This window comes from Muntiacus reevesi, chromosome 16, assembly GCF_963930625.1.
Source record: "Muntiacus reevesi chromosome 16, mMunRee1.1, whole genome shotgun sequence".
Lineage (NCBI taxonomy): Eukaryota > Metazoa > Chordata > Mammalia > Artiodactyla > Cervidae > Muntiacus > Muntiacus reevesi.
In genome coordinates this window covers 10,938,159-11,082,337 of record NC_089264.1, presented here as the reverse complement: position 1 = coordinate 11,082,337, position 144,179 = coordinate 10,938,159, and the positions used below count along the sequence as shown (strand labels likewise).

Sequence of the window (144,179 nt, the reverse complement as noted above, 5' to 3'; positions counted from 1 at the left end):
AGATAAAAGTTTGGTGAGATAGGACACTTGATGAGAGACAAAGACATGTGCAAAACTATCATCAGATCTAAATGGAGAAGTTCTCAGAGATGGCTCCTAAAAGAATATTCATTGGTTACAAGAGTTGGGAAATCTAACTGTTATGTGATGGATAACAGGTTATTGATATGAGAAAGAGTACTATGTTTTAAAAAATTGCTACACTGCCATCTGACAATTCAAGTGATCTAAGACTCTGTGATAATCCATCACTATTTACATTTGTAAGTTGTCAAAATTCCAAGACAATGAGGTATAATGGTAAAACTTGGACACGGAACTGGGAGGCCTTTCCATCATAAGGTGGTAACTATTCAGTCTTTCTGAATGTTAAGCACAGGACTAGATTGTGTGAGAACCTTTCAGCTGTATGATTCTGTGATTTTGTGAATATGATGTACATAAAAACACCACCAAAAAATACTGGCATAAAATCATAGAATTTTGAAGGAGTGCTGTGGTATGACGAATGGGGAATTTTTAAATGTTTTATTTGTGGGTTTATTCTCAAATTTCTATTAGTATTTAAGTATTTAATTGTCTATCTTTTGTCAAAAGAAAACCATATATGTGTTGCTACATAGCTTAAAAAAAAAATACAAGCGGTGAATGGATATTTAGGGCAATCTGAGTCTTAAATGCCATTCTTGGGGTTGAGTTGCCTGCCAGAGACCTAAATCTGTAACATCAGAAAGAGAAATGTCTTCATCTATGTGAGCACAATAAGTCCTCTGTTGGAGTTTTGGGGAACGTGGACAAACAGATACGACCCATTTCATTTTTCTGTGTAGAGACGCTATGCCTCCTCTGGCCTACTCTTACTGAGGCAGAGATTGTGAGGCTGGAGAGCTCCAGCGTCTCAAGAGGACCACAGTCACCCACAGGATGGAAGTGGGGGGAGGAGAAGGTCACTGTTGCCGGAGCAAACTCTGCCTCCCCTTGGCAGGTCATGGTAACAGCTGATTATTAGCAACAGGAAGGAACTGGCAGATCCCTTAGGGATGAAGTTCTTCTACATGCTTTACATCATTCCAAGCACAACACTCTTTAAAACAGTGTTGAGTTTTTAAGGAATTCTTTTTGGATCTACTTTAAGATAATTTTTAATCAATGTTTTATAGTCTAATGGATAAGAGTTCAACTCTGATTGGGAATTAGACTGCCCTATCTCAAAACACACTTTACCATTTATTTTGAGCAAAATTTTTAACCTTCCTGTGTGTTATTTTTCTTATTAATAAAAACATCAATAAAAAGAATATGTACCTCAGGATAGCGGAGAGGATAAAAGAGGTACTTAGCAAGTGTTTATCAATAGAATGGCCAATATTTATTAGTTATTAATATTATTTCTATGTAAAACAAATGTTTCTATAATTAAAACCTCAGGTAGTTGATAAATGTGGTTATTAAACCTGAACTTCATAGCATTTCATTCTTTTTAATTTCTATTATAGTCAAGGCTCAGATGTACTCTTCAGAATCTTTCAACATTCTAATTGTTCTCAGGGCCATCTACCTTTGTTCTTGTTATTCATTTTTTTTTTCTGTAATTCCCCATTTTCTCTTACCAGCCTTAAACAAAGTTGTAAAAGGCATGTGATCAGTAAACACTAACCCTAATGCCATTGTCTCATAGTCTGAATTATTAGCTTTAAGCATTTTTCCTTGCCTGTCTTGGTTCTTTATTAAGCATCTCCCTAGGGAGGCATAAATTGGAAGACCGGCATTGACACATACACACAATATATATAAAACAGATGACTAACAAGGACTATTGTATACCTACCATGGGGAGCTCTACCCAGGACTCTGTAATGACCTATATGGGAAAAGAATCTAAGAAAGAGTGGATATATGTGTGTGTATAACTGATTCACTTTGCTGAACACCTCAAACTAACAGAAACTTGTAAATCAACTATACCCCAATAGAAATTAATTACAAAAAAAGAAAAGATTGAGAGTTTATGTGCAAAAAAAGGCATCCCAGCCAAAAGCCTTCTAATGATATGGTATGGACCTTTCATTTTATTCTCTCACTTATTATAAAAATGTAGACAGTGAGTATCTCTTAGAAGTATGGAACTGTTAAGTCATGCTCCTCCACTCCACCACTACCGCTGCCGCCCCGGTCCATGCCCCCACCTACCCCACTTCAGGACGGGCTAAGCCCACAAGCTAAGTGCTGAGGAGAACCAGCTGCTGCCAAACCCACCTGCCATGAGGTGGAGGGAGCCAGAAGGGCAGGGTGCCATCTGCAGGCAGTTCCATTTCAAAGACTTCAGGAGGACTTTTGGCCTCATGATGAAAGTGGCCTGCAGACTGAAAAAGTGGACCAGCATCTTGAATGGTTTAACCTGTGCACCAAGGTCCACACCATCCTGAGTACCCACAATTGTGCGGACCTTCCAGAAAGGGACATAAACATGCCAGCTTCATGGAGCAAGTGGCAGTGTCCATGACATAGACCCCACCCCTCCTCTCTGAGGTTTTCAGGGGATCCAGGGAACTGGGGAGCCCTGAGATGTTGCTGCAGTCAAAGCTGCCAAGTCAGTACTGCTGCCTCTGAATAGAGGCAAGTTCTTTCCTTGGAAGGAGAGGGCCATATCACTGTCAAGATGAGGAAATTAGACTGTTTTTCCCACATCACTCTCTTCCTCCTTGGACCTCTGAAACATGTACACTGATCTGAGTAAGTTCTTCCCTTGTTTAACAACTTCCCAGCAACAGTAATGATTACTTTCCAGGCCATGTCTTGCTTGCTCCTTTTCTGATTCATTTCCCAAGAAGCTTGATGCAAACTGTGTCTAAGACAAAGTCTTATCTTAGAAACCAGGACCCTAAAGTTGTCCTCATCCTATGTGACAGAAATGCATTCACTTTTATGCCTCAAATAAAATCATTGTTTCACTTGGGGAAAAAGAAAAGAAATATGGTACTATAAATCTCAAAATTTCCACTCCTTTATTTTATAGATGACCAGGAAAAGCCCTCCTGAACTGAGAATGTCTTTCAAAGTCCCACAAATATTTTCTAACTAGCACTGTTATAAGATAAATGTTAGATTCTGTGGTTTTGCAAATTTCTCTTCTTAATGCACAACGTGTCTTCTGCTCCTGTTCTTGCAAATAGTTCTTAGAAAGCAGTGAGTAGAAAGCTCTTACTGGCATCAACAAGTGAGAAATGACAATATTCTAGTGTTATCTCCCCTAATAGATACATCATTAGCCTAAAATATTTCAGGCAGAGGAAATGACAGGTGTGTATGCTGGCAGCTTCTCAGAACCATAAAATTAGTATATGTAGGCACTAAGTTGGAGAAGGAAGTGGCAACCCACTCCAAGATTCTTGCCTGGAAAATCTGCATGGACAGAGGAGCCTGGTTGTCTACGGCCCATGGGATCGCAAAGTGTTGGACACGACTGAGTGACCAACCACAGCACAGCACAGGCACTAATGATTCTATCAGTGTCTCTAAGTAAATTATCTCTGAAGATAAAACATCTTCCTTGTTTGGGTCAATTCTGTCTGAAGTGGTATCTTATACAAGCTTTATAAAAGAACTTGCTAAGACAAGCTAGTTTTATCTGCAATAGTTTTTCACTATAACTCTTATGAGTGACATAGACTGTGTTGATTAAGGACAATGGATCACTTTTTATCATTTTAGAATCATTTCCACTTTTGCGAAACCTTCTATAAAGCCATAATACCTGGATTTTTATTTCTCTTCACCTATATCATCTTTCTAACAGTTGAAAAAAATGACCTGAATGGGGCAAAAAAAAAAAAAAAAAAGGAATGAGAAATATCATTCCTCTGTTCTTTAAGAACAGAAAGCATTTCTAGAGTGACTATCACTCTCTAGGAAGTGTGTTTGGCACTAGAAATATATATGCACTTTAATCAGACATTTTCCTTGTCAAGTAGTTTATAATTTTTAAGAGAAACTTAGAAGGATAAAAAGGACTAATCATATAAGAATAGAAGTGTGTGCAAGTTACTATAAGAGTTCAAATGAGGTGCATTTCATTTAGATTGTAGATACCACAATCTACTTCTGTAGATACCACAGAAGTTTTTCAGAGCAGGGGACTTTCACTGAAGAGTGTGTGTGTGCATGTGTGTGTGTGTATGTGTGTGCGTGTGTGTGTGTGTGTTAAAATTGTCTAGGCACAAAACATGGGTTCTCATTCCAGGAGCAAGAAAAGCAACATCAGCATTGTCCATGCAAACGTAATTAGGCCCAGTATCCCATTAGATGCTCTGACGTGGGCGGGAAGATGGAGAGCGCAGAATCTCCGGAGGCTCCTTAGTGTCCAGCGAGCCCCAGGTTGACCATGTAATAGTGTAAGATGAGACGAGGAATGTCACGGACACTTCTTAACTGTCATTGCTGCCCCTGCTCCCGCTTCTGCCTGTGCCTCCCTTCTCTCTACTTCTAAGAGCCTGACAATCTCCACTACTCTACTCAAATACCATGCCTGCAAAAATTTCCGCCTTTTGCACCATCAGTGGCATTTTGGAGTTACCTCAAGCTGTGAAGAGAACCAGAATCAACTTACAGGCGATGTAAATCCCCATAATTATTATCATTTTGCTTCCATTCTTTGCTACGTACATTCTTTATAAATGCAAAGTTCTTTCCCATCATGGTGGAAATGTGAGCCCATTGTGACTAAGGTCATATTTAATACAGACCCAGCATTTTGTTGCCGCTTTCTAAATGTTGAATAGTAATGAGAGGAGATTAGTAGTAGGAGGAACAAGAAAGTATTTAAAATAGATTCCAACTGGTTCCAGCTGCAATAGAACATTATCAAAATATAAAACTGAAAATATTTCTAGGAAATTATCAGCTATTTAAAATCATTAGATAGTTTTAACTGAAATCCTTTAAATCTGCATAGCAGAAAAGTATTTTCCAGATGTCCTTTATACTGATACAGAGAATGTAAAATATGCTTCCCTTACAATTAGGATTTTTAAACATTTACTTATGCTTATATTAAAATGTGAAGTTTCACTCATTGTTTTAGCTATTTAGTCAGGTGAATATCTGCCATGAATAGCAGATGGTACCGGAAAATATATATATACATTTTAATTTTAGCTTTATCTGAAGTCCATTGTTCATTTCAGGCTGTCTTACTGAGAGTCCTTGCACTAAACGCCTCTGGTTGCATTCCATTCAAGACAAAGGCATGTTTTAGGGATGTACCTCTCACAAAGAGGTATTGATGGGCCAGGAATCAGAGTTTGGACAAATGAACATTTCATTATAACACAGCCTAATTGTTAAAGCTCTTCTTATTGAAAAGAATAAAAATTTCATTAGTCATCACAGTAGCTCACCACGAACTCCTCCTCTTTTTCTGACAATGCATAGAAACAATGGCAGTTTTAAGCTTATCATTGAACATTTCGGAACAGTTGGTTCTTCCTTCCTTTTGCTCTAAATACACTAAGAAGTATTTTATTAACAATAATGAAAAATCTTTAGTAATAATTTTAAGCTAAATTTTAATACATGGAATTGTGAAAAAAGATCTCACGGATCACAGGCAAATGCAATTTAAGATAAGAGCAGCCTGCTTTTTCATTTTAGGGCCCCAGGATTGTTTTATGGGTTTATTAAAGATTCATAGGGCCATCCTAAAGCTCAAATAAGGGATAAAGACAAAAGTGCTTTAGAAGCGGTAAAGGTTTTATAGGTCTAAGGGAATAAAATTTGCATTGGCAATTCTTACCTCTATACAGCTTTCAATTTCAGTATCTTTTCAGTTTCTTCAGAAAAGATACATACTGATCATTGCCCTAAGTGTAAAACCTGAAACAAGGAAGGGCCAAGATATAATGAAGATCACAATCTGGCTTCAGAATTCCTGGCATTAATTAGATAGTAATGTTGAGGATGTCATGTAAACTGTTGAGAACTCTGTGTCCTAGAGGTGAAATGTGGTGGACAGACTAGAAGAACACAAATGTATAACAGCCACTACCCTCACCCCTGAACACACACTGCTAATTGATCGTATAAGTGGTTCTGGCTAAGACAGAATGCAGTCTCAGAATGGTACTCAACAGTATGCCAATCAAAGTTGGCTTTCTGGGTTGAAGCCTATTGGACTGGCAAGAACTAGAGAAGCTCCTGGGGTTTCCTTCTGCAGGTCTAAGAGCGTATAGTTGTCACCGTGATTGTAGATCAATCATGTTATCCATCCTCATCTTTGTTGCTCCTCCTCCTCCATCTCCTGCCTCTCTCTCTCCTCAGCTTGCTCTGGCACACTGGAGGCATGTCTTTGTCTCACAAACTCTGCAGTGACTGCACCCTCTGCCTAGAACACTCTATTCTTAGCTGACCCCATGCTCACTCTGTTATCTTCCCCATGTCTTCACTAACCTCAGCTTTCAGTGGTGTACGAAGAGTTGGCAAACCACCACCCATGGGCCAAATCTGGCCTCCTGCCTGTTTTGTGTATGGTCCACAAAGTTAAGAACGGCACTTAGATTTTTATTTAAAAAAACACATAAGTCAGAAGAATTATGTTCTGTGGCACATAGAAATCACATGAAATTCAAATTTCAGGGCTCATGAATAAAGTTTTTTTGAAACACAGGCTGCTTTTGTGCTAAAATGGTCAAGTTAGATGGTTATGGCAGAGACCATGTGGCCCGAAAAACCTAAAGTGTTTAGTATCTGCTCATTTACAGAGCAAATGTGCCCATTCCTGAGGATAAGCTTAACATTCTGTTAATTAGTGGAAGCACTCACTGGCAACCTGATGCCCTCTCTTTCTCAATTTTTAAAAATAACATTTATCAAATTGTACCATATACTGTCTTTGTAAATTATGTGTATTGTCTCTCCATAGACAATTTGTGACTTCATTCACAAATTGAATGAAGTCAGAGAATTTTGTCCACTTTATTCTCTGATATATCCCCAGTGCCCTGAACAATGTTTGGTACACAGTAAATATTCAATAAATATATTTCTGGAATGAACGAATTATATGGAAGATACCTGCAATTAAGTAGAAACATATTAAATGGAGTAATCACAGAAGATTTCAGGGGAAGATGATATTTCAGGGTTGTTCATTGTTTAGTTGCTAAATCGTGTCCAACTCCTTGTAACCCCCATGGACTGCAGCATACCTGGCTTCCCTGTCCATCACCAATTGCCAGAGTCTTCTGAAATTCATGTCCTTAGTGTCAATCATGCCATCCAACCATCTCATCCTCTGTCACCCCCTTTTCCTCCTGCCCTCAATCTTTCCCAGAATCAGGGTTTTTTCCAATGAGCCAACTTTATTTTAGTGTTAAAAGGTACTAAGGATTTGGACAGCACGTCTCCTGAATAAAAGAACTGTGTGTACAGTAGACTGGATGTAACACAGAGCCCATGAGGTAGAGAGAATCTAGAGAATCCATTGAGTCCAGGTTGTGAAAGACTTGGAATGTCTGATTAAGATGCTTGGATATAATCTTATAAAAAAATTGGATATTTCAGAAAGATCTGTCTGATGATTGCTACATACAGCATGAGTTGGAGTGGATAAGATATATGTGGGAATTGTAATAGCCTGGGCTCAGGTTTCTAACACTGGACGGTAGTAGATGAAGTGAAAGAGAAAGGATGTAGAGAGTAAGCGAGAAGGAACCACTGGTGCCTTCAATAGCATGAGTCTTGATGAAAAAATGTCATTGTCAAAAGTTGAAAGGCAGCAGAAAAGAGAAAGCATTAAAAAATAAAAACCAGTCTGTTTCAGTTCTTTGTCGTTTATTGAATAAATATGTATACAGTTCCCAGTTTAAGACTTCTGTAGATTTTCTGCCTCAGAGAAGGCATATGTGATGGTAAACCTGACAAACTAAACCAATTAGACTTTAGTAGAGTTAGATTAGTTGAACTACTTCAGAATAAAGTCAGAACAGGTTTCACTCAGCTAGATTTTAAGTCACCTGTGCCATCTGTGTTGAATAGAGATAATAAATCCAAATGTACATGATAGTGCCTAAACATTTTTTGTGAAAGTAGTAACATGATATACTTCTAAGTGAAAGACAAGAAAAAATACCATGTACAATTTGATTCCATTTACATAAAATTTTATACATATTTAAGATGGACTTTCCCAGGTGGCTCAGTGGTAAAAGAATCTACTTGCCAATGCAGGAGACTCATGTTTGACCCCTGGGTTGGGAAGATCCCTTGGTGTAGGAAATGGCGACTCACTCCAATATTCTTGCCTGGAAAATTCCATGGATGGAGGAGTCTGGGCTACATTAGGAGTGGGCTACAGTCAGTCCATGGGTCACAAAGAACCGAATATGACTGAGCAAATGAACACACACAAGATGGAATTTTAGGCTGTATATTCTTCTCCATATTTTCTGTATTATTTGACTTTTTGCAATGACAATATTATTTTTTACAATAATACAAAATTATTTTTGTTAAACTATTAAAAATGACAGGCTAGATGTATAGTGAAAATCTCCATAGATTTGTTTATATATTAAGAACAGATTCATGCTACAAACTACTTATTTGCTGTGAAGACTATTAGGAATTAGTCAGCAATGTCTGAAATAATAGTTAATGTTCAAATAAACTGTCAAGTATATTTGAATTTTATTTTAGCCTAGTAAGAACAGGGAATTGACTGATTGAACTAAGATTATAAATTTTGGAAACTATACCTGTTTCCAATGCCAAAGAATCACTTGTTGCTTGAGTTTTAAAAATGGATTATGGTAATCCTTTCTTAAATGGTTATTTAAATGAATTGATATAATAAAGAATACAAAATACCTATCTAGTGAGTAGCTGTTCAAAAATGATAGCTATTATTCTTAAAAAATGGGTAAGTACTAAGGTAAAATAAGAGTTTGAGAATCAAGCCACATATACTTAATCCATTACTCAATTTGTTCCCCTTAATATCATGAACTGTGTCAAGTACTGGCATAAAAATGTAACATCAAGAGCCTGCTCTGTCTTTAAGGCATGACCGATAAGGTGTTCAATAAGGTGTTACAGATCCTATAACTCAAGTTCCTACAGAGCAGAATATTTAAACCAGGCTACCTCCCCAGTGGAAGTTCAGCATATAAAGCCATGTGCTTTTGTGTGCCCTGAGGCTTTTCACTGAAAATATATGTAAAAGCACTTCTGTTTGGAAGCTGTTCTTTTATTCATCCATTCATTCAACAGTTACTTGTTCAGCATCTTCCATATTCATACATTCTTCTCGGAGCTGGCCCTATATAAACAAAGACAAACAAGATTTCTTCTCCTATAAAGTTTCAATCCAATGAAGGCAGAAAAATAAACTAGGAAAAAATAAAGAGACACAATAAACTCAGTTACTACTAGAAAGAAAATCAAGCATGATGGTATGATGGACTAAGGTAATTTAGCTTAGATTGAGCAAGGCTTCTCTGAGCAAGGGGTATCTGACCTGAGACTTGAAAGATGAAGCTTCCATCATGTAGAGAGAGAATATTTGGCAGAAGGGAATTACAGATTCAGGAAATAGCTAGAACAAATCACCTAAGGCAGTAGCAAATTTAGCTAGTTTTATAAACAGGAGTGTTTAAAACTATGGTTGAAGAAACAGGGGAAGGAGGAGGAAGCTGTGAAGTCAAAGAAGTGATCTCTTCATCATTTGAATGTGAGCTTCTCTATGTAGGAGAAAGGACTTCCCAGGTGGTGCTAGTGGTAAATAACCTGCCTACCTTGCGGCAGGAAGATCCCCTGGAGAAGAAAATGGCAACCCGCTCCAGTACTCTTGCCTGGAAGATCCCATGGACAGAGGAACCTCATAGGCTACAGTCCATGGGGTCGCAAATAGTCAGACATGACTGAGCGACAACACGTGACATGTGCTGAGAGAGGAGACACAGGTTCAATCCCTGGGTCAGAGATACCCCAGAGAAGGGAATGGCAACCCTCTCCAGTATTCTCACCTGGAGAATCACATGAGCAAGGGAGCCTGGTGGGCTATAGTCCATAGGGTTCCAAAGAGTTGGACATGACTGAAGAGACTTAGCATGAATGCAGTCATGTAGCAGAAAGTTACAGACAATGCTGATGTCTTGAAATGCAAGGATTTAATTCAATATTCTAGAACACGAGATCATCAACTCTACCTTACTGGGTAAATCATTTATTCAATCAACTAATGTTTGACTTTGTGGATCACAATAAACTGTGGAAAATTCTTAAAGAGATGGGAATACCAGAACACCTGACCTGACTCTTGAGAAACCTGTATGCATGTCAGGAAGCAACAGTGAGAACTGGACATGGGACAACAGACTGGTTCCAAATAGGAAAAGGAGTACGTCAAGGCTGTATATTGTCACCCTGCTTATTTAACTTACATGCAGAGTACATCATGAGAAACACTGGGCTGGATGAAGCACAAGCTGGAATCAAGATTGCCGGGAGAAATATCTATAACCTCAGATATGCAGATGACACCACCCTTATGGCAGAAAGTGAAGAGGAACCAGAGAGTCTCTTGAAATTGAAAGAGGAGACTAAAAAAGTTGGCTTAAAATTCAACATTCAGAAAACTAAGATCATGGCATCTGGTCTCATCACTTTATTACAAATAGATGGGAAACAATGGAAACAGTAAAAGACTTTATTTTGGGGGGCTCCAAAATCACTGCAGATGGTGACTGCACCCATGAAATTAAAAGACAGTTGCTCCTTGAAAGAAAAGCTATGCCCAACCTAGGCAGCATATTAAAAAGCAGAGACATTACTTTACCAACAAAGGTCTGCCTCGTCAAAGCTATGGTTTTTCCAGTAGTCACATATGGATGTGAGAGTTGGTCTATAAAAAAAGCTGAGCGTGGAAGAATTGATGCTTTTGAACTGTGGTGTTGGAGAAGACTCTTGAGAGTCCCTTGGACTGCAAGGAGTTCCAACTTGTCAATCCTAAAGGAAATAAGTCCTGCATATTCATTGGAAGGACTGATGCTGAAGCTGAAACTCCAATAATTTGGCCACTTGATGTTAAGAACCGACTCATTTGAAAAGACCCTGATGCTGGGAAAAATTGAAGGCGGGAGGAGAAGAGGACAGCAGAGGATGAAGTAGTTGGATGGCAACACCAATGCGATGGACATGGGTTCAAGTCAGCTCCGGGAGTTTGGAATGGACAGGGAGGCCTGGCGTGCAGCAGTCCATGGGGTCTCAAAGAGTTGGACACTACTGAGCGACTGAACTGAACTGAACCAATTCCAAAGCCTTCAAGAAATTTAACCCATACAAAAGCTCAGGTGTATGTACTTTCTGTCAGAAGTTAATGTCTCCTGCAGATAGGGAGGGATCATTTCTTGGTGGGTGAATCTGGGATTTTTATGGTTGGCATTTGAGCGAGATTAGGTGGGTAGGATTTAGACATAAAATACAATGGTGCTGAGAAGGCCCCAGAAGGCATTCTAGAAAGCAACATGGATAAAGGCATAGAGATTTGTTTAGATAATAATACACTCCAGTATTCTTGCCTGGAGAATCCCAGGGATGGCAGAGCCTGGTGGGCTGCCATCTATGGGGTCGCACAGAGTCGGACACGACTGAAGCGACTTAGCAGCAGCAGCAGCAGCAGCATGCTATTTTAAATTCCTCTTATAAAACACCTTGAGTTCTAAAATTCAGCAGGTCATGGTGAAATCTTAACTTGACCTTGTCATGTTTGTCTCCTGCTTTTCTTTGGAAGAAATTATGTGTGTGTGTCAATAGGAATTCTGAGAGCTACACCACAGGTCTTCTACATGCATTGAACAGAAAGGAGAGATGAGGTGGAAGGGCCATTCCTCCTAACTTCACTGTATAGTCATGCCGGGTCTTGTAATAAACAGTAAAATGAAAGAGGAAAGGCCAGAAGATGACGTTCATCAGCTGTGCGGTTTCACAAGGACGGGGTGATTGCCAAGGCTACGAGTCGTTTGGGCAGCGCAGTGCCCATCAGGTAAGGTGTAGTGGTGTGAAGGATGTAAAGCATGTAAAGTGATGTAAAGGAAATGGAAAGCGGCTGATTTTTTGAATTTGTTTAATCTGTTCTCAACTGGTAATATGATTTATATCAGATAATGTATTTCTGGATTCAGAAAGGAAGTCATTAGGTTATGAATGTCATCGTTTCCTTTTCAGAAAAACTGACCTCACCCATTAGCCCACCTAGGAAGCAGTCTTCCTAAAGCGTATCAACTATCTCCATGATGCCTTCTCAGTTCAGTTCAGTTCAGTCGCTCCGTCGTGTCCGACTCTTTGCGACCCCATGAATCGCAGCACGCCAGGCCTCCCTGTCCATCACCAACTCCCGTAGTTTACTCAAACTCATGCCCATCGAGTCGGTGAATGCCTCTTCAACTACTCACAAATGTTATTTCACAATCTATGCTTCTTCTCTAATATGTCAGGTTGGCAGGGGTTTTATTGCAATATTTCAGGTTGATTAATATAAGAACAAATGAATAAGGACTTAAATTATTGATCCCACAAAGACAGGTGGGGCTGAAGATGGCTGCATAGATAAAATAGTTGACGGTACAACAAGGTCATATTTTTAATAAAGACACTTATGTCCTAAGTAATTACTGTTTTAGATCTCTCTATTTCTACAACTAGAAATCTTCTACCCTCCTGCAATGTGAGGCACTTGTCATATATATTAAACAATTAATACAAATAGGGTTGCTGTTTGGGTAAATTGGACCAGAGAAAGATTTAAAGATTTAATCCTAGGGGGCAGTGGTAAAAGGCAGAATTTTCATGAATACTAGTTCCCTAGAATTTCTCCAACTCTGTCATTTGCAGTAATACTTCCAGTTATTGATCCATGCAATATTTATTAAGGGTTTATCTGTAAGAAGCACTGTGCTAGAAGTTAAAGGTCCAATGTGAGAAAAAACAGCGTCCTTGCATCACTGAATTACAGGAAAGGAAACAACAAGGACAGTACAGATGAGAAAACCACAAAGGATGGAGAAGTAGTAAACCTAGGTTTTGAGTCTCAAGGCTGCCTTCTGGGAAGAAGTATCATACAAGCTGAGACACAGATGAGCGGGTGTTAGCAGGCTGCTAGGTAAGAGGGTCACATAGATGTGAAAGCAGCTCTTCCAGGAAAGCTACGACTGGAACATCAGGATTCGGGTACCTGGATAACTAATATAAATTATGTTATGTGCTAACACTCTTTCAATTTCCCCTCTTCTTTTCCTACATAATACTTAACACTATGTAAAATTCTCTATTTATATGATTTTTTAAATGTCTATTATTTCTCTTCTTATTTTGTTATCTCACTTTTCGGCACACAGCAGGCACTCAGAATTTTTTTCCTTTAGAGTATAATTGCTTTACATTATTGTGTTTCTACTGTACATCTATATGCATACATATATCCCTCCCATCTTGAACCTCCCTCCCACCTGCACCATCCTGCCCTTCTTGGTCATCTCAGAACACCAGGTTGAGGTTCCTGTGTTATAGACAACAGCTTCACACTAGCTAGCTATTTTACACATGGTGTGTATATATATCAGTGCTACTCTCTCAAGTTGCCCCCACTCATTTTCCCTTCCCTATGTCCACATGTCCATCCTCTACATCTGCATCTCTACTCCTGCCATGCACACAGGCTCAAATGTACCATCTTTCTAGATTCCACATACATGTGTTAATAAATGATATTTGTTTTTGTCTATTTGATTTACTTCACTCTGTATGACAGAATCTAGGTCCATCCACATTACTACACATGACCCAATTTCCCACCTTTTTCATGGCTGGGTATTATTCCATTGTATATATGTACCACATCTTATCTGTCCATTCCTCTGTTAATGGGCATTTAGATTGCTTCTGTGTCCTGGCTACTGTACTCAGTATTTGTTGAATCAACAAATGTCTGAGAAGTGAAGGAAGGAATAACAGAAAAGGTAGCCAGGAGACAAATTAAGCAGGGCTTTCTTGGCCAAATTAAGTTCTTAACTTTCTTCCTGGGGTTTCTCTAGTAGCCCAGCTGGTAAAAAAATCTACCTGACATACAGGAGTTGCAAGAGATGCAGGTTTGATACCTAGATTGGGAAGATCCCCTGGAGGAGGGCATGGCAACCCACTGTAGTATTCTTACCTGGAGAACCCCATGGACAGAGGAGCCTGGCAGGCTATAGTCCATAGCGTCACAAAAAGTCAGACATGACTGAAGCATCTGAGCAAGAATGGCACCTTCATTCTAAGAGTAGTAGGAGATAAAGAGCTTTAAGTTACTGTTTGCATTTCAGAAAGATCACTTAGACTATAATGGAAAAAAAGAGATTGGAAAAGAGCAGACTCAGACTGTTAGTTACCTGAGCCTACTGAAATTGTAATTCTGGGAGTGGACGTAAAAGAGAGTTTGGAAGAGAAATTGATAAAGCTTGGTGATTGGTTAGATAAGAATGGGGATTAGAATGAAGTCCTCCAAGATGACACATAGGTTTCTGATGCTATGTGAATCATGAAGTAAAGCAGTATTTTACCTTTGTTTTTGGTGATGAAGAGAGAAATGAGATTCAGTTTTGAGCATATTAAGTTTTAAATGCCTATGGCATTGTCTAAGAAATATTTGAGAAGAGGCTGGATCCCTATCTTTGAAGTTCATGTGAGAAATTTTGGTTGGAGATAGACATTTGTGAGTTATCAGAAGAAAAAGTTGTCTTTTGCTGATGTGGCTAAAAGATTCTTGCAAGACCGGCTTGCATAGACACTCTCCTAAAGGTCTCTCTTCTAGGCTGACTCCAAAGAATCCACACACTGAGATGCTTTATAATCAGAGGATGCTTTATAACTTTGGGGGGAAATGCATGGTCTTTTTCAGACAGTGTAAAGGCCAATATGATGGGAGAGCCAACAAAGTGTCATCTGGACTCCATAGGTTTCTACGCCCCAGTTCAAAGGGCACTCTTTCATCTCCTTGCTGGGTAGTCATTCTGTATCACTAGTTTTCCTTGCACCTTGTTGAGTAAGAGACACACACACAGGAAATCTGTTGGGGCATTGTTATCCTAAAATGCCACAGTGAATTAATCATGTCTCCGTATTAACACATGCCATTTCCTTCCACCTGAAACTGAAATTACTTTTATTTGCTGCTTCTCAATACAGACCTCTCATTTCATAACTGCTATAACCTGTGTAGCAAACGACTATGCCTTTGGATGTATTTTGTTTGCTTGGTTTTACCAGTTCAGTTCAGTCGCTCGGTCGTGTCCAACTCTTTGGGACCCCATGAACCACAGAACGCCAGGCCTCCTTGTCCATCACCAACTCCCAGAGTTTACCCAAACCTGTGTACATCAAGTCGGTGATGCCATCCAGCCATCTCATCCTCTGTCATCCTCTGCTCATCCTGCCCCCAATCCTTCCCAGCATTAGGGTCTTTTCCAATGAGTCAACTCTTTGCATGAGGTGGCCAAAGTATTGGAGTTTCAGCTTCAACATCAGTCCTTCCAATGGACACCCAGGACTGATCTCTTTAGGATGGACTGATTGGATCTTCTTGCAGTCCAAGGGACTCTCAAGAGTCTTCTCCAACACCACAGTTCAAAAGCATCAATTCTTTGGCACTCAGCTTTCTTCACCATCCAACTCTCACGTCCATACATGACTACTGGAGAAACTATAGCCTTGATTAGACAGACCTTTTTTGGCAAAGTAATGTCTCTGCTTTTTAATATGCTCTCTAGTTTGGTCATAGCTTTCCTTCCAAGGAGTAAGCATCTCTTAATTTCATGGCTGCAATACCATCTGCAGTGATTTGGGGGCCCAAAAAATAAAGTCTGACACTGTTTCCCCATCTATTTCCCATGAAGTGATGGGACCAGATGCCATGATCTTAGTTTTCTGAATGTTGAGCTTTAAGCCAACTTTTTCACTCTCCTCCTTCACTTTCATCAAGAGGCTTTTTAGTTCCTCTTCACTTTCTGCCATAAGGGTGGTATCATCTGCATAACTGAGGTTATTGATATTTCTCCCAGCAATCTTGATTCCAGCCTGTGCTTCTTCCAGCCCAGCATTTCTCACGATATACTCTACATAAAAGTTAAATAAGCAGGGTGACAATATACAGCTTTGACATATTCCTTTTCCTATTTGGAACCAGTCTGTTGTTCCATGTCCAGTTCTAAGTGTTGCTTCCTGACCTGCATACAGGTTTCTCAAGAGACAGATCAGATGGTATTGTATTCTCATCTCTTTAAGAATTTTCCACAGTTTATTGTGATCCACACAGTCAAAGGCTTTGGCATAGTCAATAAAGCACAAATAGATGTTTTTTGGGAACTCTCTTGCTTTTTCCAACAATGTTTAAAAGAGCAGTTTAACTTGTAGGTGTTATACTTAGTTACAACTACCTTAGCATGAAGTGTCTTTCATCCTATCTATTTCTGGCATATATGTCAAATGCACACCTTCTGCAGGTGTTTGGTTTGTAACCCTTACCCTAATGTTAAGATCAACAACAAAAGCACATACATGGTACAAAGTTAGGCTAGCAAAGGAAAAGATGAGCCATGTGTGTTGGGTATGGGAAGGAGGAGTATTTTATCAAAACCTCCCAATTGAGATTTTACAAAACAAAAAAGCATTTGTCATTTTTCCATGTAGACCTGGCAGAGGAAACCACACCATCAAAGGCATAACATGAATGAATGAAGTGTTTTCAAGGATGTACAAGCAGTAAGATGTTTAATGTTATGAAATATTTTCAGGTAGTAAAGAAGCATCCTAAATACTGTGGTAAGAGTTTAGGGATTATCTTGGACACTAAGGAGAAAGAAAGTCCTTAGAAAAAAAGGTCTTACTTTTCATTTTAAGAAGAGCTCCTTGGCAGCATTATTGATCATGAATTTGAAGGAAGTAAAGCCAGAAAAACTATTATACCATTTTCCATGACATTCATGTCAACAGAAATTCAGAATCTACTCTACTACTGAAACCATGATCTCTGAAATCTTTTACTAAAACAAGTTGCTTTTTTAGTCTACCAGAGGACACACCCTCATTATTTTTTAGAACCAATAAATAACCCTTTAATCTTTCTTCCTGGTGCAAGCGTATTCTTCCTTCTTGGCTTCATTCCTATTCCTATTCAGCCTGCAATGCAGGGATCAACATTTCTGACTGTACTCTCCTCCCATTCCTTTCACCCCTTGACCTGGGTCTAGCCTTTATCTTCCAATCTTCTTACTTACTCTTAGTTAACTTTCTCTCTCTGTGGTGTCTAGTTTCCCACACCTGGTAGTTATAAGATCTCTCTAGAGGCTTGTTAAAAATTTTAAAATCCCAACCCAGACCCAAAGAAACACCCTCCAATAAAAACTTGCTTTTAAAATAATATTAAGGTTCATCCTTTTAATCTGGTAAATTTAGAGAACAATTCATAGATAAGTCTATTAATTCCTCAATAGCAACTCCTCTGAAATTATTTTAGTCTTAAAACTTCAACTCAGCCCTCCTCCTTAATTTGCTTAAATTTAACACCCAAATGAGATCAAACCAGTCAATCAATCCTAAAGGAAAGAAAACCTGAATATTCATTGGAAAGACTGATGCTGAAGCCGAAGCTCTAATATTTTGGTCACCTGAGCCAAAGAAGGCCAAAGTGGGCTGATGCAAAGAGCCAACTCATTGGAAATGACCCTGATACTGGGAAAGATTGAAGGTTAAAAAGAGAATGTGATGCTTAGATAACATCACTGACTCAATTCCAGAAAAATAAATGACCCAATCAAAAAATGGGCCAAAGAACTAAACAGACATTTCTCCAAAGAAGAAATACAGATGGCTAACAAACATATGAAAAGATGCTCAACATCACTCATTATCAGAGAAATGCAAATCAAAACCACAATGAGGTACCATTACACGCCAGTCAGGATGGCTGCTATCCAAAAGTCTACAAGCAATAAATGCTGGAGAGGGTGTGGAGAAAAGGGAACCCTCTTACACTGTTGGTGGGAATGCAAGCTAGTACAGCCACTATGGAAAACAGTGTGGAGATTTCTTAAAAAACTGGAAATAGAACTGCCATATGACCCAGCAATACCACTTCTGGGCATACACACTGAGGAATCCAGATCTGAAAGAGACACGTGCACCCCAGTGTTCATCGCAGCACTGTTTATAATAGCCAGGACATGGAAGCAACCTAGATGCCCATCAGCAGATGAATGGATAAGGAAGCTGTGGTACATATACGCCATGGAATATTACTCAGCCGTTAAAAAGAATTCATTTGAATCAGTTCTAATGAGATGGATGAACCTGGAGCCCATTATACAGAGTAAAGTAAGCCAGAAAGATAAAGAACATTACAGCATACTAACACATATATACGGAATTTAGAAAGATGGTAACGATAACCCTATATGCAAAACAGAAAAAGAGACACAGATGTACAGAACAGACTTTTGAACTCTGTGGGAGAAGGTGAGGGTGGGATGTTTTGAAAGAACAGCATGTATATTATCTATGGTGAAACAGATCACCAGCCCAGGTGGGATGCATGAGTCAAGTGCTCGGGCCTGGTGGGCTGGGAAGACCCAGAGGAATCGGGTGGAGAGGGAGGTGGGAGGGGGGATCGGGATGGGGAATACGTGTAGCTCTATGGCTGATTCATATCAATGTATGACAAAACCCACTGAAAAATAAAAATAAAAAAAAAAAGAAAAAAATAAACCACACACACACACAAAATCACTGACTCAATGGACATGAATTTGAGCAAATTCTGGTAGGCAATGGAGGGCAGAGGAGCCTTTGCACAAAAAGGGGGTCCAAACCAACAGATTACCAATTACAATAGAGTCTGACTGCCATGGGGTCTATCCTACTGTGTGGTCTGTAATGACTCAATTCTCCTACATTTTTAAACTTAAACTAATGAAAAACTTTCCTCCCTAAAGCAGCTTATGCTGTTACCTGGGTTTCATTTGATGAGAACACACCTGTGAACATGAACTCAAATGTGAACACTAAAATCACAGATTGTCTTCCAAAAGTTACAGAATGCACTCAAATTAATTTTGATTTCACATAGAGAATTCTAGGAAGTCAAAGAATACACACCAGTTGGAGAAATTCTGACCTAAATTAAAAACAGGCCATTTCCAGGAACACATACCTTGTTCATAAAGTGTTAACATCATAGTGGCTACAGTAGAAGTAAGATGAGGGAGATATAAGGAAACAAGGGTCAAAAGAAAATGAAATCTCTTTAAAGGCTACAACACAGTTTAATAAATTGCACATGTAATTATCTTCCTGACTTAGGCCTTTTTCTTACCCCTAAAAGACTCAAGGGAATGGAAAGATAGAAAATCCATTGAAAAGTCACTATACAGAGGCTTATTGAATCACAGTCAAAGCTCCATCTTCCTAGGAGAATATTGCTTGTTTTTTACTCCTCAGAGGTGAATGAGGAAGAGTGTTAGATCTCCCTAAATTACTAGAGTTTAGAGTGTTTAATAACAGGTAGTCTAAAGGTGACTGATTTAGAGGAGAACACAGCATCTGGGGCATTTAAGCGTGCTGGGCTTCCACTCAGGAGACATGGAAACCAGGCATTAACTAGTGGTGTTGACTTGAGGCAAATCAGTTCATTATTTTTTTGTTCATCATTTTCCCTTCCTTTCAAACAGGGCAGTTAGACTACACTGGAGGTCTCTGCCATCCAGCTCAGAGTTGAGGTCTTGTGGCTCTGTGAGATTGTTGTATGACACAATGGAGGAAACCATAGTCAAGGTTTCATGAACTCAAGCCATGGTGCTACCCTGATGTCTGTTTTGTAGGATATCATTGAGATATTTTAATAAGTAAACTTCTGCCTGCTTGGTTCCAGTTTAAGACATAACCTCCATTTTGCTATACTCAGAGGGACATACATTGTGTTCCAGTTTATGTCTCTGGAAGGTGGGGTGGAACTTTTCTCCTTGGGAACAAGTTCCTCCACTCTGACTTTTAAAGGAATTGATAGAAATCAATGTTAAGTTTTCCAGGAAAAGCAACTTTAATGCCATACCCTAAAACACATAAGGAAATAATATTTCAGCACATTAGTCAAGAAACAATCAATCTTATTAAGGTAATAACTTATCATCTGTGTGTTTAGTCCTTATTTCACAATATAAGGGTGATAATGCTACAGTGTGTGTGTTTAAAGCAGTCATCAATTGCAACTAAAGGCAGGCATGTTGAACTAAGAAATGACAGAATCAATGACAAATAAGAGAAACTTTATGTATATTGTGAACTATATATTATGAAGTTAGCCATGTGTGCATGGCTATTTCTTTAAATAACTTGAAATATATCCTTGCATATCAAATTTAATAACTTTCAAACTTTGTCTTCATAAGAACCACCTGTAGCTTTTGCAAAAAATACTGATTCTTGATCACCATCCCTGACTTCTGGGATCATTCTCTAATCACTCCAACCTTGGCTGCACATTGAAATCACTGGGGAGCTTTAAAAAAATACTCATGCCTATGAAATAAGTCAGACAGAGGAAGGCAAATACCATATGATCTCACTTATATGTGGAATCTAAACAAACAAATGAAAAACAACTCATAGATACAAAGAACAGCTTGACAGTTACCTAAGTCCAGAGGTAGGGAGTGAGTTGAAATGGGTGAAGCAGGTCAAAAGGTACAAACTTCCAGTTATAAAATCAATAAGTCATGAGGATGGAATGTACAGCACGGTGACCATAGTTAATAGTACCATATTGTATTCTTGCCTGGGAAATCACATGGACAGAGGAGCCTGGTGGGCTACAGTCCATGGGGTCACAAAAGAGTTGGATGCAACTTAGTGACTAAACAACAAAACAGCAAATCATATATTAAAAGTTGCTTAGAGAGTAAACCTTAAAAGTTATCTTCACAAGAAAATCAGTGTTTGTTAACTATGCATGTTGATGGTTGTTAAGTAGACTTATTGTGGTGATCATTTCACAAGAACAACAACAAATATTGATTCATTATGTTGTCCACTTGAAACTGATGTCAATTATATTCCAAGAACAAATACTCAGGCTTGGGCTAAGCCCTAGAGATTTTGTGCAGTCTAGATATCTGGATTTCTAAATATTCCCCCAGGTGATTCTATAGAGCAGGAGAAGTTGTGAACCACTGCCTTAGGAGGTAAAGCCAGGAAGGATCTGCTTCACAAAGTTCCCTAAAGTTCCCTAATCATCAGGTAAATGTGTAGAACTTCAGATGATCATCTTCCCAAGGTGTTTTCAGAACCCATGTGGGTTTACTTTACATGGTGTTCCAGATCCTGGATCCATATCACACTTTTCTGGTTCACTCTCACTCCAGTGCACCTAGCTAACATTTGCAGCAAGACTCTTTTGCATCAGCAATTCCCAACTAGTAGTTGTTCTTAAAAATGTAGTGAGCCACACCCCAGGCTTTTTTCTTTTTTTAAATTAATTTATTTTAACTGGAGGCTAACAACTTTACAATAAGCTATTGTAATGGTGGTTTTTGCCATATATTGACATGAATCAGCCATGGGTATACATGTGACCCCCATCCCCAAACCCCTCCCACCTTCCTCCCCATCCCAGCCCTCTGGGTTGTCCCAGTGCACCAGCTTTGAGTACCTTGTTTCATGCATCAAACTTGGACTGGTCATCTATTTCAAATATGGTAATATACATGTTTTAATGCTATTCTCTCAAATCATCCCAGCCTTACCTTCTCCCACAAGGTCCAAAAGTCTGTTCTTTATATCTGTGTCTCTTTTGCTGTCTCACATATAGGGTCATCTTTACCATCTTTCTAAATTCCACATATATGTGTTAATATACTGTATTAGTGTTTTTCTTTCTGATTTACTTACTTCACTTTGTATAATTGGCTCCAGTTTAATCCACCTTATTAGAACTGACTCAAATTCATTCTTTTTTAATAGTTGAGTAATATTCCATAGTGTATATGTACCACAACTTTCTTATCCATTCATCTGCTGACGGACATTTAGGTGGCTTCCATGTCCTAGCTAATGTAAACAGTGCTGTGATGAACAATGGGGTACATGTGTCTCTTTCAATTCTGGTTTCCTCAGTGTGTGTGCCCAGCAGTGGGATTGCTGGGTCATATGGCAGTTTTATTTCTAGTTTTTCAAGGAGTTGCCACACTGTTCTCCATAGTAGCTGTACTAGTTTGCATTCCCACCAACAGTGTGAGAGGATTCCCATTTCTCCACACCCTCTCCAGCATTTATTGTTTGTAGACTTTTGGATAGCAGCCATTCTGATGGGTGTGAGATGGCACCTCACTGTGGTTTTGATTTGCATTTCTCTGATAATGAGTGATGTTGAGCATCTTTTCATGTGTTTGTTAGCCACCTGTATGTCTTCTTGGAGAAATGTCTGTTTAGTTCTTTGGCCCATTTCTTTATTGGGTCATTTATTTTTCTAGTATTGAGCTGCTTATATATTTTTGAGATTAATTCTTTGTCAGTTGCTTCATTTGCTATTATTGTCTCCCATTCTGAAGGCTGTCTTTTCACCTTGCTTATAGTTTCCCTCATTGTGCAAAAGCTTTTAAGTTTAATTAGGTCCTATTTGTTTATTTTTGTTTTTATTTCCATTGCTCTGGGAGGTGGATCATAGAGGATCTTGCTGTTATTTAGGTCAGAGCGTGTTCTGCCGATGTTTTCCTTTAGAAGTTTTATGGTTTCTGGTCTTACATTTAGATCTTTAATCAATTTTGAGTTTATTTTTGTGTATAGTATTAGAAAGTGTTCTAGTTTCATTCTTTTACAAGTGGTTGACTGGTTTTCCCATCGCCACTTGTTAGAGATTGTCTTTTCTCCATGGTATAGTTTTGCCTTCTTTGTCAAAGATAAGGTGTCCATAGATGCATGGATTCATCTTTGGGGTTTTTATTTTGTTCCATTGATCTATATTTCTGTCTTTGTGCCAGTACCATACTGTCTTGATCACTGCAGCTTTGTAGTATAGTCTGAAGTCAGGCAGGTTGATTCCTCTGTTTCCATTATTCTTTATCAAGATTACTTTGGCTATTTGAGATTTTTTCTTTTGTGATTCCATACAAAGTGTGAAATTATTTGTTCTAGTTCTGTGAAAAATACCATTGGAAGCTTGATAAGGATTGTATTGAATCTATAGATTGCTTTGGGTAGCATACCCATTTTCACTATATTGATTCTTCTGACCCAAGAACATGGTATATTTCTCCATCTATCTGTGTCATCTTTGATTTCTTGAATCAGTGTTTTATAGTTTTCTATATATAGGTCTTTTGTTTCTTAAGTAAATTTATTCCTAAGTATTTTATTCTTTTCATTGCAGTGGTGAATGGGATTATTTCCTTAATTTCTCTTTCTATTTTCTCATTGTTAGTTTATAGGAATGCAAGGGATTTCTGTGTACTAATTTTACATCCTGCAAATTTACTATATTTATTGATTAGCTTTAGTAATTTTCTGGTGATGTCTTTAGGGTTTTCTATATAGAGAATCATGTCATCTGCAGTGAGAGTTTTACTGCTTTCTTTTCCAGTCTGGTTTCCTTTTATTTCTTTTTCTTCTCTGAATGCTGTGGCTAAAACTTCCAAAACTATGTTGAATAGTCGTGGTGAGACTGGGCACCCTTGTCTTATTCCTGACTTTAGGGGAAATGCTTTCAATCTTTCACCATTGAGGATAATGTTTGCTGTGGGTTTATCATATGTGCCTTTTATTATATTAAGGTATGTTCCTTCTATGCTTGCTTTCTGGATAATTTTTATCATAAATGGATGCTGAATTTCATCAAAGGCTCTCTTTGCATCTATTGAGATAATTATATGGTTTTTAGCTTTCAGTTTGTTAATGTGGTGTATCACATTGATTGATTTGCGAATATTGAAGAATCCTTGCAATGCTGGGATAAAACCCATTTGGTCATTGATGTATGGCTAGTCATACCTAATTAATATCTATAGGACATTTCAGCCCCCAAAAATGAATTTCACCTTTTCCTCAAGGGTGTGCAGAACATTCTCCAGGAGAGATAATATCCTGGGTCATAAATCTAGCCTTGATAAATTAAAAAAAAAATTGAAATCATTTCAAGCATCTTTTCTAATCTCAATGCAGTAAGATTAGATGTCAACTACAGGGGGGAAAAAACCTATTAAAAATACAAACATATGGAAGCTAAACAGCATACTTCTGAATAACCAACAGATCATGGTAGAAATCAAAATACGCATAGAAACAAATGAAAATGAAGACATTACAACCCAAAACCTATGGGATTCAGTAAAAGCAGTGCTAAGAGGAATGTTCATAGCAATACAAGCTTACCTCAAGAAACAAGAGCAACATCAAATAAATAACATAAATTTACACTTAAATCAACTGTAAAAAGAAGACATGAAGAACCCCAAAGTTAGTAGAAGGAAAGAAATCATAAAAATCAGACCAGAAATAATTGAAAAAGAAACAAAGGAGACTATAGCAAAAATTAACAAAACTAAGAGCTGGTTCTTTGAGAAGATAAATAAAATAGACACACCATTAGCCAAACTCATCAAGAAAAAAAGGGAGAAGAATCAAATTAACAAAATTAGAAATGAAAATGGAGATATCACAAGAGACAACTTAGAAATACAAAGGATCATATGAGACTATTATCAGCAACTATTTGCCAATAAAATGGACAACTTGGAAGAAATGGACAAATTCTTAGAAAAGTATAACCTTCCAAAACTGAACCAGGAAGAAATAGAAAATCTTAACAGACCCATCACAAGCACAGAAATCGAAACTGTAATAAAAAATCTTCCAACAAACAAAAGCCCAGGACTAGATGGCTTCACAGCTGAATTCTACCAAAAATTTAGAGAAGAGCTAACACCTATCCTACTCAAACTCTTCCAAAAAATTGCAGAGGAAGGTAAACTCCCAAGCTCATTCTCTGAGACCACCATAATACCAAAACCAGACAAAGAAGCCACAAAAAAGAAAACTTTAAGCCAATATCACTGATGAACATAGATGCAAAAATCCTCAACAAAATTCTAGCAAATAGAATCCAACAATATATTAAAAAGATCATACATCATGACCAAGTGGGCTTTCACCCCGGACCTTTTGAATGAATCTGGTAAGGTGTAGTTCAAAAATCTGTACACTTAACAACTCAGAAATTTGCATTTCTAAGCCTCCTGGGTGATGTCTGGGTACAGCAAAAGTTGCAGACTGTAGGATTAAAACTTGCTTGGCATGGGATAGCAAAGAGTCAGACACAACTCAGCAACTGAACACACCCGCATGGCATGAAGAGCAAGAGAAGACAGTGAATTATGGGAGTACAAGAGGCAAATAATACCCTGCTCTCATTTCCTCTAGTCAGAGCACCTTTCCCACAGTCAAACTAAGCTACTCTCTAGTAATACTAAAGAAAGTTTTTCAAAGTGCTTGGTGTGTGGGTTGTGAGAACTGTACATACGAAAGGTAAATATGACTCATGAGTCAATGAAATTGCATTATGTACAGAGTACATCATGTGAAATCCTGGGCTGGATGAATCACAATCTGGAATCAAGATTGTTTGGAGAAATATCAGCAACCTCATACATGTAGACGATACCAACCTAATGGCAGAAAGCGAAGAGAAACTAAAGCACCTCTTGGTGAAAGCAAAAGACAAAAGTGAAAAAGATGACTTTAAACTCAACATACAAAAAATCAAGATCATGGCATCTGGTCCCATCACTTCATGGCAAACAGAAGGGAGAAAACTGGAAGCAGTGACAGATTTTATTTTCTTGGGCACCAAAATCACTGCAGACAGTGTCTTCAGCCACAAAATTAAAAGACACCTAAAAAAAAAAAAAAACTAAATAAAAAAATAAAAGACACCTGCTCCTTGGAAGAAAAGCTATGAGAAACTTAAATACCATATTCAAAAGCAGAGACATCACTTTGCTGACAAAGGTGCAGATAGTCAAAGCTAGGGTTTTTCCATCATAAATGGATGTGAGAGTTGGGCCATAAAGAAGGCAGAGTGCTTAAAGCCAGTCATTTGGCCACCTGATGCAAAGAGCCAACTTTAAAAAGACCCTAGACTGAGGGGAAAAAAAGAAGGGATGAGATGAGATGGTTAGATAGTATCACCATCACTGACTCAATGGACTTGAGCAAAATCTGGGAGATAGTGGATGACAGAGGAGCCTGGTTGGCTACAGCCTAAGGGATTGCAGAGTCAGACACAACTTAGTGGCTGAAAACAACTCGGCAAATATTCTTAACTATGTATAGACACTTAGGTTTTGGAACACGACCTAAAATCAGGGAAAGTAAGGATGTCAGTGGGCTTCCCTGGTAAAGTAGGCAATGCAGGAGATGCACATTCGATCCCTGGAGAAGGAAATGGTACCCCACTCCAGTATTCTTGCCTGAGAAATACCATGGATGGAGGAGCAGGGCAGGCTACAGTCCATGGGGTCATAAAAAGTCAGATAGGACTTAGTGACTAAACAACAGCAAACAAGGATTATCAAGACATTGTCACTTTGTAGCTCCTTAATCTTGCAAAGTTTCTGTGTAACACAAACTTGATTGAGATAATAAATTCATTTCCTAGAAAAAAATCTAAAAGTTTTGATTCTTTACCATCCAGTTGTACATTAAGAGGTATTTCATTATTTCCACCAAAGACCCCCTCAAAAAACCCTCAGAAATAAGCAACCCAAAATTACATACTTTTCATAGAGTACCCACTTGTTTAACCTCAGTCTACCCTGCCAGTATGTGGGCAGTGCAGGAACTGCATATTCAGTCTAGTTCCTGGCCATCAATTAATAACTGTACCTATGACCTTGTACAGGTCAAGTTTAAGTCAGGACAGAAGCTTGAATGTTACATAAGTATAAAGTTGTTATTTAAGTTACAGGAAGTAGAATTCTAAATTTCTTAGAGTTTGCGAGTACTGGAAGCAGCCCTCATCTCTAGTATGTACTAGGGGGAAAAAGAGACAAAGTTACTGAAATTTAGAACCATAGAGGAAAGGACCTCATGAGCATGGGACCAGGTCTCTGGGGAGAGGGACTTAATGAACCTAGTTCATCAAGTTGGACAATTACAAACTGGATTTTCATGCAGATAGACAATGCACTTCCATTGGAGTGAGAAACCTTCAAGGCTAAAGCCCAGGCCTAAAGAGCCTCTTGATGAAAGTGAAAGAGGAGGGTGAAAAAACTGGCTTAAAACTCAACATTCAGAAAACTAAGATCATGGCATCCGGTCCCATCACTTCATGGCAGATGGGGAAGCAATGGAAACAGTGATAGACTTTATTTTCTTGGGCTCCAAAATCACTGCAGCTGGTGACTGCAGCCATGAAATTAAAAGATGCTTGCTCCTTGGAAGAAAAGCTATGACCAACCTAGACAGCATATTAAAAAGCAGAGACATTACTTTGCCGACAAAGGTCCATCTAGTCAAAGCTATGGTTTTTCCAGTAGTCATATATGGATGTGAGAGTTGGACCATAAAGAAAGCTGAGTGCCGAAGAATTGATGCTTTTTAACTGTGGTGTTGAAGAAGACTCTTTAGAATCCCTTGGACGGCAAGAAGATCACATCTGTCAATCCTAAAGGAAATCAGTCCTTAATATTCATTGGAAGGACTGATGCTGAAGCTGAAGCTCCAATACTTTGGCCACTTGATGTGAAGGACTGATTCATTTGAAAAACTCTGATGCTGGGCAAAATTGAAGGCAGGAGGAGCAGAGGATGACAGAGGATGAGATGGCTGGATGGCATCACCAACTCAATGGACATGAGTTTGAGCAAACTCCGGGAGGTGGTGATGGACAGGAAAACCTGGCATGCTTCAGTCCACGGGGTCGCAAAAGTTGGACACAATCATGCGACTGAACTGAACTGAAAGTCCATAGCACATACAAGCAGACAAGAAGCCTGTAGGAATCCCATAGAAAACAGGAAAACACATTTCCCTTCCTCCAACCTTCCAGTCACCCTCACACACCCTTCTTGATAGAGATTAACACAGATCCAGCTGGAGAAACAGAAAGATGGCTTCTTGGCCTGAGAATCACAAAGCACAGGGAAGGAAGATCAAGAGATAAGTTAATAACTGGTGGGAGAAGCATAATGACAGGCTGGGCTCCGTGTGGAATATATCAGCTTCTCACCAGCTCTCTGTTTTACACATGGCAGCGTATGTTTGTCTCTGCTACTTTCTCCATTCATCCCACTCTCTTCCCCCACTGTGTCCATCAGTCTATTCTCTATATCAATGTCTCCATTCCTTCCCTGCAAATATGGCCTAGAGGGGTGGGGTGGGGGGAGGGCAGGGAGGCTCAGGAGAGAGGTGATAAATGTATAATTAAGGCTGAATCGCCCTGTTGTATGGCAGAAACCAACACAACATTGTAAAGCAACTTTCCTCCAATTAAAGAATAAATTAAAAAAAAAAAAAGCACAGCATTAAGTGTTGCATGGTAGATGAGAGGAGACAGGTAGGTTGCCCTAATTTGGTTCCTGGCCCCTTCACTCAATAGCTATGTGATCTTTGGTTCCTTATACTTGATAAATTAATTTGCCCTAGGTTTAAAACAGGAACACTGTTAATATCTAGGAACTATTGTGAGAAGTGAATTAAAAAATGAGGTTAGCTGCTTATCATACAAGCACAGATGAGTATGTGACAAATGTTAGCTATTATAAATTTTGTTTGTATTATATAGCAAGATATATAATGGTATATTCCAAGTAAAAACTTCTAACTTACACTACAGATCAGTGGTTTTCAATGGTTTATGAGTCTTCAATACCTGGAAAGGCTTGTGTTTGTAGTAACATACCTGGAAATTGGGCTTCCATTGTGGCTCAGAGGTAAATAATCTGCTTGCAATGCAGGAGATACAGGAGATGCAGGTTCTTTCCGTGAGTTGGGAAGATCCCCTGGAGGAGGGCATGGCAACCCACTCCAGTATTCTTGCTGGAAAAATCCCATGGACAGAGGAGTCTAGCATATTACAGTCCATGAGGTCACAAAGGGTTGGGCACAAATGAAGTGATTGAGCATGCATGCACCTGGAAATTAATATTCACATTTCGAGAAGTAAGATTCTGAATGTGTATCTACCGTCATTCATTAATTTGTAAGCTTCCCATTATGTGCCATGTCCCCGTCATTGTAGAATTTACAGTTTAGCAGATGACAGAGATAGCTGAACAATTACAATAAAGTAGCATAAAGGCCAGGAGAGGGGAAGTATAGGGATATGACAGAGATGGGTAACGAAGCTCAATAAAGTCTCAGAGCATGTTCTATAAGGAAGAGAAACCTGAGGCCCGAGTATGTTAGCTAGGAAAGTCTGCAGGGAACATGGCACTCCACATACTTTATAAAGTTAAAAATAAAGAACTTACAAGCAAAAGGTTTTACACCAATGGAAAAGCGAGCATTTGGAACATAATGAGATCTTCAGATTGCACAGTGAAAATGTTTAATCCTGTATCTTGAAAGGTTTAAGACAATGCCATATATTTTATTCAGTCTTTCTAGAGAATTTAGTGCAGTGCTGAGTAGATAAAACTCAATATATATTTGCTAGAAAGTACAGGTCTATGGTTTTGTACTGTTATGGCTCAGGGTCTGCCTGGTGAGATTAGCATCCACCCTGATAGATCAGCAGGTAAATCTGCCTGCAATGCAGGAGACCCTGGTTCAGGGTTGGGAAGATCCACGGGAGAAGAGATAGGCTACCCACTCCAGTATTCTTAGGTTTCCCTGGTGGCTCAGCTGGTAAAGAATCTGCGTGCAATGCAGGAGACCTGGGTTTGATCCCTGTGTTGGGAAGATCCTGTGGAGAAGGGAAAGGCCCCAGTATTCTAGCCTGGAGAATTCCATAGACTGTATAGTCCATGGGGTTGCAAAGAGTTGGACACAACTGAGTGACTTTCATTTTTACTTTTCCATTGGGGCCTTGAATTATTAACTGAGTATCTTGACATACTAGAATAGAATTACAAACTGGGAAAGGAAGTGGATTGTATTCTGTTCATCCATTTAATAATAATCCAATTTATATCTCTATTATATATATGCTACATTATTCTTTCAGAATTCTGTTATATATGAAAAAGTGAACCTGTTAGTTGCTCAGTTGTGTCTGACTCTGCAACTGCATGGACTGTAGCCTGCCAGGCTCCTCCATCCACGGAATTCTCCAGGCAAGAATACTGGAATGTGTTGCCTTGCCCTTCTCCAGGAGATCTTCTTCCCTTCTCCAGGGATGAAACCCAGGTCTCTTGCATTGCGGGCAGATTCTTTATACCGTCTGAGCCATCTATGTATGGATAACTCTGTATTTCTACACACAACAGTGATACAGTGATGCATCCAAGGCTGTTGCATCACATTTTTTTCCTTCTTGGTCCCTGGTTTTGACTGTACATCCATTGTGTGACAGAGATTAAAGAACTATTGCTATGAACATCTTGGTGGGGTTATTGTTTCAATGTGAAATGACCCTAGACATCCTGACTTCTTTCTACAGTCGAAACAATACCTTGATTATAAAAGATAATTTTTTGTTTTTAGTTTTCATATATGATGCTATTTGTTGTACAATGTCATTAGCCAGAAAACCTAGATCTCTTAGTTCCCCTTGCAGATATGCCTTTAATGATCTCTGAGCTAATAAGTAATACCTTGTGCTAGACCATTATTTCTTTACAAAATACATGTGATGTTTATCATCAACTACCCCTAAGAATTCTACAAATGCTTAGTGAAACAATGATTTCAAAGCTGTCTAGGGTTCTCTGGGGGGAAAGTACCTTGCATGAAATTAGCATTAAATAGAAGAATGCATCCATATACAAATGATAAATAATGATAATCCTTACATTTTGTGTACTCAAACTTTATTTAGAGTCATCAGACTATTTTTATAATATTCTCTATCAATAGGGAAAGGATAATGATATATAAATGTCTCTATATATGTGTGTATGTGTTTTGAGGAGAAATTCATTCCAGGGAGAATAATTGGAAAACACAGAGATTCTTGATGCCTTAATTTCAGTAGAGAGTACACACATGCAGAATGACACTGATTATAGGATACACAGAATAACCATACATTGTTCAATAATCAAATGAGAAAAATAGAATCAGAAAGGGAAAGTTATTTTTAAGGTCACACAAATAGACGGCCAAGAGAACACACTTTTCTCCCCTTCCAGATTAAATCAATAAATAATAAGTGTGTGCCAAGCATCCTTTTTGAGAAATGTAGAAGTAAAGAACAGTTCCTCAAGAATATACAATTTAGTATGGTTTCCAGCTCTTCATACATTTATATGGTATTAAATGTATTGTGTTAAGCAATTTGAAGAAAGGCATGAACTGGGCAGGGTGGGGGGCCCTTGTGATAAAAATACATCACTTTGACACATCCAGAGTGATGTGTTTTATATATATATATGTAGTCCTGCAGATGATACCACTCTAATGGTAGTGAAGAGAAATTGAAGAGCCTCTTGATGAGGGTGAAAGAAGAGAGTGAAAAAGTTGACTTAAAACTCAACATTCAAAAAACTAAGATCATGGCATCTGGTTCCATCACTTCATGACAAATAGATAGGGAAAAAGTGAAAGAAGTGACAGATTTTATTTTCTTGGGCTCTAAAATCATTGTGGACAGTGATTGCAGCCATGAAATTAAAGGCCACTTATCCTTGGAAGAAAAGCTATGACAAACCTAGACAGTGTATTAAAAGCAGCAATATCACTTTGCAAAGTCTGTATAGTCAAAGCTATGGTGTTTCCGGTAGTTATGTACAGATGTGAGAGTTGGACCATAAAGAAGGCTGAGCAGCAAAGAACTAATGCTTTTGGACTGTGGTGCTAGAGAAGACTCTTGTAGAGTTCTTTGGACAGCAAGGAGATCAAGCCAGTCAATCCTAAAGGACATAAATTCAGCTTTATACGTATGATTAAGTTTTGCCTGGTCGTTCAGTGGTGAAAGAACCTGCCTGCAGTGCAGGACATGCAAGTCTGCAGGTTCAATCCCTCAGCTGGGAAGATCCCCTGGACAAGGAAATGGCACCCTACTCTAGTATTCTTGCCTGGAAAATCCCATGGACAGAGGAGCCTGGCGGGCTACAGTCCATGGGGTTGTAAAGAGTTGGACATGACATCAACTAAACCACCACCACACTTATGATTAAAATGAACATCATCAGAACTCTGTGCAATACACTTAAAGGTTATTAGTTTTCACGTATGGATATTCTCCTATGTCCGTTCTTTCAGATGAACTTTAGAATAATTTTCTTGAGTGCCAACACTCCTAAAAAAGGATAATATGCATCTGCTGTAATTAGCTACAATTATCATATTGCTACTATTTTGTTTTAACTACAGAATTCAAATCAAGGTTAATTCTAAGATATTTCATAGAAACTTGTAATTATAATTTATAATAATTTAAAAACTTCTATCATCTATAAAATTACTAGAACTATACAAATGCCTGCAATCAACTTGCCTCAGTTTTCTCATTTGTACTATAAAACAATAAAATAATTGAATAATTCTGAATCTAACTGGTGATCAAAATAAAATTGAGGTACTTCCTTGATGGTCCAGTGGTTAAGACTTCACCTTCAAATGAAGCGAGTGCAAGTTTGATCCCTGGTCAGCTGAGATCCCACATGCCTGTGGCCAAAAAACCAAAACATAAAACAGAAACAATATTGTAAAAAATTCAATAGAGGCTTTAAAAATGATTCATATCAAAATTAATCTTTAAAATAATAAAATTGAAATCTTTTAAATTTTCTTGTTTTTTATCTAATGTCCTTCTTCTGTTTCAGGACTCTATCCAGCACACCTTACATTTAATCATTATAGTTTCATAGGCTCCTCTCTTCTATAGTAGTTTCTTAGGTTATTTTTCCCCAGACCTTTATAGTTTGAGAAATGCCAAGTATTTTGTAGAATGTCCCTCTGTTGGAGGTTACTTCATGATGATTACTAATGTGTTATTCCTGATTAAACTGGGGTTGTAAGCTTTGAAAATAAGACTGAAGAATTTCTAGAATATACATTTCTGTATTTATTTATAATTTTGTGGATCGTATATGAGAATTTTTTAAAACCTTTTCAGGATTCATTCACTGCTTAAGTTGTCTCTTCTGCCAGGTTCTATTTGCTCTGTTTAGTAACAATTAGACACCAGTTAAGGATTAAGATCTGAGAATCTATTTTCCTAAGTTTTTTGAAAAATCTGAGCTATATTATTTATTTCTTTTGATTGTCCCTCCTTTCTTTTCTTCTGAAACTCCAGTTACATGTAAAATTGCGTTAATATATTCCCCTGTACTCTTAATGTTGCTATGCATGTTATATGTGTCTGTCTGTCTCTCCTCCATCCTGAATTTCTCAGAACAATCTTTAGATTTACTAATTTCTCTCCACAAATGTGTAGAATGTATTCCTCACAAAGAACTTTCAAGATTTCTTTTCCTTTTTCATGTTCAAACTTTTCTTGAGATGTTTTTGCCTTATAAATTTGAAATGAATTTATAATTTTGATTTTAAAAGCTTTGTCAAGTAATTCCATAAAATTAATATCATAATATAATGTAATTAATATAATTTACAACGAATCCATGCTTGGAGCACTGAGGTTTTTGTTTGTTTGCTTTTCTTAACTTTAGAGTTCTTCCTGTGACTTTAGTATACATTTTATCTTGACTGGAGAAGGACAGTTTTTTCCCCTGGTCTGGCCTTTCTTATCTAAGTTTTCAGGTGCCTGTGATTGCCTTCACCTGAACCACCAATCCAGAACCAAGTTTGATAACAGCATTTTAAGGTTCTTGCTCTGGGGAGATATTGGGGGTACAAACTTTATGCAACTAGAGTTAGTGAGCAGCTTGATTTGATTCCTAGTTTGGAGTCCACACCCGCTTTAGCTATCGTTTTCTATCTAGCCAGGTTTTCAGCCTTTCATTCAGATTCCATTCATTCATTCCATCCATTCAGATTTCATTCAGTACTATATTAGTTATCTATTGCTGGATCACACATGACCACAAACTCAGCAGACTGAAACAAGACACTTATTATCCAACAGTCGTGGGTCAGGAATGTGAGTACCGGTTACCTAGGGCTTTATGACCAGGGATTCTCAAGGCTATACACCAGGTGCCTTGGTCAGGTGGCCTTCTGGCTGGGGAAGAAGACTTTAAAGTGCATTCAAAAGCAACTATACTCCAACTAAAATAATATAAAATAAATAAACAGGTACAATCAGTTTCTTTAGACTGCATTAAAAAAAGGTGGGGGCATTAGGTTGTTTGCACAGTTCATTCCCCGCAGCCATATGACTGAGGACCCTGGCTCCTTGCTGGCTGTTGGTTGGAAGTTCTTGAAGGGCCGCGAAGTTGCCCTCAGCTGTTTGCCACAAGGATTTCCTCCACGTGGCCGGTTATTTCATCAAGCTTGCAGGGAGGGTCTCTCCTCTCAAGAAGGACCTTCTACTTCTTTTAAGAGTTTTCTCCTGATACCCTTAAAGTCATACACACAGAGAATAATCTCCCTTTTGATTAATTCAACATCACCAGATTTGGGACCTTAACTACATTTTAAAAATCCCTTTACATTCGCCACTTATGGGCTTGCCTTGTGGCTCAGATGGTAAAGAATCTGCCTGGAATGCAGGAGACCTGGGTTCTATCCCTGGGTTGGGAAGATCCCCTGGAGAAGGGAAAGGCTACCCACTCCAGTATTCTGGCCTGGAGAATTCCATGGACTGTATAGTCCATGGGGTTGCAAAGAGTTGGACACAACTGAGCAACTTTCACTTTCTTTGCCATAGTACAGTGACCAGAAGCAAGTCAAGGTCCCAACCATACACAAAGGGAAAGAATTACAGACAGCATGATGTCAGGAGGTGAGAATCATGGGTCACCCTGGAGTGTATTTACTACAAGCACCTTCAGCTCCCAAAGTACCATCGATGTCCAGTCCCAGAAAACACAACTCTTGGCCCCAGCTTGGCTCTCTGCTTGGCATTTCTGTTCTTCCCCTAGCTCAGGAAGATGTTCACCTTGTTCCTTACTTCCTCTATGTCTATCAACTATTTTATCCCTTTATATTCTATCAGGTGGAAGTTTTTGTTTGTAACAGAGAGGTTTTGCAAAAGCATAAACATACAAAGCCAACTTACCCCATCAAAAATGTCTACATTATCAGGGCTAGGACAGGTTTTTGAAACCTTGGTGTGTTTTAATGGTAAGGAAATATTTAGCTAAATGACTTGGGGAAGATGGTTTGATGGAGAGGATTATTTTTAGTGTGAAAGGATAGGGAATTGGTCAATACAACTGGGGGCATTTAAAACTTTGCCATCACATTTTAAAAACAATTTTAAAAGTAGTCTATATCTGCTTTACAGCAACAACCTCAATTTCTAATTATACTCTGGAAAGACCCACACAATGTTGATATCTTCACACTATAGAAACAGCACTGTCAGTGACTAGGTTTTTTCTACCTGGCTTTGTATGGGATACTTCATCAGACAATTTATTACACTACAGTTCTTTATGGCACAAAAGTAAGGGAGGCAATGAATGAAAAATAAGGCAAAAAAAGAGATACTCAGAACCATAAAATAAAATACATACTATAATGTAATGATCTGAACACTAGAGGAAAAGTCCTTAGTGCTTCTTGTTTTTCATTGATACAGAAACTGTCTTTCTTTGCAGACCTTGGGAGAGTTAGACTTAGGGCTGACACTTACGAACAAAAATATACTTAATAGCTTCACCTGGAAGCTTCACCTGACCTGAGAAAGTGACAATTTAAACACCATGATTTGAAGATAACCATATGAAATAAGGGTCACAAAATATTGCTTATATCAATCTGCCAGGGCAAGTCCCTTATTTCTTTTCTGAAAATAATTGGTTCTTTATGTTAAAAGGCAGAGGATATAATCCTAAAAAATGTTGATTCTGGGGATCTTTAACTCTCTCAATAAGTGCACGTTGACTAGGCAAGTAAATTAATGTTTACTTTGGGAAGCTCACAGACCATGGTACCAGGGAGATATATTTTAGACATGTTCAGAATGGCTGTAAAAACTAATGCCTGCAAGATGAATGGGGAAGGAAGCTGCTGCGGCACGGGCTTAGCTTTGCTGTCATGCAGTACCACCCGATTCTCTCTCTTAAATCTTGGTTGGTGTAACTGACAGAGACTCACTACAGGGCTCCATCGGAATACAGAATAGCAAACTTCCCAGTTCTGAATGTCTCCATACATTTTCCACAACCAACTTTGAACAGAGTTTATCACGAAGTGTTAGAAATTATTTTAAAAGATTTTAACTGACTGGTATAGATTAGAGGGGGCTTCCCTGGTGGTTCAGTAGTAAAGAACCAACCTGCTGATGCAGGAGATGTGGGTTCTACCCCTGGGTTGGGAAGATCCCCTGGAGAAGGGAAAGGCTACCCACTCCAGTATTCTTGCTTGGGGAGTCCTATGCACAGCATTCATGGGCTCGCAAAAGAGTCAGATACAACTGAACGACTAAAGCAACAATAAACATAGATGAGAAAGCAAAGTTTTAGAAGGCATTTTCTAATCATGAAAATAAATATTGCTTTAGAAAGACATAGAATAAACAATAAATAAATAAGGACATACAGAATAAGTTACATGATGTCTATCATGTAACCAAAATTACTAAAAGTATAAGCTTTTTTTTTGACTTGCCCTATATATCAGATATTCCTTTAGACAATGTAAAGATAGATTTTTTTATGAGAATAGAAGTTCCCCATGACTTCCACAGTTCTAGAAATCTCTGTTCCTCCAATCATTCTTTGTTACAATTTGACCCTCAGATTAGCATTTTTTAAAGAAGCCTATAATGCATAATAAAACAGAATTAAGATGAAAATTGCATGTATTAAGCTTATAAAAATGAAAAAAATGTACATATTTTAAATGTGAGATATGACACTAAGTAGACTGTATAGTTAAACCTGAAAGCAGGAAGCAGATGTTTGCAAGAAAATAAGAGATGACGAGAAAGGAAAGAGCCAAAGGAGAAGGTGAGGATGTGATGGTGTGCCTGTTTTTATCATATGGACTCTGCATGATCTTCATTCTGTTTGCCCTCAGGTTTAGCGTTTTTACAGCAAGTCGAGTCCAAAGGAAATAGGAATTAAACAAAATAATGGCCACAATTTCAAAGTAGATACACAGAAAATTAACTCTCTCTCACTAGGTATGTTTGTAGTGTGATTGCCTATTAGCAGCTGTTTTGGGGTAAAACAGAAGATGCAGCAAGACAGACTGTGTTTACCTGTTTTTTGAATTCTGAGATTTCCCCAAATGGCCAGGCTGCCTTTATGTACCTCAACATTTTCTCCGACCAAGTCTTAAAACCACACTATGAGATCGTCTGAGTAGGCATAGCGACTCAGGGCATGGTCTTTGACTCAGAATTCAGTTCCCAGTTTTGTCAATTTCCCTCTGTGAGCTTGCATGTTTGACTCCCCAATGTTCTGCTACTCTACCTTCCACAGGGAAAATGATAGTATCTACCTCCAGGGTTTTTATGAGGATTACATGAGATCACTCTTGTTAACTTCGCATTGTGCCTGAAATTACACTTTAGAAACTCAAGTAGAAACCATAATAATCATTATTATTAACAATATTATGGAGTGCAGGATCAAATTAAGCCTAAAGAGTTTTTATGTACCTTCAGACTCTCTGAGTTCCTCAGAGCTCTAAAATACATAGTCACATTTCTCAGGAACTCAGCAGAACTTAAGCATCTAATTTGCGAAGTCAGTGATGTTTTCACTCATATGATACCCCACTGTGATATATTCAGATATTTGGGACAATTAGCAAGGGAGAGTTGGAATGTACAGCCATCATATTTCTCCCCATGATTAAACTTAAATTTTATAGTCTATATCATATGGCCTACATTACAAGGACAAATGATATAAAACTGTACCATTCATAACTGATTAAAATTCCATAGTTTGTGGTTAACAATCACCAGGCTAAGCTAGCATCCCTCATAAGTTATCTTTTTTTAATCTCCCAATAAAATCATATGGACCCAAATGGTTGAAGAATCATGAAAAAAAAATAACATTAAAAAAAATTAACAACTGAGTATACTGATACACTTGGTCTACTGAAATAATGACGGAATTTTAATATTAAAAAAATTAACATAAAAAAAATGAACAACTGAGTATACTAATACACTTGGTCTACTGAAATAATGAGGGAGTTTTAATATAATTTAAAAATTAACATTAAAAAAATATGAACAACTGAGTATACTAATACACTTGGTCTACTGAAATAATGAGGGAGTTTTAATATCATACTTCAGGGCGGCTGGAACTTATTTACTACAGATGTGTTATTCAACATTCTATAAACTAAAGCTAATGGGCGGAATTTCATGTGAATCTGGATGGGAACTTGGAAAATGGATTAAATATGAGAAATATGCATTCATCCTTCAAGAGAAGTAGCGAATGCTTTCATCATTTACTTTATCCAGACATTCAGTCAATAATATTAAGTGTTAAATGCTGGTAGATCCTTAAAAAGGAGAGAAAGAGACTCATTGATTTTTTTGAATAATTTCAAGCTCCAAAAATGCAATTCAAGTATTTGTACAATGACTGACTTAATGTATTTTAGGTTATGGGATGTCCTTTGTGTACAGAGAAACTCAATAATATTATATAAAATTATTATATTATTATATAAAAATTGTGGTAGGCAACAGAGAAAACAAAGAAACACAAACATGGAGATATATATATATATATTCCCACATACTAGAGCAACACATTTTCTTTCCAAAAGTCTGACAAAAATGTTACTTGACAGTCAGTTTACATGACTTAATCAAGCAAAGGATTGTGACACAAATTTTTAAATTTTTTTCATAAAATAAAATTGAGTATTTTTGTTTAATTTCTAGTAATCTTTTTTTGACCAAGAATTTACAAATGCATTATCCAAAAAGTAGCTTGCAACTGCTTGAACAATTTCTTAAAGTTTGACAGTTGAAAGAGTGGAATAAATTTTAAAGTGAATGCTTAAATTCTCTTATGTCGGATTGTTGTCCGTGTTTACATTTTAGGTTTCTCTAATGAAATTAAATAGAAAATGATTATAGAGGTCAGTGATCTCCTTTGGTCAGGTACAAAGGCTGAAAAAATACCCCTGTGTTTTCACAATATTCCAAATTTCTAATCTGCAAAGAAGGTAAACACATTTTTTTTGAAACCCACGTTTAGAAGTCTATCAGTGAACATTCTTTAACATATGGAGTTTGGACCCTGGTACTTAAACATAGAAACATAAATAAAATGCTAATAGCAGTGTATGTTAGTCTTTTTTTTTTCTTTCCTCCTTTTAATGTTAAATAATACTATACACAATAAAATATAATTCCGTTTTCTTTTCTAAGGGCACAAAGTCCTTTCTGAAATTCGGTTTGGAGCAAGCAAAGAACGGCTTGACTTGGCATTTTTTAAAATTCCCGTGTTTGGCGTTTAAACGTAAAACGTTTATGTGCAGGGGCGGCATCTTGGCTTCTGCAACTGACACCCTACATGATTTTTAGCTTTTCTGAAAGCTCTGTCGTATATATACACATTGAATACATAGCCAATCTCGCTCAGAGGAAAGGCGAACAGCTATTAGATTTTCCAGGTTCCCAGGAGGACAGCACTCTAAGATCAGACTCTTAAAGGTCCTTGGCCTCTGACTGAGGAAGAGGGGAGGGTATATACCCAGCAGGCCTGGGTATGCAAGGCTGCTTCCTGGTTTTCTGGCCTGGACGCCAACTTGGCAAAGATCTGCTGCTGGCAAACACCGATCAGTCAGGATAAAGTCGCCACAGACTCAACCAAGCAAAGCATAAATGGCTCTTTTCAGCACGAGTCTTCGAGGAGGGATGTTCCTAAGCGCAGCAACCCAATTCTCTTTCTCCAAGGTTCCCAAACTCGCCTTTTCTAAACCATTTCTGACTTACAAGAAAGGTGGCTGATCACCTAAGCAACCCCCACGCCCTTTCCTTCACTAATCTCCTTCACCTCCTAGCAAAAGTTCAACTTTTTAGTGGGTTCGGGAGTTCGGGAAGGAGGCAGACTAGCAGGCTGGGCAGGCGCGCTCCCACCACACCACGCAGATTGGAGCGGCGCTGGTGTGACGGAAAAGGCGGGCACGGGGACCCGTCGGGAGGTGGCCGCGAGGGCATAGGGCACGCCTCGCGGGGGCCGGGGGCGGGGCCACGTGCCGGTCCCAGGGTTCGCAGCTCCGGCGCCCGACGGCTCGCGCGCCCCAGCCCGCCCGCGAGCATCCCGGTCCCAGGACTCCGCGCTTCGCCCAGCCCGCGAGCGCGCGGCACGAAGGCGCGTCGGCATCCATGCCCCGGCCGCGGGAGCAGGAGGCGCTCGCAGCCCCAGGCGTGTAACGCGAGGCTGAGCGCGTGGCGGCCCGCGTCGTGCCCTGCGGAGCCAGGCGCGGGAGGTGAGGGGCGCACTCCGGCGCAGCTCGCAGCGCGCGGGGCGGGGCGCGGCTGCTGGGGGGGCCCGGCCGCCTGCGGGGAGCCGCGGAGGAGCAGGCGCGCTGCGGGCCCGAGGGAGGGCACGGTTAAAGCTTTGCCATCAATTCCGAGTCCAGAAAGTCCGTCCTAAGCTGACGCGCTAACTCTGCAGCCTCCCTCACGACCCCTAGCCACCGAAGGCGGCGACACCTGATCCGGTACACAAACACGGGTCCCTTCTGTCCCCGGATACAATTACGCGGCGGAGACACACTCAAGCTCACGCGCAGCAGCCAAGAGCCGAGGTAAGCGGACGGACCACGCGGTCGCAGCGGGCGGAAGGGGGGCGGGTTGGCAAGAGGAGAGGGGCGTTGTTGGATCCCGGAGGTGAGTGCTGGGCGGCTGGCTGCTCTCCCGGGCTGGGGGTTAGGGATCCGAAAGTGCAGTTGCGGTTGGGCTGAGGGAGTTAAGGGTTGGGGGTGGGTGGGAAGGAAGACCGCGAGCTGGGGCGGAGGGGTGTGAAGGGGAGCTTTCCAAGCTGCCTCAGCCGCGCCTGTGCGCCCTTCCCTCCCATATGGCCCTCGATTGAGGGTCCTCTCGCGTTCGCGCCTGCGGGCTGAGAGGGCATAACCCGGCGCGGATCTGGCCAAGGACTTTGCACTTGACCCTGGAGGGATGGGCACCGCCGAACCCCAAGGCCACAGCCCGCTGCCAGCCAGGGATGGGGGCCCGGGAGGTGCTTCTTCAGAAACTCTCCAACTCTCCTCTACTTCGTCCTCTCCTTGAGGGGGAGCTAGACCTGGGCGCGCTGGGGGCAGGGCGTGGCTGGGGGCTGCACGCGCTCCGACGCGGGGACCTCTCAGCGTCCGCTGGCCTGTGCGACCCTGGGGAATGGACAGTAGTGGCCGGGTCTCCGCGCGGATGCGGGGACCATATGGCGTGCCCTTGCTCCAGGGAGGCGTGTGCGGGTGAGAGAGGAGTCGAGAGAAAGGACGCGCTGCAGGAAGTAGGGCGCCTTCCATGGACCGGAGGAGCGGCCAGGGGGCCTGGGATATGCGGTTGGGAGTTGTACCGGGCAAACCGCATAGGGGGGCGCAAGATTAGGTCGTGCGACCCGGCAGAAGGACGGTCACGGGTGGCGAGGGGTTTATTCAGTCTGTTTGTGTAAATTCACTGGTTTAATTGAGGGTTTATGAAGTTGAGTCCCGGAACGTGCCTCTCTGCAGCACTTCCTGAAGAAAGGACCACCTCTGTACCTGTATGCTGGTTCCCATCACCTGAAAGCAACTCTGGGGGCGAGGAGGGAAGAAAGTGAGAGAACTTGTGAAAGTCTGCAGACTAACTCAGTAGGCTGGGCTGTGTTAACTAGTCATCCTCTGGGGGAAGAGGGAGTATCACAAGAGTGAGGAGTGGGTAGCATTTTCATTTTCAGCTAGGCATGACCCAAGAGTCACCTCTGTTATGAATCAGTGTTAGTGATAGAGGCAGCCTTTTATTTCAGGTGGATTCTATCCAGAAAAGGTAGAAAAAACGCTACCCTGAACCTTCCGTTTCCCTCAGGCTGTCATCTTGTATAATGAGTTTTTCAAGATTAATGACATGAAGATGTGGTAGTCTGGCTAGATGCCAAGTGTGCTGTTGTTTCTATATCTGATAATTTCGTGTTCAAAGAAAAACGTCTCCACTTAGAATTGGTGTAATTGGTGTGCTTTATTTCCACTTATTCCCAGAAAAAAAAAATGCCACTTGAAGAAAGGAGGGAAAGTGCTTTTAAATGGTATTTTAATAGTGTTAGAAGTAATCACTTTTATTCCCTGGAGATTTTTAAATTAATTGTAGAGTCACGCACATCAATGTTGTATAGTGAGGGAATCCGCACTTTGCATTCATTGGATCAGATCATAAATCAGTCTATGTTTTTTTCTGTCTCAGAGAAACAGTGGATTAGTTTTCTTCTATAGAAACATATCTCCAGCCAGTTTGAGGTTTGCTTTTGGAATGTGTCTGTTCAACTATTGTAGATAATTCCAGAAAAAAACACTGGAGTATTATTTGTTTTGCCTGCCACACACAAGGTAAAATTGTGTTTTGTGATTTACTGCTCTAGGAGTGTTTAAAAACTACAGTTGAAGCATAGTGCTCTGACATTTAGTAATAGCTTGATAGTATATTAGTAGCTTGGGTGTAATTGAGTAAAAACCGTACTTGTGACTTTCTCTTGATGATACTACTATAGATAATACTACTATAGAGATCAAACTCTTATATCTAAAGTTTCCAGAGCTTTATGGTTATGGTGTTAATGCCTGGTGCACATATTAGAAAGTAAAGCAATGCAGTAAATAAAAATACTTCTAACAGAATTTGTCTTTTGTAAAGCCTTTTTTTGTGTGTTAAGAGTTTGATAGTTCACATTTGACTTAAATTACTTAAAACATTTCATGGTATCTTATAAATAACCATCAACTTTATTACTATGTCAATATTGATGGCAAAGGAGCAAAATAACTGCACTCTCAATTCTTAGACTCCTTTTCAAGGTCTTTATGTACCTGTTTATCAGATAATATTGACTTGATGCTGTTTAATTCACAGTAAGTTGTACACCGAGAGTAAGACACTTTGGATTGTTTTTGCAATATGTAATGAAACCTCATTTATTTGACACCATCTGAATTTTTGCTTATTTACATAAGCACATTTACTAACTAGCTGACCCCTCACACAATTCATTACTGAAACTTTAAAACTTTAGCTATTAAAATAAGCAGTGTCTAAATGTTCCCCTCTTAGTTGGTCCCCAGGATGTAAGCTAAATTTTTTGTTGAATTGTCTTTATGAACATGAATTCATAAAGAATTGAATAGTGCTATTCCTCGAGGTGTATAGAGCTGTTTTTGTTTATGGTAAATGATTTCAGCCTGCCCAGTTGAAATACTAGAATGGAGACATAAGTACTATTCTTTTTCTCTCTCTCTCTCTTTTTTTTTTTTTTTTTGTGGTTTTTCTGGGTCTTCTTTCTGTTATCAGCTATCACTTTCTCCTGCTGTCAGACTATAAGCGGGCCCTGCTGCTGTATTATCTGTTGTCTTTTTTTTTTTTTCCTCCTGAAATGATGTGGGCTATTGCTCTAGTATAAAGCCTGTATAATTTGTGACAGATAGATGCTGTTCTCATCCTCTGTTTCTGGGCTATATATCAAGCTCAGTTGCTAAGGTTCCTAGATAGGTAGCTTCTATATAAGTGGATTTAAAGTGTTTTTTTAATAGAAAATTTGTGTATGAGATCTTTACATGGGTGTCTTAATTTCAGACATTCAGTCTTCTGGAAGATCTTTGCTTTTCTGAGAAATCAAAGTAACCCTTTAATAAAAGAGTTTACTTTTCTTATGGTAGCCCCAGGTTATCTTTGTGTAAGGATACTTATATGATGATACTTTGCATCCTGTTTCCTGCCACTGACATTGACTAGCTGTTCACAATGTTGACAATATTTCTCTTCTCTGAAAGTCAGGAGTAAAAAGTGTGATTTGATAATCCTGGTTCCCATACTTGAAGCTGGGTGAATCATTTCAATATTGTTTTGCATACCCATGTACAAAGGGGCTGCATAATCAAATGAATTTGAATAAAGTTGTTTTAGTTAGTCTTGAAAACAGTGGTAATCATATCTTCCTAATCTAAAGCATTTTACAAACATCCTTCTATTTTTCAATGAACACTTATTACTTTCAGTAAATGCTTATTAAATACACACTATGCGTTGGGCACTGTGGTCTTGTCCACTGGGGATGTGCAGACATAAAGCCCATGGGAGGACTCTGGGTTTAAGAGAATTAGACAGAAAACAAGTTAGTTTCAATATAGTTTTAATATAGTGCTCTATGTTCTGAGAGTGCTCTGATAGAGGTACCCAAAGCACCCTGCATAGGCATTTGGACGTGGCTAGTTCTCCATGGGGACAGAACACTAGAGAGGCTTCATAGTGAAGGTGACAGCAGAGGTTAACCAGATAAGGTAGTCAGAAGGTAACCAGTTAAGGGCAAGATCGTGGAAGACTGTCATCCTAAGATGCATAGACCATTTTCTCCTCAGTGTTGTTTTAAACTAAAGAATGATGAGAAGACAGCTCTCACAGCTGTCTAGCAGGATTGATCTGAGGTGGGAGACAGGAATAACAAGTCAGAAGGTATTGAGGTGATCTTGTTAAGAGAAGCTGTGGACCTTACACCAGTATGGTGGCAGTGAGAAGGGCGTGGTCACACAGTATAATCTCTTGGATTAGATGACTGGTTAGATGGCGGGTGGTATGGGAGGACAGGATAGGGACTAAAGGAGAAGCAGGTTCGAGGACCAAGGATGGTAGAGTTCAGTTTTGGAAATGTAGAATAAGAAGTGCTTATAGAAAATCCAGCTGGAAATGAGTGTCCAGTGGATCATTGCACAGAAGTTCGGAGCTGAGAGGTCTGGGCTACATTTGTTGTTGTTCAGTCACTCAGCCATGTCTGACTCTTTGTGACCCCATGGACTGCAGCACACCAGGCTTCCCTGTCCTTCACCATCTCCTGGAGCTTGCTCAAACTCATGTCCATTGTGTCAGTGATGCCATCCAACCATGTCATCCTCTGTTGTCCCCTTCTCTTACAGCCTTCAATCTTTCCCAGCATTAGGGTGTTTTCTAATTAGTCAGCTCTTCATATCAGGTGGTCAAAGTATTGGAACTTCACCTTCAGCATAAGTCCTTCTAGTGAATATTCAGGATTGATTTCCTTTAGAATTGACTGGTTTGATCTTGCAAGGGACTCTCAAAGAGTCTTCTGGCTGGATAGGTAGGTATGTAAATGGGTGGATGAATGGGTGGACTACTTTAGCCATTTTCAACATACAGGTTGTTGCCAAAACAAAGGAAGTCAGTGTATCTTCTAGGGCAGGATCAGAGAGTAAGAGGGAATTAGAGGCCTGGGGAGATCCTAAAATCTAAGAATTGGTAAAGATACAGGGAGTAGTAAAGAAAGAGAAGGTAAAATGCAAGTTGGGAGGAAGATTAAGGGAAAGTTGTTTTTAGCAACTGAAGGAAGGAAGAATTTCAAGATATGAGAAGCTGAGTACTAAGATAGGGGGATATTAGACAGTCCTGGTTCTGCCCCTGACTATCTCTGTGACCTTGAATTCAGAGCTTAGTTCCCTTTCCTCATTTACATAATGAAGATCAAAGTGTGACTTCCCAGGGCTACTGTGAGGATCAAATGAGGTAAATCAAGCTCAGTGACTGGAAAGTTACTGATTTGTGTTCAATAAGTGCTAGCTGATTTTATGGAAAGCTCAGTCATGTCGGACTCTTTGCGATCCCGTGGACTGTGGCCCCCCAGGTTCCTTTGTCCATGAAATTTTCCAGGCAAGAATACTGGAGTGGGCTGCAGGAAGATTCTCTAGGGACTCTTCCTGACCCAGGAATCGAACCCAGGTCTCCGGCATTGCAGGCCAGTTGTTTACCATCTGAGCCACCAGGTAAGCCCTTTATGGAAGCAGAACTTGGACTTGGTGGTTGAGCGGTCTGTAGATACTATTGCTTTTAGCAGTACTCCTTTTCAAGGTTTAGGGAGGTTGATTAAAAGATCTAATATAGATCTGGTGGCTCAGATGGTAAAGAATCTGCCTGCAATGCCGGAACCCAGGGTTCAGTCCCTGGGTTGGGAGATCCGCTGGAGAAGGGCGTGGCAACCCACTCCAGCATTCCTGCCTGGAGAATCCCATGGACAGAGGAGTCTGGGGGCTACCACCTGGCTGAGTGAATACTCTTTCACTTTATGATGGAAACGTGATTATATTTATAACCTTTGGGGAAGCAGCCAGTACAATAGGGGCAATGGAAAATTTTGAAGGGAGAAGAAAGAACTTGGGAACCTGTTCCTGAAGGGGTGTGGGTGGGGTTGGGTCTGGAGCTCTGGAGAGAAGTCAGCGTCCTCAGGGAAGGTCATGCTCCCACCAGCCTGCAGGGTCCATAGCAACTTTGCTGCTTTTTAAAAGCATCTGGTAATCAAATCATAAACATTTTTAACATTCTCTTTAAAGTTTCTTGATATTTAAGTGAATTTAAGTGAGTTCTAATTTCTCAGGTAATCCAGTAAGGTCAACGATTATTCATTTTAAAAGACTCTGAAAACAAAAACAAACAAAAAAGATAGGTGGAATTAAAGCAAGAAAATATAATTTAATGTCTGATTCAGAAGGCGCTTCCATGTCAAATGGTGTCTTAAAAATCAACATTGTGGAAAGCAGGTATTAACCTGTGTAGTAGAGGAAGGACTGATTTGTAGATTTCTTAAAAAATTGAGTTGACCATAGTAATATTTTAAAATAGCTACTTTTTTCCTTAGGATTTTTTCTATTGGGATGAAGTAGTGCTCTATATTAGAAACATCTGCAGTTAGATTTCTATTTTAATATGTATATGGGTTTCTTTACCATGTATTTAGTGGGTATTTTGAAAAAAAATTTACATATATGAACTGGTTTGGGAACCAATCAACAATAATGTAGTGCATACTGTTTACTAAGTGATTGTTAGGCATATTGGTGATTAATTAATTATCTGTTTTTCTTTTTTAGTTCAAATTGTCTGTTTCAAAACACACTTATCAATATTTACTCCTTATCATTTGTTTATATAACATGTAGAATAGTACATTGTTTTTGGGACACCCAATAAATGGTTTCTGAGTAAAATGAAATTAAATGTTCAGTATTTTTAAGATGAACTGAAGTCTATTATGTATGTAGTTTTTAACCTGTGATGACCTTCTTCCCTGGAATTCTTTACCTACATTTTTGTTATTGGGACCTCTGTGTCTTGGAGTTCAGTTTTGGTCTGTTGTGCTAACTCCATCACAGTGTATGGTCCTGCTCTTGCAAACCATAGTGACCTACGCAGGTGATTTTCAAAGACTTCTGAAAGTTCTGTATTGTACATTCACAAACTCAACTTTGAACTCTATACTGTCCTGTTCAGGACTCCCTTACAGAGATGACAGATGCCACATTGAAATTGACTTAGACATGAGGTCAGCATTTAGGGGTGCAGAGCGCAAATGAAAATGGAACTTTTGGGTTTGTGAATGGCAGGGTGTATAGGACAGCCGGGTCAGTTCTCAGTCTCTGGCTATAAGTAGTAGAACATTTGGATTAGGTAGAAAGAATATGTGGTTAGGAACATTTCAGAGATACTGTGTATTTTGGTAATAACTCTCTTCTGTTTGTCTGAGTTTTTAATAATGGAGACAATCACTGTATTGAAGGTGTAACTTCCCTTGACTTGATTAAGATAACAGAAATGCACCTAGAGGTATTCCCTTTCACTAAATAAATTTATATTGTAACTGCTTTGGTAAATGTTTGCCTGATTTGAGAATATTATGAATACAAATGTGTGTAAAATCACTTCACACTTTTCAGTTAGGTTTTAAAGAAATTTAATGCTTGAAACGTTTTCAAGACACCAAGTTATACTTTTTTAGCTGTATATTGGCCATAACTTGCTTTAATAATAACCATGGGGCTGATTTTACTCCATGTGAGATGTTTTAGCTTAAACAAAATGTTCTCATGGATTAAGAAAAATTTTAAGCAATGGAATCAAGTGTGCAGATATGCCTTGTTTTTTATAATATGTTCCTGAAAAGTTATATAAAATTTAGTTTTTATAAATTGAATCATATTTATAGAATTTAAAAATTTCAAAACACTTGAAAGTAAGGCATGTATATGGAATTTAGAAAGATGGTAACGAAAGTAAGGCAGAATTTAAACTCTTAAAATTCAGGTGATGGGTATACAGATTTTTTTATATTAATCTTTATACCTTTTCATGTTTGAAATAGTTGACAGTCCAAAAAAAATGGACAATTATTTTAAAGCGTATCATATTTAAAATGTACCCATTTAAAACGATCTCAGATTCCCTGATGGTTCAGTGGTAAAGAATCTGCCTGCCAATGAGGGAGATGTAGGATTTATGGGTTCGATCCCTGCGTCGGGAAGATCCTCTGGAACAGGAAATACAATCCACTCCAGTATTCTTGCCATGAAAACTCCATGGAGAGAGAAACCTGGCAGGTTACAGTCTGTGAGGTCGAAAAGAGTCGGACACAACTGGGCAACTAACGCACACACACCCCAAGCAATTTCAAAGTACATCTCTCTAAAAAAATCTCATTCTGATTAATCTGCTCTGCAAACTCAGACTTTCCTAATGGACTTAAGCGAACACACACAGTAGCAACAAACCGCGAGGACACCTCTGTACCACACTGTAAATAATATGGTCGTATCGGCCAACTTAAACTTTTAAGATGAAGGCTTGATCTGATTCTCAGTCATAACCACATTGTAATATCCCTTGTTCAGAAGAGAATGCATAACAGGATTTTTTTCTTTTTAACTAGCAGTAGAGTGAGCCCTTCAGTGATGTTGCCTTCCCGCTTTGAGAGAGCTGCCCCTAGACTGGGCGGGTGGCACAGACCCTTAGCCGTGGCTTCTCCTCCTGAAGGCCATGTGCTTTACATAGCCTTTGCATTTGTGCTGCTGAACCTGTGGTTCATTTGTGCTGTCGTCCAATTGGGAGAGCTGGACTTAGAGGAAAACTAGTCAGACAGGTTTGCCTGTCTGTTTAGAAAGGGGCGGGGGGAGCCGGGGGTGGCAGCGAAATTTGTGCATAAAGTCAAGGGTGAAGCTATTTTAAGGAATATTAATGCTAATCACTGACTGTTTTTTCCTGGTTTTGAAAATACTTCAGTGGCATTTGTGAGACTATATTAATACCTTAATGGAGCTAAAGTGATCAGAAGAGAAACGGGAAGGAGAAGTAGATAAGAAATAGGGAATTAGGGCAAGATGGAGAGTGGGACAGAAGACTATGTTGGAGGGGAAGGGAAAAAAAAGCAGAAGAGAATGAGTGCTTCATTGGCCTCTGTGGGCTTTGTGTGAACCTGGAGCATCGTAGCAGGAAACCATAGTATTGATCTGAGCATGAGTTTAATTAAAATCGATGCCTGTGATCCTTCACATTCAGAAGAAGGAACACCAGTGGCTCAGGGCTGAGGCTTACTAGCAACAGTGGTGGGCAGATGCAGCTACCATCTCGGACACTACCTTTTGTTGGAAATACTCACTTCCTTTGAGCAGTAGTAAAATCTTACGTTCATACCGCTTTTTTGTACCTTGCAAATTGCTTACTAGTACATTCTATCATTTTTTACTCATTCCATCCCTGAGCATTGCCTGTCCAGTAGCGTTAGTCACTCAGTCATGTCTGACTCTTTGTGACCCCATGGGCTGCAGCCCACCAGGCTCCTCTGTCCATGGAATTTTCCAGGCAAGAATACTGGAGTGGATTGCCATTCCCTTCTCCCAGGGATCCCTACCCAGGGATCGAACCTGGGTCTCTGGCATTGCAGGTAGATTCTTCACCACCGTGCTGTGTGGGGAAGCCCGCCCAGTAGGTCTTCACATCTTCCAAACCATGGAGGTAGAGCGCTCTGAGGTCACCGGGCAGGCGTAATGTTTGAACCCGGCTCCTGGCCGGTGGTTCTCACCTGGGAATGCTGGCTCCCAGAGCTGTCCATCATCGGGCTCCCCGGGGCCCCCCTTGTCTCCTTCCTCCTGCCCCCGCACGGCTCTGTTCCCTGGGTTGCCTTTATCTCTCTGGGCATTGGCTTCAAGATATCCCACACCTGAACGGCTCAGCTTGCAAACTGTCATCCTTCATGGCTTCCATACTCAAGTCCCAACTCAGACTGTTCTGTCCCAGTTTCTATTACTTCCCTTTGACTTTCATTTCTGTATTTGGCTGTGATAGTTGAACACTTGGTTATGTTCATTCTCCCTCTGAGAAGAGTATGTGCAGTTGGAGGGTGGACTTTCACTCTGGGTTTCCCCATAAGGCCTTGGACAAACATACTAATCAGAGATAAGATATTTAAACACGGTTGAATGATACCTTCTGTGACTCAGAGCAGGAAAGGAGGTAAATTCCCTAAAATGCTGTATGTATATTGATACCTTTTTCCTGTTTTTTTTTTTAAAACCACATCATTCAAACTAGAAACATTCTCTTTCTTTGTAAATGAATCGTTCTGCATAGACTGCTCTATCATTTAGTTATGACAGCAAAAAAAAAGGTTTGGTCTGTAGAAAGATCATATTATAGGTCTTTGAACACTTTATTATAAAATATATAATGGTTTGGTAGATTTTTCTTTTACAATTTACCTGGGACTTCTAATGGATGGAAGTACATTCACAGCTAATTTTAGGAAAGACTAATAAGAAGAAATAATGACATAGATAATTAAGTGTATTTCGTTTTTAATTTGTATTTGAATATGGACTTCCGTGGTGGCTCAGATGGTAAAGAATCTGCCTGCAATGCAGGAGACCCAGGTTGGATCCTTCGGTCAGGAAGATCCTCTGGAGGTGGAAATGGCAACCCACTCGTCTTCTTTCCTGGGAAATCCCATAGACAGAGGAGCCTGGTGGGCTACAGTCCATGGGTCACAAAGAGTCAGACATAACCGAGTCAGACATGTCTGATGTCAAGAAACAGTGGTTGGAGAAAATGATTACACATACTAGGAAGCTCTGACTTGAAGCAATCAAATTGTTTCCTCTCTCGCTGACCCCCTGATAAGACCTTTTATATCAATTAACCAGAAGCACAGGGTGAGTTCTTTTCCCTCATACAAAAGTTCTCTGGTTCAAAGTGTCTCCTCTTCATGTCATTACGGGCAAGGCAGTAGGAGTAGGAATAGGAATGACTAGATCTTAAGAAATCTCCTCGGCAACAACAAAAAAGGAAATTGACAGGTTAAGTAAGACTGTTAATAAGGACTGATGCCTGACTCTGTTATTTGCCAGTTTTAAATAATTCATGTGAACTTTAAGAAGTAATTTTGTTTTGATCAGTTAGACTTTATCTGAGGATATAGGCTTCCCTTGTGGCTCAGCTGGTAAAGAATCTGCCTGCAATGCAGGAGACCTGGGTTCGATCACAGGGTTGGGAAGATCCCCTGGAGAATGGGAAGTCTACCCATTCCAGTGTTCTGGCCTGGAGAATTCCGTGGATTGTGGTCTCAGAGAGTTGGACACGACTGAGTGACTTTCACTTTCACTGAGCATATGCCTGAGAATAGAATGTACTTTTTGTTCAAATTTCTAAATAATGAAAAACATGCAGAAACAAAGTCCTCTGGCTGTCATGCATCTTCTTTTTGCTGTCCCACTCTTTCTTTCTATCCACTTACATTGTCTTCCTTTCTGAAGATGATGTCCCTGCCTTTGTGGTGAGCTCAGAAGAGTGATCCCAGTGATCGGCTTACAAACTGTCAGGTAAGGATGCGGATAGAGGTGTGTGTGGAGAGGGGAGGGTGTTGAAGTCTGCCCATTTCTAGAGTAGGATCTGGTCATTTTATTCAAATCATCCTGCATAGCAGTTCCCCAGCCTCTGTATAAGCCCAGATGCTTTATGCTTTCTCATCAGTATTTTTACCAGTAAAGATCACTCAGCTTGCCATTTTGATACTAAGCAAATGCAGCCTTATTCCTACATCCCTACTCTGCTCACAAGAGCATGGAAGGGGAGAGACATTTTGAATCAGACATATTGAATTCTAGGAGGTTTGTGAGACGAGCGTCTGTAACAGAGAAGAATTGATCCAACCATTCATTCACAAGCAGCCTATATGTTAGATGTCTCCTGCCTTAGAGCCAAAATATGCAGCGTTTCTTTTAAATCTAGTATAACATTGAAAGGCTTTTTGAATATTGCTGATTTGCTTTGTGTACCCCAGAATTTTTTCTTTTTAAAAAGCCTATTATCTGACATGTGGCAGTGGCAACTTCGGAGAGTCTTTTCATGGTTCAGGTAAGAGATACTGAATTAGGACCCAGGAAACCTGAGTGCTAGTTCCGACTCTGCCAATGAGTAACTAGGAACTAGCCAAGTGATGCTTGGCAACCACTGCCTGAGACCTTGTTCCTTTCTCTACAAATGAAAGGGTTTGGACTCAGTTATCTTTAGTTTTGAAATTGGGACTTTGATTTATTTTATAAAATATGAAATACATATTTAAAAAAACATAGTTGGCATCATTTCATAACAAATGTATTAAGTGCCAGTGTTTAAGCATATTTATATTTACAAGGCTGTTAACAATGGCAGTGATATACAAAAGTCTTCTCTGGCCTTACTTCATTCTGTTGAACGTCAGGTCTAATCCTAGATACTTAGAAGCCACAAAATTACATTTTCACTCTCAGAGAATGCATTCTGTGTTTCTGTAGAACCTACCGAAATCTTCCTTGTCTGGGGACTAATACAACTTTGCAGTTATATCTGATACTCAATAACAAACTTCTCTTTGTGACTTCACTAGCTTTTTATGAGACTACAGTTGGGAAATGTGTTATTTGCTCACTCTCCAGGACTTTCAAGGAATTAAACAGGGAAATATCCAGAGTTATTTTAAATTAGTTTTTTGGTTATATTTGGTCAGAGATTTTTTATTTGAAAACATGTTAAGAATATCAGTGGGGATTTATCTTTTGACTCTTAATAATGTTAATGTAGATAATGTTTACAATTTACTTAAACTAGTGATATTAAAGAAAGGATATTATTAATAAGTAGGAGAAAAAATCCCTTGATCTTTTGTGAACCTAGTACATTTCTGGAACTTTAATATTCTCTAGGTGATGGTGTATTGAAAAGCTGTCTTTCCCCATGTGTGATTTCGTCCCATTGTGGCAGGAGATGAAAACTTGATCTGAATTTCCTCCATATTGATGGTGGTATTCTGCTAATTAAAATCCCAGTGAATGAGAGTTAATAAAAGCCCTAATGAAACATTTTAAAACATGAATCAAACGTCAGTCTTTTGAAGAAAGCAAATACCTATCAGAACTTAAAGCCTCACACAGAACCAGTTGTATGATATATGAAGCTTTTCTCCTTTGTTTAAGGATGAGATCAGTGTCAGAACAGAGTGTTTCCTTATTGCTGGCTGAGTGTTGAGCGCATGATACAGAAGCACAGAGATGACTGTGCCAACCTAGCAGCAAAAGATACCCCTGCTGCCTCTGTGTGTATGTGTGAGATTGCAAGCTTTCTTCTCTGTTAATGATTCTCAAAGTGATCTTTGGGCCACTGGAAACATCACCTGAAAATTTGTCAGATGTGCATCCCAGATCTCTGGAAACAGAAACTGTGGACAGGCCTCTAAGTCTGTTACAACAAGTTCTTCAAATGATTCTGCTCCTTGCTAAAGTTTGAGAACCGCTGATCTATGATAATAAATATAATCGTTTCCAATTTTCTCATGTAATGACAAATTTCTAGTCATTTTAGGGACAAAAGAAAAATCCAATATGAATTTCAAAATGTTTTCCTGCTTAACGCTTCCTGGCTGGTTTTTAAAACCTAAATTCATGATATTGTATTTTATATACTAATTAGTTATTTAGGAATATTCAAGTATTCTTAGTTCTGCCAGCACACACATGTACATACACATACACACACACACAAGCTCCTCAGTTTATTAAAAAAAAAACAAACAAACAGAAAGTGGGTTGGTGGGAATGTAAATTGATATTGCCGTTATGGAGAATAGTATGGAAATTCCTTAACAACACTAGAAATAAAGCTACCATATGACACACCAATCCCTCTATTAGGCTTATACCCTGAGAAAACCATAATTGAAAAAGACACACGTACCCCAATGTTCATTGCAGCCCTGTTTACAATAGCTAGGACATGGAAGCAACCTAGATGTCTATTGACAGATGAGTGGATAAAGAAGTTGCAGAACATATACACAATGGAATATTACTCAGCCATAAAAAGGAATGCATTTGAGTCAGTTCTAATGAGATAGATGAACCTAGAGCCTATTATACAGAGTGAAGTGAGTCAGAAAGAGAAAAGTATCTATTAATGTATATATATGGAATCTGGAAAGATGGTCCTGATGAGGACCTGCCTATTTGCAGGGCAACGATGGAGACACAGATGTAGAACACACCCTTGTGGCCACAGTAGGTGAAGGAGAGGGTGGAACGAATTGAGAGAGTATCGCTGAAACATATATATTACCATATTTAAAATAGATAGCTGGTGGGGATTTGCTATATGACACAGGGAGCTCAAAGCTCTGTGACAGTTAGAGCGGTGGGATGGGTGTGAGGTCAGAGGGAGGTTCAGGAGGGAGGGGACCTGTGTATGCCCATGACTGATTCATCCTGGTACATGGCAGACACCAACACAATACTATAAAGCAATTACTTTCCAATTAAAAATTAATAAAAAAAAAGTGGGTTGGATTAGTTTACTTTTGTGTATTTTACTGTGACTTTATGTAAATGTAACCCAGTGGTTCGCAATAGCCTAATCCCCTGGGAAGTGTTAAAAAGAAAACAAAAAATGCTAAGACTTGGGTAGGCCTCGTCTCCAGAAATTCTAATTGATGTAGGTTGGGGGTGGCAGGTTTTCAGGTGTCTCTAGTTTTCATGGGCTCCCCTGGGAGTATAATGTGCATTCACATTTGAGAGCCACTGGAGGGTCACCCTGTGCTGCAAGATTGGCTTCCTCCCACCCATATCAGTTCCTTAAAAAAAAAAATGTATATTAGGTTGCTGTTGCTGGTGCTAAGTCGCTTCAGTCGTGTCCGACTCTGTGCGACCCCATAGACGGCAGCCCACCAGGCTCCCCCGTCCCTGGGATTCTCCAGGCAAGGACACTAGAGCGGGTTGCCTTCTCCAATGCATGCAAGTGTAAAGGGAAAGTGAAGTCACCAGTCGTATCCGACTCTTCGCGACCCCATGGACTGCAGCCTACCAGGCTCCTCCAGTCCTTTAATTGTTTTAAGCAAATTGTGTTTTGTGTGTGATTAAAAAATAATTTGTTTTCCAGTAGGTTACATGTTTATTACTCTTCATTCTGCCTCTTGTCTTTACTGTACATCCTTGCTTGCTCACCGTGCATTGCTCATACCTGTAGCATCTCGTGTCACCAGAGAGCTTGTCAGAGATAAATCATCTGGGGCCCCACACCAGACGTGCTGAATCATAAGTGCATCTTAACAGTATCCCTGTGAAATTTGTCTTCACAGTAAAGATCCTCTAGAACATAAAGCTTAAAGTCAGGATGAATTTCATTCTTCTTTGTTTTTTCCTCAGCATCCATTGATCTGGTCTTAACTATCTTTATGATTCAAATCATTTCAGTCTCATTAAGCCTAGTCTTAACCTCACTTTTCAATAAGTTTTAGACTATAAGCGATTTTCCAGACCATCTAATTTAATATCTTCACTGGCAGGTGAAGGAAATTAGGTGCAGAGAAATTAAATGACATGGCCTAAATCACCAAGACTGCGGATTTGGGCATCCATAGTTGCTTGCCGTGTGTGTGTGTGTGTGTGTGTGTGTGTGTGTGTGTGTATTTTTTCCTTTAATTGTAGGGACATCATGATAGGGTCACTTATAACAATTTTAGTATCATAATATAAACAACTTTAAATGTGAACTACCTGAAAAGACAATCAGGTTACTCAAATATGACACATATCCAAAACACCAAAATTTTAAATACATGTTGACATTTATTTAAATTATATATCTAAAGTGGCATTGAAATACTTTACTAATAAACTAATATTTCAAATTATAATTTGTGTAATTCAGTGGTAATGGGAAAGTAGAATATGTGGTATTAAACTTAATGAAAATTGAAAGGTACATGTCCTTTTATAAGGCATGTCCTTATAAATTACTAAACCTGTATCCATGCGTTCCTGAGATATTGCAGGCACTTTATCACGAGACATTTAAAATATTTGGGAAGTGTTTATTTGTTTATTCTGGGTTCCTCAGGAACAGGGGATGAGCCTTGTTCTTTTTCACATCCCCAGGAGAGTTAAGCTTTATCCGATCTTTAGATTTCAGATCCACACATCCACTGCATCACTTGTGTATCTCTTATTGCAAATAAGGATTAAGTGTGAGATCCTTGTCTCTCAATCTGATGGCTGAATTCGTGAAAATCCCCAGGGCATCTTACAATTGGCAGATTTGGGGATTTCTCCCAGACTTCATAATAGCTTGTGTGTTGAAAAGGTTGTGGAATCTGCATTTTTAGTTAGCACAGTAGGTGTTTCACTTGGATGCAAACATTTTGAGAATCATTTCATTAGGGGATTAAATTGGTGTTTAATATAGTTAAATTTGATTGCCATCATTGAGCATTGAATACATATATTATACTAAGTACTGAGTGCCATGTCTGTTGGCATCTGTATTACCCTGTTTTTCTTTTCTATTTTCTTGTTGTTTATAATCTTACTTTCCCACCTGATGATTTCAGAGAAGGATCCCAGGTGCATCTGGGCCAGCTGTCACTGATAAGCGAACAGCATTGAGTTTCTCGTGACAGCTTCCCCACCTGTACTGTAGGTGTCTGGAAAGAGATAACTGCAGGTACTGGCAGTGCAGGAAAGTGGTAAGTGCAGCTGGCCTGGAGTGCTGTAACAGCAACAAGAACGATAAAGGACCACAAAAGCATTCCTTATGACTTCCCCTTCAAGAGGAGGTTTTCGCTGTACCCCTTGTGGTGCTCATCAGAGTCCCAAGGGCACACTTGATTTTTTTGAATGGTATTGCTAATGTTTTATTTCCTTGAGTAGTTTGCATTTCTCTAATTGAGCTGTGTGTGTCCAGACAAATAAATGTCTTTAATTTTTCTGAATGAATCAAAACTATAAATTAGATAAAGTAGCAGACTTTGGAAATCTGAAAATTACCTCTCTTTATTAAATGCCAGTTGCCAACCATATATAGGATTTTCACCCAGATTGCACTCTTAATTAATTAAAGATGCCAGGTTGTCACCAGATCACTGCTTTATCTTTGGGGGGGGGGGTGGGGGTGGGAGGGAACATTAACCAAGAGTAAGTGACCTTAATTTTCTGAATTATCTTCCCACTAGCCCCCACCCCAAGTCATGGTGTTCCCATTTCACAGTGTGATTTTAGGAGTCTCCTTGCTTTAGTAGTTTACTTGCAAATCAGTTCAGTTCAGTTCAGTCACTCAGTCGTGTCTGACTCTGCGACCCCATGAACTGCAGCACTCCAGGCCTCCCTGTCCATCACCAACTCCCTGAGCTTACTCAAACTCATGTCCATTGAGTCAGTGATGCCATCCAACCATTTCATCCCTTGCCATCCCTTTCTCCTCCCACCTTCAGTCTTTCCCAGCATCAGGGTCTTTTCAACTGAGTCAGCTCTTCGATCAGGTGGCCAAAGTATTGGGAGTTTCAGCTTCAGCATCAGTCCTTCCAATGAGTATTCAGGACTGATTTCCTTTAGGATGGACTGGTTGGATCTCCTTGCAGTTCAAAGTACTCTCAAGAGTCTTCTCCAGCACCACAGTTCAAAAGCATCAATTTTTGGCACTCAGCTTTCTTTGTAATTCAACTCTCACATCCATACATGACTACTGGAAAAACTATAGCCTTGACTAGACGGACCTTTGTTGGCAAAGTGATGTCTCTGCTTTTTAATATGCTGTCTAGGTTGGTCGTAACTTCCCTTCCAAGGAGTAAGTGTCTTTTAAATTCATGGCTGTAGTCACCATCTGCAGTGATTTTGGAGCCCAAAATTATTAAGTCTGCCACTGTTTCCCCATCTATTTCCCATGAAGTTATGGGACCGGATGCCATGATCTTAGTTTTCTGTATGTTGAACTTTAAGCCAACTTTTTCACTCTCCTCTTTTACTTTCATCTAGAGGCTCTTTAGTTCTTCTTCGCTTTCTGCTGTGAGGATGGTGTCATCTGCATATCTGAGGTTATTGATATTTCTCCTGGCAATCTTGATTCCAGCTTGTGCTTCTTCCAGCCCAGCATTTCTCATGATGTACTCTGCATATAAGTTAAATAAGCAGGGTGACAATGTACACTCTTGACGTACTCTTTTTCCTATTTGGAAACAGTCTGTAATAGATGGTCATAATTGACTTCAGAACACAAGATATTGTTTACATATGAGAGAGAAAGGTTCAAACCTGGACTGTTTAACAACTCTATAGCAATAAAGCTGAGTATTCCCCCAGTTTGTCCACGGTCACAATATGTTTTTTCAGCTTCGCTTTCTTCCTGTCTTCGAATGGTGGGATGGAAGTGGATTAAAAATGGATATGAAGCTCTGCAATATACTAGGTAATTTCTTGTCTAAGTCTTTTTCTCCTTATCTGTAAATGGGAACAACTATTTTTGTCCTTATCTCAGTATAAAATGAGATAACGCTCATAAAGCCTGTGATGCAGAGAAGGTACATAGTACACAGTACAACTCTCTTTACAAGCTGCTGTTTACTGAGTTTTATGTGAAGATGTAGGTTTCAAGCTGTGTCATGACCAGCTCCTTCTGACTTGCCCAGGACATTGCCAGTTCTAGCACTGAAAGTCCCACATCCTGGAAATGCCCTCAGTTCTGGGATGGTTGGTCACCCGACTGCTGGAAACAGTCTGCAAATAACAGTGACTTCAGAAAGGTATCAGGAGTTTCTTGTTGATGATGGTTACAGTGGGCAGAACAGACAGGGCCGACGCTCTGGTGGCACGGTGCTAAGTGTCTTTGTTCCAACAGGTTTCCTGGTTTGTGCTTCTGTCCTGTGGTCCAGGAGGTTAATCATTACCAAGTCCTCATTCCATCGGTCAGAAAGACCAAAAGTGAGAGCTCTAAGGGCGTAAATGAGAAATTGCACGTACTGCTCTGCTTCTATCCCATCCTGTTTACTAGAACTAACTTTCGTGGCTAAACTAGCTCCTAGAGAGGCTGGGAAATGGCTTTAGTCTTTTTGGCTATGAGCCAAGCTAAACTAGAGGATTCCATTACTAGAAAAAAGAAGAAAAATAGATGCCATGGCTATCTCTTATATGCCTATTTATGGCATCCAGTTTCCTTTCATATTGTGATTATGTAATAAATGGTCATTTTCTTGGCCACTACAACATTGCTGTGAATGTGTAGGAAGTTAACAAATAACATGAAAAAAAGACCCCTAGACTTAAGGAAAAGCTGTAATGAAATCTATTCTTTGACTTGATAACTTTTTCCAATTGCAGTACACATTAGCCTAGAAATTCTCTTCGTAATTGAAGTGGGTAGCTAACTCCAGTGCCTCGGGCAAAGCTTTTGATTTAGAATTTTGTTCAGAAATAAGGCAACAGGTATAATTACAAGTTCATTCATTTCAGATTAAAGGACGAAAAAGAGTCCACTGGTGGAGGTGTATGTGATCCAACTATGTATCGTTGTTCAGAATCACAAGCACAGTCATTCATTTAAGAAATATTGAGCGCCACATGGTCACGCCATAGGGATAAACATTTGTCAACTTCTACTACAATTTCTACCCTTTGGGAACTTAAATTATGCTACAGGAAAATAGATTTTTAAAATAAATTTGCGTTTATTTAAAAGCACTATTAATGATCCCCAATTAGTTTTTACTTTGCTGGATTTATTTTTCTTATTTTTGTTTTACTGGATGGCATTTTCTGAGGCTTAACGTGTAGAAGGTGCTTAGAAGAGAGGTGAAATTACTCAACAGTATTTCATATAGTACCAAGGTCAACCTGTGGTGGCAGTCATGATTGATATATTTTCTCTTCTTATTGCCATCCACATAATCCTCAATGCCAAGGAAAGGTAAAAGCATGAAGAAATTCTGCTATGCAGCTTACTAGACTATATGATCTGTTTTGGGGACGAAATCACTCACTCTGTTTTTCTAAATAGCCCAATTCACCATGTACAGACATGGTCTTAAATTTCCCATTAGCCCTGTTTTTCCTTTATCACTAAAAGATTTTGATTAATTCTTGTTTAGAATGTTAGACTATGAATTGCTGAGCTGCTGGGATGATAGGCTGTCAAAACCTGAGTTCTAATTTTGTTTTGTGTTTTTCATATATTTTTCCTATATAATTCATCCTTGTGTATGTTTAGTTCAGAGTTATTAAAGATTCAACTTTAAACAGAAAAAAAAAAAAAAAACCAGAGAAATGGTTCTTTCAAGTGGTGGTCAAAAGTGATGCACCCTCCTTTTTTCTTTTTAAATAAGTAGATGGAAATAGAAAGGTTGCTGGAGGTCTAGCATGGTGTTATGCTCTGATATTTGAGAAAATGGGATCTATATGGATTCATAAAGTCTCTTGCTTATCGTTTAAAATCTTAGTGGTATGACGGGGTGTTCTTGTGTTGAATTTCTGCCTTTGTTAACCATTGTTGCTTAGGAGCAGGAACAAAAGATAGCTATTGATAATTAATCTTTTCTGGTACTCTTAAGGGGCTTACAAACATTTATGGAGTCTTGCAGGGATCACTTTTGCAAATGAGTGTCTTGCAGAGGCAACATGGAGGAGAATTCCGTGGGCAGAGGAGCCTGATGGGCTACAGTCCATGGGGTCACAAAGAGTTGGACACAGTTGAGCGACTGACACACACATATAGGTACACCCAGATATTCTTGTTGCTTTGCCCAAATTAATTCATACTTAGATGTTGAATGGTTTTCATATGGTGACGGGTGGGCACACTTACTAAGACTAGCACTGTTTCTTATCTTGAATACGGCCCTAGAAATAATTTTTATATAAAAAATTTTATGTAAAGAAGGAAGAGTGGATTGCTAGGCAACAGGAAATTTGTTTTGTTGTGTTCAGTCACTAAGTCGTGTCCAACTCTTTGTGACCCCGTGGACTGGAGCACACCAGACTCCTCTTCTTCACTCTCTCCAAGAGTTTGCTCAAACTCTTTTGTCTATCGGGGCTTCCCTTGTGGCTCAGATGGTAAAGAATTTGCCTGCAGTGTGGTAGACCTGGGTTCCATCCCTGGGTTGGGGATTGAGAATTTGTTTAAAGACTTTGAATTTGGGATTTTCATCAGTATTCTGGCAGGGTGGTACAATCAAGTAATAGTTGCATCTCAGAAGCCAAGAGAAAATTCGGAGCAGGTCGGGGATCAGTAGTATCTCATGTGAAAGAGAAGTCCAGTCAGATAAGTACTGGGGAAAAAAGGTATTTCAGTGAATATTAGGAGATATTTTGGCTTCCCTGGTGGTGCAGTGATAAAGAATCTGCCTGCCCATCCAGGAGACATGGGAGATGAGGTTTCTATCCCTGGTTCGGGAAGATTCCCTGGAAGGGGAAATGGCAACCCGGTATTCTTGCTTGAAAAATTTCATGGACAGAGGAGCCTGGCAGACTACAGTCCATGGAGTCACAAAGAATTGGACACAACTGAGCAACTGAGTACACATGTAGAATGTATTTAGTGCCCTTGACAATGAGTGATCCAGCAGAGCTGGGGTGGAGTCAGTGGCAGACGGTAATCATTTGGGAAATAAGTGGGACCCAATAAATAGAGATTGATGTTTCAAGACACTTGACTCTCCAAGGGGAAAATGAGAGTAAGACATGCTCAAGTGGCATGTATGTTGAATGAGTGTTTTATAAATACAATGTATTTTTGATAGAAACCTTCAGAAGTCTGGAAATATATAACTAAGACAAAATCACTCAATCTGGCAATCCAATTTGACTACTGATAAGAGTTTTGATATTTACTTTGTTGTTACTATTATCATTTTGAAAGTGAAAGTAAAAGTGGTCGTTGCTCAGTCGTGTCTGATTCTTTCTGACCTCATGAACCTCATTGCCCACCGAGCTCCTCTGTTCATGGAATTCTCTAGGCAAGAATACTGGAGTAGGTTACTGTTCTCTTCTCCAGGGGATCTTCCCGACCAAGGAATTGAACTTAGGTCTCCTGCACTGCAGGCAGATCCTTCACCTTCTGAGTCACCAGGGAAGACCTATAATCATTTTATGTTTACATATACATGTGTAGGTGTGCGTGTGTGCGCTCAGTTGTGTCCAACTCCTTGTGACTCCATGGACTGTAGCATGCCTGGTTCCTCTGTCCATGGTATTTTCTAGGCAAGGATACTCCAGTGGGTTGCCATTTCCTCTTCCGGGGGATCTTCCCAACCCAGTGATTGAACCTGTGTCTCTTCCATCTCCTGCATTGGCAGACAGATTCTTTACCACTGCAATACCTGGAAAGTCCATATATATAAATATATATATCACATTGTGTTTCTTGCTTTCTTATGCTATAAGCATTTTCCCAAATTAAAATTGTTTCTAAAAGCATGGTTTTTGATGGTGCTAGAGTTTTCCATAGTAAAATATGCTATTGTTTTTCAAATTAATTTATTTTTAATTGAAGAATACTTGCTTTACAAAATTGTGATGGTTTCTGCCATAAATCAACATGAATCAGCCATAGGTATGCATATGTCTTCTCCCTCTTGAACCTCCCTCCTACCTCCCACCCCATCCCATCCCTCTGTAAATGCACTAGGCTTTCATCAGTCCTTTGCTGCTGGCTTCTTCGTGGTTTCTGGCTGTTAGCTATCAGAAGTGAATGCAGAGAATATCTCTGTAGATGCGTGTTGGCAATTCTGATTTAGGATCATTTCATAAATGTAAAATAATGCGGCAGTTGTTTTTCAGAACATTTGTGCCGATTTACATTTTTACATGGCGCTAGTATTACAGGACTGGAAAAGGTCCGTTTTCATTCCAATCCCAAAGAAAGGCAATGCCAAAGAATGCTCAAACTACCGCACAACTGCAGTCATCTCACACGCTAATAAAACAATGCTCAACATTCTCCAAGCCAGGCTTCAACAGTATGTGAACCATGAACTTCCAGATGTTCAAGCTGGTTTTGGAAAAGGCAGAGGAACCAGAGATCAAATTACCTACATCTGTTGGATCATCGAAAAAGAAAGAGAGCACAGAAAAGAGAGCTCCAGAAAAATATCTACTTCTGCTTTATTGACTATGCCAAAGACTGACTGTGTGGATCACAATAAACTGTGGAAAATTCTAAAAGAGATGGGAATACCAGATTGCCTGACCTGCCTCTTGGGAAATCTGTATGCAGGTCAGGAAGCAACAGTTAGAACTGGACCTGAAACAACAGACTGGTTCCAAATAGGAAAAGGAGTACGTCAAGGCTGTATATTGTTACCCTGCTTATTTAACTTATATGCAGAGTACATCATGAGAAACACTGGGCTGGAAGAAGCACAAGCTGGAAGCAAGATTGCCAGAAGAAATATCAATAACTTCAGATATGCAGATGACACCACCCTTATAGCAGAAAGTGAAGAAGAACTAAAGAGCCTCTTGATGAAAGTAAAAGAGGAGAGTGAAAAAGTTGGCTTAAAGCTTAACATTCAGAGAACTAAGATTATGGCATCTAGTCCCATCACTTCATGGCAAATAGATGGGGAAACAGTGGCAGACTTTATATTTTTGGGCTCCAAAATCACTGCAGATGGTGACTACAGCCATGAAATTAAAAGACACTTACTCCATGGAAGGAAAGTTATGACCAACTTAGAGAGCATATTAAAAAGCAGAGATATTACATTGCCAACAAAGGTCCATCTAACCAAGGCTGTGGTTTTTCCAGTGGTCATGTATGGATGTGAGAGTTGGACTATAAAGAAAGTTGAGCGCCAAAGAATTGATGTTTTTGAACTGTGGTGTTGGAGAAGACTCTTGAGAGTGCCTTGGACTGCAAGGAGATCCAACCAGTCCATCCTAAAGGAGATCAGTCTTGGGTGTTCATTGGAAGGACTGATGCTGAAGCTGAAACTCCAATACTTTGGCCACCTGATGCGAAGAGCTGACTCATTGGAAAAGACCCTGATGCTGGGAAAGTTTGATGGTAGGAGGAGAAGGGGACAACAGAGGATGAGATGGTTGGATGGCATCACCGACTCGATGGACATGAGTTGAGTAAACTCCGGGAGTTTGTGATGGACAGGGAGGCCTGGCGTGCTGTGATTCATGGGGTCTCAAAGAGTCAGACACGACTGAGCGACTGAACTGAACTGAGTAGTAAAGAATCTGCATGCAATGCAGGAGACATGGGTTCAATCCCTGGGTTGAGAAGGTCCCCTGGAGACCTTCTGGAGAAGGAAATGGCAACCCCTGGAGAAGGAAATGGCAACCCACTCCAGTATTCTTTCCTGGGAAATGCCATGGACCAGAGGAGCCTGGCGGGCTACAGTTCATAAGGTCACAGAGAGTTGGACACAACTGGAGCTCTGAGCAGGAAGCACATTTTTGCCAACTTCGTTTAACTACTTTGTACCTTTGCAGGGACTGAGCCTTATCTTTAAAAATGACATCCTTTCTAATTTCATGAAGGAAAAAGCCTCAGTTTTTCAGTCATTCAGCAAGTTTTGAGCTCCTTAAGACTAACTGGGAGGCTGCGTCCAGACTGCATGTGGCGGGGTGGCCTGTCTAGCGCCTGGCGCTGCCTCTGGGGTACACGGGTGAGGAGCCCTCTGCCACCTCCACAGGCCAGCATTAGGAGGGCTTCACCCTTGGTCACCAGTTCTGACTCCCCGTTAGGCAGATGATCCACTTTTTCTGGAGAACCGGCCTTCGTTTTTACTTTTGGGGGTGAATGCACCATCCCCTGCTGTTCCCTGAGAGCGCTTCCCCTTCATCTCCTGCTCTGCCCCTGCTCTTGCTCTTAGAGCGTCCTCTTCAGCTCTCAGCCATCTGGAAGCAACTTTCACCTCTACTACAGCCTCCTCTGTGTGTTTTGGGCTGCGACGTCTTTCATCCTTTTGTATCCCTCAATAAGCGTTTCTCAAGTTACTGACATAAACAGCGTCCACACTCCATTCCACTGTTGACGGTCGTCTTGCCCACACTTCACTTCTTCATGTCCGTTCTCGGGGATTTGGGGTATTCATTCCGTTTAGTAGACTTTACTGTCATTCCAAAAGCACTTTAGGAAGAAAGGACTAGAGACACCTGTGTTCTCTTAGCCGTCCTGGACTGGAAGCCTCTGCTCCAGATGTTTTAAACATTCCAAAAATAGTTAATGATAGAGTAATAAAATCTAATAATAGTGGCTTTTTTCCCCTTTGCTTTATACTCAGAATTATGTTTTTCCTTCCAGAGATCATTTAAGGCTCAACACTCTTAATGACTTTATTAGAAAAAAAATTTTTTTTGACACTCTTCAGTCTAATTTACTTTGGGGAAAGTCTAAGGTAAAAATTTTAGTGATTTTCTTTCTCCAATATAGAGCCACTTTATAACACTTCACAGGGAGTGCGTTCTTTCTTCATTTACTTGTGGTACTTCCTTCGTCTCATGCTATATTCAAGAAATTGTTACAGGCTACCATTGATTTGAATTAAGATTCTTGGACGAGTTCCATAGTGTTTTGTTTTTTTTTTTAATTTTTAATTGAAGTATAGTTGATTTACAACATTGTATTAATTTCTGCTGTTCAGAAAGTGATTCAGTTTTTATATATATATATATATATATGTACACACACACATTCTTTTACATATTCTTTTCCATTGTGGTTATCTCAGGATATTAAATATAATTTCCTGTGCTATACAGTAGGACCTTGTTTATCGTTCAGTATGTAATAGCTTACATCTGCTAACCCCAGCCTCCCATTCCATCCCTCCCACCACCCCTCCCCTTGGGGACCACAGATCTGTTCTCTATGTGTGTGAGTCTGTTTCTGCTTTGTAGGTAGGTTCCTTGGTATCAAAATTTAAATTCTACATATGAATAATATATGGTATTTGTCTTTCCGATTTACTTCACTTAGTATGATAATGTCTAGTTATATGCATGTTGCTGCAAATGGCAGTATCTTGTGTTTCTCTTATGGCAGAGTACTATTCCATTATGTATATATGTACTATATATATATATATATATATAAAATATATGTATATATTATATATATATATATATTTGTTTCTTTTTTTTTTAACAGCTCAGTTACAGCTCAGAATTTTATTTGGTCAACGAAAGATGGTACACCCCTGAGGTGTGAGGGTGGGCCGACCCTGAAGGAGAGGCCCAGATAGTGTTTTAATTACAGAATTTTTACCTTTCCGTCCCAAGTCATTATTGTTTCATTTTCAAAAGTGAAATCTCCCTTTTCAAGTAAACATGGATATAGTTTGGTCAAATTCCAGACAAAACAAAGCCATCCATTGGAGTTTTGAGATGAATTTATTCAGTCTATTTATCTTATGGTAAGGATTGACTTTTTTAGAATATTGTATTCCATTAAAATAATATGGACTGCGGTACACTTAGTATTCCTTTCATGTATATCTTCAGGGAAAAACTTGCCTTCCTTAGAATAGCCAACATGTATGTTTTTTAGTTAACTTTAAAGGTATTTTATGTACTTTATTGTTACTGTGAATGAGATCTTTTTTATCACATTTTTTAAAAATAACACTCATAAAAAAAAATAACACATTATTTTTATTAAGAGAAGAGTAATGTGACCAACGTAGAAAAAGTTAAATTAAAATCTCTAATAATTTGTACTATCCAGAAAACACCGCTGCTGTTTGGTGCATATCACTCCCGTGTATGATATTTATACGTATATATCTTATATAAAGTGATAGTTCACATGGCGGGCTTCCCCGATGGCTCAGCAGTAAAGAATTTGCCTGCGATGCAAGAGACTTGCGTTTGATTCCTGAGTCAGGAAGCTCCCCTGGAGGAGGAAATGGCAACCCACTCCAGCATTCTTGCCTGGAAGATCCTATGGACAGAGAGAGGAGCCTGGTGGGCTACGGTCCATGGAGTCGCAGAGTAGGGCATGGCTCAGCAGCTAAGCGTGAGCACATTACATGATCATGTTTAGCAACCTCATTTTTAAGTAACCTCATTTTTAATCAATAGTAAATCTTGAATGTCTTTTCATGCCATTAAATATTCTTTTACGAGATTATTTTAGGGGCTATTGTATGAATGAATCACAGTTTATTTTAACCAGTTTCCAACTCTTGGAGATTTAACGTATCTGCAAATGTCTGCAGTTAGTAGCAGTCTTCTCCTGCCTTAAACAGTGGCTTCATGAAAATGCTTGTAGAGGTTAAATGTCTGTTATGCATGTTGCAGGTTGTTTTTCTAGGGTATAATTTTCCCTTTATGTTTACATTACATTTGATGCATCCACATCCCTCTTTTTAAATTGTCTGGTTGATTTTCTTTTCATTTTTTCAGGCTGCTTTACGTTGTTCCCTAAGATAATAAACTTTACTTTGTAGAGCAGTTGTGGGCTCACAGCGGGAAGTACAGAGAGCCCCCATATCCTCCCCCTGCACCCATGCATACCATCCTCCACTATCAACATCTTGCACCGCAGTGGTCCGTTCTTAATGATCGTGAACCTGTACTGACGCATCGGCATCCCTTCAAGTCCATACTTAGAGCTGTGGTCCCCAGCCTGCCTGGCACCAGGCGCTGGTTTCGTGGAAGACATGTTTTCAGGGACTGAGGGTGGGGAGAAATGATTCAGGTGGTTCTGTGTGTGATGGGGAGCAGCAGGTGAGGCTTCACTTGCTCACCCGTCCGCCGCTTCCCTCCTGCTGTGGGGCCTGGTCCCTAACAGGCCATGGACCGGTACCAGTCCTCGACCCGGGGCTTGGGGAGCCCTGCTTCACAGGGTTCACCCTTGGGGTTTGGATAGTCTCTGGGTTTGGGTAAATGTGTAATGACACTTACACACCATTGTAGAGTCTTACAGAATAATTTCACTGCCCTAGAGATCCTCTGTGCTCCACCTGTTCATCCTTCCCTCCTTTGCAACCATCAGCAATGACCAATATCTTTACTGTCTTCATAGATTTGCCTTTTACAGAAGGTTATATAATTGGAATCATACCGTATGTAGCCTTTTCAGATAGGCTTATTTCATTTAGTAAATATACATTTTAATTTCTTCCTTCTCTTTTCATAGCTCGATAGCTCATTTCTTTTTAGTGCTGAATAATATTCCAACATAGCGATGTACCAGAGTTTTTTTATTTATTCAACTAACTTTAGGTGCTGTACTTGGATACCCCCAAGTTTAGTCAGTTATAAGTAAAGCTGTTATAAACATTCATGTGCAGATTTTTGTGCAGACATCTGTTTTCATCTTTCTTCTGTAAATGCCAAGGAGCACAATTGCTGGGTCACATGGTAAGAGTATGTTTAGTTTATTAGAAACCTCCGATTTGTCTTCCAAAGTGTCTGTACTATTTAGCATCTCCACCAGCAATGTATGAACGTTCCTGTTGTTCCATACCCTCTCCAGCACTTGGTGTTGTCAGAGTTCTGGATATTGACCGCTTTAATAGATGTGTAGTGGTATCATTATTTTTTTTTTTTATTGCAGTATAGTTGCTTTATTTTTTTTTTTTATAATTTTAGTTATTTATTTATGTTTGGCAGTGCTGGGTTCTCCTTGCTGCATGGACTTCGCTCTAGTTGTGGCGAGCGGCACTGCTCTCTAGCTGTGGTGTGCGGGCTTCTTATTGGGATCGCCTCTCCTGTTGGGAAGCACAGGCTGTTAGGGCTTCATTTGTTGTGGCTCCTGGGCTCCGGAGCACGGGCTCAATAGTTGTGATGCACGGCCTTAGTGTTCTGATCTTAGTTGTTCTCATCTTCTCTGACCAGGGTTGACCCCACATCTCCTGCATTGGCAGGCAGATTCTTTACCACTGAGTCACCAAGGAAGTCCTCATTATTGTTTTAGTTTGCATTGCCCTCATGACATATGAGGGAGAAGGCAATGGCACCCCACTCCAGTACCCTTGCCTAGAAAATCCCATGGATGGAGGAGCCTGGTAGGCTACCGTCCTTGGGGTTGCTAAGAGTCAGACACGACTGAGTGACTTCACTTTCACTTTTCACTTTCCTGCATTGGAGAAGGAGATGGCAACCCACTCCAATGTTCTTGCCTGGAGAATCCCAGGGACGGGGGAACCTGGTGGGCTGCCGTCTATGGGGTCGCACAGAGTCAGACACGACTGAAGCAACTTAGCAGCAGCAGCAGCAGTGACATAGGATGTGGAGCATCTTCTCATCTGTTTACTTCATATCTGTATTTTCTTTGGTGAGATGTCTATTAAGATCTTTAACCTGTTTTAAATCAGGTTGTTTGTTTTTTTATTGTTGAGATTTGAGTTCCTTCCTTACATATCTTGGTAGCAATCCTTTTTTATATATATATTTTGCAAATGTTTCTTCCAGTCTGTTGCTTGTCTTTTCATTCTCTTGACATTATCTTCTCAGAGAAGAAGATTTTAATATTAATGAAGTCCAAGTTTTTAACTGATACATTGTGATTCTTCTGGACTAGCAAGGATCATACCATTTATTGGTAGTTGTGTTAGTCATTCTGTTATCCATAATGGTGATGTTTATGAGATTTAAGTGCTGTTGTAATGCTTCATAATTAACTTTGTATTTTAATAGTGAATAACGCACTTGTGCAAATGATGCTTCTTTGTTGGTAACCATTTCTTTTTCATGAAGACATATGACGACCTAGTAGGCACTATTTTTAGAAGATATTTTATCATATGAATATTGGTATTTCTTAATAGTTTTATAATTTACATGTACAGAATCTATGTACCTTTTCTAACCTCATTTTGTTAGACGACAGTCACTGGTGGCTGAGATGGTCAAGTATCTGCCTGCAGTGCAGGAGACCCAGGTTCAATTTCTGGGTCAGAAAGATCCCTTGGAGAAGGGAATGGCTATCCACTCAAGTATTCTTGCCTGGGAAATCCCATGGACAGAAGAGCCTGCTGGGCTACAATCCATGAGGTTGCAAAGAGTTGGATATGACTAAGTGACTAACACACATACACATTCAGTACAATACTAGTTTAGAAGTTCCTTAGTCACACTAATCACATTGGAATTGCTCACTAGAGGCTACCATATTGGATGGTAAGGAGATAGAACATTTTCATCATCACAGGTAGTTCTGTTGGACAGTGTGGTTCTAGAACATAGCAGTTGTGATTAAACAGTCATTTTGTGTGATTTCTTTTTACTTTGCAGTAATTACTAAAATACTAAAAGAAAAAATTAAGAAATGCAGTGAAAGCATTTGTTTCCCTACTGTTATCTTTTGTTTCTTAGTGATTTATGTTAAAGTACCAGTTATAACTACAGTTGAAGGAGCTGAGTATGCTCACCATCTGCTCAGCTAAATGTGAAATACAATTGGCAGAGCAGTTGCCTAACATTGGTCCATCATGATGTTGGTCTTCTTGGACTTGCCAGCAGTAACAGGCACTATTAGTCACAGCAATGGTCAGTTCAGCCGAAATAACTTTTCTGCATAGTTCTCATTCTTAGAATTAATAACTTGTCTACTTAAAATTCCTAATTTTTTTCTTCCTTGGCAAGGGCAGAAGGCTGGGGTTCACTGGTGGCTCAGTTGGTAAAGAATCTGCTTGCAATGCAGGAGGACCGGGTGTGATCCCTGGGTTGGGAAAATAAGCTGGAGAAGGAAATGGCAACCCACTCCAGTATTCTTGCCTGGGAAAGCCCATGGACAGAGGAGCCTGATGGCCTACAGTCCATGGGTCATGAGAGTTAGACGCAATTTAGCAACTAAACCACCACCACCATTGGCAGAAGGCTACACCAGAGAGACACATTTGGAGAGAAAACACAGAATAAAGGCCTGGAAGGTTTGCTCCAAGGTTGGCTACTTAATTTTCTTCTTTCATTGACATTGTAATTGTAGAATAAACTTCATTGCTATAGAAACAGTGTTTGCTCCAAATTATTTTTTTAAAGGTCTCACATTAATTCAGGCAACATTTAACATAGGCTTTCATATGTTTATAACACGTTACTTCAGTTTACTGTTATAGTAATGATAACTTAATGATATTGTATCATTGGAATTGGTTTGAAAAGCATCTGGAAATATATTTTATAGTTTAATTTTGGTATTGGAAGAATCTATCATTTGTCTGCTATTGATTTCTTTTTTTTTTTTAGGTTTCTTGCAGTGTTTGAATGTTGAGAAGGTATAGTTGTTTAAACTGTGTTTAGATGGCAGGAATTTGTATAAGCAGGATGGTTAATATATGATGGGTAAACACATATTGATTTGGTGATTGCATATAAATCTATATTGAGTTGTTCTTTGAAGTAGAAAAGTCCAGTTATGGGTAATTATTGTTTATGTCTTTCCCTATTTGGAGGCTAATTTAGAATCCAAGTGTAAATTATATTGGGTAGGTAGGGCAAGTTTCCATATTCAGTGGCCCACATAGGTATTTCTTAAAAAATGGTAGAAGGTGACTCCAACTATTGTATATACTTTATTAAAGCAGAAGAGTAGAAGAAAGATTAGCCATCCTGTGCACTCGTCCTTTGCACCTGAGTTACAAGTACAACATGGGGAGTATAGTCAAGGACATAGTCACTCATCAGCCATCTCTTTCACAAGGATTTACTGAGATCCAGTTAACCCTCTTGAACTTTTGTATTAAAGGTTTCTCTTTTAGATAATGCCCTGAAATGAGCCAGCAAATTGATATAAATTACATAAACAGAGTTGGCCAGGATACTTAAGGGTATTTAGATAAAGGAGAAAGTCACACTAAAGGTCATTTTTTTCTCCTGTGGAAAAACATTTTCAATAGAATTACTACTTGAAAGAATGATTTTCTGATACATAATCTTTCTTTGGTATGCTCTAGTCATAATTGGGGAGTGTTACTGCTGTGATAAAATGATTTAAAGAGAGACATATAGGCTGATAAACCGCCAGAAAAGAAGTCTTGGCTCTTCTTCCTGGGATTAACATTGATGTTCCCTTAAAAGATAAACAAATGTTTCTTAGATGGCTTATAGCTCTTATTCAAAGAAGAGAGATCTTTTTTCAAATTCAGTCTTACAGGTTTCATTTCAAATTAGGAAAAAAAAAAAAAAAAAGATGAGTTCTCTATTGTTGTTCCAAAGCTGATACATTTTAAATCTATTTCAGTTTATGCCAGTCTTACTATCAATTCTGTATTTTAAGAGACACCTTTCAGAAATGAAGAGACAGAATATATACTGGGATAATTTTTAAAAGCCATCCTTAGGCAAAGTACTGGATCATCAGATCCTGTGAAAAAGCATCTTTGTGATGATTTTGAATGGTGAGGATTGCAGTCTGTTTTAAGTAGTTTTCTGGTTGTCATTTCAGCTATGAAGTCTTACACTCCGTATTTCATGCTCCTGTGGAGTGCTGTTGGGATAGCCAAGGCTGCCAAAATCATCATCGTGCCGCCAATTATGTTTGAAAGCCATATGTACATTTTCAAGACACTAGCCTCAGCCTTGCACGAGAGAGGCCACCACACAGTGTTCCTCCTCTCTGAAGGCAGAGACATCGCGCCATCTAATCACTACAGCCTCCAGCGCTACCCAGGGATCTTTAACAGTACCACCTCGGATGCTTTCCTGCAGTCCAAAATGCGGAATATTTTCTCTGGGAGATTGACAGCAGTCGAACTGTTTGACATACTGGATCACTATACCAAGAACTGTGACATGATGGTTGGCAACCACGCCCTGATTCAGGGTCTAAAAAAGGAGAAGTTTGACCTGCTGCTGGTCGACCCTAATGACATGTGTGGATTTGTGATAGCTCATCTCTTGGGGGTTAAATATGCTGTATTTTCAACCGGCCTTTGGTATCCTGCTGAAGTGGGCGCTCCTGCCCCCTTGGCTTACGTCCCAGAGTTTAACTCACTCCTCACAGACAACATGAACCTGCTGCAAAGGATGAAAAACACCGGCGTTTACCTCATTTCCAGAATAGGGATCAGCTTTCTGGTTCTTCCCAAATATGAAAGGATCATGCAGAAGTATAACCTGTTGCCGGGGAAGTCCATGTATGACTTGGTCCACGGGTCCAGCTTGTGGATGCTGTGTACAGACGTAGCCCTGGAGTTCCCGAGACCCACCCTGCCTAATGTGGTTTATGTGGGAGGAATCCTAACCAAGCCGGCCGGCCCGCTACCAGAAGTAAGGTTTGCTGAACTCCTTGGTAATCTTTTCTTGATATAAATGTCCATTTGTCAGCTTGGATTTTTAGAAGAGTGGGGATTGGGTATTGCTGGATACTAGATGCTATTCTAAAATGTGGTTAAGACACAGAGCCTGCCAAGGTCCTTTTATTTGTGGGTGCCCCACTCCTCTGGAACGAATTCCTGCTTTGAATGAGCATTTCCGTAACACCAAGAGGCCACTGTGCCATATGGTCAGTAGGCTGTCTGAAAAGTAGATTTTTGATTAAGTTATGATTCTGAGAGGAATGGAGTTAGATAGTTCGTTTTAATGAGTATAACTGATTTCACTTTTAATTAAATGCAGAGCTCCTTCTGATCTCCCCCAGAAAGCACAAGCACAAGTCTCTGCATCCAGGTTAGGTCCTGTGAACTCAAATAAGTAGAACAATGTTAGTAGTGATTCTTTCAGCAGTCGTGACTGCTTAAAGTTTATGTCCAACAATGAAAATGAGGTAGTAACTTCCATCAGACTCGGATGCTGATTTAAAGTTAGTAAAATTATTTAAAGACATCATGTCTCACTGTGATTTCATGTCAAAGATGGAATTAATTACATTTAAACAAAACCTGTTTAGTCTCTGAGTCAAACCTAATTTCTGGTTGAGCTGTCAGCAAATACACTTGGGTTCTATTCTTCATCCTAGTTTGGCTTTTTTTTTTTTCAGTTAGGTATCTCAAAACCTGTAGACAAAAAACCTATAGGAGCCATATTGCTATCTGTTGTAGGGGAATTTCCAGCCTCAGGTTGACTCTGGATTCAAACTCAACCTCTGATGGCATTTATCAGAAGTGTAGGGCCTGTACTGTTTATCTCTACTGCAGCCGTTTCTACTCTTCAGATTCTTAAAGCAGCCACTCACAGCAATAGTCAAAGTCCTCATTTCTAACTCTGGTCACTACATTTAAAGAAATCTGCCAGAATCTTGATGAAGAGTCAGTCTAGATTTTCTCCTATAGGTGTCAGATAAGCGCAATCTCTGGGCAGAATTTTCTCATGGGGAAATAAGGTGATTGGAATATATAGCCTGTAGATTCCTCTCACACCTCCATTAGAAGCATATTTAATAAATAACACTTTATATATTTCATGTAACATGAAGAAATAGAACTTGCCAGATCTTTGACCCATAAACCCTAGATTGCTGCTGGTGAAGACAGAGAGAGAGAGTGGTTGCTCTTTCTGACGCCAGCTGTGAAGGATAAAGGTTAATCTCAGGCTGTCTCAGCCATTATCAAGCCCACTTTGAAAATTTGATTAGTCTCTTTCAGAGTCACTGTGGGATGTATTACCCCCTTCCTAAAAGTATCTAAAATCAAACTTCAGAAATAGCTTCTAAAAGTCCCGGAAGCAAGTTTATCTCTACCTGAACTGAGCCATTCCTGATGTCAGGCATATCAGCCCTGCTCCCCTCAAGTCTTCATCTTTTCCCAACCAGAGCTCTGCCATTTTGCCTGTTCCTTTGAAGTTTTGTTTGAATACTGTCTCCCCTGGTTATACGGAAGAAGGAATTAGTGACGTTCATTTTTCCTGTACTGTAGCAGCTTGAACTGTAAGCACAGAACACTATTGTATGCTTAGTAAAATAGCATGGGTCCTTATGGTTTCATTACAGTAGTCCCTCCTTATCTGCAGCTGAGTTTTCCTCGATTCGACCATAGTATGAAAATATTAATTGGAACATTCCATAAATCAACAGTTTGTGAGTTTTAAATTGTACATTGTTTTGAGTAGTGAAGTGTGATATCTTACATGGTCCAGCTCGGTCCTGCTCCACGCTGCCCCGAATCCCCATCCATCCACGTGGTCCGCTTCTGACCTCCAACCTACGATGTCATCACGGCTCTGTATTGTAATGCCTGTGTTATTCACCTTACTCCATCTGATCATGTCTCATCTCATGTCATCACAAGAAGGGAGAGTGAGAGCCCAATAAGATATTGAGAGAAACCACATCACATAATGTCTCTTGAAGTGTACTGTGATCTATTTTATTTTTAGTTATTATTTTTGATACCCTACTGTGCCTGATTTGAAAATTAAACTTCATCGTAGGTATGTATTGGAAAGAGCATGGTATGTATAGGGTTCAGTATTATTCAAGATTTCAAGCATCCATCGGGGTCTTGGAACATACACCATGTGGATAAACTGGGTTACTGTATACTTTGTTTTACTTTAAAAGCAGCTTTTGCATGTTTTTACCTATATGTTATTACCTATAATGTTATTACCCAGGATGTTTTCTGAGATGCCATGATTTCTAGTTTGGCATTGGTTTGACCCACTTTGTGGGCCTGTTCTTCTTTTCCTCTCTGGGCATTTTGTAATTATTCTTTTGAATATGTGCTCCTTATCTACAATTATTGCTTTGGCTCTGATGCCATGCTCAGAAATATCACATCTGGCGTGAGTATGTGTTATGTATGTGAACCTAGATAAGTATATTGTGTATGTGTGCTCAGTCATGTCTGACTTTTTGCATCCTGTTGGACTGTGGCCCACCAGACTCCTCTATTGCTGGGATTCTACAGGCAAGAATATTGAGTGGGTTGCCATTTCCTCCTCCAGGAGATCTTTCCAACCCAAGGATCAAACCTGTTACTCCTGTGTCTCCTGCATTCAGGCAAGTTCTTTACCCACTGAAGCATGAGGGATAAGTATATTATTATCATTGAAAATCTGTGAGGTTATAAAGTGTGAAGGGCCATTTTCACTTCAGTGTTCCATTTACAAAGTTCTTCAATAGGGAGAATTTTGAAGAATGGTGGGTCTTTTTCATTCATATATTCCCTACCCTAGTGAGGTTTTATATGCTTTGGAACACATACATTTCTATTGAGATTTCTCTAGTAGATTTGATAAAATAAACTGTACCTCAGCATACTAAAAGTTAATGAGTTTCTGAAATGCCTGTATTATTTACAGGTCATAGTTGTGGTGGTAAGATAACAGAGCCCAGCGAGTGGCCTCTTAGAACACACAATTCACTAATAATTCACTAATCTTTATTTGATAGCTCAAAGACTGTGAGGACTTAATATGGGAGTTAACTGCCTTGGTGTCTTACACTGGCAGTGGATTAAGTTTTCCAGATGTCTAGAAATGATTTGACAGTGAGATTTCTTTTCACAACCTGGGATAAAAAGGTAGAGAGAAATGTCTAAAGGACATTTTTCCGAAGCGTTCACAATGTTTGAGCCTAAAGAAACTCTAGAGAGCATCTACCTCAGCTGCACTTTTACACCTCAAAATACAGGAAGTGACCCATTCATTTGTCACATATGAGATTAAAAGAATTTGAGTGTCTCATCCAGGCAAAACATGGATTGTTTGGCCTTGAATTAGATATTTTGTCAAGATGCCTGTATCTCTCGTTACTCATTTACACATTTATAGCTTATTCAAGGAACTTCCCTGTAGCTCATGCCATAGAGAATCTGCCTGCAGTGCAGGAGACCTGGGTTCGGTCTGTGGGTCGGGAAGTTCCTCTGGAGAAAGGCATGGCAGCCCACTCCAGTATTCTTGCCTGGAGAAGCCCATGGACCGAGGAGCCCGGCGGGCTACAGTCCTCGGGCTTGCAAAGAGTTGGACACGACTGAGTGACTAAGCATAATGTATTCAAAACTATGCAGAGACAACTTCACTAATCTTTATTTGATAGCTCAAAGATTGTGAGGACTTAATGTGGGAGTCAGATCACGCCATTTGTGCCCGTCCTTGGAGAAAGAAATGGCAACGCACTCCAGTATTCTTACTTAGGAAAACCAGTGGACAGAGGAGCCTCCGGTCCGTGGATTGCAGAGAGTCGGTGACTGAGAGAGTTACATTTGTGTTTCAGAGCTTTGATGACAGAAATCAGCCAGAATCCAAATCCTTTTGATTACAAAATGTTGTCTTGGTGTAGAGTGAAGAAACTGTCTGCACTCATAACGGAACGATTTCTAAACGTACGTGCCTGACTCATCACACCACTTGCTGCCGCCTGCCTGCAGGCGGCATGGGCAGGGAGTCAGGTGAGGCGGAGTGCCGGCCGCCGGGCGGCTTCCTTGGGGGGCGCAGGCGGGAGTCGGGGTGGCCTCGGGGCCCGGCCCGGCTAGCGCTGCCCGCGGCTGCTGGAGGGGCTGGGGGGCCTCTGCTGAGGGAGTGGCCGCACCTGGGTCCGCGGTAGGCAGGGGGCTCCCCTGCTCTGCCGTCGGCAGGTTCGAGCCCCTGGAGCGGGAATACCTCTCCCGGACTTGTAAGAGATCCCGCCATTTCCGCGGAGCTTACCCAGATCTCCTCGTTCAGTGGCGATTCCAAGTGAATTTCTCACCACTTCGAGTTTGGACCGTATCTTTGATCTGTATCGCTCCTTTAGTTCTTTGTGAGCGCGGGATATTTTCCTAAGTTAATTGAAAGGAGCGTGTGGTCAAACATTTTAACAAGACCCATGGCACCCCACTCCAGTACTCTTGCCTGGAAAATCCCGTGGACAGAGGAGCCTGGTGGGCTGCAGTCCGTGGGGTCGCTGAGAGTCGGACACGACTGAGCGACTTCACTTTCACTTTTCACTTTCATACATTGGAGAAGGAAATGGCAACCCACTCCAGTGTCCTTGCCTGGAGAACCCCAGGGACGGGGGAGCCTGGTGGGCTGCCGTCTGTGGGGTCGCACAGAGTCGGACACGACTGAAGCGACTTAGCAGCAGCAGCAGCAGCAGTCTACAATAGGAGTGATGCCCTTTAGAGGAAGAGGTTTAGAGTGGACTGTATCCATATTGTGGCTTATCTCTATCGTTACAGTGTGGTAGAGAACATGGAAAAAAAATTTTTTTAAAGGTTTACTTCCGCCAGAAAGGAAGTCTGTAAATAGTTCCACATTTGACTAGATCCTTCAAGTATTAAATGTGGATGAAATAAATAATAACATCTAATGGGGGTGACTAAAGCTTTCAGTAGTTTGACTAGGAAGTAATAACAATACTACTACGAAAGAATCGTACATTTACTTAGGGAGTCTTTCGATTATTAAAATTCACATGTTTGAAGTGATAATTTTTAGATAATTTCCCATTGGCAGAAAGTGGTCTAGCCCTGCTAAGCTGCTGATTTCTGCCACTTTTCAGCTTCTGCAGCCCTGAACTATCATTGCACCTAACAGATTGTATCTTAATTATTGGTTTTTCACATGTTTTTCTCCCCTGCTAGGGTGTGGATGCCTTAAAGGGTGGATAGCAAGGTGGATAACCTTTGTACCCTGAGTGGCTGGAAAATGATAGTCATTCAATAACTGTTTAAAATTAAACAAAATGCATCAAATAGAAATAGTTGCCAAAAAATAGGTGATTCAGTTAGTATAACAATATTGTTAATATTATAACCAGTATTTGTTTATTCCAAATTTATGTTCAGATGCCATTGAAACCATTAAGTAACCTGACATTTCAGGTTATTGTAGTGAATTAAGATAGCTACTTAATGATACTGATATTGAGAAAAGGCGATCACCTCATTGTTCATTACCCAGTTGGTGAGCTAAATGATCCCTACTGTGTTCCAGATGCACGTGGACAGGGCCAGCAGTGCTCAGGCAGCGTTGCTGTGTTAAGATGGCTTGGGAGGGTATGACCCTCATTTGGTTGGACTGCAGAGGGGCTTTATTGCCAGGCTAGGGGTATGAAAGGCATTTTCATTGCACCATTTGTACAGACATTTTTTTAAAATTAGGGAAACCGTCCTGGGGAGAGATACAGATAAGATAAAAAGATGAACAGAGATAAGAAAGAGCCAGAGAGCAAGGACAGGGTCATGAGATACTCACTGTTGTTCATTTTGTCATTTGCCAGAACTTCCTCACAGAGAAAGGTTTGTGCAGGGGAAAAAGACATTGTGCAGCAGATTCATTAGATTAACCCACTTGTGAGCAGATCAGGCTATGAGACAAGAATAAAACTGAGGAACAAACAGTGGCTTTTTACATGTAGTTTTCATTGAGTCACCTAGAAGCCTTTCCTTATTATTACATATGGAAATGGGAAGCTGACTTCCCCAAGAGTGAGTGAATGTCTAGGCTGAGTTATGGGACCACAGTCCCTGGGGCTAACAGACTGATCCAGGGTTGCAGCAAATACGGAAAATCATGGAGATGGACAGGGAGGCCTGGCGTGCTGAAGTCCATGGGTCACAAAGAGTCAGACACGACTGAGCCACTGAACTGAACTGAAGGCTATTTAAATAGTATGTTGCTTATAAATTATTTATTGAAATATAAAGCTAGACATAGGATGATAACTATTGTATTATATGGATTAAATTGTCCTCTTTTAAGTAAGTATAATTTAATCTCTTTCTCTCTCTCTCTCTATATATATATGTTTTATAGTTGATTCCTAAATTTGGATACCATCACTTACAAATAATTTTTTAGGGTGTCTTTATTCCTGTGCTATATTGGTAGCTATGCAGGGATCAGAAGATTGAGAACTATAACATTTGGAAGAGATGGATGATTTAGTTTCAACTTCTAATTCTTAGAGGAAAGATTCACCACAGCACGATATTTGGGCATAAATAATAGATTCCCTATGGGAATTCATAGGCTTCCTAGGTGGCTCAGTGGTAAAGAATTTACCTGCCAAATATTGGAGATGCAGAAGACACAGGTTCAGTCCCTGGGTTGGGAAGATCCCCTGGAGGAGAAAATGGCACCCACTCCAGTATCCTTGCCTGGAAAAATCCCTTGAACAGAGGAGCCTGGTGGGTTAGGTTCATAGGTTCACCAAAGAGTCGGACACAATTGCGTGAAAAAGTACTGTGCACCACCACGGTAATTCATTAATGTAAAATGTTGCAGATACTTCTTGCAGAAGTTTTGTAGGTGGATCATATATTTTGTCTTTATTTTGTAGTGAGAAAGCAGATCACCTGACTAAGTGAACATATCCAAGAAGTAAACTGGGCACTGTTGCAACTATCAACAAGTTACTGTTTAGTTCACTGATATGGTGGTTTTCGAAGCAGCACTGTAGTTTTGAATAGCTTATCAGTTGCTTCTGTAAGCATTTTAGGCTTGCAAGAGTTTCCTGATACTTTTAGAATGGAAAGTGCACTCTGACATAATTTTTAAACACCTTTCTTCCTCTGCTATTGAGTATTTAAGCGTTAAGATTCCCAGCAGAGTTGTTCATTTAGATGTTAAACAGTGGCGACGTCAAGGAAAATATTTTTTAACTGATCATTTTTACAAATGGCAGTTCTCACAATTAAATAGTTGCACCAGTTTTTAGAATAATATTTTTCACAGATACACTCATTCCAAGCCAAACAGTTCTAGTTTGGAAATGAAAATCACTACTGTCCATGAGTTTGTCAGATCTATTCCTGAGTGCAGATTTTGACCGAAAGGACTGAGTGAGCCTGAGCTTCTGAGAAAGTGGTGGCTCTGGAGACAAGCTACCTATTTCATGGTATTGTTTATGGAATTTTTTATACCAAAATGTCCAGGAGCTGTGGCAAAGTAGCCGGATGGAAAAACATGGGCTTTTTCAGTCAAATGGCCCTGGGCTTTAATCTTGGCCTTAATAAGACTCTTGGAGAGGGAGGGTGTCAGCCTCCTTAAAGTGAGGATGGCAGTGCTTACTTCAGAGTGTTTCTGGGAATGAGAGCCATGCAATGCCTGGTGGTGATAGTTCTTGTGCTTATTATTGTTCTGTTAACTCTCATTACTGAAGATGAGCGCTAGTTACTAAATCACTCTCACCCGCTGTCTTCCACCTGGCAAACAGAAAAATGGTTTCAGAGTTGGAGGACGTGTCTGGCATCACCGCCTCATTTCAGGGGTTGGCCCTTGGTCCTTCACCCTCCATCTTGGGGATGTTTATTTCCCTTTCCTTCATCCTTTCTCACTGAAGTAGAAGGAAAAGAGCATGTGAACCATATGGAATTGGACATCCGAGCCTTAAGAAACAGCAGAGGCTGACAAGCTTGTCCTGTTACGGGAGTACCCTCCTGGTGCTTCCAGATGCTGGCTTCTTTAAGCTCATGATGTTATCTGTGTTCTTTCATTCCTTTAAACGGAGGAGCAGCGACTCCAACCCCTGTTCTGCAGGCTCCATCCTTGTTCCTTCTCCTCCTCTGTGCTTCTCATTCCCGTCGGACCTAAGGAGATGCTCCAAACAAATAAATACCTGCCTCCTAGCCAGAGATTCTATACAGCATTGGATCAAAGCAGGCTGTGATTAAGTCATATTACATAAACGCCTTTTTCTAAAATTCTAAGAAGTCATGTGCTAAGATACTTTTAGCTTTTATGTGCAATCTTTTGTCCAAAATCTAGTAACAAGCAGAGTGTTATTTAGTATATAGCATTCTGTAAATTCTCACTATCCATCAAACATTTTTTTGTATTTAAAATATGTCAATATATCTCTTATAAATACAACAAAGTGAGAGTTTGGTTTTTAGAGTCAGTCTTTATATTAGCGTGCTTATTCAGAAAATACAGCTGACCATTGACAACTCAGGGGTTGGGATGTTGACCCTCTGTGCCCTCAAAATCCATGTGTAATTTATACTAGTATCTGTGTACACAGTTCCTCTTTATTCAGAGTTCCTCATTTGTGGATTCAACATGGATCAGCATGGATCATGTACTATGGTAGTATTTAGTATTGAAAAAAATCAGTGTATAAGTGGATCCATGTAGTTCAAACCCATGTTGTTCAAGGGATAGCTGTATTTTTCACACTGTGACAACCATTTTTATATTTTTACTTTGAAGGCATCTCTCTTGTAAATCAGCAAACCCTGAGCATGCACATAAGCCAAAACTGGTCCCTGCCTGATAAGCCCAGTGTTGTCCTGGGCCAAGAGTGGCTTTATAATGGGTATTTTTGTAGCAAGCAAACAGGACAGATAGCCAAAGAGAGATCGGCACTGAAGTAGTGGGGTGGACTTTTCCAGGTCCTTCTTAACCCAGAATATATTCTTATTCCCCTGAAATCGTAGAGTCTAGAAAACTCCCCGCACAGTGTGGGTGAAGCGTCCTTTCACCCCAGGAGCTTCAGTGCCCTGGGAAGAGGGTGGCAGGAGCACTCCCAGTGCCCGTACTCGGGGGTGGGAGCCAGGCACCAAGGGAAAAAGGATGAAACCGTATAGACCAGAAGCCTGCGTGCTGGTGCTGGAAGGCCTGTTGTTTAAACCCCGAGAATGGAGCAGGTGCAGCCCAAGAGGCCTTCTGCACAATTGAACACCAGTGCTGCTAGCCGCACACTGCAGGGACCAGAACGGGGTGCACATTCCTCTGCCTTGGCTTTCGGCTTTCTGTCAAGGTTTATTTTACAGCACCATTTATCACTGTTGCAGGAATCACTGTTAGTAGGAGAGTCAAGATTTCTGATTCTGTCAGTATAAATGCAGTCAGTTAATTAGCCTTTTAGCAGGGCATTTGTTTTAGAAAGTGCTGAGAGAGAGAGGCATGAGATAGAAAGCATGTCTGCCTTTTTCCTAAAAATGTTTGTCCACCTGAAACAGAAGAGTGCCTATTAAAATGGTCATTTTCTTAGATTATTTCATATGGATGACTTTTTGTCAGAGTGGCTTTTGGAAGAGTTATGGTGTTCAAACGCGAGAGAGGAAAACTTAATGTCATGAATATTTTCCCTCAATGTACATCTCTCTTTTTCCCACTAGATATATGATACAGTAAGACTAAACCTGGCAAAGTAAGCTGACCTGATTTTATACTTTTTTGAATATAGTAACTACTTAATAATTGTCTGCTGCTTTGAATTGCTTTATGCTCAATTAGATCTAGAGAAAAGTCCTTTTGATAGTATCTGAAAAGATTTCAGCTGCATAGATCTCTAAGAAAATCACTAGGTTCTGAAAAACTGAAGACCTTTCAGAAAGAGTAGTGGGAGAAATTCTCTGAGAACAGGGTTCCCAGTTTAGTGATCATTTATGTCTCACCCACTTTCATACCTAGTTCTGCAGCACTTTGCAGAGCATAGGCCCTTATACATATATTTTGAATTAATATAATTTCAAGTTGTAAAAGCTGGTGCATTTGCCCAGGTTATTTAGCAAAACTGGGATAAAATGTTTTTAAATGGTAAATTGCCAGAGCTTTTATCAGTAAAAAGCAGCTCAAATGGCTTGATAAATATTATTAAAATCCTGAGGCTAATAATTAGTTTCCTTGCCTACCATTGTCCGCCCAGTGTGAGGAACAATGAAAACAGCTTACGGTTTTCTTTCTCAATGGAAAGTCCATTGAGAACTTCTTGTGTGTGGCAGGGCAAACGATATGCAAAACACAAAGGGATGGCCACTCATAGAAAGAGTAGATAGCTCTTTAGTTATATATTTAGTGCATGTTTATTGAGTGCCTAGCATGTGCCTGGCACCAGGTTAGCAATGTTAAGTGCAAATCATACTTTCTTCATTTGTGCTGCTTCTTGTTCAGTCGCTAAGTCACGTCCAGCTCTTTACAACCCCATGGACAGCAACACGCCAGGCTTCCCTGTCCTTAACTGTCTCCCTGAGTTAGCTCAAACTCATATCCATTGAATCAGTGATGCCATCCAACCATCTCATCCTCTGTCACCTCCTCCTGCCCTCCATTTTTCCCAGCATCAGTCTTTTCCAGTGAGTCGTCCCCTTGCATTAGGTGGCCAATGTGTTGAAGCTTTATTTTCAGCCTCAGTCCTTCCAATGAATATTCAGGGTTTATTTCCTTTAGGATTGACTGGTTTGATCTTGCTGTTCAAGGGACTCTCAAGAGTCTTCTCCAGCACCACAGTTCAAAGGCATCTATTCTTTGGTGCTCAGCCTTCTTTATGGTCCAGTTCTCGTATCTGTACATGACTACGGGAAAACTATAGCTTTGACTATATGGACTTTTGTTGGCAAAGTGATGTCTCTGATTTTTAATACACTGTCTAGGTTTGTCATACTTTTCTCAAATTTAATTTCATGTCTGCAGTTACCGTCCATAGTGGTTTTGGAGGCCAAAAAAATAAAATCTGCCACTGTTTCCATTTTATTCCCCATCTATTTGGCATGAAGTGATGGTACTGAATGCCATGAATTTAGGTTTTTGAATGTTGAGTTTTAAGTCAACTTTTTCCACTCTCCTCTTTTACCTTCATTCAGCGCTACTTATAGTCTAAGGGGAGAAATGACTAGTAAAGATGTAGATGGATAATATTTTGATGCTGAACTACCAGCAAGGAAACCAGTGGGGCACAATGATAGAGAACAGGGAGTCTTCTCGGGGGACTGGGTAGGGCCTCAGGAGAAGGTGGGACCACAGGGAGGAAAGCTTTCCCGGCAGGGGACCCACCTGTCCCCAGGTAGGGAGACGCTTGCACCTCGAAAGATCAGTAAGCCTGAAGCGCTGAAGGCCTGAGGCTTGGGCAGGAGGTTCAGCTGGGTTTGGCGAGGTGAGCAAAGAGCCTGTCACTACAAGGGGTATAGATTTCACTGAATAGTCAAAGTGTTAGTCGCTCAGTTGCTTCTGACTCTTGGCAACCCCATGGGCTGTAGCCCACCAGGGTCCTCTGTCCATGGGATTCTCCAGGCAAGAATACTGGAGTGGGTTGCCATGCCCTCCTCCAGGGGATCTTCTCAACCTAAGGATCAAACCTGGGTCTCCTGCATTGGCAGGCGGATTCTTTACCATCTGAGCCAGTGGATGTCACCAAATGAGTTAAATCCTGATTGGGTTTGCATTTAGAAAGACTCCCTCTGGTTGCTTTGTGAAGATAGTGTTCTAGAAGAGAAAGAGAGAAGCCGGGAGGACCAATTGAGTGCATGTTGCTGTAGCTCAGGAAGGAGGTGGGTTGATGAATGTGGATGGGGTGAGAGAGAGATGATTCCAAGTGCTTTGGGAGGTAGAATTAACTAAGGTCCAATGTGGGGAGTGGGGACACTGTCAGATAGTCAGGTTTCCTGCTTAAATAACCAGTAGTTGGCATTTGCTGGATGGAAAGAATAGGGAATGAACAAATTTTTGAGGGAAAACACATTGTTCCGTTTGGGACATACTGAATTTGAGAAACCTGTGGTTTTCTGAACATGGATTTGACAGGAAAGGCCAGGCTTGCTATTCAAATGTGGGGATGATCTTCAAGCAGACTGTACCGAGGTGGTGGGAATAAATGAGATTACTAACAGAGAGGTGTAGAAAGAGAAGAGGACTTAGGTTTGAGCCCCCGGGCCTCTACCATGTAGAGGTTGGTTAAAGGCAGAGGAACCTCCAAGAACTCTGACAAGTCATTACCTGAGATCTGAAGCACAACCAAGAAAAAGCCGTGTTTTAGGATCCAAGGAATGGGTGTTTCTGGAAGGGAAGTCCATCAGTTATCATTGCTACCAAATCAGGTGTTCCCATGTGTGAGTTGGAGGCATATACACATGGTGGTATATATCACTGGACAGCTTTAGTTGTTGCTAAGTAGATAATTGCTTAATCAATATTTAAGAACCTACGATCTCTTTGGGGCTTCCTTATGACTCAGTGGTAAAGAATCCGCCTGCCAATGCAGGAGATGTGGGTTCAGTCCCTGGGTCAGGAAGATCCCTTGGAGAAGGAAATGGCAACCCGCTCCAGTGTCTTTGCCTGGGAAATCCCATGGACAGAGGAGCCTGGAGGGCTACAGTCCATGGGGTCGCAAAGAGTCGGACGTAACTTAGTGACTGAACAACAACAATACCAAGTAGATAATAGCAGCAAAGTACTTTCTGTGCTCATCTCTAACAATCAGCCTCGCGTCTGTTGCATCAGTCCACTGGTACAGTTGAAAGGGCATCCCTCAGAGTCAGACGAATATATACAGCTGATGCTTGAACAACAGGAGTTTGAACTGGGTGGCTCCTCTTATGGCCTGATATGGAGGAATCAGAGTCACAGAGAGCTCACTATAAATTATACTGGTCCTGTCGACAGCGGGGATGTTTCCAGGTCAGAGGTCAGCTGAATATCCAGCGTCCAGCTAGGCCCTGGGAAGATCTCTTTCTCATGGTGAGCTCCCCTTCCCTTATCACCAAGCTGTGGGTGGGTGAGTGGATGAGGGCTGACCTGGTCTTTAAAGTCTTCTTCCACTTCAGTGATGGTGGGAAATAGAACACTTTGAGCACCATACATACATTAAAATCCAGACTTACATTCTTAACTTAAAACATTTTTATTTTTGGTGAATTAATGTTGACAGAATCAAAGTCAAGCAGACCTCTCTGTAGGTGTATTTTAAGTCTTAGTTCATTAAAGTGGAGGCTTGCAGAGAATGGATGAGACATAGGTACAGAAGAGGATTGAATTTACAATTTACATACGGTGAAGCTTTGATTTTCTCGTAAATTATAAAGAATAGTTATTAAGAGAAATAATTTTTGTGTTTTTCAACACTGATTAAATTTTTAAAATTAAAAAATTGATAAAATTCAAATAATCATTTGGTTTTATTTTGTATAATACACAGAATGCATTTATCCCTTAGAAATATAATTGAATTACCACATTTATTGAAGGATCCTTTCCCGAACTGAAATCTTAAGGAGAGTTTTAGAATGTCTCAAACCATGCACATAATTTGGATTTTTCTTGCTTCAAAGATTATATCTTTTAGCTTTTTTATGATAATTTGTGAATGGATTTTGTAAAATACTCTTCTCAAAGGCAGAAATTGAAATGATAGGAAAATGCTAAAGGCCTTTGCAACTTGATTTCATTTTGGTAAAGTTCATACCTAGTTGAATATTATGTAGAGTAGTAAAATGAGGGAATTTGGTCATTTTACTGCCAAAACTTAGATGCATGAAAACTTGGGTGAGTTATACATAGAAATACATATAAGATTAATAATTAATCATCTGAGGCACGAAACACAAACTTATTTTCTGTTAAAAATGCTTAACCAAATTAGTTTTTTTTTTTACAACTTCAGTTGATTTTTTAAAAGTAACTTACTTCATGACTGAAAGTTCAAATGAAGTTTATTTAATGGATCTTTACAGATGAAAACGGTAGAAATTTATGCTGATGTGCAGTTTGGATCACTTTTCTCTTATAGAAAAGTCTCCATTGTTTTAAACTCTTTTAGAAAAATGTTACATGTTAGGAGGACTGAAGTTGGGTAAAGATAAAAAGTGAAGTTATTTATCTACTACTTTATTATGTACAACTTATTTTTAGTTGAATGCTGAAAAGTTCATTTTTTATCAAAAAATATATGGGCTTCCTGTACTAATTTTTGAATATAGATAGTTTATCCCTCTAGGCTTGCTTAGGAATAAAGTATTTTTTAAATTATGCAGATTTAATGGAAATCATATATAGTATGTTATTTACGGGTCAGACCAAACCAGCTACCTAGCCTAGGCTTATTTTTTTCCCTAGTCCAAAAAGCTTTTTAACAGAGATGAAAAATATTACATAGCTGTTAGCTTTATGCACATGTTGTACATAGTAAGTGCCTTTATTGATAACTTCACTTCTTTCAGCTGAACAGGGCCTCAAAAGTTTTACATTCAGCATTTGAGTACTTTTGTTTTTCTCTTTAAAAGTCAGTATTAGGCACTGCTGGTTCCTACCAGCTGAAGCCTCACACAGCTGTGTCTTCAGCATTCAATCATGCTTAGAATTGCTAATTAGAATATCACACTGGACAAAGCGGACCCAGTGGAGCTGAGACAATACCATTTTTGTTTGTGAAACATAAATAAATGATCTTTACGCAGTAGTCTTTTCATTAATAAGCATTTGTGCCGAGTATGGAAAGTAGGTGATCTTTAGCAAAATGTTTTAACCCGCTGGAAATGCTTTATCAATATCACCCTTTCACAGTACTCTGCAATCTCTGTAAAATACGGCCAGCCTTAGTCAGGACTGGCAAGCTCGCTTGTGGCTTTTCCACTCCTCTGTCAGGTCTTCACTTTCCTTATCTTGCTCCCTTTCAGCAGCACCCCTCCCAGCCTGACACCCACCCCTCGCTAAGGACACAGGCCTTCTCCCACCGCCCCTTTGCCTCTGACTTGAATCTCACTGCAGCGCCTGCCGTCAGCCTTATCAGGCTCAGGTTGCCCGGTGCCCCCAAATCCCCTTCTCCTTTTCTCTTGTTAAAGCCACCTTGTTTCCAGACCTTAGGTGCAGTTAGTTAGCTGTAGTGTAGAGGAGGACTGATTTATTCAGTGCTGTGTTAATGGCTGATAGCAATTTAACCTATTACCTTTCTAGGAGTAGTGAATATTTTATGCTGAAATCGAAGGTCTAGTGGCAGTAAGGCATTTGTCAGAAGAATCAATATCAGCAGCATAATTAGCTTGGTTAGGAAAAGGGGAAGATAATGGTTCCAGAAAACGAGAGGTGCACTCTTGGTGTCCCTAATACCAGTTCTTACTACCCACTCCCATGGGTGATTATACTCTCAAAGGGTCTAACTTATGCTGGCAGTGCAGCAATTTAGCTTTTTATGGCATCAGATCTCACAGTCCTTGTGAGTTAAGAAGTAATAGGAATGTTGTGGGGTCTGACATGGTGCTTATATAATGGGTGCTTAACACTCGTGTAGATTCCACGGATTAAATAAGCCAGACAAATAATATGTGGAGAAGTTAAGATGTGCAGAAAATATTTAAATGCACTGAAAGCGTTTAAGTGGCACAGATTTTGTGGAAAACACTTCCATGCATTTGGGAAAGTACTGAAGTAGTGATTGTCTGAAGTTCAACAAATACGGACTTAGTTTTTTGTGGTGGTTTGCCATGAGCTGGTGTAGACTAGCGCTACTTCAGTAAGTCACATTATCAAACCCATATCCTTGTAGTGACAGAAGATTTCAGGGATTCGAGAGACTGAGGTGTCCCCATGTCTGCCACTTATTAACATTGTCATCTTGGGGCTTGTCACCCAAACTTGCCAGTTGCACTTATTTGTAAAAGGAGGGGGATAATGTTTTTGTCTGTATCAAAAAAATGTTCATTGAAGATCTGTTGAAATAGTATTTGTTTTCTATAAATGACAGAGTACTATGTAAAAGTAAAAGATAATTGAGATATTACGTAGGAACCATACATTATGAATTAAAAAAAAACCTATATTAAGATGAGCTGCATTTTTCAGAGGACATTTAGTGGAGACCCAAAGGTCAGAGTTTTAGTGCCATTTCTCCTACCAACTTCAGTAACAAACAAGTTTTTTTCTGGCAGTATTGCTTATCTGGATGAAAATCAGGAGCTAAAATCTCAGTCAAAAAGACATTTAGGAAGCCACAGTAAATGCCAAAATGTCCAGGAACTAAAATTCATGTACTCGACTCACAGTAGATACCCTTAGACCTTCTTCCCTCATAGTGAATTCATTCTAATTATATACCTTTGAAACAGCTTAGTTATTTTATTTCTAAGACTCTGGAAGATTAAAAAAGCAAATAACTTTTTCATGTTGGCATGCTAAAAATCATGAAAAGTAGCAATTAAATAATCTGATAGAGAAAGGATACCCTTCCGGAATAACTAGAAGAAGAATATAAATAACTCCAAGAGCATAGCCCTCTTGGGCTGTTTAGTGTTGCAGACCCAAGACATCACTCTGTTACAGTGATGCAAAAACATAATTGAGCTCATATGTTAATAGAAGTCGCTGTATAATCAACAAATAAGTGTGCCTAGCACCTTTTATGAGTCCATCCATCAACAATATGCTTTGGCTATCATGTAAATGAAAATACTCAGAAAGATGCAAATTCACAACAGGCTTGATAGTCTGTATTTTAATTTAGGTTAAGGGATCCAGAACTACTTCACCAAGATAGGCCCAGTGTATTCATTTGCAAGGGCTTCCCAGGTTGCGATAGTGGTAAAGAACCTGCCTGCCAATGCAGGAAATGAAGAGATATGGGTTCGCTCCCTGGCTTGGGAGGATGCCCTGGAGGAGGGCATGGCGACCCACTCCAGTGTTCTTGCCTGGAGAATCCAATGAACAGAGGAACCTGGCAGGCTACAGTCCAGTAGGGTCTCACAGAGTCAGACACAACTAAAGCAACTTAGCATGCACATTCATTTGCAAAATAAAGAGCTTGGGCTAAACTAATCTTTAAAATTACAGGCTAAGATATGTAGCTGCATATCTCTCTTCTATCAGAATAATATTGTGCATTTTAAAACAGCCACATTTCTTGAAATCAATTTTTCCACAGAGTATATCTGATAAAGACATAGGATGGCATGCAGTACTTGCTTTATTCATGTAAAACCACTAAAAAAAGCATTTATCTTTAAGATCTTAGCACTTAGAAATTAAATTATAAATATTCATTTATTTAACAAATATGCATGCAGCACTTTCTTAAATCCAGAGACCTTGTCAGCTCGTGGGAATAGAAGATTTAGCAAAGTGAGCTTGTGCCCTCAGGGCACTTAAGTGCCAAGGGAAGACAGATACTAAACTTTTAATCACCTTAAATGACATTTGGAAGTGCTATGATGGAAAACATGGGTAGGGGCCCAAAGAGTGTGGCATTAGAACCTAGGAATTGCAGATAGTGTCATGAAGAGCTTTTCAATTGGAAGCCCCAAGGATAGTCCATTGCCCTTTTTCTAGTTACTTGGAAGTGCCAAGGATAGTCCACAGTCATTTTCTAGATCTGTGCTATGGAAATGCTTACAGGGTAAGACCACTGACTTAATAAGACCCTCGGGAACCCGGAACTAAGGCTTTTTCTAAGGAGTAGCAAATTTGGGGGCATTCATTTCTCCTTCCCTCTCCTTTCCTTCTGTCCCTCTTTTCCTTCCTCTGCCATTCTTTCCATAGTAATTTATTGAAGGTCACTGTGTGTGAGGCACATTTTAAAACTCATCTCATTTGGCAGGGAGCAAGGACCTCCTTCTGCCACCCCCGTGGCTGACATTTTAGGTCCCTCTGATCTTTGGTTCATGCTGGGTGTTCTCTGCTGATTGGAAAGTTCCTCCCTCCCACTAGCTGCTTGTTTGTAATTTTTCAGTTTCACTAAGCTTTACAGTTTGGCTGTCACCAGCACGTCCATGCTCGGGTTCCAGCTGCCATCCTTAGACATCTCTCATTGCCGAAGATCTTCCTAAACTTCCAAATCCCAAGCTCACCCAGGATTTCTAGGGCTCATAAGCTTGCCTAATCTGATGGACATCTCAGCTGAGAACACTATTCATCCCTATAAAAAAAACACCCAGTCCTTCATACCTATGCCCTTCGTTTGTTTACTCACTTATTGAGCAATATTTGTTGAGCTCCTGCCTTGTGCGGGATACTCCATTAGATGCTAAGGATTCAGAGTAAAACAACATAGTCCCTAAATCTCCAAAGGGTCTTACTTGTAATCTCTCAGTTTTATTGCCTGTTGGGATTTCCATCCAAAGAAAACCCTAAGTGGAAGTAAAGGGAGAGCAGTCTTTAGCTCTCTGCCACCTTCTGTATCAACTCCATTCACTTCTGTCATCATTCATCAGTTCTGTCTGCAGATATTTATTGAGAGTTAGATGTTATTCTAAATGTCATAGTCAAGTAGTGTGTGAACCATGGCCCGCCTTAAAGGAAACTGGAAGAGGCTGATCCGCAAACCTGACCTTCTGGGCATTCTGATGTCCTGGCTTTCTTGTTGAACGAGGACTTTCAGATCCCTGTCATGCCGAGGTGTACAGCCAGAAAGTGCCAGGAAAGGCTGCCTGCCTCCTGTTAATGTGGAATGAAGAATGGTTCTGTCGTCTTTACCATCTCTTTGCTTTGCCTTTTTAAAAAATTTTATTGTCCCTTGACTTTCCCTGTAAGATCCAAGTACCCTTCCTTTTGGAAACCATCTTGATAGAGCCTGATATAAGGAGCCCAGCAATACGGGAATGGACACGGGCTTTAAGGCTAGGCAAATCTATGTTTTACTCATGGATTCCCTGTTACTGGCCTTAGCTTATTGGGCAGGTTATTTCATTTCTCTGAACCTCAACTTTTTTATCCATGAAATAGGAAAAATAATTCCATTGTAAAAATAAACATGATGAGCTGTAAATACCTGGCACATGTAGACTCATTTTTCCTTGGTTGCCTAGCATTGTCCATAGAGCGGGTGGGAAGAAAAGGGGGTCACAGGTAAGCACTGAACTGGAAGGGAGCTGACAGGTGCTTTACTGGATGCCTGAAACACATGCTTGACTATGCTTTCATGTGGCGTTTGCTGCACTTCGGTTTCCACTGTTTTGATCTCATAGATTGCTCATTTTCATGTGAAGAGACATTAGAAAATTTTCTAAGAGTATTCCTTAAAGAGAAACTTTCCTCAGGTTTCTACATCTGTAACATTCTTCAGGATGGATGCATTTATAGTTATTTACTCCAGTAGCTGCTAGCTGCCATCCAAAATAAATTAGAAAATATTTTTCAAAATAATTTTAAAGTTAAAGTAATTATTTATTATATAAATATATTTATCAGTATGATATCTTAGAGTCATATATTTCTTGATTATATTTAATTCAAAGATATATTTTAGGAAATATCACCACAAGAACAGGATATTCTTGCTTTAAAAATGAAACCCTGATTTTTCTGGCCCTTCAATCATTGTTGTCAAGCTTAGAGTAATTTCTGTGGAGAAATTCTGGTAAATGTTTGACTGTCACTGTGTTCAAACACGACAGGCAAAATTCTAAATTTAAAAGCTAAGTTAATAGCCTTTGAGAGAGCTAAGGATGAAGTTTGAACTAAAAATTTGCAGTGAATCATTGTCAACTGATAATTAGTTACTAAAAAAGGAAGCACAAAACCCCACTGTTAGTGGGATTATATTCATAGGTAATAATGCTTCTTTAAAATGCAGCATTATTTTTAGTTTATTCCTTCCCTTTCTTCTGATCATGTAAGAAATCTTTCCCTCTGTTCAATCTCACTTTATTTCTATTGCTATAAGCAAATTTGAATTTGGATTATATTAAATTTTGGTCTGGTGACTGTTCTCCATGACCCAGTCATGGATTCCAATTCATATGAGTGATGAAAAAGCTATGTCTTATCTAAAATATTTGGTATAGAAAATTTTCATAATATAATGTTAGTTAAAAAGAAGAAAAAAAGAATCTTTGGTGTGTACAAACCTCAGTGGATATTGTTGTTGTGGCTGTTTAGTCACTGAGTTCTGTCTGAGTCTTTGTGGCCCCGTGGACTGTAGCCTGCAAGGCTCCTCCATCCCTGGGATTCTCCAGGCAAGGATACTGGAGGGGGTTGCGTTTCCTTCTCCAGACGATCCTCCTGACCCAGGTATAGGACCCAGGTCTGCTCACTGGCGAGCAGATTGTTTACCCCTGAGCCTCGAGGGAAGCCCCCAGCGGAGGTTAGTTATACCTTTATTCCCGTGTTCGGTTCCTGCGTCTTGTCCCACTCTGTGACCTTATGGACTGCAGCACCCAGGCTTCCCTGTCCCTCCCTGCCTCCCAGCGTTTGCTCACACTCACGCCACCCAGCCATCTCACTGTGCGCTGCCCCCTTCTCCTGCCCTCGGGCTTCCCAGCATCAAGGTCGTTCCTAATGAGTCAGCTCTTCACATCAGGTGGCCAGATTATTGGATCTTTGGCTTCAGCAGCAGTCCTTCCAATGAATATTCAGGGTTGATTTCCTTGAGGATTGCCTGGTTTGATCTCGCTGTCCATTTATGTTTGGTGTTACAATGAGAGTAAGACCTCAAGTGTTTTGACAGTATTTCCTGATTTATAAAATGAGAGATTAATTACTGAAGTAGATTGATAGAAAATGAGAGAGGAGGATGGAGAAAAAATATTATTGCCTTTTTTAAAGACAGTTTTAGGTTCACAGCAAAGTTGAGAATTTGCATAAACCCCTTGCTCTCTCATTATCAATATCCCCCACCAGAGTAGCGCATTTGTATCAACTGATGAACCCTGTGTCACCTGGACACGTCATCATCACACACAGTTCGCGGTTTACATTAGGGTTTACTCTTGGTGCTGCATGTTCTGTGGGTTTTGGCAAATCTATAATGAAGCGTGTTCATCACTGTAGTGTTATACAGAATAGTTTCACTGCCCTAAATCCTATGCATTCCCCCTAGTCACCCCTCCCCACCAAGTCCTAGCAACCACTGATCGTTTTTTACTGTCTCTATCATTTTGCCTCTTCCAGATGGCATATAGTTGGAATCATGTAGTATGTAGCCTTTTCAAATTGGCTTCTTTCACTTGAGAATATTTATTTAATATTCTTTTATGTTCATGACTTGACAGCTATCTTCTTTTTTAATGCTGAGTAATATTCCATTGGCTGCGTATATCACCATTTGTTTATTCATTTACCTATGGAAAGACAGCTTATTTGATTCCAAGTTTGGGAATGATGATTAAGCTGCTATAAATGCTTATATGCAGATTTTTGTGTGGTTATCTGCTTTCAGCTTTTTTAGGTAAATACCAAGGAGTTCAGTTGCTGGATCATAGAGTAGGAATAGAAACTGTCAAACTGTCTTCCGAAGTGGCTGCACCACATTGCATTCTCACCAGCAATGGATGAGTTCCTTTTGTTTCCACATCCTTGTCAGGATTTGGTATTGTCAGTATCTGGCTTTTGGTAAGGACTTCCCTGGTGGCTCAGATGGTAAACAATCTGCCTGCAGTGTGGCAGACCTGGGTTCAATCCCTGGGCTGGGAAGATCCCCTGGAGGAGGTTTGTGATAAGCATGTAGTGGTATCTCATAGTTTAATTTGTATTTCCTCGATAGTGTAATGTGGAGTGTCTGTTTTTTTTTCATTTATTTTTATTAGTTGGAGGCTAATTACTTTACAATATTGTAGTGGTTTTTGCCATACATTGCCATGAATCAGCCATGGATTTACATGTGTTCCCCATCCCGATCCCCCCTCCCCCCTCGCTCCCCATCCCATCCCTCTGGGTTTTCCCAGTGCACCAGCCCCGAGCACTTATCTCATGCATCCAACCTGGGCTGGTGATCTGTTTCACCCTTGATAGTATACTTGTTTCAATGCTATTCTCTCAGAACATCCCACCCTCTTGTTTTCTCCCACAGAGTCCAGAAAGATAAAGACCAATACAGTATACTAACACATATATATGGAATTTAAAAAGATGGTAACGATAACCCTGTATGCAAAACAGAAAAAGAGACACAGATGTACAGAACAGACTTTGGAGTGTCTTTTCAAACGCTTCTTTGCCATCTGTATATCTTCTTTAGTAAGCTATCTGTTCAGGTCTTTGTTGCATTTAAAATCACATTGTTCATTGTGTCACTGAGTTTTAAGAACTCTTTGCATATTTTGGATAACATTTCTTTGTCAGATGTGTCTTCTCCTTTTTCTCTTAGGCTGCAGCTTGTCTTCTCATTCTCTCGGAATTGTTTTTCATAGAGCTGTGAGATTTTAATTTTAAATGAAGTCCAACTTATCAGTTCTTTCTTTCATGGATCATATTTTTATTGTTGTATCTGATAAGTCAGCAATACACCAAAGGTTTGTCTAGGTTTTCTCCTATATTATCATCTAGGAGGTTTTTTTTTTTTTTTTTTTTTTTTTCCTGTGCTTTACATTTATGCTTGTGATCCATTTTTTAATTAATTCTTGCCAGTGGTGTAAGGTCTGTGTCTCGGTTCATCTTTTTGCATGTGGATACGCAGCTGCGCCAGCACCGTTTGTAAAGAGAATGTCTTTGCGCCGTTGTACTGCCTCTGCTCCTCCGACAAAGAGCAGTTTATGCATCTGTTTTTGGGTTGTCTGTTCTCTCACGTTGACCTATTGGTCTATTCTTTTGCCGATACCATACTGTCTTGATTACTATAGCTTTTAAAGTAAGTCTTGGGAACTTACTTTAGTAAGCTCCCAGTAACTGGGAAACCAGTTCTCCAATTTTGTTCCTCTTCTTAATATTTTTAATATGTTGGCTATTCTGGCTGTCTTACCAGGATAAAGACCAGGTGGCACCAGTGGTAAAGAATCCGCCTGCAAAGCAGGAGACCCAGGTTCGATCCCTGGGTCGGGAAGATGCCCTAGAGAAGGAAATGGCAACCCACTCCAGTGCTCTTGCCTGGAAAAATCCCATGGACAGAGGAGCCTGGTGGGATACAGTCCATGGAGTTCCAAAGAGTCAGACACGACTCAGCAACTCAACAGCAGCAACAGCAGCATAAGCTTTAGAATCAGTTTGTTGCTGTTCACAAGAGAACCTGCTGGAATTTTTATTGGATTTCACTGAATCTAGATTAAGTTAGGAATAGCTAACATTTTGAAAATATTGAGTCTTATCTGTCTGTGAACATACAGTGTTGCTGTATTTCTTTAGTTTTTTTATTTCATTCATCAGAGGTGCGTACTTTTTCTCATTTAGATCTTGTATATATTTTGTTAAATTTATACCAAAGAATTTTTTGGAGATGCTAATTTAAAAATATTATTTTTAATTTCAAATTCCACTTGTTCATTGCGGGTATATGGGAAAGTGATTCACTTTTGTGTATTAACCTTGTATCCTGAAACCTTGATATAGTTACTTATTAGTTCCAAGGAGTTTTTATTTTATTGTTGTTACTCTTTTGGATTTTCTAATCATGTTGTCATCTGTGAAAAAAGACAGTTTTATTTTTTCCTTCCCAATCAATATGATTATTTCCTTTTCTTTTCTTAGCATTGCATTCCCATACAATGTGGAAAGGGAGAGGTGAGAGGAGACATTCTTGTCTTGTTCCTGATCTTAGTTAGAAAGCTTCTAGTTTCTTTCAATTAAATGTGATATTAACTGTATGGGGTTCTATAGCTATTCTTCATCAAGTAGAGAAGGTACTTCTCTATTTCTCTATTTACTTCTCTATTTCTAATTTTATCATGAATGGGTGTTTAGATTTTATCAAATGTCTTTTACTGCGTATATTGATATCCTCATTGTGATTTTTTTTTTATTTTCCCTGTTGATGTGATGAATTATTTTATTTCCTAATCTTGAACCAGCCTTGCATACCTGGAATTTTATTAGATTTTTGTGAACCTAAAATAGATGCAGTTAAACTTGAAGAAATTATAGGGTCTCAATGTCTCCATTGCTTAAATCAGTCTTTTCATCTTCGTTTGCATTTGACAGTAAAAGGGAAAGTTCGTAGTCATTTTCCATCCGTCTGTACACTGAAAGATATTACAACATGACTAATAATTTAAAAAGTGAATTTGAAGTGTTATCAGATTAAATTTAATAGTTTTTCAGTGTATGGTAATTTCTGTTAAAGGGAAATAAGCATCAATAAGAGGAGGAAGTGGACTCATTATGTCTTACAAGGTAATCTATATGAGGGTTACTGCTACCTTTACGCTGAGTAGTGTCAGTTGTTAACATGACCCCATGGATTTAAATAGGATTGTGAGACCAGGTACACTGATGGCTGGCAGAATATTCATGAACTTTTTCAAAACTTACTCTAACCTTGTTGGAATTTTTTAAGCCATTTGTATCTTTGAGATATTGGGACTTTGAGCTGGCACGTATTTCGTCTATATAAAGGGGAAACTGTCTACCTTATAGTTTTAGGTTTTGCAGTTTAAATAGGGCAATAGAGTAAGTAAAGCACATTATTTAATGCCATAGTAAGGAAAATATTCTGTTATATTTTTAGTTAGAATTGTATTGATGTGTTCTTTTCAATATGAGGTTCTTTAATTAAACCTATTCTTTTTACCAACTTACTAGACGATGAATATTTTGCTTCCTGAATCCACTTCTCTATTTTCAGTTGAATGAGCAGCTGTAATGACTCACCCAGTGTGGACAGCTGAATAAACTAGCACTCAACAAGTCAGTAAATAAAACATCATTTTATTTATTTCTCTTTTCTTTTTCTCAAAGCTGCTTTAGTTTGTAAGCAACAGAATCTAAACTTGCTGTTTGACTTTCTGTTGGTGTAAGAGAAAAATGTATTTATTTAAAAAAAAAACATGCTGTTTTAAAGTCCTGCAAAAAGATAGAAAAAATTAATAGAATGAAATTCTCTAAAGTTACTATTTTTCCCCTTGCATTTGGAGAAATTATTTTTAATGAAAAATATAGTGCTTTTCTTTTGTATATTACATGTGTGCCTCTGAAATAAGATGTGATCTCTGATAAGCATCATGCTTTAATCAGAATAAAATTAGAAACAAGTAGCCCTTTAAAGGGTTATTTTTCCTCCAAGATGGAAAATCAATTTGAGGCGGGGGTGCTTAAAAGGAAAACAGAGAAGCTTGGGTTTCATTCTTTCTCTTTTAATGGTGTTTTGGTTTGTAAAATTTTGGCTTAAGGTTCGAGGTAAAAACTGTGAAATGGCAGGACCCAGTACTTAAGATGCACAGTCACATTCTCTCTGACTTTTTGGTTTAAACATTAAGTTGTAAAAACAGTTCTGGATGCAAGATGATGGCAGTGGCACTGAAAGCCGCTTCTAGGCCATTAGGCACTTGTGTTCCGGAGGATGGAAACAAACACTGCAAACGTTAAGTTTAAATTTTAATAGTTACACCATATTGGCGAGTGATAAGCTCCTAAGTACAGTAGGTGACATCTAACTACAGTTGGTACACTTAGATGGGAAAATTCTTGGGGGCCAAAGAAAGTCCTAAGCCATATCATAACAGGGAGAAGTAGTTTTGCGGTATTCCATTCAGTACTGATAAAGAGGTACTTGTAAGGCTCTGAAAAAAATGTTATCAGATTTTCCTGAGTGAGGTTAATATTTCTTGACCTTTAAATAGCTTCTTTGGGACATTATTGTAGAATAATGCACCATTTCAGAAACAAATCAATCATTCAAATTTATTTCCTTCTGACAGCTCAGTATTTGGCATACACACAGTAGGTCCTCAGTGAATCTCCATTGGATGTGTGAATGCATTTGTAACTTTTGTGTTAGTTGTTTAGATGAAAACCACTAGTTGTTGAGACTTAACACATAATACATATGGGCTTCCCTGGTGGCTCAGATGGTAAAGAATCTGCCTGCAATGTAGGAGACTCAGGTTCAATCCCTGGGTCGGGAAGATCCTCTGGAGAAGGGAATGGCAACCCACTCCAGTATTCTTGCTGGGGAATTCTGTGGATAGAGGAGCCTGGTGGGCTACAGTCCATGAGGTCACAAAGAGTTGGAAATGATTGAGCAACTAACACATATTTACATAATATTGCTAATGTGGTTATTAGCTCATTAAAGTCATGTTCAGCTTCTGCTGTAACTAAGTATTTATAAAACACCCACTGTATACAAGGTTCTGGAGAAGGGCATGGCAACCCACGCCAGTGTTCTTGCCTGGGAAATCCCATGGACAGAGGAGCCTGATGGGCTACAGATAATGGGGTCACAGTCGGACTTGACTGAGCAACTGAGCAGAATACACAAGCCTCAGAGATACAGGCTTGCTAACCATCTTTAAGAATTGAAAGTGAAAAAGGAGACTTTGTGGGAGGAGTTCAGACTGTATAGAGGAAAAAAAACTTAATAAGCAATTAAATTAAATGAGCAGTTAAATTAAAAAGTCTGTGAATTGGCCAAAATTATTAGGAAAACCACATTGTAGAATTTCTTGAGTGGGAGTAAAACATCAAGAATTTCACCACGAAGTTTCCTTGAAAATAATACTGGTTGATGTCACTTGGTGTGAGCTTACTATGAAGAGGCATGGTGGTGAGTGATTTACAGGCATCATTTCATTTCATCTTCATGCTTATTACAGGACAGAACTGTGGGAGACGCATGAACACAAGCAGATAGCCCAGGTCATGCAGAGTGTAACATTCTTACTTATGATTACAGTTTTGTCAGGTCAGTGTCACTGGTTTGCCAACTGGGGAAGTTTTCTACCCTGAAAAATCTAAAATATAATGAATTTAACTATTCTTCTAAAGTCCTTTGCCTATTCTATACCTGGGCATTTAGAGCAGAACTTTTCTTGGTTTGATTCCCTTTATTTATCTTCATTATATAAGACAGGATATGAAAAGGGAGAGTATGCACTTCATATCTGTGGTGAGGAAGCAGGATGGTGTCATGAACATGAATGCTTAGTAGCATCACTTACATGTATCTTCAGGCACACAGATAACCTGTTTTGTATTCTTTATACTTTTCAGTCATATCAAATCCAAGGTAATACTTAGGCTGTATGTAACACTTTTGGGGAAAGGTCTTCTTTTAATCTTTCCATTAGGACAGAAGACTGAGGTTTGACATATGTGAACTTTTAGTCCAATTTTGCCATGTATTTAGTCCAATTTTATCATGAAGTTCAGATCACTCGAGTCCCTAAGTTGTGTCCGACTCTGCAACCCTGTGGACTGCAGCACACCAGGCCTCCCTGTCCATCACCAACTCCCGGAGTTCACTCGGACTTGTGTCCATTGAGTTGTGATGCCATCCAACCATCTCATCCTCTGTTGTCCCCTTCTCCTTCCGCCTTCAGTCTTTCCGAGCATCAGGGTCTTTTCCAATGAGTCCATTCTTCTCATCAGGTGTCCAAAGTATTGGAGTTTCAGCTTCAGCATCAGTCCTTCCAATGAATATTTAGGACTCATTTCCTTTAGGATGGACTGGTTGGATTTCCTTGCAGACCAAGGGACTCTCAAGAGTCTTCTCCAACACCACAGTTCAAAAGCATCAATTCTTCAGTGCTCAACTTTCTTTATACTCCAACTCTCAGACCTGTATATGGCTACTGGAAAAACCATGGCTTTGACTAGAAGGACCTTTGCTTGCAAAGTAATGTCTCTGCTTTTGAATATGCTGTCTAGGTTTGTCATAGCTTTTCTTCCAAGGAGCAAGCATCTTGATTTCATGACTGAAGTCACCATCTGCAGTGATTTTGGGGGCCAAGAAAGTAAAGTCTGTCACAGTTTCCATTGTTTCCCCATCTATTTGCCATGAAGTGATGGGACCAGATGCCATGATCTTAGTTTTTTGAATGTTGAGTTTTAAGCCAGTTTTTTTCACTCTCCTCTTTCACTTTCATCAAGAGGCTCTTTAGTTCCTCTTTGCTTTCTGCCATAAAGGTGGTGTCATCTGCATATCTGAGGTTATTGATATTTCTCCTTGCAGTCTTGATTCCAGCTTGTGCTTCATCCAGCCCAGCACTTCATATGATGTACTCTGCATATGAGTTAAATAAGCACAGTAACAATATACAGCCTTGACATACTCCTTTCCCAATTTGGAACCACTCTATTGTTCCCTGTCTGGTTCTAACTGTTGCTTCTTGACCTACATACAGTTTTCTTAGGAGGCAGGTAAGGTGGTCTGATATTCCCATCTCTTTTAAGAATTTTCCACAGTTGGTTGTGATTCACACAGTCAAAGGCTTTGGCATAGTCAATAAAGCTGAAGTAGATGTTTTTCTGAAACTCTTGCTTTTTCAATGATGCAGTGGATGTTGGCAATTTGGTCTCTGGCTCCTCTGGCTTTTCTAAAACCAGCTTGAACATCTGCAAGCTCTTGGTTCACATATGTTGGAGCCTCGCTTGTAGAATTTTGAGCACTATTTTACTAGCATGTGAGATGAGTGCAGTTGTGTGGTAGTTTGAACATTCTTTGGCATTGCCTTTCTTATGAAGAAGAAGCAGTTGGAACATTTTAAAAAGCTTAATTGACTGTGCTTCAGGTGGATTAATACATATGCACTAAAGCCAAAAAAAAAAAAATTAAAGAAAAAAAAATTAAAAGTGAAAAATAAGAAACACAGTGTTTACTAGTAGCAAAATGAAAGTTCTTTTTGTTTTTTGTTTTTTTTCCATTTCCTGTTTTTCACTGCCTTCCACTGCACTGCAAAAGGGAAGATAAAATGTAGTTTTGGAGGACATAGTACAGCATTGCATCTTTTCATTGAGCAATTAAAAAAATTTCTTTATGGATTACCTGGATTAATACCTTTGATTTACATAACATTATTCTTCTGAGGAATTTAAAATAGTCTTTGCGTTGTCTCATAGAATAAATGGCCGTACTACGATTTTATAATAGAGAGCACTGGAACTTACGGCTGGAACTCAGTTCCAGCTTGCTTCTAATTTCCTGCCGTTGGTTTCTGTCTTTCTTCAGTTTCTTCAGTTGTAAAATAGCTTAGTAGGATGACATGAGTTTTAGCTGTTCAGACTTTATGATGCTGGCATGATGTTTGATTTTCAGGTGCAATTCCTGTTCACTGTGGTACCAGAGACTGATAATATAGTACAGGTAGAACATTCTAGTTTTAAAGCAACCCAAATGATCCAGGAACTAGCATTCTATAATAATTTGTACTGCAGTATTTCTCAAACCTACGCCGCAGTCATGAGTTTGTGCACCGGGCGATGCTGGGAAAGCATGTGCAGTCAGCCAGAAGCATGGACGTTTATTTGAAGTCTCCTATTTTGCCTTTTTCATAGTTATATTACTTAAGAATTATATTCTAATTATATTTATAGTTTAATGCAAAAGCAGAAAACGAATAAATAGACCCAATGGAAGTTTATTTTTGTGTCACAAAAAGGAACCTCTAGGTTGCCAGCTGTGAGCGGTCAGCAGGGATGCAGCCCTCGTTCTGCCATCCTGGAGTGCAGCTCGGGTCTCGTGGTCCAGACGGCTGCCGTACGCCAGCCATTGGCAGGCCCCTTACTTCCACATACATCTCATTGTCCAGAACATCGGCTGCTCACCTGTTCCTGCTCAGCTTCAGCTAAGGCTGAAAGGTGTCCTCTTTACTTGGGCTACAATATTCCCAGCCAAAAGCTGGGGATTGTTACTAAGGAAGTTGAGAAAATAGATATTGCTAGGCAACTAGCAGTCTCTCCTACAATCTTATACCTTCATTTGTTTTATTATTTAAAAAAAAAAAAAACTTTAATATTATTTGTGATTAAAATTAACATTCCAGGATGTTGCCTTTATTTTATGGCTTTATGATGTGTGTATTCCTTCCTCCACCTGGGTATTTCCTCACTTTGAGAAGTACAAATTTTTATGTGAGTATTTAAATTCAGTAAACACTGACTTAAAGTGATGGGTGGCCTGTTAATTAAAAGCAGCCGTGTTTTTGACCAATGGGTCCTGAGTTTGGTTGTTGTTTGTTTTTCCTAATCTCACTGGGCTGGCCTGCAGAGATCTCTCCCAGGCTGAGCTGGAGGTGGCATTTGCCCCGAAGACCTGATGTGCGTGGGGGCCACTGGTCCCTCTTCTCCCTGAAGTCTTCACTGTGACCCGGCTATGTGGTCATGTTAGTTACCCTTGGAGTTGTATTATTTCCAAATGACTGGCAATTGGCCAGGCTTGAAATCCTTTTTCTTATCAGCTTATCTACATCTTCTCCTGGAGCAGATTACAATATTACAAATGACAATTGTTGGTAATATCCCTACATTCACATTTCTCTTATGTATGAACTACGTTTTATTAAGGATGCTATGCTTTGAAGCTGTCTGTATACAGCTGGTACTTACAATTAAAGTTAATTCATCCTTTCTCTTTCCTAAATTTGTTGTAATTTTTAAAAATTAATTGATTTATTTTAATTGGAGGCTAATTACTTTACAATATTGTAGTGGTTTTTGGCATACATTGACATGAATCAGCCATGAGTGTACAAAATTAATATATGTATATTCTCATTTTTTTGTCATACTTAGTCTGATATTATGACTATGATTTCCAATTCCATGAAAAAAGTTTCTTTCTTTGTGTTTTTGTTTGCTTAGTTTTGTTTCGTGACTTTTGGTTGTTGGTTTTTCGTCTATTTTGAGGGTTATTCAGTCAGAATCAACTGTCAGGTAACAGGAATCCAGGATGAACTCATCATAATATTATTTGATTGATCCTGGAAAAATCTGATCTCAGCATTTCTTCTGTACTTTCGTTCTCTGTTTGCCCAATCTTAGACTTAGATAAGATAGTTGAGATCTCTGCCAGCAAACTTCCTTGAAGCTGTTAACCTGGAGGAAAAAGTTGCTTACCCCTTTTCTAATTTTTCATTCTAGTAGATAATCATCATACAAATTTTCTTTTGGAGTCACATAGTGAACTAAATCATGTATATCAGGAAAATATGTGAATAATTTGCCTTAAAAGATTTGGCAAGTCTTTATTCTTTCCATTTTTTTCTCAATTGAGAATGCTAGGAGAGCCTACGTCTAAGAGAAGTATTACTTAACCCCATTTCTTTAGTTATGTTTTTCTTGTATAAGATAAAAGTATCACATCTTTTAATTTTATGTAAAATTTGAGACAGTTCCAAAATTATAAACAAAAACTGGCTTGATTTTCCATATATACGTCATTTCTGCTATCTTGCTGAAATGCTGTTATGCTTTTCCTTCATATCCCCTCTCTTACAAACATATGTCAGAGTCATAAACTCTTTAAGATACTTTTAAAATATACAGAGAAATGATTTTTTTTTAAAACAGATACAGCAAGTCTGTCAGTCACTGATGCCCCAGAGTAGGAGTAGAGAAGATAAATTTGTTGTCCCAAAATTCCCATTGGAAAATGTTATCCATCACAGCTAGATTCTTTTGGTATCTCCCAACTGTCTTTTAAATTAATAGTTGATCCATAATATCTTTGAAGTACTGAAGTCAACTTCAGTTATCCTAAATTACCACCTATAACAATAGCATTTTGTGAAAATCAATAGATTTCAGAAAAAGATTTCTAAACGAACCTTAAGAATAAACTCATTGATAAGCTGATGGATGTTTGCCTGGGTTTGATTTAGCAAAACAGTAATGAAAATATAATAATTCATCAGATAGATATATATTCAATGAATGTTTATTGAGTTTAGATGCGTTATGAGAAATACACTATTTTGGTTACTTTAATATTCAAGGAATTTATAGTCTGCTAAAAGATATGACATATATATACAAATAATTTTATAAGAAGTTCAGATGTGAACGGTACCATATCAGAGATATAAAGCACTATCAAAGAAGAGAAATAAAGAATAAATTCTTAAACTTGGCAAGATCAAAGATTGATGTAGAAGGTGATAGCTTAAAGATATGCTGAATTTGGATAAATCAAAGTACCTTGATGCAGCAAGAACAGAAAACCCAGTTACCAGTGGGGGCAGGGTGGAAGAAGCTAAGAGAATGTGGAATGATCTGATGTGGTTCAATGTTAGAAGTGAGAAACAGATTGGCCTCACATTGTCAATGACAATTTTAAGATTTTTCTTATAGGTAAAGTTAAGAGAAAGTGAGAACTTGAGCCCTGAATGGAGAGTACTTGTATAAGACTTTTAAAATATACTGGTTCAGGTTGGGCAGAAAACTTTTGAGAGGGCCCAGGCATTAGGATAAAAAGAAAATTGGTGAGAAAGGGAATTTGGAGTTGCTTGTTCAGAGATTTCCAGTGCAGGCTTCTCTAGAAGCCCAGTAGTTAACTGTATCAGTTGAAGGAGCTCATGACATTGGTGAGTTGGACAAGCAGGTCAATCCAAGTTTTTGTTCCACAGAGTTGACCTGAGGGAGTGCTTCTGTCAGAGCAGTGCCTGGAGGGAGGCTGAGAGGCAGAGCAACCCCACTCAACTTGCCCTTGACTTTCCTTCTTTGGCATAGCCTTTGCTGGGCTCAGCAGGATTTTCATCTTATTCTGATCTTCCTGTTCTCTATCCAAGCAGAGTGAGATTTATTTTGTAAATTGTCTTTATGTAGGGTAGTACGTGGAAATACATGGAAGATTATACAGTCTAGCAGCCACTGTTACCGTGGCTCTGCATGCTCTTGCCCCAGGTAGAAATGCTTTCCCTGAGATAACTCACCTCCGCATCCGAGGATCAGCGCACTGTTGCCCAGGCCCTTCTGGGTCATTGGCTTTGTTGCATAGGCAGATATGTACTTCCTGATGAGTTATAGAAATAGATTATCTACAGGGGGAGAGGGATGGAGGGAAAGAGGTGGGTCCGTTTTTCATTTTCTAGTCTGTATAGCCTCTTACCCCAAGCTGACAGCAAAAGTAAACGAAAAATTCCTCCTGCCTTCTTTCTGGCCATGTGCACCATTTATGGTCAGCATGGGAAGACACAGGAGTTAATGGAAATATCCATAGGTACTACTTGACGTTTATTGCATATGTTGGTCTTTGTCTAGCTTCGTATTTATTTCTTTAAGCATTTGGGAGGAGATGCCTCCAGTGCACTCTGATACTGTCGTTGACCTGGAAGGATCTAATCGAATGATTTATGCTGCAAGTGAAATGAGCTAGACTGATTTTAGCTAGTTTTTGCATTTACTGTTCTTTTATTAGGTTTATAATCTAGAAACTAATATCAGTATTATAATAGCAGAAAAAGTTTTTTTTTCTTTTATTTAGGGAGGGATTCTTTAGTTTCCAAGGAATTTTTTGACATAGTATTTTATTGAACTATCAATATATTTCCAATTGGTTTTGAAACTGTTCAGTTCAGTTCAGCTGCTCAGTCATGTCCAACTCTTTGTGTCCCCATAGATTGCAGCACACCAGGCCTCCCTGTCCATCACCAGCTCCCAGAGTTTACTCAAACTCATGTCCATTGAGTCGGTGATGCCAGCCAACCATCTCATCCTCTGCCGTCCCCTTCTCCTCCTGCCTTCAGTCTTTCTCAGCATCAGGGTCTTTTCAAATGAGTCAGTTCTTCACATCAGGTGGCCAAAGTATTGGAGTTTCAGCTTCAGCATCAGTCCTTTCATTGAATATTCAGGACTCATTTCCTTTAGGATGGACTGCTTGGATCTCCTTGCTGTCCAGTGGACTCTAAAGAGTCTTTTCCAACACCACAGTTCAAAAGCATCAATTCTTTGGTTCTCAGCTTTCTTTATTGTCCAACTCTCACATCCATACGTGACTACTGGAAAAAGCATAGCTTTGACTAGACAGACCTTTGTTGGCAAAGAATGTCTCTGCTTTTGAATATGCTGTCTAGGTTTGTCATAGCTTTTCTCCCAAGGAGCAAGTGTCTTAATTTCATGGCTGTGGTCACCATCTGCAGTGATTTTGCAGCCTAAAAAAATAAAAGTCTGCCACTGTTTCCACTGTTTCCCCATCTATTTGCCATGAAGTGATGGGACCAGATGCCATGATCTTAGTTTTCTGAATGTTGAGTTTTAAGCCAACTTTTTCACTGTCCTCTTCCACTTTCATCAAGAGGCTCTTTAGTTTCTCTTTGCTTTCTGCCATAAGGGTGGTGTCATCTGACTCCTTTCCCTATTTGGAACCAGTCTGTTGTTCCATGTCCAGTTCTAACTGTTGCTTCCTGACCTGCATACAGATTTCTCAAGAGGCAGGTCAGGTGGTCTGATATTCCTATCTCTTTAAGAATTTTCCATGGTTGGTTGTGATCCACACAGTCAAAGGCTTTGGCATAGTCAATAAAACAGAAGTAGATGTTTTTCTGGAAGTCTCTTGTTCCATAACAATCTGGCAGTTTGGTGCTACCATTTGATCTCTGATTCCTCTGCCATTTCTAAATCCAGATTGAACATCTGGAAGTTCACGGTTCACACACTGTTGAAGCCTGGCTTGGAGAATTTTGAGCATTACTTTGCTAGCTTGTGAGATGAGTGCAATTATAAGATAGTTTGAGCATTCTTTGTTGTTGCCTTTCTCTGGGATTGGAATGAAAACCAACCTTTTCCAGTCCTGTGGCCACTGCTGAGTTTTCCAAATTTGCTGGCATATTGAGTGTAGCACTTTGACGACTTCATCTTTTAGAATTTGAAATAGCTCAACTGGAGTTCCGTCTCCTCCACTAGCTTTGTTTGTAGTGATGCTTCCTAAGGCCCACTTGACCTCACACTCCTGGATGCCTGGCTCTAGATGAGTGATCACACCATAGTGATTATCTGGGTTGTGAAGATCTTTTTTGTATAGTTTTTCTGTGTATTTTTGCCACCTCTTAATATTTTCTGCTTCTGTTAGTTCCATACCATTTCTGTCCTTTATTGTGCCCATCTTTGCATGAAATGTTCCCTTGGTATCTCTAATTTTCTTGAAGAGATATCTGGTCTTTCCCATTCTACTGAAACTGTTAGCATACAGCTTTTCATTGCTTGTTGCCACACTCTTCCATTGGAAAGTCAACTCTAAAATGAAGAGAAAACTAACTTATAATTTACAGAAATTTAATGTGAAAGAATGTTTTGAAATTATTTCTTGAGTCTCCATTTCCCCTGCATGGAAGGAAAACATAGCAAAAAAATATGGCAAAGGCCGTATTCATGTAATGAATGAACACGATCGTGTAACGATAGTGAATGAAGTCCACGAGTCCGCCCTGGACTGTGATGTTCTGGGCAGAGAACCATATCTTGCTCTTATATTCTTGGCCTCTGCTACGTGGAGCATAGAAAGTGATCAGTAATGGTTTAACTGTTATCTAATTATTGATGACATGAATGTGCCTGCAGATTAGTTAAGGGCACTCCACACAGACCCCTGTCAGTATCGATACACATCAAAAGGGAATGTGGCTGTAAGAGTTATTTTGGAAAAATAAAAGGTAAATATATTTTTTTTCAGTTGAACTATTGATGAGTACCAGAAGTCCATGACTCAGAATCAGGTTCTTTTGTTATTATTGGGCTCCACCCTTATTCATTATCTCTTTTCTTAGAAATAATTTTAGATGGGCTGATAATCACAGAGTAGGTATTCAGTGATGGACAGTTAATCCCTATTCTCCCTGTCTTTTCTGAGAAAAAAAAATGTTATGCCAGGAACTTCACGTTGATCTCTTAGCCTTGTTTTTAGAATCCACCTGGGACTCTTGAGAAGCTAACCAAATGAAGATCTGTTGAGACATTCCAGTTATTGCAGATGTAAGGACAACCTTAGTGACAGTTAAACAACCATTCATTTGGCCCACAGAACCTGTAGATGAGGAATTCAGGAAGGACATAGTGGGAAGGGCTTTCCAGTGCTTCCATTTTCTGCGGCCTCAGCTGGACACCTTGAAAACTAGAAGGTGGCATCATTGTAGGTACAGAGCGTCACATGTTTGACTCCTGGTACTGGTGAGTGACTGAGACCCTACTTGAGGCTGTTAGTTAGAACGCCTACTTGTGGCCTCTCCATGTGGTGGGGATTTATTATAGAATGGTGATTGACTATCAAGGTTCCATATTCCAAGAGGGAAGCAGGTGGCATCTGTATCCTTTTTTTGACCTTCTACTATATCAAATGATCAGGAGAGTCACAAGCTTGCCCAAGACCAAGGGGTGTGGATACAGACCCATTGTGATGGGGAGTAGTGAGGCTCAGAAAACACATGGGCTTCCAAGTTAGCACAATGATAAAGAATCTGCCTGCCAGTGCAGGAGACCCAAGAGACGCAGGTTCGATCCCTGGGTTGGGAAGATCCCCTGGAGTAGGAAATGGCAACCCACTCCAGTATTCTTGCCTGGGAAATCCCGTGGATAAAGGAGACTTAGAGCTTACTGTCCATAGGGTTGCAAAGAGTTGGACACATCTAAAGCAACCTAGCACACATGCACGTGTTGATCAGATATTGAAATTGATGGAGGGAAGTTTAAATTTAAAAATAAAAATGACTAGATCATCTAGAATTTTTTATTTGTATTTCCCAGTGAGGCAGTTACAGGTTTGTTAATACTTTGGAGAGCAGTTAGGATTTATAATAAAATTTGATTGTAAAAGGAATAAAACTATCCCATCCTTCTCTTGCACAAGTAAATAATGAATACTCGGGTTCTAGGTAACTTTTTCCCATTTCTTTTTGCTATATGCTATTTCACTTTTCTCTTGCCTTGAATTTTAATCAGTTTTATCTTAATTCAGGTATATAGCAAAGACGTACTTGTCAGCGAGCCACCATGTCTATTTCTTTAGCTGTATTTTGTGATAGCACAGGGAATTATACACATATCTCATATAGGAATTTCTCAATGGAAAGTCATTCTAAGAAAAATAAAAATAGATGGGGACTCCCTTTCTCAAGCTTCCTTCTTCTGTTTTACGTCACCTCCTTTTAGCCCAGGTGCTGGTTTTGCTCAACAGGAAGTCATTGCTTTTCCTTCTTTATCAGCGCTGAGTTCAGTGAGTTAGAGGTAAGCCCAGTTGCTTCTTGGCTTGAAAGAGGGTCTGGAGAGCCTAGCCGGGACGTCCAGAGAATTAAAGCCAGCAGATGAAGGAGGACTCGTTCTGGAGTCAGAGTAATGGTTATTCCATGCCTTTGACTTGCTTTGGAATCCTCCCTGAAGCAACCAGATTGACTCTAGGGCCCAACTGCCCTCTTGTGGGGTTCCCTGGGTGGGGTGCTCTGGGTTCTCTGCCTCCTGCTTACTGAACTATGGGACACGTTCTGACCTGTGCTCTGAAAAGAAATGTAACTAATTTATTCTGTCAGGTATTTGAGACCCAGAACCTCTGTTTCTCACTTATCTTTAACAAGGCCACTGGTCACCATTTGTCCATAATGCTGATATGCTTCCCCTGAGGTAGTCGAGTGCTCTCCAAAGCTGTATCTGCAGCCCAGTTTTCTATTTCCTCCTGCTTTCTGGATAGCTCCACATGTATATTACACAGACATCTCAGATTCATTATGTTCAAATAAAAACTCTTCTTCTTCCCCTCACCCCCAGATCTGCCTCTCCTTATAGGTTACTCCTCCTGGTGGATTATAAAGTTATTCCAAGCCAGAAACATGAAAATCATGCTAGCCCCACATTCTCCCAAGCCCTCACCAAGTCTTTGGTTCTAATAAACACCGGCCCGCACCCCCTCCTTCCTCTTCCCAGCCTTAGACCCTCACCTTGTCCCCTCCCAGTCTCCTCACCGTTGTCTCCCATCTCCTCTGAAATGTCCTGGGATAATCTTCTCCTATATGAATCTCACTTTACAATAGCCATTTCCCGTCCTTGCCTTTACACTAGGAGCTTCCCTGATGGCTCAGTAGGGAAGAATCTGCCTGCAATGCCAGAGGCCCCGGTTTGATTCACGGGTCGGGAAGATCTGCTGGAGAAAGAATAGGCTGCCTACTCCAGTATTCTTGGCCTTCATACTAGATATAAATTTTGCCTCCTTCCTTGTGTCTTTGTGGCATCAGTCAGTTCAGTTTAGTCGCTCACTCGTGTCCGAATCTTTACAACACCATGGTCTGCACCACGCCAGGCCTCCCTGTCCATCACAAACTTCTGGAGTTTACTCAAACTCATGTCCATTGAGTCGGTGATGCCATCCAACCATCGCATCCTCTGTCGTCCCCTTTTCCTCCTGCCCCCAATCCCTCCCAGCATCAGGGTCTTTTCCAATGAATCAGTTCTTTGCATCAGCTGGCCAAAGGATTGGAGTTTCAGTTTCAGCGTCAGTCCTTCTAATGAATATTCAGGACTGATTTCCTTTAGGATGGACTGATTGGATCTCCTTGGTGTCCAAGGGATTCTCAAGAATCCTCTTCAACACCACATTTTAAAAGCATAATTCTTTGTTTCTCAGCTTTCTTTATAGTCCCAACTCTCACATCCATACATGACTTTTTCACTCTCCTCTTTTACTTTCATCAAGAGGATCTTTCGTTATTCTTCACTTTCTGCCACAAGGGTGGTGTTATCTGCATATCTGAGGTTATTGATATTTCTCCTGGCAATCTTGATTCCAGCTTGTGCTTCATCCAGCCCAGCATTTCTCATGATGAACTCTGCATATAGGTTAAATAAGCAGGGTGACAATATATAGCTTTGATGTACTCCTTTCCCAATTTGGAACCAGTCTGTTGTTCCATGTCCAGTTCTAACTGTTCCTTCCTGACCTGCATACAGATTTCTCAAGAGGCAGGTCAGGTGGTCTGGTATTCCCATCTCTTGAAGAATTTTCCACAGTTTGTTGTGATCCACACAGACAGAGGCTTTGGCATAGTCAATAAAGCAGAAATAGATGTTTTTCTGGAACTCGCTTGCTTTTTTGATGATCCAGTGGATGCTGGCAATTTGATCTCTGGTTCCTCTGGTTTTTCTAAATCCAGTTTGAACATCTGGAAGTTCACGGTTCACGTAGTGTTGAAGCCTGGCTTAGGAAATTTTAAGCATTACTTTGCTAGTGTGTGAGATGAGTGCAGTTATGCGTAGTTTGAGCATTCTTTGGGATTGGAATGAAAACTGGCCTTTTCCAGTTCTGTGGCCACTGCTGAGTTTTCCAAATTTGCTGGCATACTGAGTGCAGCACTTTCACAGCATCATCTTTCAGGATTTGAAATAGCTCAACTGGAATTCCATCACCTCCACTAGCTTTATTTGTAGTGATGCTTTATAAGGCCCATTTGACCTTGCATTCCAGGATGTTTGGCTCTAGGTGAGTGATCACACCATAGTGATTATCTGGGTTGCGAAGATCTTTTGTATTCTTGCCACCTCTTTTTAATATCTTCTGCTTCTGTTAGGTCCATACCATTTCTGTCCTTTATTGAGCCCATCTTTGCATGAAATGTTCCCTTGGTATCTCTAATTTTCTTGAAGAGATCTCTAGTCTTCCCATGCTATTGTTTTCCTCTATTTCTTTGCATTGATCACTTAGGAAGACTTTCTTATCTCTCCTTACTCTTGTTTGGAACTCTACATTCAAATGGGCATATCTTTCATTTTCTCCTTTGCCTTTCACTTCTCTTCTTTTCACAGCTATTTGTAAGGCCTCCTCAGAGAACCATTTTGCCTTTTTGCATGTCTTTTTCTTGAGGATGGTCATGATCCCTGCCTCCTGTACAATGTCACGAACCTCTGTCCATAGTTCTTCAGGCACTCTGTCTATCGGATCTAGTCCCTTGAATCTATTTGACACTTCCACTGTATAATCGTAGGGGAGTTAATTTAGGTCATACCTGAATGGTCTAGTGGTTTTTCCTACTTTCTTCAATTTAAGTCTGATTTTGGCAATAAGGAGTTCATGATCTTTGTGGCATCGCATTCTGATTTTCACAAAGAAAGTTTCACTTTGTTTTTCCAAGAAGAAAAGAAGGCAGACAGGTACACTAGCTGGCAAGCCCACTTTTATTTTCTCGAGGCAGGACATGCAGTTAAACTTGATTTTAAAATACCGACAAAACCCACTGAAATGTTGTAAAGTGATTGGCCTCCAACTAATAAAATAATATTTAAAAAAAAAAAAAAATACCGAACATTCTGTTAGCTCAGATTCTAGGGGAGGGACAGTGTTACTGCATGAAAAATTGAAGCTATTTGCTGTTTATACTTGGAAGGCTGTAGGTTACTGTTGGCTTTCTTGATTTATTCAAAGACGTAAGTAGTGAGCACCAGCTGTGTCTCACAGCCCAGGGAGACAGAAGATCCTGAGCCTGAACTCACACACTGCAAGCCGGGTGCTGTGTGTCCTGGGAGATGGCACATCTCACAGAAAAGATAGCACAGAGGCTCTTCAGTCGTGTCTGACGCTTTGTGACCCCATGGGCTGTCGCCCGCAGCTCCTCTGTCCCTGGGATTCTCCAGGCTGGAACCCTGGAGGGGGTTGCCCTGCCCTCCTCCAGGGGATCTTCCCGACCCAGGGATCGAACCCACGGCCCCTGCGCCTCCTGCACTGGCAGGCGGATCCTTCACCACTAGTGCCGCCTGGGAAGCCCATCCTTTGTCATGACTTTGACGGTAACTATGGGCTGAGGAGGAAATGGCCAGCACCCGGGGCAGGCTGTGTCTGAGGAGTGAAGAGTAGATGAGGTGTGGAAACCTGATGGAGGCGAGGGTAGGAAGTTAGGTTATGGCCATGTTGTTGGCAATGTAAACTCTCTAGATAGGACTTTTTGGTCATAAATTTATTCTTTGATATGTCTCAAATGTCTGGACGAATGCCAGGTGTGGTACACAGCAGGTACTCAATAATATTTACTGAATCCATGAATAGACTCTGAAACCCTCCTCACTTCCTGGGACACTATTTAATAAACAAGTATTTGATAGCCTTGCACCCACCGCTTTTTTTCCAGCAGAAATGTGAATATTTAGTTGACAGCAGATTGTTTTGGAAAGAATGCTCCAGGATCACAGATCTGAACACTACATTCACATGTGCAAGGAAAAGTGTCCCCCCTTCCTGCATCTTGGTGTGGATAAGTCCCCATCCTCCTTGTCAGTTACAGATCAGCGTGTTCGGATCCCTCCCCAAACCTCTGCATTCTTAATTTCCTTTGGTAACATAAGAAAGATTTAGATGTCATTTTGGGGGACTGATTTTTTTTTGGGGGTGTGAGATTTTCATCTTTTTGCATTCAGTAAAAAGTACGTCCAGTACTTTCCATAATGCCTGAATCCCTTGCCATAACCGCATCCTTGGGACATCATGACTGTGTGCAGTTTCTTGAAGGTCTTAAGAACCTTGAAAACTTAACTCTTTTCACAGTCAAATCAGGGTTTTGAATTTTGCTTACTTCTTTTCATTGTGACTGTAATGGCAAAAATTTAAAAGCCTTATGAGAAAGAAAAAAGATACTGCAGAATCTCAGTGGAAATAAATACACCCTTCTAGGTGCCTATTTCATTCTCCTGGATGTTCACTGTGCTAATGAAAGCATCTTCTGAGAGATTTTTTGGTTTTTGTTTTTAATAGAACCATCAGCTTGACATTGGTCACTGACATTGGCCCTTCTTCAGGTTAGTTGTGACAGAACCTCTTTGGATCATCTTAGAAACCATTTGAATATTCTGAAAAACTGACAACTAGATATAAAACATGTGTGTGTTGTTTCTTGTTTATGTGTTTAATTAGCTTTATTCTGAAGAATAAAAAACATGACAAGGAGAGTAATATAATTGAGAGAAAATATGTTCGTGCAAGTGACTTTTTTTTCTTCCTTTTTTCAGTGTAGCTAATCATTTCAGTCCACCATCTGTATATTGTTTTTCAGACTTCCTGCTCTGGGAAAATGACATTGTGATTTTTATGTGACAAAGCACTTTTATATATTTGATCTCATGTAATCTTTCCAATGTCCCTATGAAGTATTATCAGAATTTCTAGAGAAGAGAGAGCTGGGTGTCAGAGAGACTAGACACCCAGCTGGATGTTGATGGAGATTACATGGCAAACCATGGAATTGGAGATTTAAACCAAATGCTTTCCCAGTTAACTCAGTGACAGCAATGGTTGGTGCATTTCCATTTTGAATGGTGTCTTCTGTATCCTCAGTGGTATTTTTTTTGTTATTTTTTGTTTACTGTGTCTTGGTTAACTATCTTAGCAGCAGTCAAATGATCACGTTTGATGTCCCATGGTTTTTCTAAAACATTTTATATTAGAAATGTTAAGTATTATCTTATCTGTACTGGATTTTGCAGAATGAATATTTTAGTTCTGTGCAGCCCACCTGACCCAATCGGAACATTCTTTGTATCAGGCCCTTGAAAATGGGAAAAGAGAGCTATTGATACTGGTGTTGGAAACGAGAACAGAGGTCCCAACACCCACCCCCCCTTCTCCCGTCACCATCTCTATGTGGGATTCTCTCACAGTCCAGGCATTCTTCGCCTCAGAATGCATGGGGCTGACAAAGGCTGCAGTGTTTCTGGTGTCTCCACTGCGCTGGCCCCCTCTCAAGGCTCCTATTTTGTGGGGAGAAGGGAGTAGGTTTGGGTCATAGGCTGCCGTCAGGACAGATCTGGTCCTCACCTCGGCAGCCCCATCTGTCCCCAGGGTCGAAACTGTGGAAGACTTCTCTGGGGAGGAGGGGGTCCCTCCACATCCTGCGTCCTTGCCGTGAGCCCTAGGCAGGAGAGGGGTGGGCCTGCACCGTCCACCTTTGCACTGGGTAGTCTTCCCTTATTCTGAAGTGATTATCCTTTGAAGATCTACTTTTGCATTTCTGAACTGGGCTGTGTTTTGCATCTGTAGTTTCTCGTTTTTGGATAGGAGGCCTGACTGTGAAAAGGGGGTCACTGAGTGACTGCCTTCTCTAGAAGTCTCAGAACCTGCTTTCTGCTCCTTCTTTGAGTGTTCCATTGGTCCACTCTCTTCTGTTCCTCGACATTCACCATGTCAAGACATTACTTGAAGTTACTGGGAGTTTTACACTTTGGGAGCATTGGCTGCCCCAGTGTAACTCCGGTACTTCTCTTGTACATCCTGTTTCACACCCACCTGCCGTCTCCCCGGGCCAGGCTGCGGACCCGCCCGCCCGCCCAGCGCTCCACGGAGGGACGTGGGGAGGGGAGGACAATGTTCTTTGTGTCGCCTTGTTCTTCCGGCAACCAAAAAAGGCACGTGGTGTATAGTTACTCTCGGGAAAAGAATCTGGCCATACCAGAAAACATCATGCGTAGCAGTAATGGTCTTTTATTAAAAGAAAAATAGCAAATATGTAAACATGTAGCACTTGAATATGATAAATATATTATCCATGTTTCCCTATCATGCTACCCTTTTCCACAAAGAGTTTAAGACACCTTCCCTATTTAATGCTACAGGAAGATAAAATGATTATTCTTATTGTAAGGTTGTCTTTTCAAAAGCTAATATATTGTATATTATAATTATAGCAAAATACAAGTATGTATCTAAATTGGTTACATTGCATAGAAATGTAATTATTCATGGTGATATAGCTGGAGGAGGAAATGGCAACCCACTCCAGTGTTCTTGCCTAGAGCATCCCATGGACAGAGGAGCCTGGCAGGCTCCAGTCCCCGGGGTCGCAAGAGTTGGACACGACTTAGCGACTAAACCACCACATGGTAATATAGTGAGACCTGTGACTGTTGTTGCTTTTTTCTGCTCAGTACTCGACCTAGTACTGTGAGGATTGTGCTTTTACTTACATTGTGGAAATCACAGAGTTCTCACCCTGGACAATGAGCAGGAAAAACCATAGAGATAGGCTGTGGCTTTGGGCCTTTGCAGAGCCCAGACATCCACGCTCCGTTCCTGCCCTGCCATCTAGTGGAGCTGCATGCATGCAGTGCTGGCCGTGCATTTGCTAAGTCGCTTGTCATGCCCAACTTTCTGTGGCTCTGTGGACCTTAGCCCACCAGGCTCCTCCATCCATGCGTTCTCCAGGCAAGAATACTGGAGTGAGTTGCCATTTCTTCTTCCAGGGGATCTTCCTGACCCAGGGATCAAACCCGAGTCTCCTACATCTCCTGCGCTGGCAGGGGGGTTCTTTACCGCTAGGGCCACCTGGGAAGCTGCAGTCCTGTCCAGTTAAGTATAAGGAACTGAATGCATTTCTCAGCTCGTATGAACTGTGAAATGATGTGTTTATGCTGTACATATATGCATAAATATCAATAACATACATGAGAAAGTGGCACTGCTAATAAATGGTGAAAGTGAAAGTTGCTCAGTCATGTCTGACTCTTTGAGACCCCATGGACTCCATGTGACAGTTCATGGGATTCTCCAGGCCAGAAGACTGGAGTGGGTAGCCTTTCCCTTCTCCAGGGGATCTTCCCAACCCAGGGATTGAACCCAGGTCTCCTGCGTTGCAGGTGGATTCTTTACCAGCTGAGCCACAAGGGAATCCCAAGAATACTGGAGTGGGTAGCCTATCCCTTCTCCAGCAGATCTTCCTGACCCAGGAATCGAACTAGGGTCTCCTGCATTGCATGCATTGATGTGTTAAAAAAACAAAGTCCTTACATGGAAAGTAGTAAGAAATTTAGCAGTGTGAATATTAAAATGTTTTGTACCAGTAAGTACAACTCTTTGACACAGGCACAGAAATAGATGGATAGGTCAGTGGAACAGAATAGAATTTAGAGAGAATTCTCTGGCAATCCAGTGGTTAGGACTTTGAACTCTCATTGCCAAGGACATGGGTTCAATCCCTGATCAGGGAACTAAGATCCCACAAGTCATGAGGCATGGCCAAAAAAAAAAGAAAAATAGAATTTAGAAATTGACTGAGAGGGTGACATTTCAAATAAATGAGAACAAGGTGAAATACCTAGGAGTGTTGAAAAGGCTGGATATTTGGTTTAAATGGATCCCAGTCTCATTCTTTCCTCAAAAAAAGAAAAAATATCTAGATGAGGAAAGGTTAAACATTAAAGCAGCAATATAAAATCACTAAAATGAAGTAGAACTATTTAAAAGATAATCTTAAAGTGGGAAAAGTTTGCTCAGTAATTTGAGAATAAACTCAGACACCACTTAGGAGAAAGCATTTATCCTTCGGGCAAAAAAAAAAAAATAGTTGACGGAAAATTATAAAGCAAGAATACTTAAAGAGAAACGCTACATTCAGTTCTGAAGTTAAAGTGAATCAGGTGATGCTACATTGGCAGCATCGGATAAGAGTACTGTACAGAATGCTGGAGAACAAGAGATGAAAGCGACTTGAATTTGCGTTTCTCTGATGATCCATCTGAGGCTAAGCAGCTTTCTGTGTCATACCATCGGCTTTTCTTCTGTGGAATAGGTGTTTTCTCAGGTTGTTTGGCGCGCAGTGTTCCTCATTATTTGAGTATGTTTTTACCTGTTTATTCTGTTTTGAAGTATAGCCGATTAGCAAAGCTGTGGTGGCCTCGATGTCCGGCAGAGGGGCTCAGCCGCGCACACGGGTCCATCTGCCCCCAGACTCGCTCCCGTCCAGGCTGCCAGGTGACGCCGGCAGAGCTCCCTGGGCTCTTGTGGGTTACCCATTTCCTCCTTATTTTGTCCTACGTATTAATTCTTTATTTTGTGTGTTACAAATACTCTGCAGCCACTTATGGTTCTGTGGCTTTTTATTGATAAAATGTCTTCCATTCTCTAGATGGCTATTGTTCTGTGGTCGTATCTGTCCATCTTTTCTTTATGACTTCTGGGGTATGTGACTGGCCCAGGAAGGCCTTCCCCATCCAAATACAGTAAAATTATCTTTGGGGTTTTTTCAAGTACTTCATCTATTTTAATTTAGTTTAATTTTTTAATCCTTCTCCGGTTTGTCTTAGGGGAAGGATCTAGCTCACTATTTTTTCTGAGGCTGGAGGCCTCGTTTCTGTGCAGATAAAGATGCTGACTCCCTATCCACAAGGCAGTCTATCCTGTCTGCCACCTCATGAATCTCTCTTCTCCTAATACTGAAGACATGCATTGTGATGCTTCTAGATTCTAGAGTGCATTTTAATATCTTGAAGGGTAAACTCTTGTTTTTTCAAAAGTTTTTTGGCCTTTTTTTTGTTTTTGGCCTTTCTTATACATTTTCTTTTCTAAATAAATTGTAGGCTCAGATTTTTAAGTTCTGTAACAATCCTTTTGGAATATAGGCTGAGGACGCATTGAACTAAATTTTATAAAAGATCAGCATCTTAGTAACAACATTGATGTTTCCTTCCTAGCCCATGTTACATCTCTCCATTTGAATAGATTTTCTTTTTTGTCCTTAAGTAAAGTTTTCTTGTTTTCTTTCTGTGGATCTTGTATATTTTATTAATAAGTTCACTCTAACTCTTAAATGTGTTTTATTTTTGTTGATATCTTGAGGGTTTTTTTTTTAAGTCCAATTTTTTAAGTTAGTGTTTGCCACTGGCAGGGAGACTCTAAAGTATCTATAATTTTAATAATGATAAGTTTCTGGAATTGGGGGGATTTTTTTTACATTAATTACATTTATTATGAAGGGTGGAGAGGGTTTTGTGAAGAACTCTTATTAAAACAATTTACATGTTATAACCAACAGGGTTTTAATTTTTGAAAATGCAGTGTGTGTACATAGAGTTGAGATGCTGCCTGGCCTCCGAGCTCTTTGGCAACCTAAGCACACTTTTCAGTGAAGTCTCAGTCCAGAGTCTTCACCATGAGCTGAACAAATGCTCCTGCATCCACGCATATTACCTGAGGGTCACTGAGCCAGTCAAACCCCAAACCCAGCCCTTCTGCGTACTTGGAGGACATCAGTCACACCAAACCTTTTCTGAACTTACGCGGCAGATTGGAGACCTTGCGGGGGGCTCCACCCCTGGCAGCCCGGTGGCCCCGGCGCCTCCCTCCCTCCGCTCCAGTCTCTCACTGTCCTCTTCTCCTCTCGCTCAGGACAGAGAGTTGGGAAATCTCCTCGGGCCTCGGTCCCCACATTAAGCCAAGGGCAGGCGGTGCATGCACGTGCTAAATCGCTTCAGTTGGGTCTGACTCTTTGCGACCCCATGGACTGTAGCCGGCCTGGCTCCTCAGTCCATGGGATTCTCCAGGCAAGAATACTGGAGTGGGCTGCCACACCCTCATCCAGGGGATCCTCCTGACCCAGGGATTGAACCAGTGGCTCTTACGTTTCCTGTTTTGACGAGAGTGTTCTGTACCACTAATGCCACCTGGAAATCGCAAGCCGAGTGCAGTATTACCTTCTAAAAATTCTGAGTATTTCCCCTGGAGAGAGTGAACCATAATGAATAAAAGTTTTTATAGTCCCTTACATACCAATAAAGACAATATACTTGAATATATTCTTCTTATGGCTAATGACTATGATAGGAAAAGCTGGAAAAATGGGTTTATGATTTCATTGTATATCAAGCAAAACAGAGAACAAACAACTGAAGAAGTATCTGTAACTTTATATATATCCATAGAGTCAGTTGAAACTTAAAGACCTTCTAAGTCCTTAGGAGACAAAAATTAAATAATGATATTCCCATCAGTTTAGTCACTCAGTTGTGTCCAACTTTTTGCAACCCCATGGACTGCAGCATGCCAGGCTTCCCTGTCCATCAGGAACTCCTGGAGACTGTTCAAACTCATGTGCATCAAGTCGGTGATGCCATCCAACCATCTCATCCTCTGTTGTCCCCTTCTCTTCCTGCCTTCAATCTTTTCCAGCATCAGGGTCTTTTCTAGTGGGTCAGTTCTTCACATCAGGTGGCCCAAAGTATTGGAGTTTCAGCTTCAGCATCAGTCCTTCCAATGAATATTCAGGACTGATCTCCTTTAGGATGGACTGGTTGGATCTCCTTGCAATCCAATGGACTCCCAAGAGTCTTCTCCAATACCACAATTCAAAAGCATCAATTCTTCCACACTCAGCTTTCTTTATATTCCAACTCTCACATCCATACATGACTGCTGGAAAAACCTAGATGGACTAGACAGAACCTTTTGTGGCAAAGTAATGTCTCTGCTTTTTAATATGCTGTCTAGGTTGGGCATAACTTTTATTTCAAGGAGCAAGCATCTTTTAATTTCATGGCTGCAATCACCATCTGCAGTGATTTTGGAGCTCAGAAAAATAAAGTCTGTCACAGTTTCCACTGTTTCCCCATCTATTTGCCATGAAGTGGTGAGACTGGATGCCATGATCTTAGTTGTCTGAATGTTGAGTTTTAAGCCAACTTTTTCACTGTCCTCTTCCACTTTCATCAAGAGGTTCTTTAGTTCCTGTTTGCTTTCTGCCATAAGGGTGGTGTCATCTGTGTATCTGAGGTTATTGATATTTCTCCCGGCAATCTTGATTCCAGCTTGTGCTCCATCCAGTTTGGTATTTCACATGATGTACTCTGCATTTAAGTTGAATAAGCAGGGTGACAACATACAGCCTTGACGTACTCCTTTCCCAATTTGGAGCCAGTCTGTTGTTCCATGGCCAGCTCTAACTGGCTGAGTTGGTTCCTGACCTGCACACGGGTTTCTCAGGAGAAAGGTAAGGTGCCCTGGTATGCCCACCTCTTTAAGAGTTTTCACAGTTTGCAGTGATCTACACAGTCAAAGGCTTTGGAGTAGTCATACGTAAATATTTTTCTGTAACTGTCTTGCTTTTTCTATGATCTAACAGATATTGGCAATTTGATCTCTGGTTCCTCTGGCTTTTCTAAATCCAGCTTGAATATCTGGAAGGTTACGGTTCACGTACTGTTGAAGCCTGGCTTGGAGAATTTTGAGCATTACTTTGCTAGTGTGTGAGATGAGTGAGTTCCATGGACAGAGGAGCCTGGTGGGCTACAGTCCATGGGGCCACAAAGGTCAGACAGGACTCAGTGACTAACACTTCACTTCACTTGAGCATTCTTTGGCATTGCCTTTCTTTGGGATTGGAATGAAAACTGACCTTTTCCAGTCCTGTGGCCACTGCTGAGTTTTCCAAATTTGCTGGCATATTGAGCGCAGCACTTTCACAGCATCATCTTTTAAGGTTTGAAATAGCTCAACTGGAATTCCATCACTTCCACTATCTTTTTTTTTTCATTTATTTTTATTAGTTGGAGGCCAACCATTTCACAACATTGCAGTGGGTTTTGTCATACATTGACATTCATAGTTATCACACCATTGTGGTTATCTGGTTCATGAAGATCTTTTTTCTATAGTTCTGTGTATTCTTGCCACCTCTTCTTAATATCTTCTGCTTCTGTTGGGCCCATACCATTTCTGTCCTTTATTGTGCCCATCTTTGCATGAAATGTTCCCTGGGTATCTCTTATTTTCTTGATGGGCTCGCTAGTCTTCCCCATTCTGTTGTTTTCCTCTATTTTTTGCATTATTTTTCCTATAAGATTTAGTATTTTTGAATGCAAATATTTTGTAAATAGCACTGGCCCTGAAATTTTTGGCTTTAGAGAATTGGATAGTTGGTGAAAAATTATTTGAAGACAAACCATAGGGAGAAAACACCATATGTGTGCAGATCATTCTACTGTGCTATGTTTATATTTGTTCTAAGTACTCCTAGCATAAGACTGTATATGAAATGTAAATTCTGAATCAGTTTGTTGTGTTTCTTACTTTGAATCTTCAAATTTCACTATTAAATTTTGGCACATGTGACATTCTTCATAAATGTGGTGGCATATAAGTTAAAAGCTTTAATCTACAGTTGATATATTCTGTTTCTTTTGCACATTCATTAATAAGTAGAGTTTCCTAGAAAATGAGGTATTTTGATAAGATTTTCTTCCTTTCCGAATAATGATAGCCTATTTTACTCATTCAGTAGCTGGAAGGATGTACTTCCTTTCCATCTTCATTCTTGGTCATATAATGACACTATTCACTAATTCATTTGGGGCATAAAATGTAGTCCCCTCTTCCCTGCTAAGAAAAAGTGTAGTAGAGCCAGTTAACACAGATCTCATTAAGTGAGAGGCAGGAAAGACAGCAGAGAAAAATCAAAACATACAGAGGCCTAACATTCCTTATAAATACTTCATATTGAGCTCCATGGTGATGCCATTGTGATGGTACTTCATACTGTACTTCTTACCTCTCAGCTGCAACTCAAATTATGCCAGGAAGTGGTGTGCCATGAAAGAGCCCAGACGACACCGTCATCTCAATACCTTCTTCCTTCTGAACCAGAGACCTCCCAGGTCTGCAAAACGTAACTGAGACAGCTCACGCTGCCTGTTGTGACTGCAACGTGGGACTGTCCCCTGTTTCCATGACTGTGATAGGGCCTAAGTGTTGCCACTGGGCAGGATATTTGTTTTCCTTACTGTGAAATTACGTGTTCTTCAAAGCACTGTGGCTCTATGAATTTTCATAGGGAAACTGAAGCTCAGTGACAGAGGACTTAGTCAGAGGGGTGCCCTAAAAACAAGCTGGTGCCTACAGAATAAAATGCTGCCAGGGTAGCATTCCTTAAAACAAACTGCTTTCATGTTTAGCACAAATCAGTGATGCTGGCAGAAGGGTGTTAATGTGTCTTCCTATGAAATGAGTAATTCCTGCAGTTTGACAGTTCCTTATTTAGTATCGGATTTGCTATGGCCCCGTATCTATTAGCTGTAGATGGACATGTTTGAGAATTTAGTGTTTTTCCACACAGCAAGGGAAAGCTTCTGCTCAAAGATTTCCAGAACCCTGGGATGCCTCTCTATACAGTACATATGATTTCCGTTCTGTGTGAGTGGAACTTGAAGAAATAATTAGAGAAACAGTGAAACTTCTTAAGCCTATGGTTCTGTGCCCCTATCAGCTAATTCCTTCTCTTTCTCTGTCATATAATACAGTACGCTTTTCAGAAATGAAAATTATCAAGCTTAGACCAAGTAAAATCAGCCTCCATTCAGATCAGTTCAGTTCAGTTGCTCAGTCGTGTCTGACTCTTTGCCACCCTATGGACTGCACCATGCCAGGCTTCCCTGTCTGTCACCAACTCCTGGAAATTGCTCAGACTCATGTCCATCGAGTCAGTGATGCCATCCAACCATCTCATCCTCTGTCGTCCCCTTCTCCTGCCTTCAGTCTTTCCCAGCATCAGGGTCTTTTCCAATGAGTCAGCTCTTCACATCAGGTGGCCAGAGTATTGGAGCTTCTCCCTGGGTGGGTGTGGCAGTAGTAGGTTTTATTTTTGTCTTATGTCTAATCTTTTAGGTATATCCTCATACAGATTTATCTCTAGCCATGTTTTAAACATAAGTTTCAATTTTTTTTTTTTTAGTTCTGTCTGAGACCTTAGGCCATTAATTGCTGATATTTTGTTGTTGTTTATTAATCTTACCAAATTAACTATATGTCCTCCTTATTTTAGTTAGCATCAGCAGGTGAAATATTTGAAAGAAAAGCATTTAAAGGAAAGTATTATATCCTCTCAGGTTCTAATTGTTTAAGAACATTATCTGAATGTTTTTTAAAAACAGAGCTGTGATGACACTGATTATAAACTCTATTACTCCTTCATAAAATTAACTGCCGTGTTTTGACTTGCAGGATCTCCAAAGGTGGGTAAATGGTGCTAATGAGCATGGTTTTGTCCTGGTGTCTTTTGGAGCTGGCGTCAAGTATCTGTCAGAAGACATTGCTACCAAACTGGCCGGAGCTCTGGGAAGATTGCCCCAAAAAGTGATTTGGAGGTAAAGTAATAATATAGGTTGTTTCTCCACCACTGATTTTCCGTATCCTCTTGCTTAGTCCGCAGGTATAAATAACCATAACACACTGATACCCTGGCAACATCAGCAGGATGCCCTGACTTTTCATTTTGTTTCATGGTGTGTTGAAATCTAGGGATTAATTTACACAGTGCTCTGTGATGGATAGAGACATCTAGTCTATCGCATAAAAAGAAGATATGTGCACAGTGATGTGTCCTTGTTGATGTGCATTTTTACGTTACCCTGCTTTTGTTCTCATTCAGTCGCTCAGTCGTGTCCGACTCTGCGACCGCATGGACCCTTCTGGTATTTACCATCATTTAAAAATGTATAATTGCGTGCATTTCTATGTGTGTGTGGGTTAGTCGCTCAGTTGTGTCCGACTCTTTGCAGCCCCATGGACTGTAGCCCACAAGGCTCCCCTGTCCATGGGATTGTCCAGACAAGAATACTGGAGTGGGTTGCCATTCTCTTCTTCAGAGGATCTTCCCGACCCAGGGATCAAACCCAGGTCTCCTGCATTGCAGGCAGATTCTTCACTGTCTGAGCCACCAGAGAAGCCATTTCTATATATTCCTTCAAATCAGTGTTGTAATGAGATTAGAAACTGATAGATGAATGATTAAATAGGTAAAATATTTCATGGAACCTTTTGGGCTCCCACTTTGTTTATCAATGCTTTCGATTCCTTTCATCCAAGAGACCAGACCTTTAAAAATACCGTGACTTGCCAGTTAGTCCTGGTCAAAACAGACCCTGCTTCTGTTGGGAGGCACTGCCAGCACATGTCTGTCTCTGGAATTTCTTTCTTTTAATGAATTATTTGCCTATTTTTATATTTGGTTTCGCTGGGTCTGCGTTGCTGCCCTCCGGCATTCTCTAGTTGCAGCGAGCGGGGGCAGCTCTTCCTTGTGGTGTTCGGGCTTCTCGTTGTGCGGGCTCCTGTTTTTGGGGCGCGCCCATGGGCTGTAGGGCACACGGGCTTCAGTAGTTTTGGCACTCGAGCTCACTGTGGGTCCCGGGCTCGAGAGCATAGGCTCAGCAGTTGCGGCGAATGGGCTTAGCTGCTCCGGGACATGTAGAGTCTTCCCAGACCAGGGATTGAACCCACATCCCCGACATTGGCAAGCGGATTCTTAATCCACTGTACCAGCGGGGCAGTCCAGTCTCTGGAATTTCTAACCCGGTGTCTAGACGTGGCCCTGAGCGCTCACTTAATGCGTTTTTATTTAGTGCCTGCCCCCACCATGGAGCGTTAGGGATACAGAGGTCAACAAGGTCAGCCCCACACTGTCGAGCCATTACAAGTATGCTGTAAAGAATGTGGTTTTCTCCCTTGTACAGACTGTGGGAGAATCAGTTCCCACTTCTGGTGCAGCTCGGATGGAAAAGAATCTGCCTGCAATGTGGGAGACCCGGGTTCAATCCCTGGGTCAGGAAGATCCCTTGGAGAAGGGCATGGCAATCCGCTCCACTGTTCTTGCTTGGAGAATCCCATGGACAGAGGCTACAGTCTCTGGGGGTTAGAAAGAGTTGACAAGGCTGAGGGACTGACCCTTTTCATTTCCTCCTGGCTAAGCTATGAAGTGGATGTTGGGTTTCCTGTGTTAGGCTTAACCCAGAAAGCCCCCCTTCTCTTAATTATTTGGGCCAGTTTGTATCTGCCCATTGCTGCCTCGTGCCTTTCGCTCAGTTGATGAGCACGTTATGGTTTGTGTTTCAGAGACCAAGGCAGGAAACAGCCTGCATCTTTACCCCACAGCACCATCTCTGGGGCCCAGCCAGAGGAGTGCTTCCTACTTTCTCCTAGCTCTCGAGCCTCTTCTCGGGTTCTGGGTGTCCGGATGGGAAGTGGTGACTGCCTAGGGGTGATCGTCCCTGCCTTCCTCTTTCACCTTCTGGATGCTGGTAGAAAGTTGACTTTCTAGCAGAGGTCCATGTGGTTGCTATTTTCTGCAGTTCTGTGAGAACTGCTGAAGGAACGTGGATCTCAGTATAATCCAGAATGTTTCATATTTGTCCCTCAATCAATGAAAATGTGAAAAGTAACTAAAATTTTTGTTGTTGAAGCACGGCTTCTCTCTTAAGAATATCAACAAAAGATCATGTAACGTTTATTTTAAACCTAAAAGTTTAACCAGACAGTTCATGCCAAGAGTCAGGTTTGATTTGTTGAAAGATTCATGGTCTGGTGTGCATTTCAGGTTTTCTGGAACCAAACCAAAGAATCTGGGAAACAACACCAGGCTCATAGAATGGTTACCGCAAAATGACCTGCTGGGTAAGTCAGTGACCCCTGGGTGCTTGCTTGGCTTTTTGATTTTAATTGTGTAAATGTGAATTTTACACTTGAGTGGCTTCGATAGTATATGTGTGGTTTGTAATAGAATCATTATATTATCTTGTGTGCTAAGTCCTAGATTTCAGACCAACAAGTCAGATCTCCAGTTATTGGCAAATCATTTTAAAGTGTAACCATTTAGGCCTATAAATTAAACTGGTTAGACCAGTCACAAATTTTGATTTTCTGAAAAATATACTTAACACTACATAAGCTAGTAGGAGTAAAGCTATACCTAGATTGATCAGCTAAAAGTAGTCAAATTAAAAACAGTGAAAATTTAGATTTGTCTTGTAGCTTTACTATAGCTGTATCTAAGAAACCAGAGAAAGCTGAAGTTACTCTTTTGTTTTAAACCACAGTTAAGCAGAAAGCCAAAAAACAATCCATTTATTTCAACTTTATTTGAATCGTCTGACTAAATTTACTCCTAAATCACTGGGCAATTTTGAACACTTTATTTCTTTTGATTTATTTATTTATTGGGGTTCTGATCCTCAACTCAAAATTAAAATGCCAATTATATGCATATCTCAAGATTTGAATCTAAACAATTTAATTCTCTTTGATAAATGTAAAATGTAACTTGCTTTATTCATTAAATCTCTAGGAAAACATAATGCCATGTTATCCTTTAAGATAATACTTCCTAAGGAAATTATAAAAATGTTATTGATTTTGGCAATATCAACTCATTTATTTGTTCAATAGTACTAATCTTAACAGATTATGTGAAAGTAAGTGAAAGTTATATTCTTAAAAATAGACTTTTAGAGAGTGTCTTTTAGAAGCTGAATGGACCCTCTAAAACCCTGCAAATTGAATTTTGTAACTATAAAACAGCAAGTATAAATAATTCCTTTTCATCTTGTTTATTATAAATATTATTCTATAAATTATAAAAATGATGGGAAAAAAGACAATTTACCTTTTTTGATATTTGCATTTTTTTCTGTTTCTTATCTTTACTGTTATGATGTCAGATGCCATAGGAAGTAGGAAGGAAGCAGGAAATTAAACATCTCCATATCTTGACCCTCAGCCATCTCGCCGCAGCAGCAGACGCTGCTATCTGGGGTCATCAGAATTGGCTCCATGCCGTTTTTTTCTCTGAGGCTACACAGCAAGCTGCAGCCGCACCCAGAGGGCCTCCCAAGTTCCCATCTCCTCCAGGCTCCTCGGAATCTCAGCTCCCTGCCTTTACTGAGATTAGCATCCTTTCATCTCCAGCCATGACCTCTGTGGATCCTCTGCTGGTTTCTAGCTATGTTCAGAAGATTCCTCCAGGAACAGAAGCAGGAACCAAATCCGTGTCCCCTCCTCTCTCAGCGCATGCCCCTCGCCCTCCACACACCAGTTCTCTTTACTTTTTCACAGCTGACCTTGCTGGTGGTCAGGTTTCACTCAAAGAAAAAGAGTTCTACTGCTGAAAAGAAAGTTTGAAATCCACTGCCAGGGCAGATTGCTTAGTTGGGCTGAGTTGAGAAGCCCCTTGCGGATCAGGGCCAGAGACACTGAGTGACCAGCCTGCTAGATGTTGGGGGTGGAGGGTCCTGGAGCCCCTCTGAGACCTAGTTTCATATGTGACATGTCTTTATTTTAAAGGCTCGTATTTTTGCAAGCTGTAATTTCTCTCTGGCCATCTAACACCATCTCAAGTGTGGTGTTTTATGTCTTATGTTCTTTATGCAAGTCTCTCTGCTCACAGGGAGATCTGAAGTTTGAAATACCTCACTAACCTTGATAAATTATCTCTTTTATCTCCATGCCAAGCAGATGTTACATGATGTCCTATCTCTTAGAACTAATTTTTGTATTTATCTGTCCCTGCTTGTTTTTATTCCTAAAATGTAGAGTTGGACCCTAAGATTGAGAAGTGCAGATGCTGCAGACATGACTTGGATGTTGTGAATACTGAGCGCTGTGCAATCTTCCCCCTTGGATAGCACAGAAATGTTTCTTGGACATCTGGAGTCCAACCTCACATTTTTACATTTTTTTTTTTTACAGGGTGTGTTTGACTTTAACATAGATAAATGTTTGAGTAGCCAGAGGGGGTGTCTGTGTTTAGTAGAATGTGGTTATACTCTGGTATTTTTGGTTATTCCTTGCTTTCATTGACCTCTTATTAATTACTGGCTATTTGAATGCAGTTGGTATTTGTGTTTTGAGAGAAGATATTGTAATATACTTCTTAAAGCTATAAATGTTAGCTACTTAAAATGGCTTTTAATTGATATATACAAATCTGATAATTTTACTTATAATAAACATTATAATTGGCGCAGAGTAGGAATCAGTGAAACTCTGTCTTTAAAAAAATCTTATATCTGAGATGCATGTTTATTATAATGTCAACTTTTAGGAAATTTCTGGAAAACATCTTCCTAGGATAATAGACAGTATTCTAAGTGGTTTTCTTTTTTAATCCTTCTTTAGGGCATTCCAATATTAAAGCCTTCCTGAGCCATGGTGGTTTGAATAGTATTTTTGAAACTATGTATCATGGTGTGCCTGTGGTGGGAATCCCACTCTTTGGAGACCATTATGATACTATGACCCGGGTGCAGGCCAAAGGCATGGGGATACTGCTGGAATGGAAGACAGTAACTGAAGGAGAGCTGTATGAAGCCCTGGTGAAAGTTATCAATAACCCCAGGTAAGGTTTCAACTAATATTAAAGCAGGTGAACTGTATTTACCACAGCATATTGTCAATAGCTGATAATTGCCAGCAGGTCGTCAATAAACTAAATATAGAAATATCCTTTAGATTCCTGTGTGTAATGTCATTTGAAAAATAAAAATAGCAATCATTTGTCCAGCTGTGTATGACCACAAATAATATTCCACCAAAGTTTGCCGAACTGGGGGAGAAACTACCAAGGGAACCTTTGGGTCCCTAGAGTTTGTCAATTTTTGTGTCCTTTATCTCATTTTAATGCTCATGAAACTTTATATCACTATTTGCCTCATTTCCATTATAGAGATGAGGCACTTAAAACTCAGAGAGCTTCAGTAATACACCCCTAGTTACACAGCTTTGGAGTAGGAACTTGAACCAGGACTGTCTGATTTCAAAACAGGTGCTCTTGATACTGCCGGGTGCTCAGTTTCCCTAGCACTGGGCATCAATGAAATGCCAAGATATATTTACTCCAGCGAATGACTTGGTCAGAATCTTTTATCTTATTTTGTTTCTTAAATTCTTGATGTGTCTTGAGTTAACCCAGTTCACAACTGAGCCTCAAACGGTAGAGAGTTGGCCTGCATAGTTTTAAAACAAAGCATAGGTTTTCCCATTTTTATGTGACATTTAATTGATCCCACATTTCCAATGGCATTAATGTCTGGAAGAGTGTGAACTTTTCCTGTTTATACCCAGGATACAACATAGCTTAACACTGGATTGAGAAACATTGCTATGGTCTAAGAAACAAGGCACAATAAAGGAAAACTCTTTCATATAAAGTAATGTTTCTTTTATGTAAAAGACTGGATTCAAGTGCCCTGGGGTTCTTTATGCTGCTATATGTGAGCTCAGAGGCAGCCTTTATGCACTGACCCCTTAGAGGATCCAGGGTCTTGGTTGTAATTCTTGGCACTTGGAGCAATATGTTTGATCATCCGAGGTGTCGGAGTAGGGGACCCCGTTGTCTGTGTTCTATAACTTTCCTTTGAAAACTGTGTTCAGATGCTCAGTTGTGTCCAGCTCTTTGCAACCTTGTGGACTTAGCCCACCCAGCTCCTCTGTCCATGGTATTCTTCAGGCAAGAACACTGGAGTGGCTTGCCATTTCCTTCTCCAGGGGATCTTCCCGACCCAGGGATTGAACCCATGTCTCTTGCATCCACCTGCTTTAGCAGGCATATTCCTTACCACTGGCACTATCTGGGAAGCCTTTTAAAAGTATCAGTCCAGTTCAGTCACTCAGTCATGTCCAACTCTTTGCGACCTCATGGACTGCAGCACACCAGGCTTCCCTGTCCATCACCAACTCCTGGAGCTTGCTCAAACTCATGTCCATTGAGTCGGTGATGCCATCTCCAACCATCTCATCCTTTGTCGTCCCCTTCTCCTCCTGCCTTCAATCTTTCCCGGCATAAGGGTCTTTTCCAATGAGTTGGTTCTTTCCATCAAGTGGCCAAAGTATTGGAGTACATCAAGGCTTTAAAAGTATAGTGTTTTTCAAAATGTAATGTTCTTATGGAAAATGACATGTGTGTCTTGCCTCCACTCCGTAGCTACCGTCAGAGGGCTCAGAAGCTTTCAGAAATCCACAAGGATCAACCTGGCCACCCCGTCAACCGGACTGTCTACTGGATCGACTACATTCTCCGCCACGATGGAGCCCATCACCTGCGTGCCGCCGTCCATCAGATCTCTTTCTGTCAGTATTTTCTCCTGGATATCGTCTTCGTGCTATTGCTTGGTGCTGTCCTGCTTTACTTCCTCTTGTCATGGGTGACAAAGTTTATCTGCAGAAGAGTCAAAAGTCTGTGGTCAAGCAGTAAGCACAGCACAGTGAATGGACATTATCATAATGGAATCCTCAATGGCAAGTGTAAAAGAAATGGCCACATTAAACACGAAAAGAAGGTGAAATGAGCCAGCAGCCCGCCTGATAGTAACAGATGTATCCCGTCATTGAATTTTTATTGCTACAAGTTAGTCTAACAACTACTAAATTACAAACCTCAGTAAACAATTCTAACACTCCCTTATCTGACCTTATTAATGAAATTCTGTGGGATTAAGATGGCTGTAAAAAGCACAAACCTAAATTGCAAAAATGTATTTTATTCGAATACTGATACAGGTAGTTTTGGCACTGAACCTTTTAGAAGCCTTAATTATTTAAATCAATTAAGTGACTGTGTCAGACTTTAGTTTTAAGTCTTGGTATATGTGTGTCCCGGATGAGGAATGGTTTATTTTCTCTTAGAAAGGTTTGTCTGTGTGTGTCTGTGTGTATGTCTGTGTGTGCGTATGTTTCCTAACTGACAGACTTTTAGCCAGCTGCTTGTTACATTTGTTGACGGTACAGCACATCTAAGAATGAAATAGAAAGACAGTTAGGATCCAGATGTTTCTCTTCTAGAAGTTAATATATGGGGACTCAGAAACAGTACCACTTAAAAGTGAATGCAGAGGAAGAAAACGCAAAAGATAAATGGCACCTGTTTTTGTACTTTTGGGTTTTTAGGTTTGTTTTCTTTCTTTCTTTTTTTTTTAACGACTGTGGATTCTTCTGGGGGGAAAAAACGTACAATTAAGTAAATGTATAAATTGGTTGTCATAGTTTATTTTTATTTCCCCCCTACCAATAATTTGTCTCTGGGAGAATTTTATATTTTTTTTTTTCTATTTCATTTTAACAACTAACATTATCTTAACTATATAATTCAGGCAAAGCAACAAAGCTCTAATTTTTGTTCAAAGTACTGAAGACTACTGCTTATGTGGCATCTTTAAACGGGGCCGTTGTTTGATGACTTTCTCTAATGTAATTTTTGAACGTTCAGGTGTGATATTTCCAAAGTTTTAACTAAAAAACCACCTTCTTCATCCCCTTTTGGTGTCTGGGCCACACAATCTGTTATATCGGTGCCAACATTTCATTCTTTTCATTGGATCATTTGCTTTTCTCCATATTTTTCACCTGCTTTGCCTGAGAGGTTTGCGATCTGGTCACCAAATCAAACTTGCCGTGACACAGAAGTGGCAGAGAAACTGTCCCCCTTGTTTGTGAAGTGAGCCCCCCCCCCCACCTGTCTCCCATCTGCTCTGGCTCTGCGGTCCGTTGTGGCTGCCCTGGGACAGTGACAGTGTTCGTTTGAGAATGGGGTGCAAGTCGCAGACATCAGAAGATCAGGACCTCCCCACTGAACCAGGCACTCACTGGCATCTAGGACTTCATTCCATGTCTTTCTGTTTACTTAGCATTGGCACTGCACATGTTGAGTGTATGCTTTATTTATTTGTAGCTCGAAGTCTTATGTCTGACAGCTGAAAGTAGAAAACTGCAGCATTTACCTAATGACTTTCACTAACATGGGAAGAGTTGTGAAAATTCTAGAATGCTGTAAATCCTTGTCGTACACTATGACATACGACTTCATCACACTCCCACCAGGAGCCACTCTCCTGTGCTTAGAAATAATGCCACGAGTAGTTTTCTAGTGTACAATGCAGGCAAATACATTGGTCTCTGAATACTTGAAGAAATGGTATTACATATATAAGCCTATTAGTTATACCTTTTCACAATCTTATAATATTGCCGTTAAAGTGAAAGAAAAACACAGGCAATGAGTGGTGGGATGACAACAGAACTTAGAGTGTATGACTGAGTTGATTTTGCTTTTTTGGAATTGGATGAAGTTGACAGTAGGCATTCACTGGATGAGTAAACATAAGTTAATCTCCACTGTGATAAGAACTTAAACAATAAACATGATTTAAAATAGAGAAATGTTGTTGGAATAAAATTTTTATTCAGATTTTATTTCACAATATTATGTATATCCATTATAAACATGTTTCTGAGACAGGTCTCCCAACTTTTATATGTGTATATGAGTGTGAAAACAGTGTGTTACATGTGAGAATGTTTTTTTTAATTATTATTAAACACAGGGATTTACCTTACAAATACATCAACATGGATCATAAAATTGTCCCATAATTAAGAATGTTAAGTGTAGGTATTTACTGATCATTGTTGTGGTTGTTTTTTTTTTAGTAAGCTTATTGTTAGCCAGTTTTGGTAAATAGAGTGATTTTAAATTTTCCACACTTGGGCTAGATTCTCTAATAAAGTAAAGTTTTCATGAAGGTATTTATTCATTTATTTTTTTAAAAAACCTCTGCAAGTGTTTCTATAACTGGTCATCATCTTGTCAAATGCAAATGAGAATTAAGACTTCAATCATTTTTCCTCTAGAGTCATAAGTTTCAATATCCCTCCACATGGACACAGAAGCAGAGTTTGAATGTCTAGGATTGGAGGGAAGCAATGTTTGGGTTAAAGCAGTGGTTTATAATTAAGATTAAAGAAAGCTGGAGATTCTTTCTTGAGGATGTAGACACTTTGTATTACAATCTGGGGGCATTCTCAGATTCCTAAGTACAACTTGATATTTTCTGGTAAAGTTTCCACTGATGTTTATCAACTTAGGTTTGAGAGTATTGTCCTTAAAAGAGTCATCTCTGAACCTCTCCTACCCAACCACATACTTACCACCTCCCCTTCTCCATATTGTGATATGCAACACCCTTCTGCAGCTGGACTGGAATCCACCACACTGGATCCTCTGAGGACTCCAATTAAAAACAAAATTAAAAAAAAAATCCCTTCATGTGATCTGGTTCCTGTCCCTGCCGTCCTGCGCTGCTAGGAACCAGCAGTGGTGAGGTGCTGCTGAGACAAGACGAACCTCTTGGTTTTTCCCACCCATATCCTGTTTCTGCCGAAACTAAGAATATTTATGCCCAGATGACCTACTTCAGTGCCCTACTCCCAGCTTTGCCTGTTATTAGATACACATGCCTGCATGCTCCGTCGCTAAGTTATGTCCAACTCTTTGCCACCCCATGGACTGTAGCTCACCAGACTCCTCTGTCCGTGGGGTTTCTGAGGCATGCTGGAGGAATACTGGAGTAGTTTGACATTCCCTCCTCCAGGGGATCTTCCTGACCCACAGATTAAACCCGCCTCGCTTGCGTCTTGTCTCCTGCATTGACAGGCAGATTATTTTTACCACCTAGCCACCTGGGAAGCCCAGCAATTAAGTATATTAGACATTATAATTAAACATTGTGGAACATAAAACTTGCAATGAAATTAACATGAAAAATGTTCAGCTGTTTGTAAAAATTTTGTGGACCATTGTTATTTATAAACAGTAAGTACCTCCTCTGAAATACACAACTGTAGTGAATTGAAAGAATATTTATCCACCAGAACTTAGGAGTTGCTGTGAAGGGGTAGGGGAAGAAATTGTTTGATATTCCGTGGTTGCTACCTTCTTCCAGACAATAAGCTGGATACCAGGGGAATTTACAGATGATAAGGACAGTCTCTCCTTCAAGGAGCTTGTGATCTATTGGGAGACATGGACATATAAGTAACTATAAAGTACTGGCACCTATAGTCCATATATGCGCAGGGTTCTGTGGGGACAGTCAGAGGGCAAGAGAATGTGTCAAAAAACCTTTTGTGTGCACCAGAGAGTTCACACACTACTGCTTGTCTTATGATACAGGGTGTCCATGAATTGCCTCATCAGGAACATCCTCATGAATTTATTTAGTTTTTGAATCATGTATTGGACTCAAGCTCTAACTGTCTGAGGGTTCTGACTTTGAAAGCTTACCCCAACATCTACTGATTTTAACTTTTTAATTTCTTATTTGTATGATAATGGTTACCTCACTGGCTTATCTTGAATACATATCACACACACACACACATTCTGTTCTGCACACTATACTAAATATTTAAAACACTGTGTGTTGAAAGCATTTAGCATAATGGCCTGCACAGGATGGGCCCTCAAATTCAGTGTTAGTCATGGATATATTAAATAGCACTGGAGGAGGGCATGGCAACCCACTCCAGTGGTCTTGCCTGGAGAATTCCATGGACAGAGGGGCCTGGTGGGCTACAGTCCATGCGGTCAGAGTTGGACGTGACTGAGCAACTAGCAAATACACACACACATACAGACACACTGAATAGACCAACTGCTTTCACATTATTGTGCCTTCAGGTTTTGAAAGTTATTGTTTAAGAAAATATGTTTTATTCATTCATCCACCAACTATGTATTAAGGCTTCTGTTCACCCGCTGGTATTTCAGATGTGCATTTGGCCATCACGGTTACATCGTGCCCTCTCTCTTCATAGCTCAACTCTGCACCAGATTCCAAAGTGCCACTGAGATGGAATGACTCCACTTTGACAAGGTTTAAGCATGAGAAAACCAAATTGAAGTGACAAAACAACTTCAAGTCATCTCATCTGTTTTATTATTGAAAGTGTTTGTTATTTTTCATTCTAGTTTCTAATTCATCTGGTTTGTAAATATAAAATCACATTTAGAGAATGCTTATTTGCAATTGATAGTATCAAAAACAATTTGAAACAAAACTTTTAAATCTTATATTAAAAAGTTTAAGAATTATATGAATTTTATTAGAGAGCTTCTTTCTTACTTCTGAGAGAGCATAATTTTTAGCCAGCTATTTTTCCCAACAAAAGGTCTCACATATTTATTACTAAACCAAAGCACTAAGGTGTGTGCATGTGTGTTAGTCACTCAGTTGTGTCCGACTCTTTGCAACCCCATGGACTGTAGCCCACTAGGCTCCTCTGTCCATGGGATTCTCCAGGCAAGAACACTGGAGTGGGCTGCCATTTTCCTTCTGCAGGGGATCTTCCCGACCCAGGGATCAATCACGTGTCTCCTGGTCTTCTGCACTGCATGCAGATTCTTTACCAACTGAGCCACCAAGAGAGCCCCCAATTATAGTGTAAATCTACTCTAAGAAGTCTAGCACCAACATTAAATATTTCAGGTATTACAAAGCATTTTCATGTATTAATAAAATCTGAAGTCCTCAGAATTTTATGCGACTAAAAATATTTTATTGCTATGTTAATTTCTATCTACAATTAGTTAATTACTCTTTCAGTAACATATTTGTGCGGTAAGTGATCATTTCTTATTACAAAGGCAGAATTACCTTGAATTCAATATAATATCTACACTTTTAAAAGGTAATTTCTACCAAGCCATATTAGTCCTAATATTAAGATCAATTTTCCATCCAGGGCAGAAGCAAAACACAACACAGAAAATAGTTACTTATTGAGATCCTAGATAAAAGCAATTTTGCTGTTGAAGGATATATTACTCTTAGTACAGTGCTGCATTAGAATGTAAATTACTAATATGTTAGAAAGGAAGAAATTTATGTATTTATGCTAATTTTGCTTTAGTTACCCTCATGGGACTGTAACTGAAGTCCGTGAGTATTCCTTTTAGCAGAAAATGGTGACTTTGGATATAAACATATTAGGTTAATTGAATGTAACATCCAAATTTCACGTTAATGATGATAATGTGGTGTTATATTTCTGATTGATGTCTATACATTTTTTTCTCAAATCGAAAGAGCTGATAGGTAGAGACCAGACATTAAGAAAAGCCCAAGGCTATGATATAAAAATCATCAGTTCTGCTTCCAATTCTGATTCTGCCCTCTGGGCATAATAAGTTTACCTTATGAATAAGAAGGTGGTTCTAGATGCTTAAATATGCCACTGTGAACAACTGGTTAAAGCTTGGTCAATAGAAAAAAAGCAAATACAAATGCCTATATACATGGAAAAATATATAAGACTGTGCATGTGTGTAGTTAATACTTAAATTATACTAAACAATTCTTTAGATTATATAAAAATGAACCCAATAATTCTTCATCTGTTTTTTTAAATAAAGGTAGTATTTTAAACAAATTTTATTTTAAAAACTGAAGACTTCTTTGAAACTGAATGATAGTCAAAAGAAGTAGTGCATTTTAGCATCTAAGTCAGATGTACCTCTGTAAAACTTACGGTTGAAATATTGCAAAAAATAGGATGAAATAGTTATAAAATGAAATCAAGCTACTGCTCTGAATATAGTCTTTCTGGAACTTCTATCTTCTTATTTATTCTAGAATAAAAATATTTTGAGCTTTAGACGTTTAAACTAGATCCTAGTTATAACATTTTCTTTTACAATGAATTCAGCGGACACAGACAGTTTTTCACTTAGGAACACAAGGAGATGAGGACGAGAAAGAAGTTTATTCATGTACCTCTGAATCCATTTCACAGATCCAGGATAATGGATAAGTTAGCTTCACCGTTTGTGAAGGCATAATTAACTTTTGAGTGGAGTGTGTTGGTTTCCAGTTACAGATTTCATCCTACATATTATACAGTCTGCCTTCTTCCATTTCCTGCTTCCCATCTTGCTTCCAAGCTCTCAGTTTCCTCTCTTGGTTGTCTGCTGTTCAGTGTTTTCTAAGTTGCCTTAGCAGTTCCCTGTTTATGGTGCATAGATTGTGCTTATGTGTATAATAATGTCTTTGTTTTTCAACAGAGTATGGAAATTCAATTGGAAGTTCAAGCATTCCACATTACTGAAGGCCAAGTTGAGAAAATGTTCAACTGTGTTAAAAAAATATTTTGCATGCACTAGTTGAATGTCCTTTAGGATGTAGTTTCCATCAAAAACGATGAATGTACAGATGGTGCTTCCTCTTAGGTTTGGGAGGAATTGGGAGGAAGGCTGCGCTGAGCAGGGGACAGCCGCGGGGCCCTGTGATCTGGTTTGGGGCATAGATTAGTGATCTTTCAAACTGTCAAGCCATGTATTCCCTTTTTTACCTCCTACTTGGTAATCAAAATTTTAATACAGTTGGTTTGTACAAATACAGACCTGACCTTTCTCCAGTGAGAACCTGCCTCTTTTCATTACTGGAACTTCTAGAAGGATCTGCACCAGGATGCATTTTATCTCTGATTCTCTAACTCTCAGTTATTTAGCATCACTCATGTCCCTGATATATATATATTTTTTTCCAGTGGGGGATGTCCCTGATATTAACAGAAGATGCTGGAACTGCAGCCAGCTGTCAGGTTAGAGGCAGAGAAAGGCCCAGGCCTGATAGCAGGCACCCTAGGAACTTAGCCTAGGGTGGCAGCGTGTTCATCTTCCCTGGAGCAATAGACAAAAAGGTGTGAGAGTGAAGCAAGGGTGACCTGGGAAGGAGGCAGCATTTTCAGATCCAAATCCACCTCAGAATGGCTCGCATGCTTTGGGTGAATGGTTCCTCCAACCATGCAATTTGTATTTTGGAATGCTAGCCTATCTTTTGTTTGTTTTTTCCTTTGCAAAAATGATGCTGGGATGGGGCAAAATCAAGCAAAGATCTTTAAAGTCTTGAATATAGGACCCAGGGAAGTCAAGGGGATCTGGCCAACAGTGCAGGACTTTGCAGTATCCAGGCATCTACAGCCGTGCGGGTCCTGTTATTTCATAGATGTTTCCACGTGCAGCAGATGTGATCCTTGAGAGTGGGCTGACAGCACTGGGAGTCAGCTCCTGCGTGTCCATGCCGAGATGGGGAGGTACAAAGCATCTCTCTGCTGGCTATTATTTTCTCATATGAGGGAAATGACAGCAATTTAATAATTTATTATTTTCCAGTTTTGAAAGTGGGCTTCTCAGATGGTGCACACAGTGGTAAAGAATCCACCTGTCGATACAGGAGACGCAAGAGATGCGCGTTTGATCCCTGGGTCAGGCAGATCTCCCGGAGGAGGAAAGGGCAGCCCATTCCGACATTCTTGCCTGGAGGATCTCATGGACAGAGAAGCCTGGTGGGCATCCCATGCAGTTGCATAGATCTGAAGACAAATGAGCAACTGAGCATGCACACACACAATTTAAAAGTAAATAGGTTAAGTTCAGCATTTGATTAGATGGAATTTTGTTTCATGGCCAAGTATGTTGTATTAATCTACCAGCTTCAGATATCAGCTCTAACATGTCTTCAAAAGAATTAATACCTCAAAAAGTCTCCTTTTTTCACATCAGAATTTCCTCCATTTAATTGATCAAATACTTCTTTTCCATAGCCATCTGTATTTCCTTCTGCTGTTGCTCATTATCACTGGTTAAGAAACTACCCCTAGATATTTACTGCATTTTTAAATTCCTTACACCACAGAGTCTGTGAAAACTAAATAGAAAAGAAGCAGGTGAGGGAAATCGTCTAATTTTAAAAGATATTTTAGATTCTGTAGTATTTCCTATGTAGTAACATATTGCCTTAACAATTATTCCATAAAATGAATAGTAGCCATCTAGTTTTGTTTTTACCTCATCACTTTATACTACTCAGCTTTAAGTTCTAGTCTTAAGAGTGTCGTTCTAAAATCCTTTAAGCAAGTACAGAGGAAGGCATTACTATGCTTTCCCTTCACCTCCAGAAGATATAAACCCTCTCCTCATGCAGTTGGATTGAATGATTTGTTACATGATCACTGCGTTTAGCATGGGATGCCATGTTTTTTTGTTGTTGTTGTTAATTCCAAGGTTTTCTTATAATCTTTGCTTTTGGGTTCAACTGTAAACTAAAATTTTTAAGTCGCAGGTTGCTTAGTTTGGGACTATAAGTCACAACGCTGTCCAAGGCTACCTGTCCCTGGGCCTTCATCTGTGCACCAGCTTTGAAGACCGTTTATCAGTCAGTCCAAATTCTCTTATTAGTCCAACACAGGAGAACACCTTGTTCTCAGCAGTAAACAGCTCCAATTGCTCTTGTTCTGGTGTTTTTCTCCTAGTAGACTCTCTATTTCATTGTAAGTCAAAAGTCCACTAGCTTCGTGGTCAGCACCATAGAAAAAGATTTTAAGATCTATGGAGATGAAAGATTTCATATATCCCAACTCAGATTTTTGCTGTTAACTCAAAAATCTACCACCCATCACAACAGTGCTTTGTCTTCTTTGGGCTGGTGTTTCTGTTCCTCAGATATATCTATGTCATTTTTACCCCTCACCTGGGCTTTTGCTGTATGTCTCTTTAACAAATCAGTTGTTCCTTACATTCCTTTTAACACCAGCTTATCACTTCTCTTCATTCTGCTGAAATATCTGTTTATTTACATTAACGCTTCCCTTCTGATATCTGTGTCTCATACTGTTTTATAATTAAACCATAAACCTCAATGTTTTTATAGTTTTCTATTTGCCTCATTCATTAATATAAGCATGTTAATGAAATATTCTGCTTCATGTATACTAGAACATTTGATATATTTATTAGATCTTTAACTAAAGCTGTTATGAAAAACATCCATCTGACTACATTGTAATGATCTTTTTATCCAAAAGCCTTGGCTTGTTTGCTTATATTCACTTTCTACCTCCTATTTTTCTAACACTTCTTAATGTTACATCACAAGTAGCCTACTTTTTTTGCTATAATTCTGACTGTACTGACATCTCTAATGCTAAGTTGGATGTAATCTATAACATTTACTTTAATTTACACATAATCAAAGGTTGTATCTTCATTTACAATACCACAAAATAGCATTCCTTTGTCAGTATTCTTATTATCTTCTCCATCTCACTGCTCTAAGTACTGCCTTTATTAAAACACAATCAAACATTGTCTTCTGTGTTTCTAAAGTGCCAGGCACTGTATGTGCCCCTGGGAATAGAAGGATGAAGAAGCCACAGTCCCGGACTTGAAGGAGACAAAGCCCAGTGAAGCAAGCGGCTTCAGTCGGCAGTGGAATATATATTGTAATGTACATATGGAAAAATGTGCTGTTGAGGCATAGAGAAGGATGAGGGCATGTTCCACCTGGGCTTGTTTTAGTTGAATTATAAAGTATTAATAGGCATTCAAGAGGCAGAGAAGTAAGTAGAGATAATTTTTGGAAGGCATGATTCTATGGTGGATCATGAATTATGGAGGAGTATGGCACAAAAAGAAGCTACAAGTAGTTTGTTCTAACAGAAGGATGTGTGGTGAAGAAGGGAGGCGTGTGTATGTGTGTGTATGTGTGTGTGCGCTCAGTGGTGTCCGACTCTGTGTGACCCCATGGACTGTAACCTGCCAGGCTCCTCTGTCTATGGGATTCTCCAGGCAAGAATACTGGAGTGAGTAGCCATTCCCTTCTCCAGGGGATCCTTCCCACCAAGGATCGAACCTCTGTCTCTTGCATTGGCGGGTGGAATTTTTGCCACTGAGCCACCTGGGTAGCTCTGAAGAAGGGAGGACCACTATACTGAGGAAAATGATTTTCTGACAACACTTTTCCCTTTGGATTTTCAGTTAATCACTCTCAAATATAATCTGCATTGCATTAGCTAGGCAGCAACTTCCCCCAGAAGCCTGTGTCTGTGCCTGAGTGCTGAATGCTTGGTTTTATGGCACAGTTTCACCACTGTTGTTGCCAAGTTTCTTGTATTAGACACTTAACTTGACATAATGTCAAGGTCATTCTATTTCCCAGGTGGTGCTAGTGGTAAAAAACCCACTTGCCAATGCAGGAGACTCGGGTTCAATTCCTGGGTTGGGAAGATCACCTGAAGGAGGTCATGGCAACCCACTGCTGGAGAATCCCATGGACAGAGGAACCTGTTGGGCTATAGTCCATAGGGTCGCACAGAGTCAGACGCAACCAAAGCAACTTAGCATGCAAACGTGCAAAGGCCATTCTCTTATGCTAAACTGTAGGAGGCCAAACTCTAACACTCTTAAGTTTACCTGTGTACTTAGGAGATCTGCAAAATAGCTGTACCAAGTCCAGCTTCTTAACTAGTTTGAAGGAAAAGAAATGGGAATTTTTTCATCTTAAAATAGGAAAGAATATGTTCTGATAATGAAAGTCTTCAGCAAAAGTAACAATTTATAAATTGCGTTTTACTTGACTTGGTAAAGCAAAATAAATGCCTAGAAATATTGACTGACAGAGTGCTCAAGGATGGCAGTAACAGAGTAGGCATTATGATTATCTAGGCAATTCATGGGTTAAATGTGATTGTGGAGATTATGACATAATGTCCATGAGAACAAAAGAGAAACTGCTGTAGCCACAACAGTAAAATACAAGAAATATAACAACTGAATGTTATATATTACAATTTTTAGAGCTTTTAAATCTAGCCATGTGTATTATTCAAATAGCACTTGGATTTTCTTCTAGAGTTTTGCGCTTTGTTTTAGGAGTTACTACTTTTATCGGTCTCCATTTCACAAAAGCTTGTATTCCAAACACCAAACTCAGGCCCCAGAATCAGATCAGCTGTGGCTTCTAAAGCTTCCTAAAAGTGTGGAAGGAATTGATGGCTAAACCCCACTCCAGGACAGCTGAAGGAACCATGTGTAGCAAATGAAGCAACATGGCATCTGACTCAATTCAATAGCTAGGTCTCTTCGCAGATTCAATAACTTTTCTCTACCAGTGGATGAAGATAAACCATAAGATTAATAAAGGTTTCAGAAAAATTTAAGAAGCTTCTGCACATATCTTCTAATTATCCTTGCATGCCTGTTCTGTCACTTCAGTCATATTAGACTCTTTGAGACCCTATGGCCTATAGCCCACCAGGCTCCTCTATCCATGGGAATTCTTTAGGCAAGAATACTGGAGTGGGTTTCCATGCCCTCCTTCAGAAGATCTTCCTGACCCAGGGATCGAACCCACATCTCTAGTGTCTCCTGCACTGGCAGGCGGGTGGGTTCTTTCCCATCAGCACC

At 39.9% G+C, this 144,179-nt stretch overlaps 1 protein-coding gene across 3 annotated transcripts; it reads left to right on the top strand.

Moving 5' to 3' along the window:
• The first annotated feature begins 40,493 nt into the window (after positions 1-40,493).
• On the top strand, positions 40,494-134,284 carry UGT8 (UDP glycosyltransferase 8). Of its 3 annotated transcripts, XM_065907504.1 has the most exons (7): positions 40,494-41,040; positions 52,051-52,116; positions 72,929-73,752; positions 125,339-125,481; positions 127,707-127,783; positions 130,283-130,502; positions 132,087-134,284. In XM_065907504.1, the coding sequence occupies exons 3-7, from the start codon at positions 72,931-72,933 to the stop codon at positions 132,448-132,450; spliced, it is 1,626 nt and encodes a 541-aa protein (XP_065763576.1). In that variant the 5' UTR covers positions 40,494-41,040; positions 52,051-52,116; positions 72,929-72,930; the 3' UTR covers positions 132,451-134,284. The 3 variants fall into 3 exon arrangements, with proteins under 3 accessions (XP_065763576.1, XP_065763575.1, XP_065763577.1); XM_065907503.1 differs by lacking the exon at positions 52,051-52,116 and having other exon boundaries at positions 40,495-41,040; XM_065907505.1 differs by lacking the exons at positions 40,494-41,040; positions 52,051-52,116 and adding an exon at positions 41,045-41,122.
• The last annotated feature ends 9,895 nt before the right edge of the window (positions 134,285-144,179 follow it).

Coding starts and splice junctions, on each gene's coding strand:
- UGT8 (XM_065907504.1), top strand. CDS start 72,931: ATGAAGTCTTACACTCCGTATTTCATGCTCCTGTGGAGTGCTGTTGGG. Junction 125,482..127,706: donor CCCCAAAAAGTGATTTGGAG/GTAAAGTAATAA, acceptor TGTGCATTTCAG/GTTTTCTGGAACCAAACCAA. Junction 127,784..130,282: donor ACCGCAAAATGACCTGCTGG/GTAAGTCAGTGA, acceptor ATCCTTCTTTAG/GGCATTCCAATATTAAAGCC.